General features: G+C 48.6%; 19 protein-coding genes across 19 annotated transcripts; 9 read left to right on the forward strand and 10 right to left on the reverse strand.

Moving 5' to 3' along the window:
• Nucleotides 1-4,089: 4,089 nt before the first annotated feature.
• On the reverse strand, nucleotides 4,090-5,955 carry FPOAC1_013422 (uncharacterized protein; the record flags this gene model as incomplete). The annotated part of the gene is made up of 5 exons (XM_044857763.1): nucleotides 4,090-4,342; nucleotides 4,393-5,048; nucleotides 5,099-5,481; nucleotides 5,529-5,727; nucleotides 5,791-5,955. 5 exons carry the CDS (start codon nucleotides 5,953-5,955, stop codon nucleotides 4,090-4,092), a joined length of 1,656 nt encoding a protein of 551 aa, XP_044701145.1.
• An 854-nt stretch (nucleotides 5,956-6,809) lies between these two features.
• Nucleotides 6,810-7,043, forward strand: FPOAC1_013423 (uncharacterized protein; the record flags this gene model as incomplete). The annotated part of the gene is made up of 2 exons (XM_044857764.1): nucleotides 6,810-6,906; nucleotides 6,958-7,043. 2 exons carry the CDS (start codon nucleotides 6,810-6,812, stop codon nucleotides 7,041-7,043), a joined length of 183 nt encoding a protein of 60 aa, XP_044701146.1.
• Nucleotides 7,044-7,270: 227 nt separating this feature from the next.
• Nucleotides 7,271-7,831, reverse strand: FPOAC1_013424 (uncharacterized protein; the record flags this gene model as incomplete). Its single annotated transcript, XM_044857765.1, has 1 exon — nucleotides 7,271-7,831. One exon carries the CDS (start codon nucleotides 7,829-7,831, stop codon nucleotides 7,271-7,273), a length of 561 nt encoding a protein of 186 aa, XP_044701147.1.
• A 1,615-nt stretch (nucleotides 7,832-9,446) lies between these two features.
• FPOAC1_013425 (uncharacterized protein) lies at nucleotides 9,447-12,633 on the reverse strand (the record flags this gene model as incomplete). Its single annotated transcript, XM_044857766.1, has 4 exons — nucleotides 9,447-9,537; nucleotides 9,596-12,222; nucleotides 12,287-12,444; nucleotides 12,516-12,633. 4 exons carry the CDS (start codon nucleotides 12,631-12,633, stop codon nucleotides 9,447-9,449), a joined length of 2,994 nt encoding a protein of 997 aa, XP_044701148.1.
• Nucleotides 12,634-22,603: 9,970 nt separating this feature from the next.
• Nucleotides 22,604-22,908, reverse strand: FPOAC1_013426 (uncharacterized protein; the record flags this gene model as incomplete). The annotated part of the gene is made up of 2 exons (XM_044857767.1): nucleotides 22,604-22,756; nucleotides 22,816-22,908. 2 exons carry the CDS (start codon nucleotides 22,906-22,908, stop codon nucleotides 22,604-22,606), a joined length of 246 nt encoding a protein of 81 aa, XP_044701149.1.
• A 1,813-nt stretch (nucleotides 22,909-24,721) lies between these two features.
• Nucleotides 24,722-25,921, forward strand: FUS4_2 (Secreted aspartic protease fus4; the record flags this gene model as incomplete). Its single annotated transcript, XM_044857768.1, has 1 exon — nucleotides 24,722-25,921. The coding sequence occupies one exon, from the start codon at nucleotides 24,722-24,724 to the stop codon at nucleotides 25,919-25,921; it is 1,200 nt and encodes a 399-aa protein (XP_044701150.1).
• A 4,515-nt stretch (nucleotides 25,922-30,436) lies between these two features.
• FPOAC1_013428 (uncharacterized protein) lies at nucleotides 30,437-32,533 on the reverse strand (the record flags this gene model as incomplete). The annotated part of the gene is made up of 4 exons (XM_044857769.1): nucleotides 30,437-31,617; nucleotides 31,669-32,285; nucleotides 32,333-32,410; nucleotides 32,460-32,533. 4 exons carry the CDS (start codon nucleotides 32,531-32,533, stop codon nucleotides 30,437-30,439), a joined length of 1,950 nt encoding a protein of 649 aa, XP_044701151.1.
• A 5,638-nt stretch (nucleotides 32,534-38,171) lies between these two features.
• FPOAC1_013429 (uncharacterized protein) lies at nucleotides 38,172-40,040 on the forward strand (the record flags this gene model as incomplete). Its single annotated transcript, XM_044857770.1, has 5 exons — nucleotides 38,172-38,298; nucleotides 38,347-38,406; nucleotides 38,679-39,202; nucleotides 39,266-39,440; nucleotides 39,517-40,040. The coding sequence occupies 5 exons, from the start codon at nucleotides 38,172-38,174 to the stop codon at nucleotides 40,038-40,040; spliced, it is 1,410 nt and encodes a 469-aa protein (XP_044701152.1).
• An 8,307-nt stretch (nucleotides 40,041-48,347) lies between these two features.
• On the forward strand, nucleotides 48,348-48,659 carry FPOAC1_013430 (uncharacterized protein; the record flags this gene model as incomplete). The annotated part of the gene is made up of 1 exon (XM_044857771.1): nucleotides 48,348-48,659. The coding sequence occupies one exon, from the start codon at nucleotides 48,348-48,350 to the stop codon at nucleotides 48,657-48,659; it is 312 nt and encodes a 103-aa protein (XP_044701153.1).
• A 1,216-nt stretch (nucleotides 48,660-49,875) lies between these two features.
• On the forward strand, nucleotides 49,876-51,483 carry FPOAC1_013431 (uncharacterized protein; the record flags this gene model as incomplete). The annotated part of the gene is made up of 4 exons (XM_044857772.1): nucleotides 49,876-50,490; nucleotides 50,542-50,819; nucleotides 50,880-51,270; nucleotides 51,328-51,483. The coding sequence occupies 4 exons, from the start codon at nucleotides 49,876-49,878 to the stop codon at nucleotides 51,481-51,483; spliced, it is 1,440 nt and encodes a 479-aa protein (XP_044701154.1).
• A 6,801-nt stretch (nucleotides 51,484-58,284) lies between these two features.
• On the forward strand, nucleotides 58,285-60,583 carry FPOAC1_013432 (uncharacterized protein; the record flags this gene model as incomplete). Its single annotated transcript, XM_044857773.1, has 6 exons — nucleotides 58,285-58,564; nucleotides 58,616-58,903; nucleotides 58,967-59,097; nucleotides 59,150-59,702; nucleotides 60,266-60,304; nucleotides 60,417-60,583. The coding sequence occupies 6 exons, from the start codon at nucleotides 58,285-58,287 to the stop codon at nucleotides 60,581-60,583; spliced, it is 1,458 nt and encodes a 485-aa protein (XP_044701155.1).
• Nucleotides 60,584-65,688: 5,105 nt separating this feature from the next.
• On the forward strand, nucleotides 65,689-66,431 carry FPOAC1_013433 (uncharacterized protein; the record flags this gene model as incomplete). The annotated part of the gene is made up of 4 exons (XM_044857774.1): nucleotides 65,689-65,824; nucleotides 65,878-66,048; nucleotides 66,216-66,230; nucleotides 66,286-66,431. The coding sequence occupies 4 exons, from the start codon at nucleotides 65,689-65,691 to the stop codon at nucleotides 66,429-66,431; spliced, it is 468 nt and encodes a 155-aa protein (XP_044701156.1).
• Nucleotides 66,432-68,814: 2,383 nt separating this feature from the next.
• FPOAC1_013434 (uncharacterized protein) lies at nucleotides 68,815-72,133 on the forward strand (the record flags this gene model as incomplete). The annotated part of the gene is made up of 2 exons (XM_044857775.1): nucleotides 68,815-69,379; nucleotides 69,846-72,133. 2 exons carry the CDS (start codon nucleotides 68,815-68,817, stop codon nucleotides 72,131-72,133), a joined length of 2,853 nt encoding a protein of 950 aa, XP_044701157.1.
• Nucleotides 72,134-77,087: 4,954 nt separating this feature from the next.
• On the reverse strand, nucleotides 77,088-79,351 carry FPOAC1_013435 (uncharacterized protein; the record flags this gene model as incomplete). The annotated part of the gene is made up of 2 exons (XM_044857776.1): nucleotides 77,088-77,675; nucleotides 77,738-79,351. 2 exons carry the CDS (start codon nucleotides 79,349-79,351, stop codon nucleotides 77,088-77,090), a joined length of 2,202 nt encoding a protein of 733 aa, XP_044701158.1.
• A 385-nt stretch (nucleotides 79,352-79,736) lies between these two features.
• On the reverse strand, nucleotides 79,737-80,093 carry FPOAC1_013436 (uncharacterized protein; the record flags this gene model as incomplete). The annotated part of the gene is made up of 1 exon (XM_044857777.1): nucleotides 79,737-80,093. The coding sequence occupies one exon, from the start codon at nucleotides 80,091-80,093 to the stop codon at nucleotides 79,737-79,739; it is 357 nt and encodes a 118-aa protein (XP_044701159.1).
• A 4,710-nt stretch (nucleotides 80,094-84,803) lies between these two features.
• FPOAC1_013437 (uncharacterized protein) lies at nucleotides 84,804-85,601 on the reverse strand (the record flags this gene model as incomplete). The annotated part of the gene is made up of 3 exons (XM_044857778.1): nucleotides 84,804-85,074; nucleotides 85,128-85,339; nucleotides 85,389-85,601. 3 exons carry the CDS (start codon nucleotides 85,599-85,601, stop codon nucleotides 84,804-84,806), a joined length of 696 nt encoding a protein of 231 aa, XP_044701160.1.
• A 4,285-nt stretch (nucleotides 85,602-89,886) lies between these two features.
• Nucleotides 89,887-90,435, reverse strand: FPOAC1_013438 (uncharacterized protein; the record flags this gene model as incomplete). The annotated part of the gene is made up of 1 exon (XM_044857779.1): nucleotides 89,887-90,435. One exon carries the CDS (start codon nucleotides 90,433-90,435, stop codon nucleotides 89,887-89,889), a length of 549 nt encoding a protein of 182 aa, XP_044701161.1.
• Nucleotides 90,436-91,309: 874 nt separating this feature from the next.
• Nucleotides 91,310-94,399, forward strand: FPOAC1_013439 (uncharacterized protein; the record flags this gene model as incomplete). Its single annotated transcript, XM_044857780.1, has 3 exons — nucleotides 91,310-91,406; nucleotides 91,464-92,228; nucleotides 92,295-94,399. 3 exons carry the CDS (start codon nucleotides 91,310-91,312, stop codon nucleotides 94,397-94,399), a joined length of 2,967 nt encoding a protein of 988 aa, XP_044701162.1.
• Nucleotides 94,400-100,427: 6,028 nt separating this feature from the next.
• Nucleotides 100,428-101,453, reverse strand: FPOAC1_013440 (uncharacterized protein; the record flags this gene model as incomplete). Its single annotated transcript, XM_044857781.1, has 3 exons — nucleotides 100,428-100,693; nucleotides 100,747-101,165; nucleotides 101,236-101,453. 3 exons carry the CDS (start codon nucleotides 101,451-101,453, stop codon nucleotides 100,428-100,430), a joined length of 903 nt encoding a protein of 300 aa, XP_044701163.1.
• Nucleotides 101,454-103,251: the final 1,798 nt, after the last annotated feature.

The raw sequence follows: 103,251 nt of genomic DNA on the forward strand, positions 1-103,251 counted from the left end.
CGCCACTTGCTTGAAGTGGTTTACCCTTTGGGGTTACAAAATCCCAATATACCGAAGCTGCAGCGTAGATGATCACAGACTCTACGCCAGCCCGGGTGGTGCCATCGAATACAAGCCATGCAGAGGGGGCAGAGGGGGCAAACTAGACGATGACCGGGTTTCGGAACAAGAGCTCAACACCATAGAAAGAACGTTCAACGAGACGGCGAAGATGGTCCTGTGTAAAAACGCTTGCACGGACAGAGGGAACGGCTGTGAGGTCCTGGAAGTTGTGCCTCTCGACGACGATGAGCAGAATTGTTCCTGCCGAATTCAGCTGAAGAACGGCTCCAAGCCAAGAGTCTTGAGGTTTAAATGTAACGAGGACCGAGGGGTTGTCCCCCCTCCCAATTTCCAATTGAGCGCCCAGAGCAACTCAAATGATATGGCTAGTATGCTTATATTCGAGGATTATGTCACCTTAGACCCAGACAAGGACCAATAGCGAGATGACTTAATAGTAAATTCATACTTTTTAAAACAGAATTTATAACTATCTATAACGTAGTTGATAAGCGAGTTAGCCAGACAAGCGAGTTAGCCACTACCCTTTACACAGGGTTGAAAGCCACCCACCCAATCCACGTAATGGATCCACTCGTGGATTCCACTGTCCACTCCACTGGCAAAATCCCAGTGGATTGGCTAATCCACCGAATCCACTCGGCGATGTCGCGGATGGATTGGGTGGATTTGGGTGGATTAGACGTGGGGTAGTTAAGGGCGCCCATGTATTTGGCAGAATGCCTCTAACAGAGGCTGATGTGCCCCATAATTTTTGCAATATTGCTACCCTATGTCAAAAACACCATAAAACTTCTGAACAGCGCAATTTTAGAATACATATAATATAGGAAACACTATTCGAATGTCCCATGCTTTCTCATTGGGATGACGTAAGTCTTGATGGATATACTTAAGATTTGCTCCGTGAGTGCATATCATCATGAGGGCCATTAATAGGCGTATATTTTCCTCAACAACATATCTAGCAAATATCAAGCTCGACTGTCCATACTTTGGATTTATAATACAACAATTATACCATTAAATAATTGCCGGCAAGTTGATTGAAAAAACGCGTCCAGATCCCTCAATATCTCAATACTGCGCGAAAAATTGCAAGCGATACTAATCGCGTTAAGCTCGTGATGTGAAGGATGTTAGAGACTTATCTAATACCCGACCCCAATATGGCACTCGCTACGTGCTCGTCCACCTCAAATTAGCTCGAAAGGTAAGTATCTGAAACATCCGCAGGATAAGGGCATATTGTGCCAACTGGTCGCGTTGGACGCGTCATTCGCGCTGACCTGACGACCTGTTGTTGACCCATCACCTGCACCATGTTTTGCGATTTCGACATGACAAAGAGATTATTTTACCATGACCTCGCCTGGAATGACCCAAGGAACTGCTGAAAAGAAGGCGAATTCTAAGGGCAGAAAGCCCCCGGGGCAGCGGACTCTCGCTGAATCCATGAAGCTCGATCTACACGACCCCCGAGAACAAGCGATTGCAAATGACTTCATCAAACGCTTCGACAAGGAACACTTCCGGAGGCTTCTGATCGATTGGATCGTGGCCAAGAATCACTCCTTTTCAATTGCCGAGGAGGCAGAACTCCATGCTATCTTCGATTACTTGAACCCGTCAGTTTCGGCACGTAAAGCCAATATTACCCACACAACTGTTCGAGAAAAGATCGTCGCCGCATTCGAACAACACAAGCAGAAGGTGATAGAGGTCTTGGGCAAGGCACCTGGACTTATCCACATCTCCTTCGACGGCTGGCGGTCTGGCGGTCTGGAAACCGATACTCCCTATATGGTATCTATTGCTTTTTTAGGGACGAAAACAATAAGCCTTGCAAGATTACGCTTGGGCTCCCCGAAGTTAGCGCCAGGCACACTGGGCCTAATATCGCCGCAGAAATCCTCGACGTAATTAAATCGTATCAGATCCAAGACAAGATTGGCTATTTCACGCTCGACAACGCGAAAAACAATGATACCGCCATGGAGATTATTGGTGGAGAGCTCGGCTTCGTTGGGGCCCGCAGGCGAGGACGCTGTTTTGGGCATACCTTGAACCTCTCCGCCAAAGCCATTCTATTTGGGCACGATGCTGACGCTTTTGAGCGGCGGATATCAGGGGCAGAGCCTCTTACCGAAGCAGAACATTTGATTTGGCGCAAGAAGGGGCCAGCAGGCAAACTGCACAACCTTGTGGTAGCTATCCACAGATCTGACTTGTTGACTGGCATGCTTCGCAACATTCAACAAGAAGCCTTCAACAAGTCATCTGACCCAAAACTCAACGCCAGGAAGCCGTTGGATGTTATTTTGGACAACGATACGAGATGGCTGTCACAGTTATACATGATACGACGAGCTCTACTGCTTCGCGACTATATCGAACGACTCATTGCCCACCATCGAATTGACTCCGAACAGCAGAACAAGGCCAAGAGGGGCGGTCCTAAGAAGTCACTCGCATTGCCCTTTATTTGCCAGCCAGAGAACCAGCTATCCAACAAGGACTGAGAGGTGGTCAAAATATTTGCGCAAATACTTAGTTACTACGAAGCCACGATCAAAATGCTAGAAGGCGACGGCCAGATCCGCAAGCGGAAGCGTGGGTGGACTGGGTCATATGGCAATATTTGGGACGTTATTCAAGGCTTTGAATTTCTTCTCGAGTAACTTGAACGTTTTAAGGACATCGCGAAGGACTTCCCTGATACTGAACACTTCAGGATCAACATCAATTTGGGCTGGCAGAAGTTGAATGAGTACTATGAGATATTGAGCGAGACGCCCATCTACTACACTGGCCTGGCGCTCCATCCAGCATACCGATGGAAATGGTTTGAACGCAACTGGGCTGATCGCCCTGAGTGGATTGACGAGGCGAAAAACATGGTTCACGATGTCTGGCGTTTTGAGTATCGGGAGGCCACGTTGCCTAGACAGGAGCCGTCAGCCGTTGAGCCAGTTCCCAAGCAGCGGAAGACTTCGGACAATCCGTTTCAGGAATACCTTAAACGAAACCGCTACACAGCGCCAGAAGCAGGTCATGATGGCCTCACGCCAGGCGAAGACGAATACCTGCATTGGATTACGCACTGCGAAAGTGGTGATGGCTCCATCAACGATCCTCTCGCTTACTGGCACGAGAAGCGATTCAAGTATCCAAACTTATCGCGAATGGCGCTTGATTTTCTCACGATACAACCAATGTCTGCTGAGTGTGAGCGTCTTTTCTCAGCAGCAGGTCGGATGGTGAACCCTCTCCGCCACCAACTTGAAGCCCAGATTATCGGGATGTGCCAGGTATTGCGTTCATGGCTGAGGGCGGGTATTATTCATGAATTAGATCCCTTCTTTATCTCGGTAGACGAAGAAAAAGTCAACCTCGAATTAGCTCAGATGTCGGATCAACAGCTTGAAGGATGGGCAACAAAGTGGCTCACTCAGGTGGTGGGGCGTTCAAGACGAGATGGGGGCCCGTTAGGGATAAGGTCCCACTCGGAAGTTGGAATAAGGGACTACGTGGGCAATGACTTCGGGAATAGCGTCACCATCATGGCATCAAGAATAGAGGCAGTTGCCAATCCACCAAATCCACCAAATCCACGATAGCTTCCAGTGGATCCACGATACTGAGATATTTAGTGGATTATGATCTACCCACTCCACTCGAGCTGCTAGTGGATTGAGTGGAGTGGCTTTCAACCCTGGTTATAACATCTATATAAGGACCAAGTCAGACAATAACACTAACAGATATATACCCGACCTATTACATCGAGCTCATCAGCCAAGCCGATCCCTTCGGCCTCACTACGATTTCTACAAAGGTAATTTCAGGCAATGACCAAAACGTTGTGAAATTCCCCTGCTAGTGAACTATTATACTGACAAAAATCATAGATAGCCCCATTAGTCAAACTATCCACGGGCGTACCATTCCAGGATCGCCACAATCGAAAGACAGCCTCAGTTGTATCACTCAATGGTTATCGGACTGTTCAACTCACCATCCACATTATGTCACCAACACGATGAAGCCCACTCGACTGTTGAGGTACGAACACAAGGAAGGAAAAGTAACATTGTGCACATCTGTCATCTCAGATATCAAGTATGTATCAAATGCTGTCGTCGCAACTGTCCAGCTAAGCTTTGAAATATCATTCTTTAGCCATGTCGGTAGGTACTTGAAGAATAGTGTTGATGAAGAGAAGAGGGTGAATCCGGTGTCTCTTGGTGAAGATGTGGCGCCATGGAATAGTTGAAACCTGATCATCCAGTTAGCCACTTTATCAATGTTGACGAAAGTGATACTTACTGTGGTGGAGTTGAAACTGTCGTCTCGGTTCCGTCATCGTTGGTCTGCTTCACGACCTTGAACAAGCCATCATAGTGGAATGGCATAGGCTCAGCTGAGAGAACATTGTTCAAACCTCGAGCGTCCGCACCACGATCCTTGACTTCTAGCAAAAGACCAAACTTCCAGGGCAACGGAGTTCCAAAGCGGTGACTGAGGTCAAGGAAACGATCACGGTTGGGCTTCTTGACAAATCCCTTCAGAACTACTGGGGAGTTGAGCTCTGACAGGGAGCGAACTTTCTTCGTGTCGATATCATCGATGGTCAAAGATCCTGGTCCATTGGCAGGACGAATAATCAGACCAGCAGGATACATATGTTCAACAACGATACCACCATTGTCCTCAGCCCAAGAAGTTAAAGGTGACTTTTCACGATAGTATGAAGGTCTCCCATCATCGTAAACCAGTTCAAGAGTGCTGTCGCTGTCGAATTCTGATCGCATACCTGTTCGAATTGTACCGTCTAGTCTGTATGCTACACTGCAATGCCAAGGAGTAGTGTATGTCGAATCTGTTGGCAACAGACTGACAGAAAGCTTGTGAGCACCAGTTGATGGATGGATTGACAGTCGAACGTGGTCAGGGTACTTTTGTCGAACAGCATTGGCAAAGGCCTGAAATATTAGCGAATTACTCATTCGGTGTGGCCACGTCTCTAACTCACATCTCCGCGAGCCATCATCTGCTTCGCAATATACTCGATCCCCCTCTTATACTTGGACTTGGTACGGTCTTCGCCAACAGGGTAAACTGTTTCCAGATCTGTCTGGAGAAACTTGATGTAGCCGCGGTAAGTCATGCACTGGTCGTCTGACTGTCGAACCTGATCCCAACTCCATCCAGGCTTGCTGAAGGTGTTGAGAAGTGCACGACGAAAGTTTGATGCATTTGCAACGTAAGTCATCTCATCAAGGTCCTTTGGCAAGTCGATCTCGACAAGATCTCTTAGGCGTGAAAAGGAAATGTTGTGAAATTCTTTTTCGGTTGCGAGTGATCGAAGAGTCTCGCCGTATGCCCAGACATCTCTATCGGGAACGCCCAGCAGGTCTGTTATCGTTAGTCTATCTCTCTGCTGTATTGGCATTCTGACATACCATTATATACTAGACCATCTGAAATGATAGTGAGCTTGGCTCCTGGCGCATAGATATCGCCAATGGCATTGCACAGGCCATTTAGATGAGCAAGGGCAATCTCTTCGCCCTTGTCAGGAAGCCTTCCCAAAGTTTTTGAGGATGAGTTTGGTGACTTGAATGGGAAAGCTGGGAGGCATAGAGGAACTGGGTTGCCAGCCTTGACATGTGTATAGATGAGAGAAATGAATCTTAGAGCTGATTGATCAGACTATGAACAGACACGTTCATCTTGTTTCATGCGATATCTTCCAATGATGTCGAGAATCTTTGTAGAGGTCTCGAGAGCCTCACGATCAAGGGCGAGCGTCAATGGCTCAATATTGGCATGTGGAACCGTCGTTCCAAAGGGGAAAGAGGCCACAGGGCGATGACTGGATACAGCCATTGTGAATTAAGAAGAGAGAAGGATATTCAAACAAGTGATTGGAGGTATGTAGAAGAGAAGACTGATCTTTGTGAATGATGATCGAATTGTCCTGACAATGGATATTGACGGATGATGATGAATCTTATAAGCTATACGATGCAGTATGTAGAACAGTACATGTAAACCAGATACAACTATCCATCCTACGTTCCATTTTCGTCTTACTGACTAAGTTAATTCGCGAAAAGGACCGGATCGTCTCATCAGTGGGCCATCGTACAATCACAGTTACTTGGAAAAATTCTTAGCCTCGTCACATCGCGTTGTCCGAAGGAATCGCTTCATCAGGAAGCTGGAAAAATTGTGACAAACCCCCCGTCAGCACACGGAAGAATCCCAGAGTAGAAGGTATCAACTCCACCTTTATGGAAGCCAAGCCACATTAGTCGTCATGATATATCCGTAACATGAAATGTTTTTCCATCAAGCTGGGTCTATGTCGTAAAAACTTGGATTTCCGCTAGGGGACGGTCCGTCGAATGATCGACATCCCACTCGGCTATCCCGCTCGGCTTTCATTTTACAAAGGTCGTACAAGTTTATGTTGAGGTGATAGAAAAATCGGGTCGTTGTTTAATGTACGGATAGCTAGGACATGGATTTGAACATGAGACATTTCCATTTTGTATCCTTGAAACGCCGGGATGGCTTGGTCAGTCCAAATTGGGCAAGTCGTCTGAAAGTTGCAGTTCTTTGATGACTTATCTTGTCTTGAGTCCCATGAACTATTCAACGACTAAACTGAAGTCATTCACGTTTTGTGCATCTTTTTGAGCTACTGCAAGACTGTAAAACTCACAGCATCATCAAATATGCAGCAAGTTGATGTGACTATTGTTGGTGGTGGTCCTACTGGCCTCTTTGTTGCCCTTCTTCTTCAACCACTGGGCATCTCAGTTCGTGTCCTCGGTAAGCTACATTAATACTCAACGAAATGCAAGCCTAATAACATTTTGACAGATGAGAAACCTTGCTCTTTGGAGCTTGGTCGAGCTGATGCGCTAAATGCCCGAACTCAGCAGCAGTGTTGGATAGCCACGCTATGAAACTGAAACTGGGGGGAGTTTCAGTTTCATGACACCGGACGTCAGTATAGTTTCAGTTTCATATGAACTGGTTTCAGTTTCATACGAAGCAATATCCAGTTGCAGTCCAATTTTTTGACAAGCTCGGCATCGATATGCACCTTATCTCCAAGTACCCCAAAGATGTTTGGCATTGTCTGCCTACCTACACTACCAATTCCCTAGGCTCGCCATCACTTTCTGCCCCCTTACTCATCTCTATATCTTCTTGGAGTATCGAGTATCCTTACAGCCGCGTCGATATCCTCCGCTTCTCTAAACACCCCTGCAAGGAGCGGCCTGCTCTTTCCCTTTGGAACACTTATCCAACTTTTAATGCACTCACATGCCTCTACCATTTTGGCAGACATCCTACTTCTATCCCATCTAACCTGTCGTTTTGCGCCTGAGAAGATTCGCTCTGCTTCCGTAGACATGGAGGGGATGCAGAATATGTCAATAGCCATACGGTAGAGGGGGGAAATTCTCTCGCTGCGTCGGTTAAAGCCACCACTGTAAGGCCGTTTGTTGTCCAATCCCAACCTGTGAGCCCTGCGAAGTATCGTCAGAACCAGGCCATTAGAGGACTTCAAATTACTTATATAAATAAAGCAGTCGAATTCATCCTTCACCCCACTCGCTGTGCTGTACACCTTCTGCCTCCAGCGATCTAATATGCGCTTCGCGGGAACGGGAGAACCAGGCGAAGCAGGCCCCAAGAGCTCATCAGAAGGCTCCGATGACAAGGGAGCGGGCGAGGCTGATGACATGTTGTCGGACAATTAATTCCACAGGGGTCAGTGATGGCACCAGTCAACTGATAAGAATTATCTAAAGAACAGATGAAATTGAACAGCCGTGTTCAGGCATAGATATTTAAGCTCATGTCGTTAGGATTGGAGTCCTTGATGCGACAAGCCGGATGTGAAACCAGAGACACGACTCTAAAGTACGGGCCGCGTTTTATATCCAGGCGCACGAACCTAGTGGTGTTATGCGACACATATTTACTATTGGCACGTTTCTAACTGCGTTGAAGGCATTTGTTTGCGAAATTTTCTTGGTAAGGTACTACGATATTTGGGACTCATCGGCTGTATATGAAACATATGAAACCGACTGAAACATATGAAACTGGGGGAGTTACTGTTTCATACGAAACCGGGTCCATGAACTGTTTCAGTTTCATATGAAACAGTATGAAACAACACGCGTGGCTATCCATCACTGGATGAAGACTCCGATGTTAATTTTGATTGATTTGCGGATGTCTGACAGCATAGGTGGTAAAGTACGATAGTGATACCAATTGTTCTAAAGTGCTATAGTGATATCAATCGTGCTAAAGTGCTAGGGTGATATTCTAGCACACTTTTTGCGAATATGTGAATATGAATATGAATATCACTTTAGTACTTTATATCACAATACGCAAGTCTGTCGAAAAGTAATAGACATGGGACTGTCACAATGAATAAAGGTGGCCACCCTGAAACTCTTGGTGTTCATGAACACTTTGCAGCGGCCCCAATTCCTCCAGGAGCGGGTAAATTCACTCAACTTCGCGTTCGGTGCAAATATTGTTTTAAAACGATGAACCCTGTTCCTTCAGAGCGTTCTCTCAATGCCACGAACTGACCAAGTCACTTTCATCTATATGAATAGTCGGGTGCTAAAGAGCTTAAGGCGGTCAAAGATAATCCGGCAGAACCGACGGTTGTCAAGAACTGGGAGACCAGTTGATGTCTCTATTGTTGTCGATGGCTGGGGTTGGGAAGAGACCGATTTAGAAAATAATGGAGAAGACATGGACATCGACCAATGAGAGGGGTTTGTCATGTCAAATACCTTGGTCAGATAGGTAAATTACCGTTCGGTAAATTACCTCGACGGAACCCTAACACACTGGAGTTCACTGGGAGCCTTTCGGGTTTTCCAGTCAAGTCCGTACTGACGACTATAGTATTCACAGATTCCGATTCATTAGCACATCTCAATTATGATGATACTGTGGATGAGGCTGATGGTTCTAGAGATGGGTGACGAGCAATCTGATGGATGAGTAAGTTTGGGGTGATTAGCTAGCTTGATTTGAGAATGAATAAACTAATGTGGGGCATGTACTTGTTGGATTTAGCATGGTATCAACAAATTCATCTGCAATCTTTGCTTCACGACAAATCTGTCGCGTCTCACTCTGGCTCCTCTGGTTGAACGTCTGATGGCATAAAACCGAAACTTAGGATTCTGTTGTATCGGAAGCCAATGTGGCCGCCTAGTTCCAATCACAGCTCTCTGAGCTGATCGCCGTATGGTACATATAGATTCTAGTCAATACTAGCTTTAACCGCATCGCCACCCTTAACTCTCTATGCTCGCTTTTCTCTATCCCTCTTTCTTTGTCTTCAGGGAAACGTCGGTTGTTGTTTGCATGAAAAACTGTCGCTCGATAGCCTTGAGTATCTCGTCGAGAAGTCTGCGCAGAGTTAGCAGAATGCACTTTATAAATATATAATAGACGAATGGAGACTTACACAATTGGGGCACTAGTAAGAACAACTGCCTTCCACTCCAGAGTGTTGAGGGGAAGAATGGAAAACAGACCCTGAAGGAATGGAATGTAGAGGAGGGCGAAGTGAAGAGCCATGGACAGAGCAATAGCGTAGACGAGCATCATGTTCTTCCACAGAGGCAGAGTGAGGAGGGATTCACTGGATGACAGTGCATTCATGGCGTTGAACATCTCAATGACGACCAGGATAGACAACGAGACAGTCGAAGCCGACTTGGCCATGTCGTTGGAGAACATAGCGCAGCCAATTTCAGAATATTCAGTTGAGCAGTGGTGGAAGCGAGTAAGCTGGCGGAAAGTGATCTGAGGGCCCTCGGGGTTGTACATGAACCACCAGGCGTATCCAGCAACAGTAGCAAGACCAACGTATGTACCAATGACGAGATAACGGAAGAAGAGCCAGCCGCCAATAAGCGCCTCATCTCGCTTGCGAGGACGACGCTTCATGATGTCATGGTCAGGAGGGTTGAAGGACAGAGCGGTGGCAGGAAGACCATCGGTGACAAGGTTTACCCAGAGAAGCTGAACAGGAACCAGAGCCTCGGGCATGCCAAGAGCGGCCGTGAGGAAGATGGAAACAACTTCGCCAATGTTGGAAGAGATGAGATAACGGATGAACTGTTGAGTGTTGTTGTAGATGGAGCGTCCCTCCTCAATGGCGACCTCGATAGTGGCAAAGTTGCTGTCAGCAAGGACCATGTCGGCAGCCAGCTTGGAGACATCGGTTCCAGAACCCATTGCAACACCAATATCAGCCTTCTTCAGAGCAGGAGCGTCGTTGACACCATCACCAGTCATGGCAACAACTTCGCCAAGAGACTGAAGGAGATCAACCAGTCGAGACTTGTGGCTGGGCTCAACACGGGAGAACAGAGATGCACGCTTGGCTGCCTCAAGCTGCTCTTTGGGGGACAGTTGATCAAACTCGCGGCCAGTATAGCTCTTTCCAGTAAGATCCTCGTGCTGACCAAAGACACCAATCTGTCGGCAGATGCTCTCAGCAGTGTTGCGGTTGTCGCCAGTGATAACAATAACACGGATACCAGCGTCCTTGCACCGCTTAACAGCGTGAGGGACCTCCTCACGAGGAGGGTCAAGCATGCAAACAAGTCCGAGGAAAGTCATGTTTTGTTCAAGCTGGGCGTATTGCTCGGTGGAATCAGCGGTCTGGAGAAGGGGGTTCTCGGGCACATTGTCAATGCTGGCGAGGGCGATAACTCGGAGACCGTTGTTGCCGTATCGTACAATCTCAGTCATCAAACGGTCTAAAATCTTCTTGGTGAGAGGGACCTTCTTTCCATTGGAGCCAACGAGGGTCTCTGTGCAACGATCGATGACAGACTCGGGAGCACCCTTGACCAGAAGCTTCTTGTTGTTACCACTGCCAACCAAGACGGACATGCTCTTGCGATCACGGGAGAATTCGTATGTGGCAAGACGGGGGAATTCCTTCTGGTAGGTAGCGCTGGCATAGTGAACGCAATCTTCGGGGCGGGTATCGGTGGGAGCACAAGGTCCAATCTTCTCGACCAGAACTCGAAGAGCACCCTCAGTGGGTTCACCGATGCTGGAAAAGGTAGCAGATTGAGAATCGTAGGCAAGCTGAGCGTCGTTGCAGATGGCGGCGACCTGGGTCATTTGACGGATTGTGTTGGACGTGACGTGAAGGTCCCGAACGATGACACCACTCGCCTTGATGGATCCTCGGGGAGCGAAAGTAGTGCCCTCAACATCAAGCTCGCTAAGATCGCTACCGTCTTCGTTTAGGTGCACAACCTTGCTCACGCTCATTTGATTGGTGGTCAAGGTACCAGTCTTGTCAGAGCAGATGACACTGCAGCTTCCAAGAGTCTCGACAGAGGGAAGGCTTCGGACTACGGCGTTCTTCGCAGCCATCTTTCTCGTTCCAAGGGCCAAGCAGGTTGTGATAACAACAGCCAAACCCTCAGGGATAGCGGCGACACCAAGAGATACGGCGATCTTCAGGTAGTAGATGGCACCCTTGGTCCAGTTACTGTGACTAGGGTCATTGAAGTTGGGGATGTTAATGAGCCAGACCAGGATGCAGATGACAGTAATGACCTTGGCCAGTTTGTCACCAAAGTCGTTGAGCTTCTGCTTCAAGGGGGTAGGTTCCGAGATCTGAGCAGTGATACTCTCGTGAATATCTCCAATGGCGGTGTTGGAACCAGTGAGGACGACGACAGCTCGAGCGCGGCCAGTAACCACTGTTGTTCCGGAGAACAACATGTTGGTCTGGTCCTGTAGAACGGCCATGTCATCTTTGACAACTGTAGAAGCGCGTTTTCCAACACTCTCACTCTCTCCAGTAAGAACTGCTTGGTCGACAGAGAAACTGTTGCTTTCAATAGAGACAAGTCGGCAATCGGCAGGGATGCGATCACCAATATGAACAGTAACGATATCGCCGGGGACCAGCTCTTCGGCCTTTGCTCGTGATACCTGACCACCGTTTCGCACTACATTGGCTTCGTTGGCCGAATATTCTTGCAAGGCGGCGATGGTCTTCTTGGCGCTGCTTTCCTGGGAGACTCCGACAACACCGTTGAGAATAAGGACAGTGAGGATCTGGTAGGTCAGCGGCTTGCTCAGACAGGTTGGAACATGTTGTTTCCAGAAGCAATGTACATACAACAATAGGGTCGGCAAAAGCGCTCCATCCTTCTTCCTCGTCGAACAAGGCTAGAACGAAAGACACAGCGGCGGAACCGAGAAGGATAATGACAAGTTGGTCCTTGAATTGCTCGAGAATAAGTTCCCAGAGGGGAGTAGGAGGCTCCTCGGGAATGGCTATCAAAAATCAGAACAGTCCGGGTTGATGGCGGGGCTTGCTGGCAGCTAGCAGAGGTTGGTTCACATACAGTTGCGCCCATGTTTGCTGCGCAATTCAGTGACCTGCACGTCACTGAGGCCAGTATTCTCATCCACATTGAAGCTGGCGAGGACATCGCCAGCCGGTTTCGCGAAGGCGGTCTCCATCACGAAGACAATGCGTGAGGGGGCGCTCGAGATAAGGCTTAACCGGGTTCGTGTGCTGAAGAGTGGAATATGTCTTGCGCCTAAGTAGACACCGATGGGATATGAAGAAGTACCTTGAAGTAGGCAAGGTAAAAAATAAAAAAGATTATGCAGAAGTTTAAAGGACCGATGAAAAGAAAGAAAGTGGGTGTGAGAAAGAAAAGACATGGAGGCAACAATCACCGGCTTCCTGTCGTGGTAGTAGTACGTCGAATGGAACAATACAATACAAGTCTATTACGCCCGGTAGGCCAACGCCCAATGGGCTCTGAAGCTAAAGGTACATACACTTCGCTAGTTATTGCCTTGTTCCTTCCAGTCTAGTCACCGCATCGGATGGAACAGTAGATTTGCCAAAACAGGAAAGGCAAGGCGATCAGAATGGAAGGGCCCGCACGTGGCGCCAGTACAGAACGACGCGTCAAAGGGCCAAGGCTTGGCGCGGAGTAAACATGATTGATTGTGGATCACAAGGGCAACCCTCAAACTCCCTTCTTCGAAACGCAACAATTAGAAGTCAAACCAGTTTGTGTACTTTTTTCAGAGATCAAATCCTGCACTCTTGAGGGGTGAGAGCAAGTCCGAGAGATACCCTGGTTATTTTGATTTATTCCCTCGGATACGTCTAAATCCGTCCGAAATTGGTCATGGGCCGGCCGAGGGCCTGGTTTTTACAAAGTAAGGCCGCGTACCTAAATGACCCCCTATCCTTCGTGTCAATCCTCGTTTTACAGAAAGCCCATGATATATCCCAAATCTCACTGTGTCCCAGACCACATTGTCCTTTTCCTCGGCGAAGTCTCGTGGGGTTAGTAAGTGGTGGCAAAAGCGCTTGGAGCAGTTTCCTATCTTCGGCCGCTGAAGCGAGACCTGCTGTCGCGCCACAAGGGTGCGTGGGGTGGTTAGTCGGGGGTTAGTATTGTTGCAAGCCTGTCGGAGGGGTTATCTCGGTATTGTCCTACTTGCTCTGAGCTGGGTAGAGCTTCGGGCAATTCGTGACGGCGCCCCTCCTTGGCGCACCGAGCACACCTCTGTCGGCTGGGGCATCTGAAGGCCTTGTGTCCAATTTCTTGACAACTGTAGCATTGTTCCGGTCGTGGTCGTCGCTCAAATGCACTGGCGTAGCCTGACTCTCCACCGGCGTGGAAGAAGCCCTCCGTGAAAATCCTTCTTGCGTCGGCGCCCTTGGCGAGGTAGACTACCATGGACCCCCAGAACATCTAAGGGCATCACAGCATTTCTTCGTCGGGGGAGAAGCTCCGTATGCCTTTGCCACGTCCTTCCTACTCAGCCACGCTATCTTCGCCACCGTGGTCTCGTTTTCCTGTCCGAAAGCTTCGGCTGCGCCCAGTCGGATCTCCCCGTTTTCCTCCAAGACCGCAATGCGCTTGACGTTGTCCACCTTGACAGGATACAGCTCATCGCGCAGCACGCGGACCCCAGCTGCAAGCTTTGCCTTCTCCACCGCTTGCTTGATTCTCTATCTAGTGTCATTTACACAACATGCCATCTAGCCTCCATGCTGTCAAACCGTCGACCGCGCTTTCACAGCTTACCCGGAACCTGGCTGGTGAGCAACCCCAGCCAATCAAAGTCATCCATCAAGCCCTCCATTAGTGAGCTGCCCCAATACCACTGTCAGGCTGGTGGGGGAGAAAGTAGCTCCTTAACTTTTACATCCCGTCCTAGCGACATCAAGTCGCGTCAGTGCTAGTTTGCTTACCTTTCAACGCGTACCATTCCTCCCACGCCTAACCCGATGGAATCCGACGACATCATGCTCCCTTCGCCTCCACCCTCTGCCTTTTCTTTTCTCCGACCACCAAGGAATTTGGCGAGTCAATTCGAGCTGACGACGCAGTCGGCATTGCCAGACCACCCTACAGTTGCAGATCTTCCGCGAGCAGTGTGGAGGAACAAACTATATGTTTTGGAAGAGTCCTTGTCCCGGAAGGGCTCAAAGGGTCGGAAGAGCTGGATCAAGCGCCATGGACTTTTTCTTGTTGAGATTGACACTAACGACAGTCCGCTGAGTCCTTACTGGGCCTGTCGCCTGTGCGACGCGAAGGGTTAGCCTGAGCAGCGCTCATCATATGTCAACTCAATCAATCAATCACCCCAATCAAATCAATCAAACCGTCGAATTCTTCCTTTCAACCAAATCAAATCACACATTTCTAAAGTTGAAATAATTGACATATTACATATGCATCATGTGATCGTATAATCTCGAGGGAAAATCCAGATCTTCCCGAGCCACTACCCTACACTAGATAGTCGCAGATGGAAGTCTACTCTCAAATAGCGGGGGAATTAGCGGCAAAGCTAAGTATCTGCTATCGTGATCTAACGCATGACCCCACCGCGCGTATGCAATGTGGAACGCGAACATCGAATTTCTACCCACTCAGACTAGACACTAAATATAATATAAAACTTATCACTATTATATAAATACTTATGCTATAGCCTTTAGACTCAAATTATTTATATTCTTATAAGACTCTCTGGCTTGTTGTTGATATATTCGTCTTGGAAGTTGCTGACCTCGTCGTCGGCCTCAAGCTTTGCAGCCAATCAGAATTTCGTGGTCAGGATGTGGCCGTTTTTGGATATGTGGGGCTGTCAGTCAGCCAATCATGAATTTTGTGGTCAAGATCTGTCCATTTTCAGAAGCGTATCACCGCTAACTCAAATAGGGCATAGCGCACCATTCCGAGACCTGTTAAGTGTCCTTCGGTGTCTGTGTAAGTTTTCTTGTTGGCCGTGTTATTGCATGAGTTAGAACATCAGAATACGAATCCGCCCAGGCCAATACATTACCTCCTGCGTTATAAGAGATTAGGTGTTTATATTATAAGTATGCTAACTGTAGCTAATCTAGCCCGCTGTATAAGAGGTATTTTTGTTACGACCCAACACATGATTACATGCTACCCACTTTTTCGCTCCAATCACACAGCCCACTAGATTAGTCATACCGTGAGCCATTCGACGTAACGGCTCACCCCCCCGGCTCGAGCCAACGGGTATTTTACGTTAATTCGTTTTTTACAATTCTCGCCGATCACGACCTTAATTAGGTCTAAAAGAGGGGAAATGATCAGGCCAGAATAGCCATAAACCGTTACTTTGCATGTGCCCAATAAACGGTGGGCCTCCCAGTATAGTCGTATGATTTTACAACATTCCCCTTCTAGTAAATGCTTACTTCAACATATGACTGGCTAAAAGAAAGGTAATTACTACACAGGGGTGACAAAATGGCTACACCAGCGTGACTCTTACACAGGCGTCATTTCTACGGCTTCTGATTGGTCCATCCCTTTTTGTTAGTGCATTTAGCTTCTGCCAACACCGCGGGAGCAGCTTCATCGGAAGAAACAACTCCGAAGCAAAATGCATCAGTCAAGATCAGGCTGGTCATTCTCTGGAATATGTCTTCTGAAAAGGCATAAATACCCGTTTGACCCCCGACTCTGAATCTCGTTTCTTCTTCTTCTTATCATTCTCAACTGCACTACACTGCAGTGATCTTGTTGGACTGGACTAGCATTGGAGTGGATTTGGATGGAGTGGATTTGGCTGGACTGGATTCACAGTTTCAGAAATTTGGACTGGACTGGATCGAGAGGTCTGGAGCCTCCTGGAGCGCCAATGGACCATTCCTAATTAGGAAAGAGGCGAGCCCGAACCCCACTCTTTGTTTCAGGCACATTGTTTCCGTGTGGTGTTGATTGGTCTCCACGATGCTAAATCCGTCAAGTCCCATCGGCAAACCAAGTCAGTAATGCAGCGCGAAGGTGAGACGTCCGTTTGCCTACATAATATGCAGCAGCACAAACCCGATAACATGCCCTTTACCATTTGGCCAACAATGTAATTGACGTCCCAGAATGGCCGCACCAACAATCACCCACTTCTTCTCTCGTTCTTCTAATAGGTCTTCAGAATCAGATAATGTTGTTCTCGCTCCAGAATCGATCAACAATACCGGTAGTCGCGATCCGGACGCCCTGATCCAGCCAGATGAGTTCAAGCTTCAGGGCGAGCAATATACTCGCTGTTCTGTGATCGCAAGAGGCCCTAGATCAACAAAGAAACGCACGTCGGTGATCTGGCTATACGGTGAGGATCTACAGTCAAAGAGAGATCGGAAACGGGTATGGTACTGCTACCTCTGCGAGAAACAGCGCCGTCAACAAGAACTTCCAGCAGTCTCAAATGGCAATTCTACGGCACTTGATCATCTCCACCTGAAACATCATATCGACAAGACTACTGGAGAACTCAAGTCCTTTCGAGGAGACTCGGTGGACTCGAGCCAGCCCTCGATATCCGATTACCAGGACATGAAATCGATCGTCTTCTCCCGCCGCTTAGATCGGTTCAAGGAACTCCTAGTCCGCTGGCTAGTCTGTTGCCATATCGCCTTCTTCCAGATCGAGAATGACTACTTTCGCGACCTCCTCTTCTATCTATTCCCACCCCTAGCTGATCTCCTTCCAAAGGCAGCGTCGACCATTCGCCAGTGGGTGATGAATATGTTCGAGGTGAGGAAAGAGAGACTGCGGCAGGATATGCTCGACAGTCGGAGTTCCATTTCGCTGTCCTTTGATCTGTGGACGTCGCCGAACTACCTCGCAGTGCTTGGAGTAGCAGCACATTTCATCGACAAATCTGGGCTGCGTCGAACTGCTGTCTTGGCACTACGCGAAGTGGAAGGGGAACACTCAGGGGAGAACATCGCCGATGTCCTGTTGCAGGTCATCAAAGATTATAAGATTACGGACCGAGTTGGCTATTTCATGTCCGATAACGCATCGGCCAACGATGTTTGCGTTGACTTTGTACTGCGCGCTGTCTACCCAAGGATGTCAGATAAGCAGCGAAAACGCAGACGCATCCGGTGCTTCGGGCACATTGTGAATCTCTGCGCGCAGGCTTTCCTTATCGGAAAGGACGCCGAAAAAGTCTGCCAAGATCTAGACGCTGCGTACAGGGAAGGTGATATGAAGCGAATCCAGGAGCTCTGGCGGAAGCGCGGCGCCATCGGAAGGCTTCACAATATCATCAAATACATACGAGCCAGTCCTCAGCGCCGTCAGTTTTTCAGATCAATTGTTTGTGGGGGAGAACTGTCTGAGTTTGATGGCTTAGAGGTGAGTTTACGCCCTCCATAAACCCATAGTCAGAACTAATAGTTAGCCAAGCTTATCCAAAGCCAGCAGACACGCTGGAATTCATACTTCACCTCGATCGGTAGAGCTCTTAACGTCAAGGAGCGAATTCAAGTCTTCTGTGACCAGTATGAGGCTGGCCAGAGCCAGAAAAGCCTCACCGAAGACCGCCTGTCTGAGCAGCAGTGGGACGAGCTTGCACACCTTCATGATCAGCTGGAGACGTTCTATGACGGAACCCTCTCTACGGAAGGCAGGCTTTCAACACTAGCGGATCACTTTCAGACACTTGACTGGCTACTAAATGAGATCCAGCAGGCCAAGATTAAATTCGAAGAACTCCATAAGGAGGCTGTTCGAAGGAACACCAATCGAGTAACTGTTGATGCTGAAGCTGATGACTTCGCATTTCTTGCCGCTTCAGCGGAAGCTTCCTGGCGTAAGGCGGAGGAGTACTTCAAGAAAGCGGATGAGACACCGGCATATTATGCTGCTATTGCGCTGAATCCGACTCTCAAAAACCAGTGGTACATCGAGACTTGGACAGATGAAGAAAAGAAGTCATGGATCCCGAGCGTTACGAAGCTTGTCAGGGGGCTCTGGCTAGAAGAGTATCGGGGAAGACATTCTACAAAGCATACGTCAGTTTCCGCTTCGTTCTGCCCAACTTTGCCTGCTCCGGTTAGAAAGGAGAAGGCCTTTGTGGCGGTCAAGAGCCATAAACGACTGAAGCTTCGTCACGAGGCCCTAGCAACCGACCCTCCAGCCGTCGACTTGCTCGATCAGTTCCTTGAAACAGATGTTATCCGGCTTGGTGAGGATGAAACCTTTGACCCCATCCGTTACTGGAACGATCGCTACTATACGCAGCCGGATCTAGCCCGTATGGCTCTGGATGTCCTGGCCGTTCCATCAATGTCAGATGAATGCGAGCGGCTATTCAGCAGCGCCAAGATACTGCTTTCCGACCGACGGTCGAGGCTTAAGATAGATATCATTGAAGCCAGCGAGTGCCTCCGATCCTGGTTCGGCCCACCTGCACAGAATACTTTTGAGTATATTAACATCGGGAGACTAGAAGGGGAGTCTGATCTGCAGGGGACTCGGCACGGCGGGGAGGGATCTGAAATTAGAATGGGTAATGAGGACCTTCAGACCGTCGAGCAAGAGGGTTTTCTGGATGAGGACAATACCACTCAGGATGGCTTGCGGTAACCAGCGTAATTGATGCCAAATACATAGGTACCGCAGCATTGAACAAGGATCAATCCCCCAGTAAATCTCGCGGTGACTCTTTTCGCAAAATGCGGAATACTCCTAATCCATTTGGAGAATTGGATTTGCATTGGCGCTCCTGGAGCCCCCAGCCCTTTGCATTGGACTGGACTGGATCCGACCTCAAAATCCAGTCCAGTCCAATCCAACAAGATCACTGGACGCATACCAAGACGAAAAGCGAGAGGAAGCTCGCAAAGCTCTTCAGCAGGATTATTGGCAATGGTAGGTTTCGGACGTATCATCTGGGTGATACTTGTCTGACGAGTAACAGCGAGCTAAAGAACTACTTGTCCTATGTGAAATCTTTGGTCCCCAGGTGGCCTCAGCTTGAGCTCCTCGCCGACTTCATGGAAGTCGGTACCATTCCTACACGATGGTGCATCTTTCCAGGAGAGAGGCAAGAGAACCAACAACGATATACGTATCCAGTCGACATAGATGGTAAGTATTCATAACATAGTAAAAGGTACCTTTATTGCTAACGCTGTACAGCGAGACGTGCCGAACAGAGCCGTCGAGCGTCAAGAGTCAATGTAGCACTACTACTATACAAGGAAAAAAACCCCCACCGTTAAACTCTTCAACTCTCAAGATAAAAACAACGACTCCACCGCATCGCTGGAGCTAAAGCAAGCTGCAAATGATATCAAAAAAGCTGCATCGCGAGGCGAATTCAACCTGTTTGTTGTGGAAGACTTATCTCGCGACGTGATCGAAGTTCTAGGTGATGCATTTGGCATTGATCCCCGATTCTTTCGTGCTCACATCACTGATTATGTATGGAACAATATCCGCGATCGTTGGCGTGAGCCTTCCGTCCTCGAAGTTGATGCGAAGCGGCGAGACTGGTTCCAAATGCGATTAGTCAGGTCTCGGTATTTCTCGACCCAGCAAGCGCTGCGAGAAGCGCATAAGGAGATAGACGACTTTAACATTATGCGGCGCGTTACTGCTGATAATAATGATATTTTTTGGGACAAAGATTCTGGAACAACCCGGAGCTGGTGGCACAAGAGTGATAGACAAAATGACTCAGAGCTTGTTGATGCCAAGATTGGACATATACGTAGCCGCGCGACGTTCTGGTTTTCGCAAGAATTTTCGGTTGGTATGTCAGCATGACACCTAAAGTTGTACACATTACTGATTTCACCGGGGATGTAGGGGTTCTTCTACTTGAGCCGACCCCCAGAACGGGTTTCCCCCTTTGGCGGGGGTACGGTAACTGGGATGACATCCCACGATTCGAGAGTCCACTGTATGATCATGAACAAAACCAAAGTGCAAAAAGCTGGTTTGAAGAGTATCTTTATTGGGCCCAACAGCAAATTGATCCCGTCAATCTACCACACACGCTTTCTTGTACCTTGCGCGACAGGCCAATTCAGTCTCTATTGCACATGGTATGCGGCGAGTGGCTCGTCTTCGCTGACTACCTGAACACGCGTCTCAACCAAATCGACTGGGGCATCGCAAGCCCTTCCTTCTTCCCGGACACCAAAACCGACAGTAGAAAGCAAAGTCTTGATAAACTACACTTTTGGCGCAGGTGGATTCCCCAAGCCCGTGACATGCTGCAAAGCTGTATACGCGAGACTTCCCAGTTCACCCGGTCACCTGAAATGCACCAGATCTGGGAGCCATACGAGCCTGATTACAAAGCCATCAGAGATCGCCTCGACGAGTATGAGCGTCGCATCGATTGCCTGAGCAGCGCCGTTAACTCTGCTATCAGCCTTGACGATGCCAAAAGCACATCTCACTTGACGATTTTGGCATCCATCTTTATACCACCAAGTCTGGTCGCCGCTTTGTTGTCCATGGCCACTGATCCGCTGGGCGATCTCTTACCCGCTCTGAAGTGGTGGGCTATTGCTTCGACTGCAGTGGTAGCCATTATCTCTGGAGTACTGTTGGCGCTAAACTCGGGGGACAAGTGGTTCAAGAAGGTCAAGTTGTTTATACCTACACGTGCAAGTTATAGTGCTGGAGAAAACGAAAACGGGAAGTGGAAAAAGAACGGTATTGTAAACTTTAACTTGATAGCTTGGGTCAGGTCACAGTATTATGGCAAGGAAAGACCTCACGGTTCGAAACCTGACTCGGATGTTGAAATGAGCATGTTGAAATGAGCATGTTGTAATGAGCATGCTGTATTGATTGAAGAATAAAATACTAGTGCTGAAATGTGACGGTTCGATTTTCCAAGGGATAAAACTAGTCCGTTCTGAGTTTATGTTGGCAGAGTCGTAGGGCGTGTGATACTGAGCAGAGCGAAGTGTCACGTCTCTTAATAGTGAATAATGCGGGTTAGGCGCATTCAGGTAAAAAAGTTTTACTGATAGCTGATGAGCTAAGTTCTATCTAGTGCTAAAGGAATGTATATATACTTGATGATATGTGAGTCGAACGAAGTCGGTTCGACTCTAGTCGTCATGTAAGTCGAATGGCGTTCGACTACTACATGGTAGGTGACTAGCTATTGGATAGAAAATGTGGGAATGCACGTGACGTAACCGCTTGAATCGTAACACGATCTCTCCTCTCCCAGGGTCTTGTCCTCAAAAAAAATTCACAACAGAAAGCAAGCAATTTGGGTCATAGATAACGAACGAGGATCAAAACGGGAAACTTGGGGACGGCTGGCCTTATTTCAACCATAAGGCGAAGTGGGGCGTTTGCCAGACGGACGCGTCGGCTGTCTGCCGAGTCCTGTTAACCAGACATAGCTGCAGATAAAAAGCGACCACAACCGTGTAGGATACAATCAATCAATCAATCAAAGGAAGGCAGACGCTTATGTGTTTGCCTATCGCTCCAGGTTAACAACCTCCACTTCAGTGCATAGTAGTATAATGATTTTGTAATTAACTAATTCAAGTCCTTGTGTCAGATATTAAGGTGAATCGTATGTATTGCTTGATCCTCTCGCCAGGCTTCGAAATTGATTGATTGATTGTATCCTACACGGTTGTGGCCGCTTTTTATCTGCAGCTATGTCTGGTTAACAGGACTCGGCAGACAGCCGACGCGTCCGTCTGGCAAACGCCCCACTTCGCCTTATGGTTGAAATAAGGCCAGCCGTCCCCAAGTTTCCCGTTTTGATCCTCGTTCGCTATCTATGACCCAAATTGCTTGCTTTCTGTTGGAAAATTTCGGATTTTCCGCCTCTTGTTCATCCGTCCTTGAATTCTTGCTTGTTGCTGTCCTCAGGAACCTTTCCTTCGTGGCTTCGTGCTGCAACTCTGTCGGTGCCAATGCACCGTGCTGTGCGACCATGATACCTACAGTCTCCCCCCAGCTATCGGCTTTGTCTGTAAGATAACCTCCCTCGTTAAACCCCGGGGCTCTTTCTGTACGCCATGTTCCATGTCTTTCTGCTTTTGTTGCCTCCTGCTGGGTTCCTATGTGGCCATGTATTCGTTATCTGTGTATGTATCGCTACCGGCGATGGTGACAATAGTAGGCATCGACTATCCCATGTAGTGCGATGCTCCGCTCGGTTCGAGATGTCGGATTACTGAGTATGAGAGCTCCCGCGCGGCTTCCTCAGACGTTATCAGGTAACGAAAGGGGACCAATCCCTCGATACGGTATTTTGTGGGGGCGACAGTGGGCAAGTCTGTCTGTAATCTGTAGTGTTGTGTGGCATCATTCGTAGCATGCCGGGTATCTGGTGCTCTACCACGCGGGAGGTGATACCGTTCTGTCCGTCATCTCGTCGTAGTGGGACGTCGCAAACCTTGGCTAGGAGATGGGCCGACCAACAAAAACCCATATGTGACTGTATGTTTTATTTCGAAGCTGCTGGTGGAAATGTTTGGGCTTCATCGTCGCACTGCATGGAATACGTCGTAGCTCAGCTAAGATCGTCACCGTTCGCGGACACGTGGTTTTCGTGGTATGCTCTGATTGTTTCGCGCTCTTTTCTCGCCCGCGACCGTACCCCGACCTCTGCGGCCATCAAGACACCTCGGGGAAGATGAAATGACCGGTCAAAGCCATTACGGCCACGGGCGGGAGTGTTGTGCTCAATATGTAGCTGTTGTTTCAAAAATTCGTTCTCGCTGTTGTGAAAAGTTTTTTAAGCGTCCAGGCTTCGAAATTGATCGTATAGATCGATCAAATAGATCAGACAGAGCTTCACGTGACGAGGCAATGAAGCTGCGGAATCCAAAAAAGGAAGGTGGTGGGGCGCCTTCCTCCTTAGAAAGCTCTCAACAGCAGCGTCTCTCCACCAATTGCGCCTGCCAGAAATGCTTTGTGGGACATGCGACGTATTGCGATCCACATAGAGGCAGAATCCAGGGTAGCCTACCCTGCACCTCACCGATTTATATATGGTCCACCTGATCGACGATCAAATCGATTGGTCGATCGATTTCGAAGCTTGCCTCTCGCAATCGAAGGACTTTTGAGACCTTATATCTTCGACTGGTTCCTTCTAGGACTCAAGTCCTAGAAAGTCCTAGATGAAAGTCCTACGATCTAAGTTTAGGACTTCAAACTTTAATCCTAAACCTTAACCCTAAATGTGACGGGTGAAGGTTCCCAAGGGATAAACTAGTCCGTACTGGTTTATGTTGGCAGAGTCGTAGGGCGTTGTCACTGAGCGTTGCGAAGTGTCACGTCTCTTAATAGTGAATAGAGCGGGTCAGGCGTATTCAGGTAAAGAAGTTTTGTTGATAGCTGGTAGGCCATCGTACTATCTAGTGCTAAGCGAATGTATATATACATGAGGGCTCACTGAGGTGGGAGTGAGCCTTAGGGGAAGGCTCACGATGCAGGGAGTGAGCTTTGGCAAAAGGCTCACTACATGTTAGGTGAGCTACAGGGTAGTTGGTGTGGAGGGCTCACGATGTGTCGGGTGAGCCTATGGATGATTGGTGAAAAAGGTGGGGTACACGTGACGCTGGGACAGGGATCGTGACACCATGCTACTGTCTAATACAAGCTTCACTACAAACAAGGCAGCCGAAACAATATCGTTCCGTTAAGAATTTCCTGATTTAGATAGATCATGGGCCACGGAGTACACCGCGGCAGCTGCCTGAAACGCAACTGGCCAAGAATCGTGATGGCAAATCATTCGAAGGATCAAGGATGGTTCGAAAACTATGCTTGGCTTGTTTGTCAGGGCGCCTGATTTCGCTTTTTCGAGTTTAGACGAAGCGCAAGAATGGGCGAAGCAGAAACATCCACCATGTTCGATATGATACGTAAGGCTGAGCCCCTCCCCTGCAAGCGTCGTCCCACTTTCTAAGATAAGATCAAAAGTAAATAATCTTGGGGGGTGTAAGCAGGCTCAAGATCCCGAAGGATCGCCTTGCATCGAAGGATGATATCGTTCGATACGAATTTCCCACTCATTGGCCAGTGGACTAGTCCTATCTTGAAGTAGAAAGAAACTTGTTTAGAGAGTCCCTTTATATCGGATAACTCCATTGACTTGTCGTCAGAAAACGAAATAAAGTGTGCATGACCGCCCTGCTCATGCAATCGCAACAGATCATCAAGTCTGACACTTGCCCCTCAATCTACCACTTTTGGATCTTTCATCGTTTATCATTTACCCAAACGAGTCTGCAACTATGCTTGCTGATGCAACCATCTTGGCCGTGTTGCTCGGGGCTCTTGTTCCGGCACATGCAGCCGCTTTGACGTTGGAACACCGCTCCCCTAGCTCTGGTAACTCGGTTGCAGTACCTGCCTATTGGGACGTGTATGGCTATCTGTTCAATGTCACTGTTGGTTCGCCTCCCCAGGAACTTACGATGCTTAGCGACATGACATGGATGGCTCCCTTTGTACGATCTGGACGATGTCTCGGCGAATTCAATCCTGATCTCTGTGCGGGACAAGAACAACCATTCTTTAACGAGCGTGACTCGGAATCATTCAGCAATGCCTCTTTTGCCCAGACCACGTGGCCCATCACAGCCTTTGCGCCCAACTTCACCGTAGACTACGGGCGAGATGAGGTGTGCATTGGACATGTCTGCAACAGCGATATGCTTATGCAGGTCTCCAACTTCCCGTATCCTGCAAGTGTCGTGCCTGCAGTCCCGTTCGGTGGCATCTTTGGCTTGGCCCCTCCGCCATCCAAGCGGGCCGAAACATCAGAACCTGCCAACTACCAAGCATGGCAGGAAGGCAACATGGGACCCTTGGTAGGCTGGCACACGTGCGCCACGCTGGACTCAACGTCGAGCTGTCAGGGGGGTGATGCTCAGCTCGTCTTTGGGAGTACAGATACTTCCATGTATGACACCAAGCAGTTACAGTCCTATGGGATCCAGAACCCAGAATGGCTCAGCGACGCGTTCTACCCGGCTACGCCCCCGCGCAGCAACTACTGGAGTACTCCGCTTACGGGCATGTGGGTCAAAGACGATGGAAACAAGTCAAAGAACTATGCTGTCCCTTTCGAGGCTGCCAAGGGTGGTAAAACGACACCCCCCCTGGCTGTTGTAGACGAAGGATCTGAAGGACTGGGTGCTCCACTCTCCCTCAACGGCTACAAGTACCTTGTCAGTAAGACGGATGCCAAGCCGGCCTCCACCGCTGTCATCGAAAAGATCATGAGCCAGGGATCAACAGGATACAACACCGATATGCAGGACTGGTACACTCTATCGTGCGACGATCTGGACAGATATCCTGATCTCGTCTATGAGTTTGATGGAGGGAAGGAGTACACGATTCCTCGGCGTCGTCTAGGCGCACAGGACCTGTGTGCTCGGGGCACAGACCCCCCTGTCAGCAGGCTAGGGGCACAGCCCCCTGACTAAGCATTTCCCGTTGAATTAGAAATTGACTGAATGTACTAACGCATTCAACGGAGCCGACAGCTACCCTTTGACTGTGATTATTGAAATAGGGACGGGAAGGGCTAACCAAATTATACACAGCTATGACAGCCGGAGAATGTTCAATAGCTTTGCTACCGAGTGACCGTCTAACACCCATGACTTCCAACAATGATACAATCTTCTGTGCGCCCACTAGCTAAGTGCAAAGCTTCTTGTTCCCTACTGTCTGCTTCTATTCTCTCCCAAATTTCTTTGACGCCTCTTCTTCTATTGGCTAAAGGATTGTCTCCCATCTCCTCGGCGACCTGGGCTTCAATCCGCTCATCCTCCGCCTTACTCCAATCCAAATACGCCATCATCTCCTCTTTCGTCCATTCTCTTGATCCTGTTGACGTGATACAGCGCTTGGACATCTGTTTGTAGTCCAGGCACCACTCGTAGCTATGTTTGTCATACCTGAGTGGGAGCCCCATCGCCCTGCGATATTGTTGGTTCGTCTTGATGCTGCCAGCTGGCTGCACTGCGTACCACGCGCTTCTTGCGGCAACATATCTTTCATATATTTCCTGTGGAGAATCGTACCTCGGTGGTGATGGCGATGGCCGGCCAAGCGAAGGGGGTTGCTCATGAACAGGAGATTCCGGCCGCTGAGAGGCGCCACCGGGCGAGTCTTGCAAGGTCCCAGTCATAGTCTCCGGCTGAGAGGCGAGGACTGCCGGTGCCGCTGTCATTGCCGATGCTTCTGTTTCTGCCAGTGCCTTTGCCTCTGCTGCTACCTTTTCCAAGAGCTCTTGATGCCGCAAGGGACATGCCTTCGAATTCATTTGGTGACCGACTTCATGGCATTTGCTGCATTTTGGCGGGGCCTTTGCCCTTACCTTTCCTGTAGTCGCAGCGGCTTCAAAGGAGCTTGGTAGTCTTTTTGTACTTGACTGTGGCAGATTTGATATAGTAGCCCTTGCATCTATGCGAGTGCGAGGCTCCAGAAGTAACTGTTGCTGCCCTGGGCGCTTCAGATGCCAATGCTTGTGGAAATGCTCAAGAAGAAGAACTTGGCCTTGTTCTTGTAAGGTCTGAAGTAGGTGAGCGCAAGGCAATCCCAGTGTACGCATAAAAATACCAGTACAGCGAGGCAGAGGGGGTTTTTTATCCAAAAGCCGCTTTCGTTGCTCTTCAACCTTCCTCAACGCCTCAAAAGATACCCAACCTTGAACAGCACTATACAGAGCTATACGAAGCTCAATTGGTTGTCGAAGTTGCTGTTGGGCTTGATTTGACTGTAGCTGATGGACCTGATTGGTAACAGCTCGTGTAATAGCACCCCAAGCCTCAAATAGATCTAGTGTCGATGTATTTAGATAGCTTTTAAGTAGACTATGAATACCTTCCACACGAGAAGTAACGACAGTACCAAAGTGAAGATGCTGATCAACCCAAGCTTTTACAAGCTTCTCCTTGTGAGGGTTTAGCCACGTTGCATGCAAATATCCAATCTCATTGGCGTAGGCGGGTAGATATCGCTGCTCAAGCTGCTGAACCCGCTGATCAAAGGTTACCTGATCAGCTGATTGAATGATTAAATGCCACTGGTTATAGAACTCTTGCCAGCTAAGAAGCTCTGCCTCGATTGTCTTTGGATCTGTTCGGTGTTGAATAAAGGCCGGCCGACAATAAGCAAGGACTGCCTTATTAGCATGCCAAAGGCATAATAGAAGGACTGCAGATGGAAAGCAGATAGCAACTGCATTTATACAAGCTAAAGCACAGTCCGTAATAATGACAGACGGAAAGCTTGTATTGCAGACCTCATATAAAGACTTCAGTCGTTCGAGAGCCCATTGGTAGTCTAGTTCCTCTTCGCCGCTGAGGAATGCAAAAGCAATGCAGAATGATCGTTGACAGGCATCAACGCCGATAATGTCGAGAAGCGGCATGCCATACCGATTCGTCTTATATGTGCAGTCTAGAAGAAGAAGGTCAGGATATGCTTGCAGATAGGTAAGTGATTCAGGATGAGCAAATAAAACTGCTGTAACCCGTCCTACGCTATCTACCTGCATACGATTCCAAAAGCCTTCTTGATCTAGCTGGTTAATAAGAGCATGCATTGTGTTCTGGCCAAAACGAGATGATCGTCGAGCTTCTGCAATGCTGTTGGAGATATCCTTCTGAGTTGCAATGGAATTTGAATGTTGTCGAATATAGGTTCTAATCTCTTTTGAGCTGATTCCAGCCTTTGTAAGATTGCTGATTGTTGATTTATCGTCCTTCGAGAGCCTTCGAAGAACAGGATGAGCAGTGGGATGGGTGCTTGGCGTGTGGTTATGTGTAGCATATTGACTATCCGATCGATGTCGTACAACCCAGCCAGATGCATCGGGTAACTCCTTTGCGGTGATAGAGAAGGGGCAGAGGGTGCTTCGAGTGCAGGTTGCTCGAATACGGCTTCTTGAGTCGCTTGGAGGCCGACGGGCACGATCGCAAGTGAAGTAAACTGTAAGTCTCCCAGACTTGCCTTTGTTGGACCTTCCGGTAACAAAAGCATAGCCTCGTGGTGCTGCCCAGCGATTGATCGCTTGGAATAGATCATCTCGAGATGCATATGTATGCTCAGGAGGTAAGCAGTCATCCGGAAATTGATCCATTTAAGTTAATTAATAAAATGATACAGAGATCAAGATAAAGATGCTTAGCCCCTGAAAATCGCTCCCCCAACATCCCATAAATGATGAATGCTTAGTCAGGGGTCTGTGCCCCGAGCACACAGGTCCTGTGCGCCTAGACGACGCCTCAATAAAGGACCGACACTTGCAGGACCGACGGCGCTCCAGGACCGCGTCGCTCCCACCACAACACCAGTAGTATATATACATTCGCTTAGCGCTAGATAGTACGATGGCCTACCAGCTATCAATAAAACTTCCTTACCTGAATACGCCTTACCCGCTCTATTCACTATTAGGAGACGTGACACTTCGCAACTGCTCAGTGACAACGCCCTACGACTCTGCCAACATAAACCAGTACGGACTAGTTTATCCCTTGGGAATCTTCACCCGTCACACAAAGGGAAAGAGCAGGCCGCTCCTTGCAGGGGTGTTTAGAGAAGCGGAGGATATCGACGCGGCTGTAAGGATACTCCAAGAAGATATAGAGATGAGTAAGGGGGCAGAAAGTGATGGCGAGCCTAGGGAATTGGTAGTGTAGGTAGGCAGACAATGCCAAACATCTTTGGGGTACGGTACTTGGAGATAAGGTGCATATCGATGCCGAGCTTGTCAAAAAATTGGACTGCAACTGGATATTGCTTCGTATGAAACTGAAACCAGTTCATATGAAACTGAAACTATACTGACGTCCGGTGTCATGAAACTGAAACTCCCCCCAGTTTCAGTTTCATAGCGTGGCTATCCAACACTGTCTGCAGCCGACTTCTTTTTCGTACGTACAACAAGGCATTCCACTCGTTCTCGCAGTATCCCTACTCTAATACCGGCCTGATCAGCATTCCAACACTCAGAAGGACCGATATTATAGTTAGCAATGACTTCGCGAAGTCTTTGAAACCACTCTTTGGTCTCTTCTATGCCTGCGGCTTCATATTCGGCACGAGAAACTTCCCTTGCCTTCAGTATCGATTTCTGAAGCTCAGGATGATTATCTTGGAAGCGGCTGTACCACATCTTGCTCAGAGGCTCTGCTTCAGGATCTCTGCGGCGGCGCAAGGTATTTGCTGCATCTTCAATCTCATACTTTGCGGCAGGCAATCCTGACCTATCCATCCATATAACGAAGCTCACGATAGCTTCTTCTTCTTCATCCGTCAAAAGTCGTGGCCGCCCTACGATTCCATCTACCAATTCCGAAGCATCAAGAGTATTTGCAGCTTCTAGCCGCTTAATCACACGTGAGATGCTCCCGCGATTAGAGCCGCGATATCTCTTTGCAGCTTCACGAACCGAGAGAGGCTGCTGCAGAGCTCCTGTAGCGCTACTAATCAGGCCCCTTCGGTGGCGAACGCGTGACCGAACAACGGCCTGACCGGCGAGGAGATTTACTTGTGAGGTCATATTGAAGGTTGGACAAATTTTCGTTATTTTCACTGATTTATGTCTAGCTTTTCATGTGTTTTTGTTTTTGGTGCAAGAAGCCGCCAAAGTCAGACAGCCGGCCGTGCGGAGGTGTCACGCGATTGTGTTGGTGTCACGCGATTTTGTGGCCAACTAAGCTTACTTAGTTGGCCCCCCCCCCCCCCCGGCTCGAGCCAACGGGTAAAGCTATTCAAGATGCCAAAACCTCTTCAGGAATCACGAGTCCTATTACCAGCTACCCTAAATCCACCACCTTCAATCCATTCAATCAATGATAACCCAAAATGGATTGATGTTTATGTAATCCGTATTCGATGTTGATTGACGTTGAGTTGACGTTGATCGTCAATCCATTCAACATATTGAAATACGTTGAGTTGAGCACACCCTTGATTCTGACTGTTTAAGCGTTTTTCCTTTTGAAAAAAGGAGATATTCCAAAACTCCAAATCCAGAGCCATTCTTGGGAACTCGCCATGTCATGTCCCTTCTCCTCCGAGTCCTGCTCAATAGGACCAACCCTCGCCTGTAACAACACATCCTCCCAAATCGGCGGTTTACATCTCTTTCCAACGCCTACGGCCTCGGCTTCAACACCAAATTCCAAAAGCGCCTTTTCGCTACACCACTCCCCCGTCGCCATCAACCCAACTGGTATTTTTCCAACCGTCTCTTTATCCGCTTCTTCACCCGCCCTCTCCTGTCCCTCAGGTATCACAAACCCAGCGGGAACGGATAGAGAAGGCATGCCGCATAAATTGGCCAGCCAGACATACGTCATACTCTCTATCGTGAGGTTTCCGTCATTCAGACCGCGCTTTAGTTCACTGGCTCCGCCGCGGATCGGAGCGCCAGGGCAGGCTGTTGTGGGGGTTATTATTATCATTCCTGGGTAGGTTTGCCATAGGTGGGAGAGATGTTGCATCAAGAGGTTGCGGAGCTTTTGGGCGAGGACATAATCGCCTGCTGGGATTGTACGGCCGATAGCGAGGAGAAGTTTATTTGCGGGAGTTATGTTGGCGGGTTTGGGGAGGAGGGAGGCTGCGTCGGCTAAAACGGTCATAGCGTGGGCGATTTGTCCTTCTTCCGTGAAAGGAATGCTAATAGGGACGATTGTGTAGCCATATTCCGTGCAGAGCTTTCTGATCATGGCTTTTGTTACACTCTTTACGCCGGGAGCTGCAAGGTCGAACCAAGGTTCGTAAATACCAAGCAGCTTTGTCCGTGGTCTTGAGGGCTCCTTGTATAGGTGTGGAAAAGTTGAGGTTGGGTGGGGATCCGAAATGACATTATAGACTGCTGTTAGAGAATACATGTCTGCTGCTATAGGTCCCTGCACACAGCAGGTTGGAGCTGGATTCGGTGTTGGGAATGATGAGAGACGCCCGTGAGTTGGTTTCAGACCGAATACGGAGCAGTAAGATGCCGGGATGCGAATACTTCCGCCTGCATCTCCACCAAGAGCAATGGGAATAAGACCTGCTCCAACTGCGTATCCTGAGCCAGATGAGCTACCTCCGGTGTAGTAGGTTGGATTGAACGGATTAAGTGGTGTGCCGTGATTGGGGTTGTTTCCGGTTGTATCTTTTACATCACGTTAGCGTACGCATCCAGATAACCAGATCTCCAACTTACCCATTCCAAATTCGTGCAAATTGAGTTTCCCCAGAACGATAACACCTGCCTCCTGCAGCTTTCTTACATTCCAATTTGTAATTGACCCAGTGCTGACTGTTTTGCCGGCATAGTTGGTCTTCGAACCCATTGTCATATCATACCCGTCCATATCAAAATCATCCTTGATAGCTGCGGGTACACCATCCAGAGGACTGAGAGGTCTACCCTCACGGTACCGAATGGTTGATTCCTTGGCAGCTTGCAAAACGAGATCGACTCTTGTGCTGATCCAGGCGGCTGAATGCTTTCCTGGAGGGCTGATGTCTCGACGAATGAGACGCAGCAATGTATTCGCGACATCTGTTGGAGTTGTTAAGCTCGACAGATACACATCTCTGTAATCAGCCACTGAATAATATGGCGTGTCAACTAGTAGTGATTCTATGACAGGAGTTGGTGGTGTTTCTGTTGGCCCCTGGCTCTCTTCATCCAGCTGAGTTGGAGTGTTTGATATGGGCACCACTGTTGGATCATATCGCGCCTCGTACAACTCCAACGATTCACGAATATTCCGTAGAGAACCAAAACCTGCATTGTGCCAGACGATTTCCCGAATGAACCGGATAAAATTAATGCTTGATCGGGTCAGTTAAGTCCAGGGATGTATGTAAGTTAAACTCACCTCAAAGCAACAAAGGCCAATAGACGGCCCCTCACAACTGGGTTGTCAAGCTTTCTAGGCTGTAACGGGGTATCCGGTCTTCTAAATGTTAGATCTCACTCAATAGAGTTACTAGTTTGTGACTGACCCTTGTGTCGGTTTTGGATAGTTTATAAAATGCTGGCGTTGGTCCACTAAGACGGGACTTGTTGTTGCTACCATAATCGTTCAAGATTCTTGATGGTGCGCGGAAGGTTCCAAGACGGGGTTGTGAGATATTGGCGAATTGAAGAAGCAAAACTCAAGAAGGGGCCATTAATTATCATGAAGAGATAAAGGGCTTTCAGTGAAGATATCAAATTTGGCCATCTGGTCGAGATGACGGAGCAATGGTATTTAACAAGAGCACTAACACGCTAGATAGGGCAGGGCGTCACAGACGTCACATGTGACGGCCTACCATGCCATGTGCCTTGAAGTGTGTCACGTTATGGCACTGGGCTCAATTAGGAAGTCAAATCGGCCACCAAAATGGGGTTGTGGGGAGCTGAAATTTGGTCCAAATCGCTTTGGTCGAAGCCGAGTCATTCATTGGCTGAAAGTAACCCCAATCCCACACTTGGGGTTAGCTAACATCATTGATTAGCCCCCTCAGACTGGACACTAAATGTAGTATAAAACTTATCACTATATAAATACATACATTATAGCCTTTAGACTCAACTTATTTATATTCTTATGAGACTTTCTAGCTTGTTGTTGGTATATCCGTCTTGGAAGTTGCTGACCTCGTCGTCGGTCTCAAGCTTTGCAGCCAATCAGAATTTTGTGGTCAAGATGTGGCCGTTTTTGGATATGTGGGGTCGTTACTCAGCCAATCATGAGTTTTGTGGTCAAGATCCATCCATTTTCAGAAGCGTATCACCGCTAACTCACGTAGGGTCTAGCGCAGCATTCCAAAAAGCTAGGCCAAATGCGAGGGAGATCCGTTAATTGTCCTTCAATGTCTGTATGAGTTTTCTTGTCGGTCATGTTATTGCAGGAGTTAGAACATTAGAATACGAATCAGCCCAGGCTAATACTCTACTTCCTGCGTTATAAGAGAGTAGATGTCTATATTGTAGGTATACTTACTGTAGCTAATCTAGCCCGCCGTAAGAGGTATTCTCGTGTAGTGATGCAATTTCTTGTACACGTACGTACGTACGTACTGTATTTTAGCCGCTGTACGTACAAATATGTACCATACAAATTTCCCCCTTCCTTTTTAGGTAATACTGGTAACTTAGTAGGCTTTTCACGGTCCTCGTCTTGTGCCATTCTGGCCTCAAACCTCTGATTCTGTTGAACAGTAGGATGGCCGCACGGGGTATCGTGTGACCTATCGGTCAGCTGTCGGCGACCCTAGACCCATTCAGGAAAGCATAATAAGCAGACCTCTCTCCAAGGAAGGCGGGGGAAAAAACGTACGACAATACACATACAATTAAGGACATCAAGGCGCACGCGATCCGTTCAACAGATTCAAGTGCTCAATACTGTAGCAAGTAAAACTAACTGGAATTCAATTTCCCTCAATTTAACGTTTTACTAGTAGTTAATCAATAACGTTATTTCATTATTAATATGACGTCCGTCATATATTTGTATAGCCTTGACTCAATCTCACCATGTCATACAGGCTGGTCCTCTACAACAGGCTTTCTATCCATACTCCATACTCCATACAGTGCCTTATGGAATATGGAATGCAACCCATATGGAAACAAAGAAATGACGTCATTTATATTATTAGCTAAACCGAATCTGGGTTGGAGCTCTGCCAGTCAGCCGAATCATCTAACCCCTCTACGTTGTTGTCCATAATACCTTCCGCTTTAAGTAAATCTTTATCAATCATCTGGAGGATATCGACAAGATCCTTCCCAGAAGCCCGTATACTCTTAGCAGCTGGGTCAAAGAGAAGTGGCTTGGCGATAGCGGAAGACGCGTTTGGCTAAGGGAAAAGCTCCATTCCGCCAAAGGCAAGGTCCATATCTCGATGGATGCATGGACATCTGAAGAAGGGACAAACTATCTTGCCGTTGTCGCTCACTTCCTAGATGAGCGCCACAAGCTGCAGACAGCTCTTCTAGGCATCCGCTGGATCTCTGTGTATTTCATGATTGAACGAGCCCTGAAGCTCCGCCACGCCATTGATCTATTCTTTCTCAATTATCGCCACATCGGCGCCGAAGGATACGATATCTCACAAGATATCCTGACTGCGCAGGATTGGGTCGATCTCGACCACTTCCTCAATATCCTCAAACCTTTCAAGGATCTAACAAAACGCATGGAAGGTCGGGCGAACAGGGCTGGCTCGGAAGGATCACATGGCTCACTGCACGAGATTATCGAGTCACTAGATGTGCTTTTCAAGAAGTTCTAAGATGCTGGGAAGTTTGCAGATGATCACCCTGACGTAGCGTCAACATACTATTCCCATGCCATTGATGCTGCTCGTATCAAGCTTGAGGAATATTTTGGCCTTACTGATGCCACCCCTGTATACCGGTGTGTAGTTGCCCTGCATCCGGCCAACAAGTTTACTTATTTCGAGCTTGAATGGAGTTACAATAGGCAATGGGTCAGTGGTGCAAGGAGAGTGGTACAGGAGGTATTCGCACAATACGAGGCAGCAGCTGCGGAAGCGGATCTAATGGACAGAGCACGACAGGAGGAGGAGCCGGAGGAGCCGGAGGAGGAGGCTGTTGTTGGACAACAGTATGACTCTTGATCCACTTCAGCAAGCTCGTAAACGTCGTCAGAGGCTGGCTGTCACCGCGACGTCAGCTACGTAAAATTGACGTCTGAGCTAGATGAGTTCATGGCAAGGACTAATAAGGCTGATCTGGATGTTGAGGATCCTCTGGAGTGGTGGGTTCGCCATGCATCTGACTATCCTATCCTGGCGAAGATGGCGTTTGAGTTGTTCAGTTGCCCAGCAATGAGCGCTGAGTGTGAGCGCGTCTTCTCACAGACAAACAAGGTCACCGCGGATGAACAGAACCAGCTCAGTTCGGACACAGTGGCAGCGATTGAATGCCAGAAGCACTTGCTTCGAAGCGGAATGTTGGCTTAGACTCCCTACCGCCGTAGCCATACAGGGAATGGAAAATAGTCGAGTAATGTCATCTGGTGGACAAAAGATTAACCAGTGAACCGTGCGAGCGTGCATGTCCCATAAAAACACACCGTGCCACCCCTACTTCAACTCAATCAACACCCCAGATTGAGTTGATCGCCACCTAATCGATTGACACGATTTTCTGCACCCTACACTCATCTGATCTGCCACAAGCCTAAATACCGATATATGACATATCATTGTCATCCTACAAGGGTTGTTTCTCAGCTTACGCCATGCATGCTTCAACGCTGATGTTGACTCAGAAAAGCACGAGACGTCCCTTTTAGTTAGGAAAAATGCCCTCAAAGTAGAAAAGATCAGCACTATAGTGGCGGTTACAATCGCCACACCAGCCCATCATCTCTTTAGGACCCAAAGTTGTTCCTTTTAGCGTGTTTGATGACCGGACCTGCCTACCCTAGAGCTACAAGTGGATTAGATCACGTGGCGATACGTTATCGCTGAGACTTTAGTTCGCCGACTAGATAGATCCTGAACGGTAGCTCCTTGAGCTACGTCTTGTCAATAGAGCCTGACCTGCCTGCAGTGCCTATCCGTAGCAATAGAACCGATCCCACCAGAAGCGTTCCCCGTTCACCTGTACTACCGAGACCCGCCCGTGACACATATTGTATCATTTGTAGGGACATGACAGGGTTCTCTCGATTTTATAATGCATCGTATTGGCTATCCATGGACCTGGCAAGGTTCTCTTCGTTTTATACTTCCTCTCATTCGTTCATTTCGCAAGCCACTTATCAAGGATCGAGACTACTCTACGATAGGTCAGCCTATCTAGGTACTATTCACAGGCGATTCATCATAAATCGGCCACCAAAATGGAGATTTTCGCTTAAACTTTTAGGCTGGATCGTCTGAGGTTCGATCGAGTAGCTAATTGGTTAAAAATAACCCCAACCCCACACTTGGGGTTAGCTAGCGTCAGCTTGGGGTTACGTGATGTCACAGGCTGGTCTCGGGAATACAGGTGAACGGGGAACGCTTTAGGCGGAACGGGATCTATTGCTATGGATAGGCACTGCAGGCAGGTCAGGCTCTATTGACAAGACGTAGCTCGAGGAGCTACGTGAAGGTTCTGTCAGGCGGGGTCCCGTAAAAATGACTAAGCACAGTGCGTCTACCCCCTTCCTGCACGCCACAACAAGTGGAATTAGACAATTAAAGCCGAATGCATGTTACAATTGTACTACAATACATCCCTCACTCTGCCCTTCGGCAGAATGACGAGCCTGCTGAGTCTCGCTGTCTTCCTCTATCCTTTTCCAGATCTCTTTGACGCCCCTCCTTCCATTTCTCATGGGGTCGCTCCCTACTTCTTTAAGTACCTGAGCCTCAATAAGATCGTTCCCATTGTTTGAGGATCACCGCTGAATGTCGTTCTTCGGTGAGCGCACTGTGGCCCAGCCTTCGCGTCCTGACGCGACGGCGTTAAAAAGCAAGACAGTGTGTTTTCATCGACTCGTAGGTTGAAATCAGGACTAGGCGCACTGTGCTTAGTCATTTTTACGGGACCCGTGAAATGAATAGAATCACGGGTTACCCGTGAACCTATTGGCTCCCGTCAACATCGTATACATAACGTAAGCTGAAAAATAGCCTTTGTAGGATGACAATGATATGCCGTGTCATATATAGCAGGCACTATTAAGAGGGGTATAGGTAAGTTAACTTATCAGTTAAACCAATAGGTGACCAGATTTAGCTTGTTAATACTGATCACTGATCGATAGCCAGGTAACATACTTTTAGCATGAGGGTGTATGTACTACGGTCCACTTACACTCAATGGGATAGAAGACATTCCAGTCCTTAAAATGCTCCAACAGATATTCCATTCCTATCAGCACCCCAGCTACTGGGTATCTTGTCAAAGAACTCCGCTGCGCCTCTCATATCACATCGATTGCAGCACCAGACGTGACCTGTCCATGTGCGTGATGAACACAACGCTAAGGCTTGGATTCCACGGGCCCACCCCTAGCGTCTATTTCCATTGGTGAATTGTGCTGCTTTAGTCATTTAGAGATCACCGTATCGGTCCATCACAGCCTAACCTCGATGGAAGAGCCAGCTGATGACCCTCGAGAATAAAGCCATCAGGAGATTATCAATTCTCACAATGAGACATTCGGCTGCATGTGGCCATTGTCTTAGGTATGAAGGGATGAACCAGCCTCACCGGAAGCGGCTATATTTTCAACCCTTGCAGATAACAATTGAGTCGTAGAGAAAAGTGGGCTCTTTGCAATTCAGATAAACAGTCGATATGTGATCACCGAATCTACTTATGTTTACACCAAAAATACACTAAAATCAAAGTATCCCTCAGTAATTTACCAACCAAAGCACACTTTGCTTCTCAGCAACCCCCCCTACCTGAGGTACGAGGGTTAGGGGGGGTGAGATTGAACCCCCCTTAGTAAGGTTTAGGATTCAAGTTTTGTTGAATGTTGGAGGGTTCGCCCTCAACAATATGATTAAAGTTTAAAGTCCTAGGAGGAGCCAGTCGAGTATATAAGATCTCAATAGTCCTTCGATTGTGAAAGCATAAAGCAATACACACGATACACCTTCATATCTGACAGCTTTCTTTGTTGTCGGGAAGCCCTTCGTTATCTGTACTAGAACCGAATACCACTCGATCACACAGGAGATCAGGCTTTCGTCATGTCTCAGTCTGAAGATATTCTGAATCAAGACATCTGGAATAGCCGGAACGACATCGTGCCGCCTGCCTCTAACCATGATATCGCCATACACTACAAAAGGGCACAGTCAATTTGTGTCCAAAGTGGTATGCCAACCACACGTATTGGGAGAGATCCAAAAGCTGACGTTCAAGGCCTGTCACAAGATGATATCATGAACCTGACCCCGAAATATTGGGATTTCCATTTCGATTGTGAGTTCGATCACTTTTCGTAAACGTTTGTATAGTTGCTAAAACTGGCAACGAAGTGATTGCTGCTCGCGATATGACTGCGTACATCATCGCGATGATACACATCAATCTTTGCATCGGAACGTTATGCTCGTTCATTCCACATCGCCCCGATCTACAGCCCCTATTGGACAGACTCTTGAGATTTGAGGTCTGTGGGGGGTTTATGCTAACTGAGGTCGCCCATGGCCTGGATGCTCGGAACCTTGAAACAACAGCAACACTACTTCCAGATGGCTCGTACGATCTGCATACTCCCCATGCCGGGGCTGCAAAGGCAATGCCCCCAAATACGCCTTACTGCGAGATGCCCCGTGTGGCTGTAGTATTTGCTCGCCTTATGGTAGATGAGGAGGACCGCGGTGTGAAGCCATTTCTAGTGTTGTTGAGCGACGCAATGGGTATGCGACCTGGCGTCACATCCCTTATGCTTCCTACAAGGCCGGGCACAAAGCCATTGGATCATTCTTTGACCTCTTTCAATCACGTTTCCCTACCTTCGACCGCACTGCTCGGCTCTAGCTCTAAGCCAGAGAATGGCCGCATCGAGTTCCTGCGTCATATCCGGCGCGTGCCTGTGGGAACAGTGTCCTTTTCTATTCTGGGTATCTCGGCTATCAAAGTCGGGACACGCATCGCAGCTGTCTACAGCGAGAGGAGGACTATAGCATCGGTCGACGGCGGTAAGGGGCGGAAACGGATCATGGACTTCAGCACTCAGCAAGTTCCAATTGTTGAGGGATGGGTGCATGAAAAAGTCTTGAATGCGTTCGCTCGCTGGACTATAGACATGTGCCCAGATCTGACTGACCCTACACAGCATGCACTGGCTACCATTTTCAAGGCGACGGTGGTCAAGGCCTCTCAAGTCTTAAGGCCACTCGCCGAGAGGTGTGGATGGCAAGGCTTCTTTGCGTTCAACCAGATAAGCGAGCTGGACCTTACATTCCAAGGGAACACCGTCTCCGAAGGCGATACGTTGGTTCTATGCATCCGTACGTTCATTCGCATCTTAACATTGTTGATCAATTTGAAACTCTATAATGTGATAACTAACAGCTTGCTATGTAGGCTTCATGCCAGAAGTATTGGCGGGGAGTTTGGTCCTTCCACAGGCAATGAATAGATCATCTCGCTTAGCACAACGCGAAGAAGATCTAATTAGAGACATGAAATCGCGACTTGAAAGAGTCGGAGGCTACGACAATCATCGCGGTCCTGCCTTCGATCGCTACATTCTGCCTCGGTGCAGATTACTAGCAGAGGCCATTGGGAATCGTATGGCTTACGAGGCGGCTGAGAAGTCGGGCATCTCTTCGGGGGTGCTCACGCTGTATGAGAGGATCTGTCTGTGTGAAGACTTAGATCCCCTACCCGCACTTGAGCCCTTGGTCCAGGCACGGGCGCCATCTCGGTCTTGCAGCTCATATAGCGCTGTCCTCGCCCAGATCAGATCAGAGTCTGTTACTCCATCTGAGGTAGACGATTACATAACAGCCCCTATCACCTCCGATAAGTCTTGGGAATCATTCATGAAGGGTCTTCAGATGCTTAAGAGCCCGCTAGACGTGCTGACCTCTCTTTCGAAACTATAGACAACTCCCGGTATATATCGGTATATATATATATATAAGCAGTCCCATCCGGGTCATCGTCAGGATGAAATTGGCTATGCAGACAGGCAGGCAGCACAGAAGCAGATCAAGGACAAAGAAATGCAGCAAAATTATAAATAAGATCAGATTTCAATACACTCTTCTATCAACATCTAATCAGGTAGTTAACTACTAGATTCCCAATAGTATAGCAATTTTAAGCTTAAGGAAAACATAGGAAATCAATACAAAGAAGGCAAGAGCAAGATTCAGGTCCAGTATAAGCGGCGGTCAATAGGCGGACGGGTACCCGTCCTTCTAAAATTGGACGGGTCCCGTCCCAATTGCCATATCTGGTATAGCTCACTCCGCTATCGGTCTCTTTCGCGCCGTTTCGAATGTCGCGTTTTATTGCACTCGTTGCTAATCGTGTCGAGACTATGGGCTTACGACGACTGCTTGGCTATGACCATCAACCAATCTCAAAGTCCAACACCGTTTCCTGACGATTGTCTCCCTCCCGAAGGCGAGTATGAGTCACGGGAGGCGTTATTCGAGGCAATCAACGCCTGGGCGGCGACCAGGGGCTACGCGTTCATAACTGGAAGGTCAACTAAGGAGAAAACCGGCAGGAGGACAATCACGTACATGTGTGATCGTCGCCGTAACCATCCGATCGTTTCGAGAGAACGTCAACGCAAGACAACAACTCGAATAACAGGCTGCGAGTTCTCTATACTGGCGAAAGAGAATAAAGATAGAAGTACCTGGACTCTGCGGCACCGTTCTGACAGCCGATTCTCACTACATAACCATGAACCAAGCCAAGATACCACTGCCCACCCAGTACTTCGAACAATGTCCAAGGAGCACCTGTCTCAACTGACTGGCCTTGCCAACGCTGGGATAGCCCCTAAAGAAATTAGAACGTACATGCGGCAGAACACCGACACGATAGCAACACAACATGACATCTACAATCGTATTGCAGATGCTAGACGAGAAGTGTGCCAAGGACAAAGCAGCATTAACGCACTTGCTGATCAGCTGTTTAGAGAAGGATTTTGGAGTCAATTTCAAACCGGTCCAGACGGTCGAGTCAAAGCTGTTCTATTTGCGCATCCCGAGTCAGTGGCATACCTACAGGCATATCCGGATGTCTTAATCTTAGACTGTACATATAAAACCAACAAATACGGCATGCCACTTTTGGACTTGATCGGTGTCGACTCTTGTCAACGTTCGTTCTGTGTCGTGTTCGCTTTCCTGAGTGGGGAATGTGAAGAAGACTATTTTTGGGCGTTAGATCGATTCCGATCGTTGTGCGAAAACCACAGGATTAGGCATCCCTCAGTCATCTTGACTGATCGCTGCCTAGCATGTATGAATGCTGTCGATACTTGCTTCCCATCGTCAAGGCCGCTGCTATGTCTCTGGCATGCTAACAAGGCAGTTCTCCGCTACTGTCAGCCAAGATTTACGCGCCAGACTCAAGGGGACAACCCGAGAATAGAGGCTTGGAATGAGTTTTACGGCCATTGGCATTCGATCATCAAGTCACCGAATGAACAAACTTTCCACGAACGAGTGTCCGAGTTTGAGAAGAAATATCTCCCGGACTATATCAAAGAAGTCAGATATATCAAGACAAACTGGCTTGACCAATACAAAGAGAAGCTGATGAAGGCGTGGGTCAATCAACACCCCCACTTTGACAACGTCGTTACTTCAAGAGTTGAAGGCATACACTGGCTGCTTAAGAGCCACCTCAAAGTATCTACATTGGACTTGTTCGAAGCTTGGCGATCGATCAAACATGCACTACTGAATCAACTGGCGGAGCTGAAGTCGAACCAAGCCAAGCAGAAGATCAGGACCCCTATTGAACTCTCCAGTGCCCTCTATGGTGCAGTACGTGGTTGGGTGTCTCATGAAGCTTTGCGAAAAGTTGAGCAGCAACGAAAGCTTTTATTGCATGAAGGCTCTGCTCCTTTGTCGGCCTGTACTGGTTCTTTCTCACGATCACAAGGGCTACCCTGCGCTCACAAGCTGAAGGGTTTATTAGTTCGAGACCAGGCACTACAACTCGAAGATTTCCATCCGCACTGGCACTTGACTCGGAAAGATAATCGGCGACCCCTCTTAGAACCCTGCCAGCGAGTCGATCCAGTGGCTGCGAGTTCGTCTCTGCCGTTATCTAGTGTGAGAAGAGAACTTAGTGGCTTCGAAGTCATCGAAAACGCAAGGCCGATACGAAACCCTCCTTTGTGCAGCAAATGTCATATACTAGGTCACGCAAGGAACTCTAAGGAGTGTCCACTACGATACTCAGAACTAAGAGCATTGCCAGTCGTATCTTCAGACCAGCCGCAGACGTGTTCAGAAAGCTTTCAGTGGATACCCTTTGCGGTCCCGGAGGAGCCAAGGCCACCAGCGATGGAAACACTCGACGAAATACAGTGGCAACCAATCACGACTTTGGAAAATTTCGAGTTTGAGCCTGAATTAACTTGTCAAGATCTGCCATGCCAGTTGACCATCGAAACAGAGCAGGTGGACCGACACATAACGACTCCAGAACCTCGGCATCTATTGTTACGATCTGAGCGGCTACGTCACGTGTACCCCACACTCACTTTCCACTACCCCACAATTTCCCCATCACCATATCCAATCAATAAAGGACCGACACTTGCAGGACCGACGACGACCTCAAACATCGTCGCTCCCACCACAACACCAGTAGTATATATACATTCGCTTAGCGCTAGATAGTACGATGGCCTACCAGCTATCAATAAAACTTCCTTACCTGAATACGCCTTACCCGCTCTATTCACTATTAGGAGACGTGACACTTCGCAACTGCTCAGTGACAACGCCCTACGACTCTGCCAACATAAACCAGTACGGACTAGTTTATCCCTTGGGAACCTTCACCCGTCACATCTATCACCTGCACCATCTATGTACACACCGCCGGTATCTTCACAGTTAACCTCGGGAGACCCAGCTTCAGACCCAAGTGCACATCTGAGGTATGACGATCCACGAGCCATCCACCAGAGATACGTCAAGTCAAGAGAGGACTGGTATAAGGCTCAACCCCCGGGAACCTGGCTTGGTAATCGCCAGTATCGAAAAGCAATGGGCTTGGCCCAGGCTTTCTATCCATACGCGTTAATCCATATTCCATACGGGGATGTCGTATTCCATAAGTATGGCAATACGGCGGAAAAAAAATTGATCCCTGTAGTAATCCCGTTCAGGGGCGATTTTCCAACTCTCCACTCTTTCTTTAATTCCAACACCACTGTGTAAGGACGCTGCGTATGTCCTCGCTGATGACATCCACTTCCACTGACCCTGCGGGGATTCCAGTGTCCACAAGCGAATTGTGCTCTTCCTCAATCTTCAGCACGAACCCTCGATTCTCAAGCGGCGATGTCCAAGAGCGCATGGCTCGAAAGCGTAAAACGACCGCAAATACTTGGGCTCACGCCCGTGAGCCCCTCAATTCGGAGCCATCTCGTTGCGGTCGCAAAAATGAGAAGATTTACTACTGCATGCATTGTGTAAGTCCGACTTACTCCACGACCGTTTCAACGACCTTTCGGAATCATCTGCTCAAGATACACGGCATTGAGCTGGAAGCCCATGAACATCCGATTAAAAAACGGCGTGACCGTCTGATTCAGGATGCTTTCGCCAAGGCCGGCGATATGCATGCTGCAAAGCAACTGGCAAAACGAGAAGAAACTCTGAGACATGCCATCAATCACAAAGCAGCGTTGGAGGCACTTATTCAGCTCGTGACTGTCCGTAATCTCTCTTACAACTGCAGTTCTTGGCCAGAGCTTCATGCGCTCATTTCTGCAGTCAATCCTGCGGCAGATGACCTCATCAGCCTTTCTCACGGCTCCATACAGAAGCTTGTCTCCAATTCCTTTCGTGTACACAAAGACATGTTGCGAAGAAAATTGCAGTCTACACCATGGAAACTTCATCTCTCTGCTGACGTGCGGTCTGCTCCAAATCACAAAGCTTTCCTTGGGATATGCGTCAAATTTGTAGATCCGGATGCAAAGGAAGCGCTGCAGGCACTATTAGCTTTGTCGGAGTTGCCAGGTCTTGACGGGCCGGGTAGTCACGGTGGTGCCGAACAATGGAAGCTTCTTCAGCACGTGCTCGAGGATTATAATATCTGGAATAAGGTGGGATTCTACACTGGTGATAACCATGGATCAAACGACAAATTATGCCACTTACTCGCCAATTATCTCCAGGAGAAGGGCGTCTACTGGGAAGCCAAGACCCGTAGAATCCGATGCCACGGCCATATAGTGAACCTGGCAGTTCAGGCTTTCCTTTTCATAGACTCAGAAGAGGCTGCTCGAGCGGCTTTGGAGCATATCGAAGACACCGATGAATCGGCTTTTGGCACTGATTTTTCTGAAAGGATCAAACCACAAAGGGCGCAAGGATGGCGGCGGCTTGGGCCTCTTGGAAAAGTGCACAACATATCGATTCACATGCGCGAAAACGACTATCGATGGAATGAATTCAAGAAGCGCGCTGGAAGATCGCTGGGGCTCGACAACGATACACGGTGGAACTCATGGTTTCTCCTGCTGGACACCACTCTCAATCTTCAGAGCTATGTTGAGTGGTACCAGAAGAAGTATTACCAGGATTTGCGAGACGACTACCTCACGCCTGATGAGTGGAGTGCTCTAGGGGAGACGCGTGCATTCCTTCAACCATTCTGGAAGATCACTCAGCTTACAGAGGGTCGATACGCCACTCTAGACCGTTCACTTTTTACAATGGATGTTCTTCACAAACATTATACACAAGCATTCCAGAAACACTCTGGCAACGCCACACTACGGAGCTGCATTGCAGCTTCTTGGGCTGTATTCGATAAGTATTATCAGCTTACAGATGAGAGCCCTGCGTACGGTGCGGCAATAATACTTCATCCGTCACGACGTGTAGCCCATATAAAGAAGAACTGGCCAAAGTCCTGGCATAAACCAGTTCTTGACGGCGTGCGAAAGCGTTGGAAAGACTACTACCCAGGCAGGGACATCTTACGAATCTATCGAATCGAATGTGTCCTCCGTAGATTCGATATCTATCGAATGCCAAGATTCGATCGAATTCGATTCGAACCCGATCGAACGTAGACCTAATCCTGGCGGAGACCGAAACACCAATAGGACCTAGGGCCAAATGGATCGTTGTCATCATCATCAGGCATTCATGACTTCATACCCCGACGTACGAAGGGTAAGAGATGCAGAGGGGTTTTAGAGAACATCACAGCTGTAGATGAGGCGTCGCAGAACATTTTCAATTGTGCAAGACAGGTAATAGGCAGATTAAATGTCACTCGTCCCCTTCAGCGACGCAAGTGCGTCAACCCATTGATCATCACTGAGGCTAACCAGCGGCAGTGAAGGCGTGTAGATTCCAGCTTTACTCCACGATCGAATGCACTGAGCCATCGCTACTATCTCCCTCCTCAGCCGGCTTCTCAATGGTGCCGTCATACGCCCTGCACTGCTAAACGTCCTCTCGCTCTCCGCAGACGACGATGGGATGGTGAGCATATCAATCGCCATCAGAGACAGCCGCGGGTACCGATTCCTGTTGATTTTCCACCAGTCAATCGGTCTACTCCTGTAGTGGTGACTGTTGACAACATCCTCAGCACAGTACCGAGCATATTCGTCATCGGCAGTCGCTCCCGCTGTCGTGTGTTTCGTCTTCCGGGTGCTCTTGCGGCCACTGGACGCTGCCAAGGACGAACCCTGGGCGCATGGCGGCCCAGCTACACTCCTAGCAAGTCTCCGCTCAATGTAATCCATTGAGGCCTCGTCAGACGTAGCGAAGACTTCGCAGTCAACATCGCGTTCCCTGTAACTCTCCCAGATCTCTCTGAGCTTGGCTTCGTACTCTAATCGCCAACTCTTAGCCTTACGAAAAGGCACTCGAGACCACAGTTGATCGAGAAGGCGCCACTTCTTCGCCGGGTTGAAGACAACAGCGCCGACATAAGCAGCGCTAGTCAGACGGTTATAATACTTGTGCAGCTTCTTCCATCCGAGCTTGATAAAGACCTTGAGCAATCTACGGGTTCTGCTATCGAGCCCGTCGTAGATGGAGACTTCGACGTCCTTCTTCTCCTTGCTCACTGGATCCTCAACTTCTTCAAAGATTGTACCTTCGATAGCACCTTCGAGGTGGTCAAGTAGGATCTCGAAGACAGGGAAGTATTCATCGAAACTACCACACGTCAACCTCGCGCCGGGAATACCGTCGCCCTGAAGTTGCTTGGTGGCGATTTCAAAAGGCTTCAGAAGCTTGACAAGTACCTCGATAACCTTCCAGTCGTACGCGCTTAAGCGGTATTGCAGAACTGCCGGTTTCGGTTTGTCACCAAGGCCCTCAGTTTCCCAACGGTTCTGAACGTCATTGAAGAAGGTATTGAGAGCCGAGCGGAGACGAAGTGCCCTCTCCATCATCCGCATGTCCGAGTTCCATCTGGTGGCATTGTTGAAGACCCAGTGTAGTGTTGATTCATGGCCAGATTCCTTGCGCTGAGACTGAAGAAACTGCTCGTACAGCTGTTGACTCGCTCGCAGCTGAATCCCGGTGTTGTGAAGCATTCCTGGGGCGCCGTTCTGGCTGTACTCCCTGAAAGTGGCTCCATTGATCTCCTCCGGAGCTGGGTGGGATGATAGGAGGTCCTCTTCTGGGATACCAACGGCAGTGTTCGCTTCAAAGTCTTCGTCCGTGCCGTCTTCCATCTCTACATCCAGGGCCTCGTCGATAGCTTGATCAACAAGCTCCTCATCGTCATCTTGATCGTCACCATCCGCAGCGATGATTGCCGCGAAGTTCTCCCGCTTCGAACCGTATAGCATTGCCTGCACGCAGAGGTTGAAGATATGCGCAGCGCAGCGAATCCGTCGCTCTTCAGGTGAGAAGCCGTGTTCAAAGGCAAGACCGTCCATGCAGGTGTCATTGTTGGCAGCATTGTCCAGCGTGAAGTAGCCAATCTTGTCCGGGTCGTTGATTTGCCAGAATGCGAGCGTATCAGCGACCTCATCAGCAAGTGAAGCACCATTGTGTCTGCCCGAGAGAGGTCGAAGGCCAAGGAGGATTCGGTGTTGGACAAAGTGGTTATCAATGAATTGAGCGTTGATCCCAAGAAACGAAGTGTACGACTTGGATGTCCAACCGTCGAAGGAGAAATGGATCTGGGATCGAGCGCTGCGCAATACTTCGGTTACCGGCCCAACGGCACCCCTATACTCGGATTCGAGCATGCGAAGCAGCGTCTTCGCAGAGGGAATGTGGGTCACATCAATGAGGGGATTACCGTAGAGAAGGATCCGCTGGAACCGCTCGGTATTGACAATGTTGAACGGCAGATTATGGTAGGTAATCCAGTCGAGGAGGAGTATTCGGAGGCCTTTGCTGCTGAATCTTCCACGCAGCTTGCTGACAAGAAACTGGTCGTGAGGATTATTCAAGTCGGCATCGATGAAGTGGGTGATAGTCTGGCCGCCCAGAGATGAGGCTCGCACGCCCCGGGCAACGTCGTTTGGGGCCTGCCAAATGAACACGCATGTTGCTGAGCTATCCACGAAAGGCACGTACTTACCAAAAATCCCGTGGGCGTTGCGAAGGTGGTTCTTGATAGCGGCTCCGGTCGAGCAGACGAAGCAGAAGTCAGACTTCTTTTTGAAGCCTCGGGCGAAGCAGTCGGCACAGATCCACTTGAGCTTATTGCCCTGCCGCGAGGTGGAACGGTCCTCAACACGATACCCATATTGCTGCCACCACGCCCTCGTGTCCTGACCGCCAGTATAGCGTTCGAATCCGGGCCATTTGGCCCACTCTTGGCGGCCCCAAAGTGTCCAATCAACCTGAATAAAGTCGGCAGCCGTTCCGCGAGAACGGAGTGATGGTGTCGCTGGTAACGAGATTCCTGACCCAATCAATGGGGGACGGCTTGAAGAGAATGGTTCGGGCATCGTGACGTTAGGTCGGTCGCGCGAATCGAGCCAGCTTGTAGAGGAGGGTTGGAGTCATCGAGGCTTCGCCGGTGCCCAACTTATTTATACCGCTTCCATGACAGCAAAACTCAGTGAGGCCAGCATAACGCGTATGTACGCGCGTTGTCGACGCGAAAACGAAAAAAAAATCCCAGGTCGCCATCTCCGTTACATTGGCTAAGTCTTGTACGAATGAAAGGGGCATCCGCCAGCAATGAGAATAATGACCTCGCGCACCATGTCCGACTACCCACGCGAAGACGCCTCTTGGCTCAATCACTGGTGCTCGACGGTTCTCCAGGTGCTATATACACCTGCGCTAGCAACCAATGAAATCGAAGGTCTTGTCACTCAAGTTCAGTCTGGTATGGTCCCTGGTCATCTGGTTTCAAAGTGCCCCTATTGGCTCATGTCGTCGTGCACAGACCACCGAGGCACACAACTGGAACTTTCCTTCCGCGCTGGCCCGTCTCGTTCCATCCTGGCGTCGCCTCTGAATGGGCTCTTGAGCTCGTTTGAGCTGGCCGGAGCTCGTCGTGTTGCCACGTGAGGTGTAGCGGTGAGGGCGTAGTTTTAATGCTGTAAGTGGTCGCAGCTGCGGGAGGATTATGAAGTCGCTAGTACATCCACCTAGGGGCTGGCTGGGTTTGGCCGCAAGTTCCTGTGACCAAAGCGGGGAATAACTATGTTGGGTCTGGACAGTTAGTCGACCAATACAGGTTGAAGATGCAACAGACATGTGAGACTTCAAGGTCGAAATGGTCTTCTGAGCGTGAGAACACTGACGCCGATAGAAAGCTCTTGAGGGAGATGTCTAAATGGAGCAGTTTTTGTTTGCATTACTTCCAATCTACAGAAAACCAGCATGTGTTTAGATGGATGTTCATGGGGGAGTAATTGCAAGACGGGCCTACCCTATACCAATGTGCTAGAAAGATACCAGGGTACTCACGTATTCTTCCACAGCTACGCAAGTAACCCCTAAACAGCATTTCATGGCCACGAGGATTCGCTTTTCAACCTCGCCCACGCTTGACATAGTCCTCGTGGAAATTGGGAAATGGTCCCATTCAATAAATTACTTTTGATATTTTAGAAAGTAGTCGTTTGTGGGTTGCGGCCAAGCATGATTACTGCAGTTGCACGATACCTATTCTGACCTGTAAATCTCGGGGGTTTAAATATACCGGTATACACTAACACATCTTAGCACCTACACGGACCCTGGGCCTTCAAGACGACAAATCACGCTCGGTCGCGTCAGGTACCGCCAGGGGCCGGTTGACGGGTTCAAGAAGTGACGCTAAAACGAGCCGCGTCACTCGTTCGACCGAATCGATCGATTTTCGATCGAACGCCAAGAAATTCGATTCGATATTCGTAAGACTTGGCATCGAATGAATCTATCGGTTCGATTCCCGTTCGTAAGATGTCCATCCCTGGATAGATCCCTAATGCCCTAGCTCAGCACGTCCTGTGACCCGGTAGGGGACTTTTGGAGCCTAAGGCCCCCCGGATGAAAAATATACTACCACTGCTACTATTTCTGAAAACGGAAACGCATCACGTTGGCTTATTTAAACTTAAAACAATGACAAGCTGACTTTCGCGACGAGCTGAAAACGAACTACTTTTTTCCGAGGTTTAATCGAATTTGTCTAGGTCCGCGTCAGCGATCCGGAGTAACTTTGAGCCGACTCCAGCTGTGGGTTTCCCAGCCAACTCGGCTTTCAGTCACAGCACTGCTCATCTATCACAACAACTCTATGAAAGGCATCAACAAGCTGACAGCTGCCCAAAAACCCACCACCAGCGCAGTCCTAACAGGTCTAGGAATGAATACTGTCGACTCCGTTCGAAAGTGGCTCGATCGACTTCCGAAACCTCCAAGTCCACCAACCAACGCTGAAAGGCCAGCAAAACGGCAGAAGCTGGATGGTGCTAGGTTCCAGCTGCCCTCACCGGCGCAATCGGTCACCAGCTCCCAACAGTACCGTCACAGTGAAGAATCAAATCTCAGAATGAATCCGACGACGCCGCAACAGAAACGCAAAACGACACATGACGCGATCGATGTCGATAGTTTGGGTGATCCTGATTTGACGCCAAGGCCCGGGAAGGCCACTTCGGCTGGTCCATGTTCCACCGCTTCCTCACTTATGAGAGATGCTCCTTCGTTACCGCCCCAAAGCGACACTAGTCAAAAGTCCGGTCGGTCATCACCTGTCAAGACTTTCCCTATAACGGGCATGGATGGGCATATCATTCACTACAAGCCATTGGATCCAAATGACAATGACTTCCCCCCCGAACTAGAGGATCTTCTCCATGATTTGAACACTATAAACGGACAAACTGGCATAATTCCCATGTCTCTCAAGGTTAGGCATTCAAGAGTACGACGTTTGACGTAACCACACTGACAATTCCAGCCCGTGATCGAAAGACCAGGACAACCTGATAGGACACTCAAGTGGCTTTACCAGCACGCATATGCGCCAGATGATAAGTTCGGGCTAGTACCAGATAGCCCAACAACAGCAACACAGTACTTGACACGGGTCGAAAACCTTGTCAGGTTCGCTAAAAGAGCCCATCAGCTTGGGTTCGATGAGATCTCATGGAACAACGAGGTTCATACGCCAACTCTTCAATTTGCTTTTTGTGGCGATCAGTGGCCAGATGATGCTCTCGTTGATTCTCTTTCTTGGTACGCCTCTTTGAACTTTTAGCCCAACGCTTGCCCTGGGTATAACGTAACACTCGCTAGTATGAATGCATCTCCCAGAGTGGCCTACCACAAGTTCCCAATCCCTTTATCAAGAGTAGATTACACGCTATTCATCAACCCCACAGTTGACAAAGATAATCGTGTACCAGAAGCTATACAGAAGCTGAGCATCTCCCCGAATGGCTCCATAAACCATACAATATATAGCCCACTGTCCGACTTTCCTCTCGCTCTCAGCATCGAAACTAAGAGATATGGTGGAGATCAGAGGAAGGCTGATGTCCAAACGGCTGCATGGCACGCATCACATTGGACGTTCTTACAAAGCCTGGCTGGGGATAGGGTTTCTGAACTCCCATTTCTTCCAGGTATTATAGTGCACGCTCATGAATGGAAGTTCGTTGCAACAACACGAAGGGGCAAAGAAACGGTGAGTCAAGATCTCTGCTGACGTTGTGGAGCTGTAAACTAATCCGAAGCGCGGAAGGTTCTCTGGTCTAGTTATCTATTTGGTAACGCTATCACAACTGTCGGCGTGTTTCAGATTATTGCTGGTTTGCATCGACTGAAAAGATGGGTTGCCGAAATGTATTGGCCGTGGTATAAAAAGCATGTACTCAAATTAGGCGGCGCAACGGTCTAGCTTGGTTTCCAGGTACTCTGCGCAAGAATTATACATACTGTTCTCGATTAGTGTTTCTCGAGGCCGTGCTGCCGCGTTTCTCGCACGATTATGGGGGATTTGCGCATCCGCCGCGTCACGGGCTGCTGCGAAGGCTCAATGCAGCCCGCCGGCAATATATGTGTGATGAGACTTTATCGCCCGTGGGCGAATTCTTAAGTCTTCTATTATATGGTAACGCTCTTCGCCGGTCTCAAGGGTCATCCTTCCGGTTCCATTGGAGCGATCAGACTTGCGTATTGTGATATAAAGTGCTAAAGTGATATTCATATTCATATTCACATATTCGCAAAAAGTGTGCTAGAATATCACCCTAGCACTTTAGCACGATTGATATCACTATAGCACTTTACCACCTATGCTGTCAGACATCCGCAAATCAATCAAAATTAACATCGGAGTCTTCATCGCCGCCACTATTAAAACCCGTATCAGTAATTACACCCATACCACCATGAACAGCCTTCTAGATATGGCCTTCACGCAGCCAGTTACCTATACATTCAACCTTCTCAAGATTCTCGCAACTCATTCGTTCTCTATCCCAGGAGAGAGTACGTCGACCACCAGAGAAAGCAGATTCCGAATCAGCTGATTCAGGCGCGATTGAGAGGACATCAATAGCCATTCGACTTAGCTGAGGATAAGTCTTCCGCTGATCCTTATGACACCACCATTGAAGTGGTGATCCACTTATTTTGATGGGTGTTGCCTTGATAAAGTCTTCAAGATCGTCCATACAATCACCCAGATCCTCGGTGACTTCCAACTCTTCAAGTAAAGCGTCCCACTCGTTCGGCTGCCGCTTTTGCGAAGCACATACCTCATCAACCGACTCTGCAGGTCCAGTCTCAGGCTGAGTTTTGTACTCTTCTTCCCAAATTGTACGGACACCAGCAATGGCGTTTTCGTGCCATGACTCTGGCCAGTGGCGCTCAATGTACCTGATTCGCTTTGAAGGATCAAGAAGGAGGGCGGCAGCGTAAACAGGCGCATCTTCGGTCATCGTATAATACTTGTCGAGAATGAACCAGCCCATCTCAATTGAATGAAGGATACGGCGATCAAGCGTCTCTAGCTTCGAGTAATGTTCCTAGATTGGATAATTAGCCAAGTTAGGGTTTAGAGTCTATCAAGAGACAGCAAACCTTGTTCTTTTCATAGTGGCGTAATAAACCATCCATAATTGTCAATGTTTGCGACAATGTAGAATTCTTACCCTCAGCCCATAAAGTTGCCGACGCGAATGGGTGGAGAAATCTATGTGTTTTTTCAAGGTAATCCCAATCTGATGAGTTGAGGATATTATCGTTGATCTCCTTATCGTAATCAAGCAAGAATTGCTTGATCTGTGATCGCCTTCTGATAAGATTATCGATCAGCTTATACCAAGAGTTCCATCGGGTGTCGTTATCGATCCCAAGCCGCAAGCCTACTCGATCTTCCCATAGATCACTGTGGATAGATGAATTTCGAAGCCAGACCGCAATGTTATGTAGTTTACGCATCGCCGGGATGGTTTGCCAGCCTCTGAAGTTGTCATCCTTGAAATCGGGGGGCTTCCGAGCGGCCCTTTTAGCCTTTCCCTTCCATATCTTACTAAAAGACTGTTCTTGCTGTCCCGAACCTTCGGACCGCGATGCTGGCTCGTTGGCGGATATATAATATAGTGTGAAGTAGAATTTTTCGTACATCTCGGCGCCGGTCACGTCGCTAGAAGCGGCAAGTGCTGCGCGTAAAGCTTCTTTCGAGGACACAAGGAGAAAGGCATGAAGGGAGAGATTTATGATATGAGCGATGCATCGGATTCGACGCTGGCTGGGATGGAAAGATACCTAGACTCAGTTAACCAACTACCTATTAATCAGCGTTCTAAATAGCATACACCGTATTTATCCTGTAGCATTTGTGAGAGATGTTTTAAACAGGTATCGTTTGAAGTAGCATTATCGCCGGTATCATAGCCGATTTGCTTCGCAATACCGTATTCTTCGATTGCTTCCGCCATTAGAGTTGCTTGGCGCCCGCCATTGTGGCTGTATCGACATTCAGGCATAGCTAGCAGGGCCTTTTGAAGTCGATAGCCATTATCAACCCATCTAGCGCATACTGATAAAATGCCATGCCGATGAGGCGATGTCCAGAGATCGGTCGAGAGATGGATCTTCGATACGGACGCCTGAAGCTTTGCTTTCAATTGGGATCGGTATAAGTCGAAAGTAGTGGTAATATGACGCATCGCCGCGTCGCGGGACGTGAGGAGAAGATCCTCAATAGCCGGGTTGCATGCCAATATGATATCCTGCATCTCATCCCATTTCACCGCGGAGAATGGTAAACGACGGCGTGTGAGCAAACCGACAATCGATTCTATATATTGCTGTCGGTTAAAGACGCGGCGTAAAGTGGCATCTGATGGCCGACTCTGAAAAAAATTGTCCATCCGAGGCTGCTTTGACGGCCGGGTAATAATATCTGTGTCGTGCTCGTCTACGGTACTGGCCTCCGTCTGAAGAATAGAGGCATGCTTCCTTTTCGCGTGGTAAATAGCATTGCCACGCTTTCCATTTGACCATGGACTATCTGGGGGACAATGAAGGCATCCATACATAACACGACCAGACGTCTTTCGTTTGCCAGATGGCCCTAGTTTGGCCTTCTCTGGATGAGTGGTGCGGAAAATGACGTCGAAGCTAGATGATTCGAAGGGCAGATCATCGGGTGATGCTCTAGTCTGTGATCGAGTAAGGGTATCAGTGATAACTTTTGAAGATGAACTCATAATTCAATATTGAAAGTCGAGGCAGCAGACTGCCGGACAGCGCGCTCTTACTAGGTACCGGTAACTCATAATCTAATGATGATCGGAATGATTGTCTTCTGTCTCTTTATCATCATGGTTGTTCTTGCTCTCCTCCTTCTTATAGGTAAAGAGGCGAGGTATGATACTAGACCTGCTGACCCTGCAACAGACCTGTAACACTGTTCTGATGATTCACGCGTAATCGTGTGACACCGTTTCCTGTGGCTGCCTATGCAACACTTATCATCCATGCTACTTCTCCAATACCAGGGATGGATATCTTACGAACGGGAATTGAATTGATAGACTAATTCGATGCCAAGTCTTTATCGAATCGAACTTTATTCGCTATCGAATCGAACGGGCCCAAATGTTCGATCGAAATCGGTCGATTCGGTCGAACGAGTGGCGCGGTTCGCTGAAACTCTCATTTCTTGAACGCGTCAACCGACCCCTGACGCTACCTGACGCGATCGAGCTTGATTTGCTGTCTTGAATGCCCAGGCTATGTGGATGTGCTAAGATGTGTTAGTGTATACATCTAAACCGCCGAGACTTACACGTCAGGATAGGTATCGTGCAACTGCAGCAATCATATTTCCCCGCAGCCCATAAACGACTGCTTTCTAAATTTCAACGGTAATTTATTGAATGAGACCATTTCCCAATTCCCATAAGGACTATGTCCAGCGTGGGGGAGGTTGAAAAGCGAATCTTTGTGACCATGAAATGCGACTAATATTGTTTAGAGGTACTTGCGCAAGTGTGGGGGAATACGTGAGCACTCTGGTATCTTTCAAGCACTGAGATATAGGGTAGGCCCGACTTGTAAAAACTTCCACGATGAACTTCAAAACATGCTGATTTTCCGTAGATTGGAAGTAATGCAAACAAAACTGGCCCGTTTAGATATCTCCCGTCAGGAGCTTTCTATCCGTGCCAATATTCTCACGGTCAGAAGACCATTTCGACCTTGGAGTCTCACATGTCTCGTGTATCCTCAACCAGGAAATGTCGCGTTGTGCGCCTCAATGGTCTGTGCACGATGACACAAGCCAATAGGGGTGTTGCAAAAGCTAATTAGAGTAACTAGATCCAACAAAAGTAGATAAGATTATCTAATCTTATCGGATAAGCATGCTACACGGCCGATAGCATTTTAGCTATCGTGATATCACATTTTGTTACGACCCAACTAATCTCCACCCACGTGAGATAACATACCCCACGTTTTCCACCACTTAGAATAGACCTACCCTATACAAGTCGAACGGACCCCATTCGACTTGCATGACGAACAGAGTCGAACCGACCTCGTTCGACCTGCATAACCTCATGTATATATACATTCGCTTAGCACTAGATAGTACGATGGCCTACCAGCTATCAACAAAACTTCTTTACCTGAATACGCCTAACCCGCTCTATTTACTATTAAGAGACGTGACACTTCGCAACGCTCAGTGACAACGCCCTACGACTCTGCCAACATAAACCAGTACGGACTAGTTTATCCCTTGGGAACCTTCACCCGTCACACATTTAGCTGAAAAAAAGTGTGATAACTATATATTCACGGTGATATATATCACTTTAGCATATCACAATACGCAAGTCTGAGTTGACGAGTTTCGAAAAAGGAATAAAAGGGAAATTGGAAAGAAAAAGGCCAGGTCTAAGGTAACAGAGAAAAGGCGTTTCTGAGCCACGTAATACATCATCCAATATATATGTAGTTAACTAGTTAACTAGTTAACTACTCTATTTTTCTTTTCTTTTCTTTTTATTCGCCTCTAACTACCTAAGATATCGGTAGGCAAGGGTCCAGAACCAATCAGCTCAGCTGACCCCTGTAACACCGTAAGGAAGAGCCACTCTCTCCGGAGCCGGAACATATAGATGATCCGGTGGTTCTAGGGTGTGACGGGTGAAGGTTCCCAAGGGATAAACTAGTCCGTACTGGTTTATGTTGGCAGAGTCGTAGGGCGTTGTCACTGAGCGTTGCGAAGTGTCACGTCTCTTAATAGTGAATAGAGCGGGTTAGGCGCATTCAGGTAAAGAAGTTTTGTTGATAGCTGGTAGGTCATCGTACTATCTAGCGCTAAGCGAATGTATATATACTACTGGTGTTGTGGTGGGAGCGACGATGTTTGAGGTCGTCGTCGGTCCTGGAGCGACGCGGTCCTTGTTGAACCCGTATGTGGAAATTGATCTATATTGTGACTGTGTTCCGTCAAAAAATCGCGCTGTTGTCTTCTAATTTCCCCTCTTTTGGGTATATGCACTACGCTAAGCTAAAAGGGGCTTCTTCTTAGTCATAGGAATCTGCCTTTGCTGAAACGAGGTGCGTTTAGCATAACCGGGCTGCTTATTTTCCTTATACAGGGTAGCTCCGGTTTAACAGTCCTGGAGCGCCGTCGGTCCTGCAAGTGTCGGTCCTTTATTGATTGGATATGGTGATGGGGAAATTGTGGGGTAGTGGGAAGTGAGTGTGGGGTACACGTGACGTAGCCGCTCAGATCGTAACACTGTGGGTTAATGGGTGATTAAAGTCTTGAACATATTATTTTGCGGTGAACACGATTCTATAGGTCCACGGAGCGTTGCAGAGTCGACAGCATGAAAACTGATCCAAAGGCCGCCCTGTTAGGAGTAAGAGCACAGCACACATGTCAATTCAGCGCGCAAAACGACTTGATTATTAGATAGGAAGTGACTATATTCTTTGGTCCATATACGTTTAATTCCAATGCAATATCATCTCCAGGTATCAATGACGGTGTTGTAGTTGAGTCGATGAAGCAAATGTCTTAACACAATCTCAGGTGTTAGTGCTGTTGTACCTGCCGTACGAGTCATGAAGGCCGGCTGAGGCTTTAGTGCTTTGTCAAAGTGTGGGGAATTTTGAGCCAATAATATTGCGTGCCCTAGGGGGGATGCCCAAGGTTATTTGGGCACCTAGGTGCCCATGTATTGGCCGCCAAAGACATAAAACTAGCTCACCAGAGTCGATTCTAGAAGCATTGAGGTCTTCTTCCAAGGGAACAAAGATAGTTATGCATAAGGTTGCCTTATTAGAGGCCAGGGTCCAAGATCTTGAACAGGCAAATGAGATACTAAGCCGGCGGCGGAGGGCAAAAAGAACCCGGCTACAGAAAGGAGGGGTGATGACAGTAGAGGAAGGAAGGCAAGTAATTGATCAAACGGATGTTGATGCGCAGGCGGTGGCTGGCCCATCGAGAAGTGGTGGTCAAGGAGGGCCTACGCGAATGAAGGAAAGGCGATGTGGAGCGTGCGGCAAGACAGGACATAATGCAAGGACCTGTCAGATAGTTGTCGCTATGTCTCTAGAAGAATATAGCGATTAATTTTACTTAATTAATAGTCTGTTGTGTTGCACTCGCTTGTCTGTTGCACTCGCTTATCAACTACGTTATGTTGTTTATATTGCGCAGTAGTACTGGGTGAACAGTATATTTTCATCAAACTTGGTTTTTCATTGTTGAGATGAGAGTTCTTCTCGGGTTTATATCTCTAGTTGATTTCATCTGGGACTTTAAACTTTATATCTAGGGCTTTCAGACTAACAGTCTGAATCCTGAAGATAAGGGGGATTCCCAGTTTTCCAACACCTCATCAAGCCAGTTGGCTGCAAGCAAACTCCACTCCAGGGCCGTTCTCGGCCAATCGTAAAATCCCAATTTGATGACGTAAGGATAAGTGCGAAATGACAATACAGGCCGCCCGCGGCTCATTTCTCAAAGACAACTTGGGGCTATGCTCAACTGATGCGAAATCGCAGATTCATTACACTGATCATCACGACAATCTCTTCATTCTTCCCTCGTATGCCATAGTTCTTCTTTGTCCTTTCATTGCACGACTCATTGCTTGTATCCGCAAATCCCTCCATCTCTCACTCTCGACGCGTGTATACCTGACCGCGTCAAAACGCCACAATGGGCAATCGCAAGAGATTGCAATCTGTCGTGGAGGAGAACCGCGCTTATTGCCCTTTTACGATTTCTTACGCGACAGGTCCTTCGCGCGCCGATCAGGAACGCCATAAGAACAAGAAGCAGAAGTGCGAGCACCAAGATGACGATAAGCGAGTTCAACTTCAAATCTCTCCCTTCTCCCCAACCGGCAGGTTCAAGACCCACGACACCATGGATCTACATTACATGGTCGAACCCAGGAAACAATGGCAAGATATGACGCGCTACAACAGCTTTGTCCGTGAGTATCCGATGAAATCTCGCCTTCTTCAGTATGGCTGATTCTTGACAGTCAACAGCGTCAAGTACTACAGCGAAGGGTTCGTTCAGGTTGCCAACGAGTTTACCATTGAGCAACAAAAGTATCAACGTGATGGCAAAGGTAGCTTTGAGAAGAACAATGATGACTGGGTCGCGCGCGTCCTCGAGATTCGTGCTTCCGATGAGCATCACGTTTACGCCCGCGTCTACTGGATGTACTGGCCCTATGAGCTGCCTCGCGGAACCCATGACGGCAAAAAGACTGTGCAAGGTCGCCAGCCGTACCACGGCGCTAAGGAACTGATCGCCTCCAACCACAGTATGTTCTAGCATACTGACCGATATTATGCTGTGCTGCAGCGCGTCTAACCGACTTTTCTAGTGGATATTATTAATGTTGTCAGTGTTACAGGACCCGTCACCGTCAATCAATGGATTGAGTTTGATGACGAGGAGATTACAGACGAGCTTTACTGGCGTCAAGCATACGACTGCCGTACCTCGGAGCTTTCCGTATGTTGCGTGGTACCTCATCTTGACTCCGCAAGCGCTAATATGCATATAGTCGGTTGAACTTATATGCAAATGCCAAACTCCCGCCAACCCCGATAAGACCCTTATAGGATGCACGAGCTCGGAGTGCGGGAAATGGATGCATCAGGAATGTATGGCCCACGACATTCTCATGCAAGTATACGAACGACTGGGAACCGATAAACCTCATCGAACCGAGGGATCGATGGTGGAGAAAAAGAAGCTCGAGGAGGCAACGGATCCTCTACCGCCCGTCGATGCCGAGGAGCAGAAGACCCAGTCTACGGTCTATGTCCGGGATGGGACAACTCAAGTCAATATCCACGTCAAGAAGGCTGTTCGCGAAACGCCTCGTGAGACAGAAACCCCAGCAGCTGGGCCAACGCCCTCTAGGTCTATCACCACCGCATCGGTTAAGGGATTAGCCAAGACAGGCCGCAAGAAGAAGATCGCAGACTCCAAGCCATACCAAGGACTCTTTGAGGCCAACCTCAAAATGCGAGACAGGCCCACAGCGTGGGAGATCCGCGACCTGCGTGAAAACGTAACAGGTGGTGATAAGACTTGGACTGAGAAGGCCTCGTGTTTGGAATGCGGCGCTAATATCGACTAACTACTTAAGAAACGGACTATATGACTACAACGGGTTTGCTTATGTGAGTAGAGTTATCGAGGTTTTGGTGGTGGCGAAGTTCGAGATTGCTTAGGCTAGTCATTTGACACCATACGTGGCTCGTGGGAAATCCACGCTTGTAACATTATCATCTCGACGTCGTTGCCTACCCAATAAGGGTTGCACAGCGATAGGCAGAGACCAATCGCCCTAAGTAGCCAAAAATAAATTAAGTTAAACTGAACTATATTGCCCGTTGGCTCATGTGGGCCCGAAGGGCCCAGGCGAGCCAACCTAGCAAGTCTTATCACTCTATCTGCGCGTAATAGCTGCAAAGCGAAGGGATTTGCCTCTATAGATGGATGGCGTGGAAAGCTCAGGGTTGATAGATCGTCAGATGGGGGAGTATGAGCAGCCATGGTTGAAGGGTAAAGGATAAAAGGTTATTATTCATTGGTTAAATGTATTGTGCCCTGTAAGGGCCGGTGAACGATTGACATTGACATTATGCTGTACCAATCCTCTTGCTTATAGTTATGGGACTGCAATTCAAATCTGCAGTCAAACTACACAGTACGTACATACCGTCGGTGGTTGGTCTAAGAATCCTGTCTCTTGGAAAAACTGATTAAATTGGAACACACCACCTTTTCCGCTGTCACGGCTGCTGACCACAATGTCGCAGAGACGTATGTCATGTTTTGGATTTGGCACACCACCGCCGATATCGACGAGGAGTCCGATGCCGATATTCGGGAAGCTGCCAAGCATGTCTCCTGCTACTGCCGCGGCAACAGCCGTATCGTACTCATTATCAAGCCAGTCGGCAACCCCTACTTACCTAAGACTTAGAAGCACGGGAAATCAGGAGGCAGCTTTCGGAGATAGCCGATATCAACTCACGACTGTCCAGCTATAGCTGCCATGTGCCAAAATGACGCACTAATACAGTCCGTTCAACGGTCAGCTGTTTCTACAGCTGAAATGAACAGATCAAGTAATTCATCTCTCAAAGTTTGGATGTTTTGCAGTATGCAAAGGTTGCTTTCAATGACCTGACCAAGGTTCCGATCAACTACACCAACTACAATTTTCGACCCAGAGTAGTGTAAGTGTAAATTATGTAAGCAACTGTCCGGTGTAGTGGGTGTAGTGTGCTACACCAGCGCCTTTGGTGGATGTAGTTGACGGTTGGTTTGTCGTACACTTCGCTCACGTGACTTGCGCTCTTGATCATGGATGGTACTTGCCCAGCCTACTACCCCTCACTCTCTCCCTCGTCGCCCTGAGCCCTCAGCCATGCCGTTGCTTGTTCTGCTAATTCGCCATCACTCATCCCAAGACCCTCATAAATCTGCTCTTCCTCGCGCCACGAGATCAACATCGGATCCAGTTCCTTGACGATCCCAGCCCTATACCATGACCGCGATACCTGACAGATGGAGATAATTTGGGCATCCAGAAGGCTTCGCGACGGCACCGCCATTCTTCCTGCAGCTGAAAAGAGCCTCTCGCACTCTGCAGACATTGGCTGAATGGTCAAAAAGTCCAACGCCATCCGCGAAAGTCGAGGGTATTTCAACCTCCTTTCATGCCAGTACGTAATAGGATCGCGAACTCTCCTGTCACTCGCTTCGCGACTACCTTGTCATGTCTCGTATTCATCACCTTTGACTGCTTTATCGTCTGAAGAGTCGTATCTTGCCGGCATATGACGACTGTTGGCCTCGAATGGGCTGAAGAACTTGCGTCTTTTTGCTGGACGTTGGTCGTCTGACTCGTCTGCTTGAGAGAGGGTATCGGAATTCGCGTACTCGGTCCTCCAAACTCGGTAACCCATCTCCTTAGCCTTGTCGACCCATTCTGGATGGGTGTCCCAAGTGTGCTCGAAATACGCCCACTTGTATGCAGGATGGAGAGCAAGACCGGCATAGTAGATGGGTGTTTCATCTAGAGCTGAATAATACTTTTCAAGCTTGTCCCAGGCGAGATTAATCCCGATCCTGAACTGTTCGGCGTCGGGACAGCCTGCTGCAAGCAATTTGTACTGCTCTAGTTTCGAGAGGAGCTCTTCGAAACCTAGAATCACATCCCATATGTTACCATATGAGCCCAGAAACCCTCGCCTTCTCTTTCTAACTTGTCAGTCACCCTCCAAAGCCCTCGCTACATTCTCATAATGCGTCAATATCTCCTCCAGGCACTGGAGGGCTTCCCAGTCGCTGTCCGTTAGCTTGTTCTCCTCCTCGCAGATACGTGGCAGTTTTGCGGACTTCCTGACCTGACCCGTCCTCTTCGACCTATTCTCATCTTCCCACTCCTGTTTGTACTTTACCACCAGTAAGATAAGATATGGCCGAATTTTGAGTGCCCTACGGATCATGTACAGTTGGGAAAGCCAGCGGGTATTATTGTCTCGCACCACGGTAAGTGGCTTCCTCGATCGTTCCCTTAACGAACTGGCTTTGCTGATTGCATCTTGTTGAAGATCTCGCAGCAAGTACATCAATCTGCTGGACCGAAAGATGTCATAGACAAGGTTATGAAGCTTCCCAACAGGGCCCTTGCTCCTCCATGATTCCCAGTCTGCTTCCGGCAGGGCCGACGCGCCGGAGAGTTGCTCTTCGAAAGCGCTTGCGTTCTTGCCAAAGAGCAACGCCTTTGCTGACAAGTTGACCGTGTGACCGAAACAGCGGCCTCGGCGAGACGCACCAGTGAAGCCTAGTTCACGACCAATGGCCCCCATCGCTGTATCATTATTCTCTGCGTTGTCAAGCGTGAAATATCCTACTTTCTCGGTAATCTGGTAGGCTGTCAAGATATCAAGGACTTGAGCTGCAATATTCGATCCACTGTGGCGTACGGAAACCTCGGGCACACCCAGCACAATCTTACGGGGCTTGTTGTGCTCATCTCTGAAGAAGCAAGCGATTCCGTACAAGGTATGCCGGTTTCCCGACGTCCAGCCATCGAAAGAGATGTGAATCAGGCCGGGAGATTGTCGAAGGACGTCGATAACGGTGTGGCGGTGTCGTTGATACTCAGTGATAATCCTGGTCCTGAGGGTATCTGCAGATAAGTGGCCACCACGTATTGACACTGATGGACTAAGATAATCGAATATGGCTCGGAGATCCTCGTCTTCGACCGTGAGAAAGGAAAGATTACTCTTAACGATCCATGGCATCACCATCCGTTGAAAATGGTCCCTGTCAAAGTTCTTGACGAAGGAGTTCGCCATGGCCTGCTCCCGCGGCTTTTCCGGATCGAGCGTCAAGGTATCAGCTATTGAGCGGTGCTGCTTCTCGACGCTTTCCGCTTTCAACTGCGTCGAAGACTTCGTCTTGCCCTCTGGCGCCCGAATATTATGTTCTTTGAACAGATGTTTGCTGGCATTTTGAAGACCAGTATGTGTGAAGTTCTTCGGCTGGGGGACTCGTTGGTGAATGCAGAGTTTGCATACCCATCTTCGCTCATGAGCCCGCTGGATATCATACCCGTAGTCCCAAGTCCAGGAGGAGGTGTCCTTTGCGCGCTCGGAGAAGAGCCAGCCGCGGAAATGACGAAACAGACGTTCTTCCTGTAGCTGTTGGGCATCAGCTAGTAACGTTGATGGTGAAAGAATTGGTGGAGAGGTCTCAACGACTTTGTCTTCTAAAGGATCGGCCATTACGGGAGGTGTGAATGCGTCAAACAGATCGATGAAAATTTGGACCTGTACGGGAAATTACCCCAGGATATCCTCTATAACTACTGGGGGCCCGAAAATAAGTTAGGAAATACTAAAGTCTGTGTGGCCCTGCTAACCCTCACAAAAGACAGTACCTCCTAACAGGGTGGATCCAGATGTCCAAAACTGGATACCTTGTCCCACTTAGTGATGTCGTACAGGATGTACAACCGTGTTGTTGTACGTACGTACGTACAAAAAGAGAATGTACGTACGTGTACTGCGTACGTACGGCACGACCCATAATGTTCCCAACGAGGTAATTTATGGGCCATATCTTACAAGTACGGAGCTGTACAAAATCTCTGCCATTCTTTCCTCAATGAGGGTAGCGTCAAAAAGATGCCGCCTATCAAAGCTGACGCGGCCTTCGTTTGGCGACAGTTTATCGACCCTGGCCGGTCTAACTGCAAGAAAAGCAAGCGATACAGGTGCCGTCACTGCCAGAAGGAGTTTGCAGCGACCTCTGTTGGGAAGCCGAAAGAGCACCTCGCTACGTGTGACAAATGGCAAGCTAAGCAGCGACAAGAGCGTCAAGCTCGAGATAACGCCGGCTATCTTCCCTCATATTCTGAAGCTGTACAAAAGAAGATAACGGAGGTCGGAGTTCAGCATATCTCTCAGGACGAGAGCCGCAGTTTCGCCTATGATGCCGCCGCCGCTGTAATCGCCGGTGGTCGCCCCTTCAGCCTCTTCGAGAGCCGTCGTTGGCGTTATTTCTTCACTCGCATTAAGCCTGGCTGGAAGCCTCCTAGCCGTGCCGTTATCACGAGAATTCTCCCCGAGTTCTATCAGGAAATCTATGACGAGGTTTTCAAACGTATTGCGAGCTCGCAATGGTTCAACATCATATTTGACGCTTCCGATAATGTATCGGGCCACAGGATCGTCAACATCTCGGTACAGGTACCAGACGGCCCGGCATTCTACTGGAAAACCCTTGACACGGGAGATGAACAGCACACGGCGGAGAACTGGGCGAGGTTGATATGGGGAGAAACGCAGCAACTGTGCGGCGGCGATCTTTCCAGAATCAATTCTATCTGTACAGATACCGAAAACACGATGCGCTCTGTACACGACCTACTAGGGAGATCCCCGGAGCTCTCACATGTCAACTTCTCTCTGTGCGATTCTCACGGCCTTCAGCTTCTGATTAAAGATATTCTTCTTCTTCTCTTCTTCGAGGATCTCTTTAATAACGTTAGCACCCTGCTTGTGTTCTTCTCCCTCCTCCGTTCTCGGGACCCTGTCAGAGACTGGTCTGTGCGAAAAGATGTACGGGATAAGTTGCGATCTCGAGATTGCCCCGTTCTCCTGCCCGAAGCGGTTCGAATCATCAAAGACAGCAGCTTCTGGCTGGAATTGGAGGCCGCGATCGCTGTGCTGAAACCGTTGAACGACTTTCAACACGCTTCTGAGGTTGACGGAGCGGGAATCGCACACGTCGTAAATCGCTGGCTGCAAATCAAAAGCAGATGGGCTAAGATGAGAGAGGCTGATCAGTTTCCTGGTATTCCATGGGACGATATTGACGCTATATTCAAAGCCAGGCTTGATAAGCAAACGTACGATATACATTGGATCGCCGATGCCCTTCGGCCCGATACAACAGGTCCAAATTCAAAACTTCCGCCTCGCGTCTTTGCACGCGTACAAGAGTATTTACAGAAACAGCCAGAAAACGACGACGAGTACCACCGTGCCCTTTCCGAATTCACACACTTTCGAATGCGTACAGGCGGCCCGGACGGTTTATTCAATAAGCACAGCGCTGTATACGATGATGGCTTCAAGCCAGCAATGGCGTGGCAGTGCCTCCTCAACCAGGGCTCAATCCTGGCTGGAGCAGTGTGAGAAATAGGCGGTTCAGTCCAGTCCAGACACCCTGGACTGGACCGCCTATGTAACAGGAAGCACTGGACTGGACCGCCCAGCAGTCCAAAGGGCTTGGACTGAACCGCCTGCCTTAACTGGACTGGTGCCAAGGTCGGACCAAAATTTGGTATGGCGATCAAGTTTCGGTGTTGTTGTGCCTAGTTATGCTTCAGCAGCCAGCCTGCCGTACGGCCAACTTTTTACTCTGCAATATCTGCTTTATAGATTTCGAAGGTATGTAGGCCGGTCAAATAATCATAATTTCCACCAAGCTCAACCAATCAGATTGCACTATTTACTCACCTAACAATATGGGCCTTAAATGGGCGGTCCAGTCCAACAGCCCACTATGGACCGCCTATTTCCCACACTGGGCTGGAGTAGCTGTGAAGGTAATGAACACGCTTGCAAACTCGGTACCTTCAGAACGAAGTTTCTCTGCTATCAGTTTCATACACACGAAAGCTCGAAATCGCCTTACGCCTGTACGTACATGCGGACATGCAGGTCTTCATTTTTATGAATGACCGCGTATTAGACCGCCTTAAGGATCAGAAGTACGCGCATAAAAAGCGCTGGGCGGATCTTGAGGAGAAGGACTGGCTGGAACTTGAAGATTCGTACCTCGAGTTGTTTGTGAATGCGCAGGGCAAAGAGGTCTGGATGGATGGTGTGATGGCCTCTACTAATGGGGATTTCGAGTGGGAGGGTGTGTTACAGTCGACAGGTGATATATTGAGGGTTGGTACTGAAGTGCAATCAGTGGTTGAAGACTAGCGTGACAGGAGATCAGGACCATACGAATTTTCGTACTCAACTATTGCCTTGCCTAAAAAGGAAGGATGAAATTTGTATGGTACAATTTTGTACGTACAGAAAAGTTGTACGTACGTACGTGTACAGAAAAATGCATCACTAAACACGATTGCATACCCTGACTTAACAGACCTCAAAGTCAGCCGTCATTGGGCATTGCGGTTCCTACGACGACACAAAAATATCAAGATAAAGAATTCCGAACCTCTCGAATACGCTCGTTCTAAAGAAACTACTCCTGAGTCAATCCGACGGTTCTACGATGATCTTGCGTAGACCGCATTAGACCTCTCGGTCGGCTCGAACCGATTATACAATATGGATGAACATGGCCTTCAGGAGCTCGATTCGAGATCCGGCAAAGTGCTTGGGGTTACCTCTACGAGTAAATCTATCGTCACTACGAGTGATAATAGGAATTGGGTGACGGTAATAGAGTCAGGAAATGTACAAGGAGTAGCTCTTCCACCTACTGTAGTATTTTCCGGAAATAACCTACAAGAACAGTGGTTTCCTGACGTTTTTCCTGACTGGGGATACGACGCAACGAAGAACGGCTGGGCTTCTCATGCTATATGTTTGAAGTGGTTGAGAGAGACTTTTCTACCAAAAACGAAGCCGGAAAACACAACGGATTGGCGAATTCTAATTGTTGATGGCTTTGCGGGTCATATATCAGTTCAATTCCGATTTCTTGCTTTATTTCATAGAGTACAAGTCATGTATTTGCATTCATCACATATCACGCAACCTTATGATGTAGGCGTATTTTCGCCGTTGAAGGCGGCTTTTCGTCGCCTTGCAAGGAGGTTTGCCGGCATCAGAAGTAACAACGCATTAAGCAAGAAACGCTTCCTAAAAATCTATGAAAAAGCAAGAAATAAAGATCTTACACCAGAGAATATTATCAGTGGTTTTCGCGGCGCAGGAATATAGCCAATTAATGTAGAAAACCCGCTTTCTAAGATCATCATATCAACCGAGCCACCAGGTACAAATCCCCTTCCTGCAACGCCTCAACACCAAAGAGTAATATCCCGGGATATACTGTATACGCCGGAGAACAAGATACAGCTATTGTAACAACTCAACACCATCAAAAATCGACAATCCGGGTATGAGAGAGATCTCCGTCGTCTGGGGATGAAGACGGCCAACAAGCTGGAAGAATTGGCCGCCAGAAACACCATAGAACAGAAGAAAACCGCATTTTTGGAGGCCGAGATAGAGTCACTGAAGCCACAGAAGCAACATAAGGTCGTTTGGGAGCCGCAGGCCCGTTACCCGACTGCCGAGGAGATACACGAGTCAAAGGAAGCTAAGTTGGAGAGATTGAGGAAGAAGCGCAAAAGGGACTAGGAAAAGTCAAAATCCCGGAAAAAGAACAACACCATCGTAATCCCTGACTAAAGCAGATTATAATGTTATTTTGCATCATATATTTTGTATGTAAATTGATAATAATATTATACTTTGAAGTTATCGTGATGATTTCGGTTGGTGCGCGAAAAGGGGTGGCGCGCGTAAAGTGGATACACCCCTACGGGTTATCTCACCACCTCTTTAGAGGTGGGGGCGTATTGATTACTCAACCCACCGGATATGTTGATTGATTGTTTTCTCAAGTTGTCTCTTGTGCGGGGTATTCCATTCCGCAGAGTTAAAGTATGCAGCTAGATTACTAAGGCAGTTGTTTCCTGAGGCCGTGAAGATCATGCCTACCCTGCGACAGAGGGGTTGATTCGATTCCCCTCCTTTTCTGGATACAAGAATCTAACATCAACTAGACCCGCTCGAAGCGACGCTAGGGACGGGCCGCGATTTAATGTTTCCTGATCATTCTCTAAATCTTGTAGCCGTAACGATAACTAGCGTGTTGTTGTTATGTTTGGCCAAAGTTTAAACTCCCTATAGTGCGTCTAAAACTTTAGACACGCTATATGCTCGATATATCCCTCATGCAATGCATGTCAGTCATCAAATTGATCGATAATTGACGATATGCCAAGTTGTCTCGATGTTCCTGCGCTTGCTTCGGCTCGCACTAAAAACTGATTGGTGGAGTCCTCCTACGAATAATTGGTTGCAAGTCCCATGCCTACAAAAACTGCACCTTGAAGGCAAAGCTGAACTTACCCCGCCCGACTACTTCCTTCCGGATCCCTCCCATAATCTACACTCCGGAGCGAACAGATATCTGTTACATCAGCAAAGATCCCGCCCGAGAGCTATTCATATCAGTTCCTCATTCCTCTGAGTACTTTGATAACCTACACTAAAATATGAGGAAACTCTGTCACTGGCGAAGAAGCCGATCAGCAACTCCTATCCAGCAACGAGAAACAGAGAGTGAACCCGCAAATCTCAACCTTGCACCGTCGGTTGGGCAATCCAGCTCTCTCGAACAGACTTCGGCGCTTCTATTTCCAGACGGTGTCGAGGTCTTAATCAACCCCCGGATGCCGACGTCGACATCTGTTTCGTTCATGGTTTGACAGGCAACCGCACCAGCACCTGGACGGCACGTGGGCAACCTGCACCTTGGCCGAAGACGCTCCTTCCATCCGAACTACCCAAAGCCTGCATACTCACGTATGGGTACAATGCATATGTAGTGTCAAAGTCGGTAGCATCTTCCCATAGACTCATCAATCATGCCATGAATCTTCTTACCGATCTCACAAACGACCGTCGACGTCGCAACGCCTCGGGCCGTCCCCTCATCTTCGTCGCCCATGGCCTAGGCGGCCTTATCTGCAAAGAAGCCATTCTGCTCTCTCACAATAACCCGAACCGCTCCCGTCAAGACTTCTTCACGCAAATCAAGGGCGTCGTCTTCATGGGCACACCCCACAAGGGCTCGTGGATTGCGAATTGGTCCAGAATACCTGCCACGGCTCTTGGGCTGGTCAAGTATACCAACAAATCACTTCTCGAGGTGCTGGAAACCAACAGCCAATATCTAGAGTCAATCCATGGCAGATTCATAACCATGATGCGGGAGCAACGTGAGGCGGGAAGGCAACTCGAGGTCGCTTGCTTCTTCGAGGAGCTACCTCTGTCTACAGTTGGCAAAGTTGTGTCAAAGGAATCAGCCACATTCGAGGGCTACGATCCAATCACTATCCATGCAAATCATAGAGATATGGTTAAGTTTGGGTCTGTGGAAGAGAATGGTTTCAAAAGAGTCGTCGGAGAACTCACAGCATGGAAACCGGAAACCGGTAAGAGCAGCGGGTGAGCTTATTCACACAAGACTGTCGCTGAAGCAGCACTTCCAGGTCTAGCAACACTCCAACCGGAGAGCAGCGCTCGGATGGGTAACTGCTCTGTGAGGCGAAAGCATTCAACGACTGGTCAGTACACCGAGGCCGTCCACCACTCCCCCACCTTCTAATTCAAGCTTGAAAAGAGCCTAGGTCGCATTATCTGCCATTCTCGAGAAACAAGAACTTCGTAGGACGCGAAGGCGTCATCGCTGAGCTTCAGCGACTTCTTTTTACCGATCTCGATAGCCGACGAGCCGCACTTATTGGGTTGGGCGGTGTAGGCAAGACCAGGTCGCCCTTCAACTTGCACATCTTGTGAAGAATGACAGCCAAAGTCACCAGCACTGCTCCGTCATCTGGATGCCAGCACTGAGCATGGCAAGTTTTGAGCAAGCCTGTACTAGAATGGCCAATGTATTAGGCATTGAGCGTGGTGGCGGGGAGGATCCAAAAGAAACATTCCGGGATTACCTAAGCTCAGAAGAGGCGGGAAAGTGGTTTCTTATCATCGACAATGCCGACAACATAGAGACTCTACATGGGAAGGCTCAGGGGTCAGGAGGAATCGTCGAGTTCGTTCCAGGTTGTGAGCACGGATATGTTTTATTCACGACGCGATCCCGTGAAGTCGCCGATAGCGTTGCGCAGACGAATGTCCTTCGGCTATCTGGGATGGACGAGCGGGATGCTAGAGCCCTCCTTCGAAGTTCTTTAATTGAGAAAGATCAAATGCAGAATACCGTTCTGGTCGACAAGCTGCTGCGTACGCTCGCGTACCTACCGCTCGCAATCACGCAAGCATCGGCATACATGAGAATCAACCAACTCGCAATCGAGGAGTATCTCCAGCTACTTCAAAACACATCCCAGGATATGGCGGAATTGCTAAGCGTTGGATTCCGCGATGGCACACACTACGGAAGCGCCCAAGGTGCAGTTGTGACAACCTGGATTGTGTCCTTCAACCAAATCCGCGCTCTACATGGAGAGGCCGAGAAGCTGCTTTCATTCTCAGCTTGTATAGAGCCGAAAGCGATACCTCAGACCTTACTGCCCCGTTTTGGCTCTGAACAAAGCATGGCACGCGCTATCGGCACACTGTGCGGGTATAGCTTCTTGAGTAAACGAGGAGATGGTGACACGTTCGATATGCATAGTCTCGTACATCTGGCAACGCAACTATGGAACAAAGACGAGGGATATGAAGACGAAATACGTCAAACCACATTGGCACGTGTTGCTGAGGCATTTCCAGACGATGATTGGGAAAATCGTGAAGTGTGGAGGCAGTATCTGCCGCATGCGCTCAGGCTCCTTGACAATGCGGATTGTGTCGAGAGCGACGACGGATGTAAGCTGGGATACTGGGTTAGCAGATGTTTACACGTAGATGGCCGTGTAGGACAGGCAGTAGAGCTGCTAGAGCGTGTGGTTGCAGTTCAGGAGACGACACTGGCAGAGGATCACCCAGATCTACTGGCATCACAGCACGAGCTCGCAAGAACATATCAAGTCAACGACCAGATCAAAAAGGCAGTAGAACTTCTAGAGCATGTGGTTGCAGTTCAGGAGACGTCATTGGCAGAGGATCACCCAGATCGACTGACATCACAGCACGAGCTCGCAAGAACATATAGAGCCAATGGCCAGATCAAAAAGGCAGTAGAGCTGCTAGAACATGTGGTTGCAGTTTGGGAGACGTCATTGACAGAGGATCACCCAGATCGACTGACATCACAGCACGAGCTCGCAAGAACATATAGAGCCAATGGCCAAATCAAAAAAGCAGTAGAGCTGCTAGAGCATGTGGTTGCAGTTAAAGAGACGACATTGACAGAGGATCACCCATCACGACTAGCATCACAGCACGAGCTCGCAAGAACATATCAAGCCAACGACCAGATCAAAAAAGCAGTAGAACTTCTAGAGCATGTGGTTGCAGTTCAGGAGACGACATTGACAGAGGATCACCCATCACGACTAGCATCACAGCACGTACTTGCAGGAGCATATCAAGCCAATGGCCAGATCAAAAAGGCAGTAGAACTTCTAGAGCATGTGGTTGCAGTTCAGGAGACGTCATTGACAGAGGATCACCCAGATCGACTGGCATCACAGCACGAGCTCGCAACAACATACAGAGCCAACGGCCAAATCAAAAAAGCAGTAGAACTGCTAGAGCGTGTGGTTGCAGTTAAAGAGACGACATTGACAGAGGATCACCCAGATCGACTGAAATCACAGCACGAGCTCGCAAGAACATATAGAGCCAACGACCAGATCAAAAAGGCAGTAGAACTTCTAGAGCATGTGGTTGCAGTTAAAGAGACGACATTGACAGAGGATCACCCATCACGACTAGCATCACAGCACGAGCTCGCAAGGACATACAGAGCCAATGGCCAGATCAAAAAGGCAGTAGGACTGCTAGAGCATGTGGTTGCAGTTCAGGAGACGACATTGACAGAGGATCACCCATCACGACTAGCATCACAGCACGTACTTGCAGGAGCATATCAAGCCAATGGCCAGATCAAAAAGGCAGTAGAACTTCTAGAGCGTGTGGTTGCAATTGAGGCAGAGATATTAGCCGAGGACAATCATAGTCGGCAGCTATCGCAAGACCTGTTGCAGCACTGCTATGGCAGGTTAGAGGGGGCGAGCTTAACAGTAAAGTCTGAGGAATCCGTTCTTGATGAGGAAATGTAATTAACGTGTTTGATAAGCGAGTGGGCCACTAATCCCAACCTTCATATTTCAATAGCTAACAAAAACACCATAACCTACCTGATCAGTTAAAACTATTCACTATACTCTTCTCCAGAGGCCTGAGTACCCTCCTGACAAGTTCTTGCATTATGGCCGGTCTTGCCGCATAAACCACATCGCCGAACACCCGGTCCAACCGACCTTCCTCGACCACTACTTCTCGATGATTCCGCCACTACCTGCGTATCAACATCCATCTGATCAATTACTTGCGATGCTTCCTGTATAGTCATCACCAGGCTGGCGAATCTATCTACATCTATCTACCGGCACCTCATGTAGATAGATGTAGATGCTTAGTCATAATTTGCAATGTAGATAGATAGATGTAGGCTACATGTAGATGTAGATAGATTCGGTAGATAGACGGTCGGCTAATCCTCGGCCGTGTCGTCGCCCACCTCCTTCAGTAAACCTTCATACCCGTCTAATTGGCTAAAATTAACCCCAACCCCACACTTGGAGTTACCATCCACAACCCCTCTTTCGCCACCACCCCTCTTTCGCCAGGCAAAATAAAAAAAGTTCCACCAAAACTCATCAACTTCACTTACACGAAAGTCAGCCTAAATATATAGCTACTCAAGAGAAATTACCTCTATTGATCATAAAAATGATTGGATGTGATGATTCTGACCTTATAAGGCTGTGCAGGGTACGTGATCTATGCGTGCTGTGCTATGGAAATGTCGTTAGTTTGATCGCCAAATTCCTCACCGCTCTTTGCCTTGTTTTTTGGTCTTTGTCTTTGACAACGACATGAAAATGCTTAGGTCAAGACTTCGATGGAAATACACAGAGGACGACGTGGCAGAGGCCATATTGGACGTTACTGACAATGGCTTTTCACCCCCTCAAGCCGCTCATAGACGGGGAGTGCCCCGAAGGACTCTAATCGACAGACTTCACGGCCGCGGGGCCGTGAAAGAGCAGATCCACCCTCATCGACGGTTGTCCAAGAGACAAGAGGATAGGCTGGCTTTCTGGATTCTCCGCCAGGAGTCCTTGGGCTATGCTCCGTCCCATAGTCAAATCCGCGCTTGTGTCATGGGCTTGTTGAGACAGCAGGGCGAACATCCCAACTTGGGACGCAACTGGGTGATCAAGTTTATCAATCGCCGCGCAGATCTAAAGACCAAGATGGGTAGACGTCAAGAAGCTAAAAGGTTCGACTCTTTTACCCCTAAAGCGGTTCATTGGTACTTTGATATCCGGGATGGCCAGTATGGCTGGATCAAGCCTGAAAACACCGTCAACGTTGATGAAGGGGGTATTATGACTGGTTTCGGCAAGTATTCACCTCTACTACTTGTCTGTGCTTGCATTTTTACTGACTAATTCTCTTCATTCAGGCCTAGATAGCTTAGTTGTTGGAAGCGCGGACCCGAAGCGCAAGGCGTTTCTCAAAGGACCACAAACTCGAAATTGGACTTCATTCATCGAAGCTGTCACTGCTGACGGCCGCGCTTTAGTTCCTGGCATAATCTTCAAGGGAAAAGAACTGCAGAAACAATGGTTTCTTGAGGAGTTCAAGCAGATAGCAGACTGGTATTACATAACATCGCCCAACGGGTGGACTGATGACCACATAGGCATTGAATGGCTTGAAAGAGTTTATCTACCCCAGACTACACCTGCTGACGAGTCAGACGCTAGACTGATCATTTTAGATGGTCATGGAAGCCATGCAACAGTATGTTCTCCATTTTCCCCACCTCAAGATTAGTGCTGAGTGATGGAAGGATGAATGGATGGCTACGTGCTTTTTGAACAACGTTTATTGCTGCTATCTACCAGCACACTGCTCTCATGGACTCCAGCCACTGGACAATGGAGTATTCAACGCATTGAAGGCTGCATATCGACGAGAGTTGGAAAGGTTCGCTTCGTTGACTGATTCCGCTCCGATGGACAAGGTCAATTTCATCAGGGCCTACGCCAAAGCTCGCCGAGTTGGAATGACTAAGAAGAACATACTGTCAGGCTGGAGGGTCACTGGAAACTGGCCAATTTCACGTGCGAAAGCGTTACGGCACCCTGAAATCCAACAAGATAGGCCAAACGGCAGCCCAAGAGTGACTCCTGAACCCAGGCCGTATCTTGGCTCGGACGATACGCCACAGACGAGCCGTCAAATTCGTGATCTTGGGTTGAACAAGACACCAAAGACGCGGAGACGATACAACGTGATAGCCAAGGGCTTTGAAGCTCACCAGCAGACAGTAGCGGCGCATACGCAGAGGATTGCCAGCCTAGAGGAAGAATTGGCTCGGCTGAAAAGAGGAAAGAAGAGGAAGGCGGTGCCGAATCCTAACAAACGTTTCATGACTCTTGGAGAGACTCTAGCTGGTAAAGAGTCCATACCAGAAGGGGCGACTCGTTATACGCCTATCGGGGTGGAATTTATCTCTTCAAGCGAGCAAGAGTCAGCATCGGAGGCTGGCTCGGTCATAGAAGTCAGGGAGGAAAACATACCCCACCAACCAACCAGGCGGTCGCAGCGGATAGTGAAAAAAACCAGAGTACAATAGATTGATCTACTTATGACTCATTAAATGAATGATTTTACGCATTTCTGTCAATTTGGTCAAATTCTGTGTAAGTGAAGTTGGTGAGTTTTGGTGGAGCTTTTTTTATTTTGCCTGGCGAAAGAGGGGTGGTGGCGAAAGAGGGGTTGTGGATGGTAGCGCGAAGCAGAGGTCCAGATCTGCCTTGCGGGGTCCGTCGGAATGAGGACATTGATAAAATTGCCAACAGACTCCTAGACTTTTTCGGAAATGCAGGTGTTTGATGTACTTCGAAGATATTGGGGACAGATAGAGCAGTGGTAAGCCGGGGAGGTCTACCTATATAGTGTGAGATTCCTTTGGGTCTAATCTCGACGGACTGCCAAAATATTGGTAGACAAACGCTCCGGATTCTTTTCGAGACTTCAGTTGCTGATTTAAGATCTCTGATCGAGGTGACCTGAGCTCTGTATCAGTGAGGCCTTACTAGATAACCTTCTGTCCCACTTGTTCCGGTGACAATGCACTAACAAAAGGAGATAAATTGGGGGAGTACCCAACATTTTCCATAATGATTCGTAGAATCTCGTTTGGCAGCTGCGAGATTATGTCTGACATCTTCTCTTTGGTTCAGATAAGGCTCCTCGCGTCTTTTGGCAGCTTAAGAAACGAACAGGAATCAGGCTCTGTGTTGGGCCAGTTTTCAAAGCCAGAATGCGCTGTGTCGATCTAGGGTGGCCGGCGGCGTCGGCATTTATCCATGGCGAGCAATTATGATAGATCTCTGATATTTAGGAAGCGAGTGCCTAATACATAATGAAGATATGTGGGAGGTTGGAGCATAAAAGAAGATGTATAATGAGATTTGAAGATCCGCTATGTAAGTAGGGACAGGGCTAGAATGGCCGTAATAAACGTCTCTGTCAAATGTCGATGCTGGCCAAAAAATGACAATCAAAATGCGTCCAAAATCGACGACAGTAGAAGATGCGGATAAATAAGGCGTAAGGGTAGGCCAAAGCGTGAGGAATCTGCTGATATGCATCAATGCCATTTTAATGCTCGTTTGCGTATTGCATCCTACTTTCTTTAGCATATTTCACAGTCAAAATTCCATCCCAGGCTATCCGTTGCGTATGTAGGGATCAATGATGGGTTTAGGTTGTCGGTTTTTGGTTGTGTTTGGAAAGACTCAGCCAACAGGATTGTTAAGGGGGAACTAGTAGGATTTGGTAAGGTCAGGCAGGGGCAGAATTATAGACGTTTTAATGATTCTCTGCTTACTACCACTCAAGTACTGCCTCTCACGACTTGTTCCATACTTCCAAGCCCAAAGGGTAGGTGTCTGTCTGTGCGCCCTTCCATCTTGTTAACGTGTAGCAGTTTATGGCTAGGTTCTCGTCGATCCCTATATACAGCCGGTTCCGTTACCTATGTTGTGGTTATCACACCTACTCTCAGGTTTAGATGTCCATGCGCTGCCTACTCCTCCTCTAGTGTATGTACACCTGCTAAGCTTCTAACATCTATCTGGGGTAGTACCCGAGGGGTACTAACTGGCTACCCTGTTTGCTTTCCTTCCTGCTTCTCCGCGAATCCTTTCTTTATATCAAGTTTTGCCACTTAATGTACATGCAGCCTATTATGAAGCGCTATCCATATCAAACTCGCGACATTCCATCAGAAACGCCTTTGAAAAGACGTCGGCATATTCACCATAAAACATCCACAAGCGCCTCGAATCCAGTCTTCAAGCTTCGAAATTGATCGACCAGTCGATTCGATTTTAATTTCGATCCATCAACTTGACGAGCTGTCAGATATTAAGGTGAAAGTCCTACGATCTAAGCTGAAGACTTCAGACTTTAATCCCGAAGTTGAGGGTGAACCCTCCAATATTCAACAGGTTGGCTTTGATGATGATGAGAACTGATTGGGTTTGGTGGATGAAGGAATAGTCATAATTGAGATATGAACGTTAGTTCAAGTTACTCAAAACTTATTAATGACGTCGAGACTCTAGTGACAGTCTGTTGACCGGAGATGGTGATCTTTATTATTTTGCTTGCAGCCTGAAGTTAGAACTGGTGGCTTGTATCTTCTTTCATAACTAGGTATTGGCTGGAGTCAGTTCGTCGAGAACCATCTCTTAAATACATGACGACCCTAACATAATCTCAGCGTAATAGCACTCAATCCCTTATCCGTTTCATGCAGTTCTTTCAGCCTCTGGGCAATGACACCAAGCCATGTCATCTCGGCAGGTTTCTTTCAATACGATGCTTGTCCGAATAAGCTAAAGATATCTCCTCCACACCAACGTCACGCTTAGTAAAGCTGATATCCCTATATTACAACTCCAACCACCACTCACAACAATGAAACCCCTATGAAAATGCAAACTGCATAACTTCTTCTCCCAAAGCCTCCTCAACCATAGCCAGTCTAGCTTGCCAGCCGGGTTCCATAAAACGAGACATAAGCATCAATCGTTTCGCCGCCGTATCAATCCCCATCTTCTCTTTCATGACCTCGGCCTTCTCGGCTTCAAGCTGCCCAATCCTCTTGGTAGCCAACGCAATCTTGCTATCGGTTTTGAAAAGCCCAGAAGTACTCTTGTCAAGTTGGCTTTTGACTACTGTATATACCTCTTCATGTTCGAGAACCGTTCGTCTTCGTTTATCCAGGAACGTGCAAAGTTCGTTATCCCCAGCATATTTGTTGTAGAGATCTTCCAGGTCCCTGAGCAACTTGTTCTCGGTGGTCATTGATTTCTCTACATCCTTGAGCGCGTCTTGGGCTTTTTCCTGCTCCTTTGCTTGCTCGTCCTTTGTAAGTCTGAGGCTGCGCTCAACTGCGATGAGTCGGCAGTGTTCGTCATTGATGGATGTTAAAAGTTCTTCGAAGCTCTTGATATGAGGAAATAAGGCAGCCGAAGCGGCCTTCAAGCTTGCTCTGAATCCGTCTCCGGTGGGCTGAAAGGAAGTTAGTTCAGGATGACCGCATCAGATTCACTGTATTTGTAAATGTTACTTACAAGAAGAGCGTTCCAATCCAATGACCCAGTCACCTGTGAACTTGGACGTTGAATGCCAGCAGTCTTTTGTCTTTTGGTTGAAGGGGCTGTGTGTGATTCTGAACTGCTCGCCGCTGTCCGGTTGATGAAGTTGTTGGTGAATGTAAATGTGTTTACTGGCGATGACGGAGCAGGGCGCTTGTTAGCCCCAGCAGGGGCGATGGGCCGAGGTGTCGATGGTTGACTGCCTCCTAGGTGGGAGTATAGAGATGCTTGAGGAATCGTATTGGTAGGCGCCGATGGTCGGTGATTCCGTTGCTGCTGAGAGCTCTGGGAGGCCTGAGAAGTAGTGCCGGTACAACGAGACAGTGCTGGCTGCGAGCTTGCTTGTGCGCGAGGAGTCGAGGAGCTTTGAGAACTCGTTGTGGACATTGATGGCTGGCTACTTGATCGTTGGTCAGGCTGTCGCGCGCTCTGGGGGGTGGGTAGAGATGCCGATGATTGTGCGCGAAGCTGTACAGAGTTCTGAGCCGCGGTTGCTGATCCCTGGCTGCCTGGTTGTTGCGGAGGGCGCGTAGTGCCCTGTGGAGTTGTTGCAGGAAAAGACACGGGAGTCTGAGGATTGCCCAGAACAGATGACGCTGTTTGCTTGACCGGTTGCACACCAGATCGTTGAGCACCCTGGGTGTTCTGAGAAGCAGAGGTGAGAGGCGCCGTCGTTTGGGAGCTTGGTGGTTCGCATGGCTGCGTCGAGCTTTGAAAAGCCCGTGGAGTTGTAGCGGCAGAAGACGCCGAAGCTTGTTCATCTGGTCCCTCTGGGCAGCGAATAGAGCTCTGGGGGGTATCATGAACCAAGTGAGATGGTGGTTGAAAGCCGCGCCGAGGGCAAGCGCTTGACTCGGCTGCGTTGGAGCTGGAGCTGGAGGCGACAGGACTGCCCCTGGATTGCCCATTGGTTATAGCGGGCCCAGACCTAGGATTGGCCGCCATGGTGTCTTCGATAGGCTCATCATCCTGAATATCACCGATGTCTCTGCTTCGCGACCAAAGGTTTCGTTTATGAGGGGCGCTCTCTTCCTCTTCGACAGTCAAGTCGGGATCTTCTTCAGTCTCTTCTTCATTTTTGTCTTCGTATTCGCTGAGATCTTCTCGAGAGACTAACACGATAATCTCATCAACCGGTTCAGCGTTTGCCCTGGTTCCGTCACTATCCACAGTCCGATCCTCATCAACTTGATCATCCGCACGTCCATTCCATCGCCGTGTTTGTTCAGTATCAATCCCCATCCCACGTAACCACTTTCGCACCTTTGCTATATCTGGCTTACGAAGTCGCGGGCGATCTGAGCGCGGATGGCTAGTAGCGAAAACCTTCAATCTATGGCGCACCTCGTCGAGCTCCACGTTCTCAGCAGCCACTACCAGAGACACCAACGTAGAAAGGCTCTCGATAAGTCGAACACCCCAAGTCTCAGGTACAAAACCTTTGCAGAACTCAGTTGGCCACATGCCACATGCTTGATAAATGCGCTGCGCTGCGTGTAACGCTCGCTGGGTTGGATAATCTGGTGATGATGGGACGCGGTTCAGTGGCGGCCTACCGCGTTTGCGCGCAGATGGAAGCTTAGGAGTCATGATTAAGTAATAAAAAATGAAAGTTTACATTTCCTCGCTGTGCATCCTCTGCCGGACCCCTCTAACCCGACCCGACATTCAACGTTGTGGGCCCTATGAGGCGTATCCTCCCGGGCGGAATAAATTCATTCCATTCTAACCCGACCGATGCTATTTTAACAATTTAGCATAACCACAGGCGGGTAGGGAGTAGGGAATCAATCCACGACTTCCACGGTATTGATCAATATGTTGACTTCAATCCACGTCAACGTTAGTCTACGAGATATGTTGTTAGGTAACCAATCCACCCACGGTTGGGGGCTCGTGGATTGATATGTGGATTGACGTGGACGCTAGTCATGGGGATGAGTACCCTGATATATTTCGTTAACGTCGCGACGCGTTATAACGCCTGAACCCAAATGTCATACGGTCTGTGAACCTTCAACTTCGAGATGGCAGACTTACCTCTTGACCCTGAACTGCCGACCAATAACGAGGGGCATACCGAGGTCCCTCGGCGTTCTCTGAATCCAGACCCCAAAGTCCGCCAGCCTTCTACTTCGGCACCGACAAGGTGATGAGGAGCGGAGAATCTTCCGCGTCTGGAAGGGATGGCCTGGAGGAGCGCTAGGAGTAAGGCAATAGAAAGTGTCGGCGACGGGTTCCCGAATTGTCCAATTAGGAAATCCGAGTTGATGTGACAGGGGTCTTCCACGGGTTCAATATTTGCAAGAAAACGCTCCATCAGTGCCATCATTACAATTACGTAACAGCTAAAAGCCCGTCGTATCAGCCGTAAGTATTATGGTACTCCATCAACATATTTGCGATGCTCGGAAGAGTTGGCGAAGCTGCTTGTGTTGCGTAGCCATGTGGTCTGCCAACGCCTCTACGACGATTAACTGCCGCATTAAGGGCCAGAAAAGAGACTACTAGAGTAGTTGCGATCTACATTTGAGGACAATCACAATCATGGTGGGGTCTGCGCTAACTGTATCCTTACTGACTCCCCCCGGCTCTAGCGTCGCGCAAAACAAGGTCAAGAAATAACCTCGCAAGCTAAGCTAAGTTTAGGCCGCCTAGCTTCTTCTAGCTTTCACTTCTTCCCTATCTCCCTTTCCTTTCCTTTTTATTTTTTTTGTTACCGCCACTTCTGAATTGTGCCTTCCCTCTCTCTGCCTTCTTTTTTCTCGTCTGCGTACCCACCTTCACGCATTGGTGCATCCAGTACACATGGTGTGCTTCGCTGTAATGTCATGTGAGCTAACGACAAAGCTAAAAGTGGACACAAAGCGGTCAAGACCACGCCAAGTTAGACCGAAGCTAGGCACGTTCTGCCAGTGTCCAGGACTGCTTATCCGAAATATTTCGGCGGTGCACCTGTCGGCCGGTATTGTTTGATTGATTTTTTGTGTTCTGTTGTCTTGTTTCCCCTCTTTTCAGGAGACTACATTTACACTAAGCTTCTTCGAGTCTCAAATAGTCATGTGACCCAGCCTTCTCTAGATTCGAGGCTCGTTTTGTTAAAACGCCTTGCTACCCTATATCCTTAAAAAAAGATTTTCACAACAGCGAGAACGAATTTTTGAAACAACATCCCAGATGTCAGCACCGTACACGACGCGCTCCGGATGGCGAGAACGGAAGCAAAGATCGCAGCGGAAAGCACGATGCAGGCTCTAGACGAAATCAAGATGGAACTTAAACAAGCGGCAAACACAAGCCAGCGGACGCTGGAAAAAATACGTGAGAGTCATGAAAAACAAGACGAAACGAAGGCGGCGGCCAAAGAATCGGCCGACATCGGCAGAACAGTCATGAGACTGGTGAGGGAGGCCAAAGACACAGAACAGCACAATCGATCGGGCACACTGCGAACCTACGCATCTGTAGCGGCTGGAAATGGGCTAGCTACAAGCATGCACAATCCACTGAACCAACTCAAGGCACCGCCATCGCAAGTACTTCGTGAGATCATAGTAAACGTTCGGAACCCACTTACCGTAGCCAGCCTACGGGCGATGAACCCCCGCAGCCTGAAGGCACACGTAGACCGTGCTATAGAACAAAGCGGCAATGAGCACATCGAGAAGATCAAGACAGCATCAACTAACCAACAGAAAAGCGGTGACCTCAGCATCAAAACGGCTACGACTTCTGACATGGAGATACTCCGACAGTTCGCCGAGGACTGGGAGCACCGACTCGGCATTGGAGCCTCTGTTCGTATCCCAACATATGGCGTACTCGTGCACGGCATCCGCACTAGCTCGATGGATGTAGGACGATTTGAAGACACAAGGGACAACATACTGCAGGAAAACAGGCCGTTCATCCCAAACGCCGGGATAAAGTATATCGGATGGCTCACGAGGACAGCTGCGACGAAGAGCGCATCCTCGGTTATCATTGAGTTCATAAAGCCACAAGATGCTAACAAGATCATTGATGAAGGCTTGATCTGGCAAGGGGAGGTCTTTCAGTGCGAACTGTATGACAGGTCGTGTCGATTGAGGCAATGCTTCAGCTGTCAGAGATACGGCCACCTAGGAACCCAGTGCAAGGCAACAACGAGATGCGGCTACTGCGCTCAAGAACATGCGTCCCGCGAATGCTGCGTCAAGTGGATCGCCAGCCTTCTTCAAGACCGATACACTAGAATCTCGATCGATGGATTCAAGACAGAACGACACAAAGTCTTAACAGGCACAGTACAAGGCTCGCCCCTCTCACCCATTCTCTACATCTTCTACAACGCAGACCTTGTCGAGAAATGTGACTTGGAAGAGGAAACTACTGCGACTGGATTCATTGACGACGTAGCTATCTTAACATGGGGAGGCTCAACGATAGAAACATGCAACAAGCTCCAACGGGCACTCCAAAGAGCAGAGCAATAGACGAAAACCCACGCGTCCGTCTTTTCGCCTAGTAAATTCCAGCTGATACACTTCACTAGAGCACAGACAAGAATAGACACACAGCATCCGCTACACACAACATGGGGTGAGATCCCCGCAAAGCAGACTTGCAAGTATCTGGGGCTCATTCTGGACTCGGCACTGCGATGGAAACCCCATTTAGGTGAGGTACAGCGGAAGGCGACAAGGACGATCTCAGCTCTCCATAGCCTGGGAAGCTCAACCTGGGGCCTTACGTTCCAAGACATGAGAAACATCTATCGGGGTGCTGTGCTGCCACAGATCATGTATGCGTGCTCCGCATGGTCGAACGCCAACTGGAAAACACGGAACACGCCGTACGCCCACAAGACATTGGAGCAATTACAACGTCTACAGGCGCGAGCGGCCAGGGTAATTTCTGGTGCCTTCAAAGCCACATCAATTCCAGCCCTGGATATTGAGACCTATCTCCTTCCCGTTGAGCACCAGATCTGGAGGCACAACGTCGAGTGTCTAGGAAGAATCACCCTCGGGACAGAAACCTTTGGGGAACAGGAACAACAACGCCGCGCAAACCGCATACGAGAGCGGAACATCAGAATGAGCCCACGCAGAGCGATACAGAAGGCCATACAAGAAGAACAAGGATTCAGTCTCAAGGAACTGGAGGTAATTACCCCGTACGTCGTCGCCCCATGGTGGATAGGCCCGAAGACGTTCGTCGAGGAAAATGCCGAGAAAGCACGGTCAAGACACCAGCACAGCATCGAAAAGGAACCTGACGCCATACATATATACACGGATGGAAGTCGTATCAACAATCACGTGGGGTCAGCAGCAGTATGTACCACCATCAGTCAAGCCAAGAGCGCCTATATGGGTGAAGATACTGTATCGACAGTATACGCCGGCGAGCTTCAGGGGATCTCCTTAGCTCTTCAGATCGCTCAACAAGATCGAGACCAAGGTAACGTCAGAACGAAAGTCATGATCTACACAGACAATCAAGCAGCCATCAGGTCGGTGGCGAGGCCAAAGGGTAAATCAGGATCTTACCTTCTCCAAGACATCACACAGAGGATACAGACACTGCATGCGCAAGGCTTAACAGTCGAGGTTCGATGGGTTCCAGCTCACAATGGGATATACGGTAACGAAGCTGCCGATCGAGCAGCCAAGGAAGCCACAGGACGGAGACAGAGAGGACCACCAGGTCCAAGGGCACAGCAGCCTCCAACATTACGCTCATTGAAAGCCACGCTGAAGATGTGGCCGCGCAGAGTTGTCAACAGGAGATGGCAAGCCCAATGGCATCAGGAAACGAGGGGTAGGGCAACCTTCCGGCACACACCAGAACCAACACCGAGAGTACTACAGCCACACAAGCACTTCGCCAAGAGGCAGAGCGCCATATACACTCAACTTCGCACCGAGAAGATCGGGATGAATGACTTCCTCTTCAGACAAAGAGTACCAGGGTTCACGGACCCGGGATGCGACTGCAGAGAAGGGCGACAGACAGTGGCTCACATTTTGCTCCAGTGCAGGAAGTACTCTGCACTTCGAAATCTGGAACTAGGACAATTTCCAGGACGTCAAAATCTTCGGGCACTGCTGAGCGAGCGCAAAGTAGCAGCAAAGGTCGTCAAATTTACGGAGCAAACCCAGATCCTTGGGCAATTCAGGATCAGTTCCTGACCAGACGAAGTTAGGACTTTCATCTAGGACTTTCTAGGACTCAAGTCCTAGAAGGAACCAGCCGAAGATATAAGGTCTCAATAGTCCTTCGATTGCGAGAGGATGAAGAAATACACACAATACACCTTAATATCTGACACCTGGGAACAAAGGTCATATAGAGATTGCTTTACACCTCAAGTAGCATGTTACGATCGGCCCCTATAGGCAGCTGTAAGCACCACTGTAATCGCTAGCATAGTGATTATAGCCCGATCTTTTGCCCTGTGGCTTCTCCCTTTTCGGCGCCGTGCTGACACATGGGGAATCCTTAAATCCCTCCATTATGTCTAAGTTACAGCGGATCCTCGGACAGCGGAGAATTCAGCGGAAACTCCAGCGGCGACTGGGGAGGGTGAGTGTAACGGTTGCACCTAACCGTTAGGCCACAGGGCAAAAGATCGGGCTATAATCACTATGCTAGCGATTACAGTGGTGCTTACAGCTGCCTATAGAGCCTAATCGTAACAATAGTCAGTAGTCAATTGATATCACGAGAGGCCTCAATTTATCTCTTCTGTGCAATTTCTGACCTTTCCGACGAGATTTAACCACCGTAATATGAGAATTGTTGAAAATCACACCAAAATCACACCCCCGCAGATGTCACACGATTGTGTTGGTGTCACGCGATTTTGTGGCCAACTAAGCTTGCTTAGTTGGCCCCCCCCGGCTCGAGCCAACAGGTATACTTTAACTCTGCGGAATGGAATACCCCGCACAAGAGACAACTTAAGACAACAATCAATCAACACATTTTCTGCTGCTCATTACATTCACTTTAACCCTTTAAGCATGCTCAGTGCGACACCCTGTCACAAACACTTCTACTTCTGAATCTGCCCAACCAGAAATTCTGGACCTGGAACCGCTGCATCAGCGCCATATAGAAAATGGGCAGGAAGTATAAACAACGTCCCGTCGCAAACTAGATCAGTAGGCAGGCAGAAAATCTTGGTTTTGTCCGTAGGATAGTTCGGGATACGGCCCCCGAGCTGCTTGTTCTTGGTATATCCAAACAAGGCGGCCCCAACAACTTGATTCTGGACCGCGCCTTCGAGCTCGCTGAGTGCATATCCTACGACAACCGTTCCTTGACTATTTAATTCACAGGATTAGTAAAGCGAAAGTAAATGGATGGGAGCCAGTACCTATAGCCAGCCGTCACGACGGACGTATCTGGGCACTTGTCGTAGGCTATTTGGAAAAGTCTTTTAGCTTCATCGATGGAGGCATCGGTGGTCCCCTCGGGAAGGAAGTTCGGTGCAAGATCAGCCGTGTATGGTCCACCAACACCTTGTATCCAAATATCAGAGATAGCAAGCTGCATGGCCTCTACAAGTATTGGCCCCACCGTGATTCCCTAACTGGATTAGATTTGAAAATATGGTGTATATGGCGTGGTGACGAACAAGATTACCAGGCTCTGTACTACCACGTGCATAGATCAAAATGGCTGTGGGACAATTGGAGGAATCACCATTCTCAAGATCATTACGGTTGAGAAGGTTTCGGGCTTTCAGTAGATTGACATCTTGGGCAGCGACGGCTCTCTGTTCGACTGATGCTGTTGGCAAGGCGGTAGCGCTAGCCAGGAGAAAGGAAAGGATGAATGCAGCACGCATGTTGAGGAGAGAGATTGCAAAACTAACACAAGATGATATGTCTCGGAAGCAATTGCTTTACTTAAAGAACAGGAAGATTGAGTGCGATTATGCAGGTTCATGTCTAGGTAGCTATTTCCTTTATAGACGGCTGCCCTCCTTCAGGTGTTATTACAAGTTTTATGGTGCTGTGTTGTAGAGGATTCTCCTTCCGCTTCTTGTCTAGTTCGCTTTGTTTGGATTCCTACGCTTGATCGGTTATACGGAATTCACATGGCTGTTTAGATTCGCCTATCGGAAGTGCACTACAGAGCTGTTCTTTTCTTACTATCACGTGGTAAGAACCAGACTGGTACTGTACATTTGCCAGAAAGAGTTGAGGTACAGCTAAAAGCCAGGCTGGCGGTCCATTCCATTTCCATCCACGCAGCCTCTTGTAGAATGGATGGGCGTCCATGTAGGCCCACCGTAGATGGAATGGATGGAAATGGACGCTAAGAGTGGGCCTGTGGAATGGATGGACGTGGAAATGGAAATGCGTGGACGCTATAAAGGGACAGTACACGTGATCCTCCCACCTGTTGCCTCCCGGGCCTCCGCAAAGCTCATTTCAGCTAACACATCAGTCCCTGGCACCTTTATATCCTCAAGGAGCTTCTCAGTGCTCTTAATATAGCCTCCGCAATGCCATGACCTCACCGTCTGTGTCATCCCGATCGTACTAGCGTCCAGCCTGGCACGATCGTCACGAACCATTCGACCACACGTTGAGAAGAGCCTCTCAACATCGGCAGACATAGGAAGGACAGAGAGCACATCGAGAGCCATCTGTGACAGACGTGGATACTCTTCCCGTCTCTCATACCAATAGCTAATAGGATCTAGGATATTCTGGTCGGACTTGTGGACGTCACGGAACCAATCGCTGTATTCGTCGCCAACAGCATGTGTAGAACTGCTAGCCGCGTCCTCGGCTTGTAACAAGGTAGTCATCGATGAAGGTGGTTGTAATAGAGTCGGCGCCTGACGAGATTCTTCACGATACTCGTCAAAGGGATTCCGATATATGCGCCGTTTCTTCGTGACCGGCTCGCCGCGTTCTCGATCTCGAGAGATAATTCGCGGCTCGTAGTGAGACCGGTATAGTTCTTCTACAAGGGACTTTGCAGTTTGGATCCAGTCTAGACGGTCTGCCCACACGTCCTCGAAATATCCCCAACGATACGCTGGATGAAGTGCAATGGCGGCATAATAAACTGGCGTCTCGTCAAGCCGCGAGTAGTACTTGTCAAGCTTTTTCCAACAGAGGTTAATGTTAACCTTGAAGTGCTCGGGATCGGGATATCGATGGGCAGCAGCCTTATATACCTCCATTTTGCCAAGAAGATATTCATAGCCAAGCAGGGTATCCCACGGGCACCCATATGCCCCAATGTATCCTTCCTTCCGCTTGCGCTGCTGACCGTCGCCTTCGAGAGTAATCAAGACGTGCTCGAAGTGTTGAAGGACCTCGTTAAATAAGGAGATAATAGCCCAGTCCTTCTCCTCGAGTTTGTTCTCGTCCCTGAGGCAGAGCGGCATCTCGTTGCTTGACTTCTTTCCCCTCAATACCAACCCCTCCCACTCGCTCTTCTGCTCATACCAAAGGTCCTCGAGGAAGTCCTTTAGGAGAAGGGCACGCCGAATCATATAAAGAGTGGAAAGCCAACGGGTAACCACATCAATGATAACATCAAGAGGTTTTTTCGCTCGAACCACCGGATCGTCAGACTTGCTGTACACGGTAAGCTGAAGAGACCGGAGTAGATTGGTAAGCGAGTCCGAGCGGTGGATCCAGAAGATGAGGTTATGAAGTTTCCCAACTGGTCCTTTCCGTCTCCATAGCTCGTGGGACTTCGCGTCAAGGGCCTCGTTCCCTTGGATATCGTCCTCGAAGGCCTCGGAATTATGGCCAAAAAGAAGTGCTTTAACGGCGAGATTGAGGATATGGCCAAAGCAGCGCAATCGCCGAGTTTTACCCTCGAAACCGAGCGCCTTCCCAATTTCTTCCATCGCAGTGTCGTTATTGCTGGCGTTATCGAGTGTGAAATATCCTACCTTGTGGGTTATGCCGTAGCTTCGAAGGACCTCGACCACGTGGGTGGCGATATTGTCACCAGAATGGCGATCGACAAGTTCAGGAAGGCCAAGCACAAGCTTTCCTGGCTGGCCAAGGGTATTGAGAAAGTAGCAACAGGTTCTATACAAAGCGTGGCGATTATTCGACCTCCAACCATCGAACGCAATATGAAGTAAGCCTGGAGCTGTCGCTAATACTCGCTTGATCTCAGCCTTGTTTTCCTCGTACACCTGAAGAATACGCCTGCGGACGGTATTGTGGGTAATATGCGCTTCGGTTGTCTTCACGAGTGGATTAAGATATTCGAAAGCGGCGCGGAGGTATGGATCTTCACTTTGTCGGAAAGAAGAGTTGCTGTTGATGATCCACGAGACTACCAAACGCTGGAAGTCTAGCCGATCAAAACGGCCAATGATCTGGTTTGCGATCTGCTGCTCTCGCGCGTCACGGGTATTCAACTTCATCATCTCGGCGATATTCCTCGATGGTGTCTTCTCCTTTGCTTTGCTAGGCGGCTTCCGTCTTCCGGAAGGGTCACAGACCTTGTGGTCATTCCAGAGATGAATCTCCGCGTTCTGCGTACCGCTCGAGGCCGCCGAATGAGGGTTTGGCCTGCGACTGTCAACACAGACCTTGCAAACCCATCGCCGCTTTGTATCGTCATCGCTCTTCTCGATATCGTAGCCGAATTGCCATATCCACGACGATGTAGACGCACAGCGTTGGGATTGCGTGTAGCCAGGGAAGTCTTTCCAAGGGAAGAGGTCCCACGAGTTCTTCTTATCCTCTTGGTCTGGCGGCTCGAGCACCATAGAGCTGATAATTGGGCTCTCAGCCATTCTACGCGGTACAGAATGCAGTTGCATGGAGATGCTCGAACGCGGCACCATGACGCGAAATGTCCACGACCCAATAGCTGTTATGTTCTGTTTAAAAATACCTTAATTTGTATGTGAAAATGCCTGGTATATAGGTACTTGAGATCTCTACCGACCATGGCCAAGTTGGTCTACCCTGAATTACAGGGTATTTTAGGGACTAGGCTAGGGAACCCCCTACCAGTCCATCCCCCTGCTTCCATTTCCACCTATCCATTCCACGGAACCCTGGCGTGGATGGATGGATTATGTAACGGCCAGCTCCATTGAATGGATGGAAATGGATGCACGGACCATCCATTTCCACGCCGTGGATACGTGGACGGTGGACGTGGAATGGATCGCCAGCGTGTCTCGGGCAGAGGTGGAGATCCGACTGCAGGTCTGAAACAGGCATCTGGGTAGGAGACCAGCGAATTCCTTGCTTGGCGATGGAAAGGTTGCTGGGAAACCCTGTGACGCTTTCCACGTCAAAGCTAACCCCAGCAACATGCGTGATTCGTTCGTCCTCATTCAAGCAGATATGAGGCGCCTGACCTCCAGAGCCGAGGCCACAATAAACCCGTCGCCGGTCTGAGCTACTCATCTTTCCAGAAAGGTCATCTTCTAGAAATGCAATACGAGTAGAGCTCAGAACCTCAGGACAAACGTCTGCAGTGCTTTCCAGATAAGCAGCAAGGCCGATATGCCCTTTGGGTCTAATCGTGCTAGATCTTTGCTGAACGGTGACAGTCTGTACAACATCCTTGAAACTTAACTAACTGCTGTACCAGCTGACGTCCAAGACGTTTCATTCGATATTCATGGTCTGCATCAGCGGGTGGTGAGGTTTCCATAGTGTCGACCGCAGCCATTAGAGGTAGGTTTTCTGTATCACCTTCCGAATGTCCCGAAACCAGTAACGGTACTCCTGGAACTTCATCACTCCCCAAAGGGGACCCTCCTGGTAAATATAGCTCTAGGGGAGGGGTAGGCGGAGGAAGGAGATGCGAGATATCTGGACCATCAAGTTCCGGAGCGTGGCGTCCAATCTCTGATAGCATAGCGGTATGCAGTGCGCTAGCTCGTGGAAGGACTAGTTTTGACCACGAAAATTGAATTGGGTTTAGTTTTGACCACGAAATTCTGATTGGCTATGGGCTGGCGAAGCGACGACGAGGTTCACAACTAATACGAGCGATAACGTCACAACGAGAGAAGGAATGAAGATAAAAAGAGTTTTTATAGTATCTAAATGACCTTGAGACTGGGTATAGTGTATGGAAAGTAGTTTTGGTCAGCTCCCTACGCCCATGCCTAGTCACCTTTTTCACGATGTCTCCAGTCCACAGTTGAGACAGAACCGGAATGGTCTGACCGGAGGTAGTTGACAAAAGTCTCCTGTCACAACCAGTTGGACACCTCCAAAAGCGGGAGCGCCATTGGCTGGGGCTTGAAGGTCAGGATCCCAGCATCGAACTTCCTTCATACAGGCATTTATGCGTTCCAAATGATGGTTCTCAACCATGCTAATCTCATCGATAACGAGAGCTCTGGCAGCTTTCAGACGGCTCGCGACAACGGTGCGAAATGCCATGCGTTTCAACTTTCGCAAAGAATACTTGTGACAATCCGGTGTCCACCCCATATAAGTCCAAGTTGACATGCCTTTGACCTGAATCGCAGCTCGACCAGTTGGAGCTATGATGTCAACCTTTTTGCCTCGGGCTCTTAGCTCTTCAACAGCCGCTTTCAAAACCGTAGACTTGCCACAGCCTGCTGAGCCCGTAAAGAAGATATTTTCCTCACCTATAATTCGGTCGAAAAGATCTTGTTGTTCGCGACATAACTTTGGAGTGGTATTGGATGCGGACAGCATGACTCCGGATGATGTGGCCGAAGTAGCGATCAAACCACGGACTCAATTGTCGCTGTGGTGCTATTTTCTGGCTTACACGATTTTGGGGATAAGTTGCCAGCAACAGAAGATAAAAAAGCATTTCAGTGGAAGTCATCCTTCAGCCACGCCCATTCTTCCAGAGTTCAATTGTTATATGTAATGACCCCGCTTCCATTTGCGTCACGTCTGCAGTGAGCTGAAAAAGAGCATGGAGTATGTAATCAACGCTCGACCACTTGCGTTGTGTCAGATGTGTGAGTAAGGGTTGTTTGAAGGATAGTGGCGCAAAAAGTCATATGATTATGCTGCAGGAGGCCCACCACTCACTAAACACGCAACATAATAATTTCTGGAGCGAGAGGGGTACAACAGTCCCTGTGGAGTGAAAAGAAAATCTTCCTCGCTATCGCGTTTGATCTTTGGATACTATAGTGCGATTTTATCGTAATAATATCGACACAAAAGGAGCGATCTGTTTCCATTCTGAAAATTCATCCAGAAGGACGTACTACGCCAGGAACAGATACAAGTAACGGCCGATATGGATGAAGTTGCTATTCGCGAGAGGATGTCTTCTTCAAACTCATACAGGGAGCAACCCAAGCTTGATAACATACCCTGTTACGAGGACTATGGGTCAATGCTTCGCTTTATACCATCCACTCCCCACGTTGGCAGTCGATATTATAGATCCTCTAACGAGTCAGCCCTTCGCAGTAGCTTCGATGAAAGCATCTCTCCATCACCTTCAATTATAGATGCAATGGATGAGCTTTTTATAGAGCACAATCAGTCGGAAATACAGAGCGCTATAGCGGATCAGAGACACGACCAGTTCATTGAGTCTTCATCTATGCCAAGCCGCAACATAAGAGCTCATCACCCTGCAGACCAAGGGTTCAAGACGTCAAATGGCAATGGATTAATAGAACCATTTGACTTTGTATGGCGTACGTCTTTCTTTTATTATTCAGCTGTGTTATATACGTATACTAATCATGAGCAAGCGAAATGCCCTGCAGGAATTAAGAACGCACCTATGATAGCCAAGTGGGAAGTACACCGCATCGCATGCCACTGCTCTGTGGACCTGGAGGATGTCTTGATAGAGTATCGTCCGGCATGGAAAGATCAAGACATCTTCTGGGAGGACGTGGAACGGCACAAGAATTTCCATGGAAAAACTTTCCCAGCAAAGTGTGGTAGAGAAGTATGGGTCCAGGGCCACGAAGACGATTTCAGCACTGGAAGAGCTGTGGGGTACAAAGCTAGGCTACGTTTTGACAACATAAACAAAAAGCCAAAGTTCGAGCTTGAAATACCCGTGTCTCAAAAAAGCTCCAGACTTCATCGGAAATTTGGTTTCAATCGATTTATGGAACTTAAGCTGCTATTCGGCGATGGATGTAAGTCAACCCTTCAGGACAAGGATAAGAAAAGGGCACTCGCGAGATGGTTAGTCCATAAGCACCACCTCTTTTTGCATTATAAATGGGCGGCATTTTTCATTGAGGACATGAAACCAAAAAAAGAAAAGGCTGGTTTGACCACACCTAAGATGACTGGCAAGCGCGTTGTTTTATTCGCAGAGCAAGGGGCAGGTCTCAACTTTAGTTGTATGGCCCCTAAAACAACCAGCCATTCCAACAATTTATCAGCAGTCATGTCAGTTAATCCCGTATGCGACAGGTTTTCTCTACTAGACTGGCTGTTGCAGCTCGATTCCAATCTGCACCGACCTTATATCAAACTATTCCATCGAATTTCATTAGGTATCATCACAAAGCCCTTCGTTTGTTCCAGATTGGATGTCTTGCTGACTTATTATATACTCGTAGGTCTCAGCAAGACAACCCCGACTATTCTTCTTATGGAAGACTCGATATGGCATCGACCCACAGACATTGAATCTCCGAATCACAAGCCTATGAACGATGGTATTGGCAGAATTTCTCACTCGCTCTTGAGGGAGGTGCGAGACATTATGGGCCTAGACTTTCTACCCGTAGCCATTCAAGCTAGAATTGGTGGTGCCAAAGGGTTATGGATGTTGGATTCAACTCCCTTCTCTTCAGACAAGCGGTGGATCGAGATATATCCCTCCCAAATAAAATGGGATTGCAATTGGTCTGATCCCGCCCACCGAACCTTGGAAATAGTTTCCGTTTCTTCTTACGGCGGGCCAGCCACTTTGAATCTTCAATTCATCCCAATCTTGGAAGAGCGAGCGATTGATCGAGAACTCATGCGCAGAACCATTGACGAGCGCATAGATCAGCACCTGCGGAAGGATCTGGACCATGCCAAAGCAGCCATGGAGACGCCTGAACTCTTTCGAAAATGGATCCGTGACACTTCCTACACCACGTTTGGGGATAGCCACGATGGTATGTCTTGGTTCATTGGGGGTTTGCCGAGAGACTGGTCCGGGATAATGAGCTTCCTTGCTGATGGCGGTTTCGAGCCAAGGAGACTTGAGTTTCTAAATGAAATAATGTTCAGACATCAAATGAGCCGTTGGCGACAGATGGAAGCCAAGCTTCATATCGAAATTGCCCAGTCAACCTCCGCCTTGATGACTATCGACTTCTTGGGGGTCCTTGCACCAGGTGAAGTCCAGCTGTGTTTTTCACCGGCGTTTGATGATGGAAAACAGAGTCTTGATGATCTTGGCGGACTTGATGTGCTCGTTGCTCGCTCCCCAGCACATCTTCCTAGTGATATTCAGAAGGTAAAGGCTGTTTTCAAGCCAGAACTACGACAGTTCAAAAACGTCATTATATTTTCCTCTCTAGGTGATGAATCACTAGCTTCTAAGCTATCGGGAGGAGACTATGACGGAGACAAGGCCTGGGTTTGCTGGGATCCGGACATAGTAAACAATTTTGAGAGTGTCGACATGGCCTCCAAGGTCTCCTTCGAAGAGTACTTCCGGCCCAACATTCAGAATGCAGGAATCCTGGCGTCTCGATACGGCAAGCCTCATTACTTAGACGCACTTTTGGAAGAAGCCTTCAGCTTTCGCCTCAGCCCCTCATTCATGGGCATTTGCACTAGCTATAAGGAAAGCCTAGCATACGACGAGAGAAGTATCAGAAATGAGACCACCGTCAGACTAAGCATGCTTTTGAGTGAGCTTGTGGATCAAGAGAAGAGCGGGTTCGAATTTGACGACAATGTTTGGTATCGTATCAGGAAGGATATGTGTGGTGGCAAGATGTTCCTGAAAGCCCCAGCCTATAAAAGCGGTGACCTTGTAGCTTTAGCTACCTCCAACCAGATTATCGACATTCTCAAGCATTCCATGCACGAGCGGATACAGAACGGACTAAAGAAGTTTTCCACTTACCGCCTTAGTTCTGGCATTGGTCCTGATAAACCTGTGCTTACCACGTTTGATATGGACCTCGTCAGCTATTGGAATGACTTTGAGAAAGAGGCAGAGCAGATCACATCACAATTCGAACCATCTTCCCTATGGTTGAAAGATTTCCGGTCAAGTCTCATCACAAACATAGATGAATGTTTGTCGTATTGGGGGGACATGATGTCTGGCAAAGAAGATTATCTCACCAAGGCCATACCCGTTTACGAGCGGTGGAGAAACATTTCACTCAATGTTCGATGTAACTCGCCTGTCGCCGCTATCATGACATCCTTATTCAACAATGGAATACGGCGTTCGAAAGGCTTGGGGCAGTGGGACCTTCTCAAAGCCAGTCTCACTTTTAAGAGGCACCATCAACGCACTTGGTTCGTTTGGCAGATGGCAGGTCGCCAACTGCAATTTATCAAAGCGTGCGCCGTCAGAGGTGCTGGAGAGAACGATCTTTTAATACCCATTCCTGTGGTTTCGAGGATGTACAGAGTCCTGCGTCCAGATGCAAGACGAATTGAGAGGGTCATTGCCGATCAAGACCGGGACTTCGAAAATGATCCATAATGGGGACAACATTTAAATTTGGTATCATGTTAAGATAAGGCTGTAGAAGATTTGTAAGAAGATAACTATGTTTGTTCATGGAACATAAAAGGAGGGGCACCATGTGACCGTACAATCAGGACTTGGAAGAAGTGTGAAATAGGAGTGTACAAAGTAAATCGGCTGTGAGGGTAGAGCTGGCCTCGGATGGACAGAGGTGTTTATCATATAACAAAATTGGAGTAATGTCACGTGCTTGGAGTTGGCTCCAGGAACAATGCTAAGTCGCTGTGCCAGGTAGATATACAATAAACTCACTTCTGGTCTGAGGATGGAAATGGATATCCTTCCAGAGACGACCCCGCCTGGGCAGAGAGGGGCAGCGCTCATCATATGTCAACTCAATCAATCAATCACCCCAATCAAATCAATCAAACCGTCGAATTCTTCCTTTCAATCAAATCAAATCACACATTTCTAAAGTTGAAATAATTGACATATTACATATGCATTATGTGATCGTCTAATCTCGAGGGAAAATCCACATCTTCCCGAGCCACTACCCTACACTAGATAGTCGCAGATGGAAGTCTACTCTCAAATAGCGGGGGAATTAGCGGCAAAGCTAAGTATCTGCTATCGTGATCTAACGCATGACCCCACCGCGCGTATGCAATGTGGAACGCGTTTTCCAACCATGTCGCGCCATCGAAATAATCCCTTCTACACGTGGTTTTTATTCCATTTCACCAGTAGGATGTCGAACCCGCCACTCTCCCCGTCGCCAGCTGGCTTTCCGCCAACAAGATTGACACCTTGCCCTACACCTCCTTCTTCCGTCTTCTCACGACTGTCTTAGCCTAAAACGGTTGCCAAGCAGTTGGAAGAAGCAGCCGTTGGAGCTTTACCTCCCAACCCAACCATTGAGAATCTGCCCAAGATTACCTGGAAGAACTGTCGCTTCGTCCAGGAGGATTTGTTAGCTCGAAAAGGTGCAAAGGGCAGGAAGAGCTGGATTAGGTCGCACGGGACCTTCCTAAGGAATGGAATATCTGTTGGAGCATTTTGAGGACTGGAAGGTCTTCTATAGTGAGGTTACGGAGGAGACGATGGGAGAAACTCAAGTGGATGCTGCGGAGCGGATTGCAACGGCGTCAGCAAATTTCCGAGAGTCCAACGGTCGGCCAAGCCGCGTTCGCCGTCTCCCTGCCCGCTTTGAGGAGGATGAGGTTTACGCGCTACCACAGCGGAGTCAACCTCCGAGATTCGTAGAATCTGCCTTACCGTTGCATTCTCGGGCTGATTATTCTACGGCGGAGAAACGATCAGCGTCCGAGACGTCGCAAAAGAGCACATTACCAGCGGACCATCGAGCCTACATTCGGGCATCAATCAACAACGGGTGGAAGAAGCTGAATGAGTATTATGACAAGCTCGGAGAATCTCCCTTGTTTGCGGCAGCAATCATTCTTCACCCGAGGTTCGGGATCAGCTGGTTAGAGGCGACTTGGGTGTCTGAGAAGCAACTCGCTTGGGTTCGTGATGCCAAGGCTGGAATCAAGGATTACTTCACCCGTTGGTACGACGCGAACCAGGGACTGTGCGAGGAAACAACGAAGTACGACGCAGCGCCAAGGACGATGGGTCAAGAGGATGATCAGTACACTCAGTGGATTAATAGCAAGACAAAGAAAGCGTTTGCGACGGGTGGCAGTGTCGGCGAGCTCGAAAGGTACCTCCGTCTCGAGCCACAGGATACGCAGGATGCTATCCAATGGTGGAGAGACCACAGGGCTTCGTTTCCTTCACTGAGCAGCTTTGCCCTGGATGTCTTTGCTATTCCAGCGATGGCGAGCGATTGTGAGAGACAATTCAGCCTAGCGAAGCTGACGTTGACTTCTCAGAGGCTCTCGATGGGCGCAGATACATTAGGTAGTTGGGTGGGTACTGGGTAGCTGAGTGTTGGTGTACACGAGGGGGATGACTTCGGGTTGGGCAGGCTTTCTATCCATACGCACAGTGTGAGAAATAGGCGGTTCAGTCCAGTCCAGACACCATGGACTGGACCGCCTATGTAACAGGAAGCACTGGACTGGACCGCCCAGCAGTCCAAAGGGCTTGGACTGAACCGCCTGCCTTAACTGGACTGGTGCCAAGGTCGGGCCAAAATTTGGTATGGCGATCAAGTTTCGGTGTTGTTGTGCCTAGTTATGCTTCAGCAGCCGCCTGCGCAGCCAGCCTGCCGTACGGCCAACTTTTTACTCTGCAATATCTGCTTTATAGATTTCGAAGGTATGTAGGCCGGTCAAATAATCATAGTTTCCACCAAGCTCAACCAATCAGATTGCACTATTTACTCACCTAACAATATGGGCCTTAAATGGGCGGTCCAGGCGGTCCAATGACCCTGGACTGGACCACCTGGTCCAGCAATTTTTCCGGACTGGACTGGACTGAATAGGCGGTCCAGTCCAACAGCCCACTATGGACCGCCTATTTCCCACACTGCATACGCGTATGGATTAATTAATCCATATGGAATAATCCATACGCGTTAATCCATATTCCATACGGGGATGTCGTATTCCATAAGTATGGCAATACGGCGGAAAAATTTGATCCCTGTAGTAATCCCGTTCATCGAAAGCGTAAAACGACCGCAAATACTTGGGCTTACGCCCGTGAGCCCCTCAATTCGGAGCCATCTCGTTGCGGTCGCAAAAATGAGAAGATTTACTACTGCATGCATTGTGTAAGTCTGACTTACTCCACGACCGTTTCAACGACCTTTCGGAATCATCTGCTCAAGATACACGGCATTGAGCTGGAAGCCCATGAACATCCGATTAAAAAACGGCGTGACCGTCTGATTCAGGATGCTTTCGCCAAGGCCGGCGATATGCATGCTGCAAAGCAACTGGCAAAACGAGAAGAAACTCTGAGACATGCCATCAATCACAAAGCAGCGTTGGAGGCACTTATTCAGCTCGTGACTGTCCGTAATCTCTCTTACAACTGCAGTTCTTGGCCAGAGCTTCATGCGCTCATTTCTGCAGTCAATCCTGCGGCAGATGACCTCATCAGCCTTTCTTACGGCTCCATACAGAAGCTTGTCTCCAATTCCTTTCGTGTACACAAAGACATGTTGCGAAGAAAATTGCAGTCTACACCATGGAAACTTCATCTCTCTGCTGACGTGCGGTCTGCTCCAAATCACAAAGCTTTCCTTGGGATATGCGTCAAATTTGTAGATCAGGATGCAAAGGAAGCGCTGCAGGCACTATTAGCTTTGTCGGAGTTGCCAGGTCTTGACGGGCCGGGTAGTCACGGCGGTGCCGAACAATGGAAGCTTCTTCAGCACGTGCTCGAGGATTATAATATCTGGAATAAGGTGGGATTCTACACTGGTGATAACCACGGATCAAACGACAAATTATGCCACTTACTCGCCAATTATCTCCAGGAGAAGGGCGTCGACTGGGAAGCCAAGACCCGTAGAATCCGATGCCACGGCCATATAGTGAACCTGGCAGTTCAGGCTTTCCTTTTCATAGACTCAAAAGAGGCTGCTCGAGCGGCTTTGGAGCATATCGAAGACACTGATGAATCGGCTTTTGGCACTGATTTTTCTGAAAGGATCAAACCACAAAGGGCGCAAGGATGGCGGCGGCTTGGGCCTCTTGGAAAGGTGCACAACATATCGATTCACATGCGCGAAAACGACTATCGATGGAATGAATTCAAGAAGCGCGCTCGAAGATCGCTGGGGCTCGACAACGATACACGGTGGAACTCATGGTTTCTCCTGCTGGACACCACTCTCAATCTTCAGAGCTATGTTGAGTGGTACCAGAAGAAGTATTACGGGGATTTGCGAGACGACTACCTCACGCCTGATGAGTGGAGTGCTCTAGGGAAGACGCGTGCATTCCTTCAACCGTTCTGGAAGATCACTCAGCTTATAGAGGGTCGATACGCCACTCTAGACCGTTCACTTTTTACAATGGATGTTCTTCGCAAACATTATACACAAGCATTCCAGAAACACTCTGGCAACGCCACACTACGGAGCTGCATTGCAGCTTCTTGGGCTGTATTCGATAAGTATTATCAGCTTACAGATGAGAGCCCTGCGTACGGTGCGGCAGTAATACTTCATCCGTCACGACGTGTAGCCCATATAAAGAAGAACTGGCCAAAGTCCTGGCATAAACCAGTTCTTGACGGCGTGCGAAAGCATTGGAAAGACTACTACCACGAGCTCCCGCTCCCCACCACGACACCACAGCTGAGAGACGAAATACAGCGCCTTGATGAGTATGACCTACTCGCTCGGGAGCTTGACGTTGTTAGCCCATCTATGAGTGAGCTGGACGAGTACGATGCTTTCACGACGCAACCGCCCATTGTCATTGACTGCTCTCCACTTTCTTGGTGGCTCAGAGAAGAACAACAACAGACATACCCTCGTCTCTCTCGAATGGCTGTTGATATCCTCTCGATACCAGCCATATCTGCCGAGCCGGAGCGCGTCTTCTCCGGGGCGAGACGCACAATTTCATGGGACCGGTGCCAATTGGGTAGTCGTACAATTGAAAGGGGTGAATGCATGAAGAGTTGGATCAAAAGCGGGATAACACAAGGTTACCCGGCAGATTTACTTGAAGCGGAAGGTATTGAGGATAACAACGTAGAGGGGCTAGATGATTCGGCTGGCTGGCAGAGCTCAAACCCAGATTCGGTTTAGTTGATAATGTAAATGACGTCATTTCTTAGTTTCCATATGTATGGATTAAGTTCCATATGGGTTGCATTCCATATTCCATATTCCATAAGGCGCCGTATGGAGTATGGAGTATGGATAGAAAGCCTGACAGCCGCTGAAGATGGGACGCTGAACACTTGGAGAATTTGGCCTTCAAGCAGGCCTGTCGCAGGGACAAGCGAGGCTGGGAAATGTGGCGAGGAGTAGGGATTGTGACGTTTGAGGGTTATAGGGCTAGAAGTCGGAAAAGAATGTAACTAACGAGACTTAATGTTGTGGGCCCTATGAGGCGTATCCTCCCGGGCGGAATAAATTCATTCATTCATTAGATGACCCACATGGCCCCCTGGTAGATAGATAGACGTAGATCTGCATCTATCTACATCCACATTTCGTCTACATTGGTAGATAGATTCCCCACCCTGCCTGTACAAGGTCTCGAAAGCCCTCCATGTTTCATACGACTGGACATGAGTGAAGTCAGTCTTGCATAGTTACCATTCCAAGCCCTTCCAGTGACAATGCTATTACTTGAAGGCGTTGGATCATACGAAGACCCATCTCATAGACTGCAGGGTCCTTGAACTCCTATGCCGTTACAGGACGGACTTGATCACTCTTTCGAAGCATCGATGTAAGATGGTGCTTGATCACGTGGATTGAACCAGCTGGACTAACTGGATGCCCATAAGCCTACGCATGGTCTGAGCCATAGGGTAAGCCGTGAAAACAGAAGTTATCTCGTGGCAATCATGTTCTATATGTTATCAACTTCGAATACGTAAGGACTCTATCATTATATATCCTACTTAGATATCTAGATGAGATCAGAAGTGAACTGAAACCAACTCTTCGTGGAGCAACGTCATCTTGAATGACAGCTGAGTTTTGTGCTACTGTTAAAGACCTACAGATAAAGTGATTTGCGCGCGAGGATACTGATATATTGTTTGGAAGTTCCTGCTAACAATGTTAACCACAACCTCAAATCTTTAGACTTCCATCAGCAGAAATCTGCTTCACAAATTCGTCTACATCCTCTAATAATTCCTCTGGTCTCTCTAGAGCAGCAAAATGGCCACCACGCTCATGCCTTTTGTGATATACTAGGTTTCCTAGCGTCGCGGCCCAGGCGACCGGCTTGGGAGCAACTTCTTGTGGAAGCCAACTGTAGCCAAACGGCTTCGTAATCTTTGGTTCCGGTCTGGCAGGGGCGTTACCAAATCTAGACATTTGGCGGTACGCATAGATTGATGTTGGAAACGTGTCAGTGAGCCAATATAGTTAGACAGAGGTTAGAATCTCGTCCATAGGAGGCTCTTCGTCTGTCCAGTCGCGAAATTTCTCGCCGATCCAGGTCAAAAGTGCCAAGGGCGAGGATGAAAGGACGAGACCGATTGTGCTTGGCTTGGTGGCATGGGTTATGGCGTATGCTGAGCCTCGCGTCATGAATTCTTCGCCACGTATAAGGCCTTCCTTTTCGGCTTCTGTGACCTCGCCGGTGACATCATCGACTGGTTCAGAAATCATGCAAAGGTTAATATGAATGGCTGAGTATACACAGTTAGCTTGACTTACAACTATGACGTATGTTGTTACATACCTTTGCACTCTTCATAGTCTGTTGCGAGCTGGCGAGATACTACGCTCCCGAGATCACCACCCTGGGCGACATAACCACTTCCAAAGCCCAGCTGGACCATGAGCGTATTGATCAGGCGTGTAGAGTCTTCAATGCCAAAGTCTCTGTCCATCGGTGGTTTACTGGAAAAGGCGAACCCCGCCAAGGATGGAATAATAACATGGTACGGCAGCGTTTCGGGAGTGTAGCGATTCTTTAGAATCGACAAGATCTGTAGAAACTCTAGGAAACTACCTGGCCAGCCGTGAACCATCACCAAAGGGACAGCGTCGAACTTCTTTGAGAAGAGACCAGTGAAATGAACATCAAAGACGCCTTTTGTATGTTGGACAGGCACTATCCAGTGGTTGTATGAATTGATATGCTTTTCGGCAGCTCGCCTGTATGAAAATAGTCAGCTACAAGGTTGAGTTCCAAGTAAGGCACACCATCTATTTCTCATCAACATACCAGTCAAATTTCATCCAAGCAGCTTTAGCATCTGTAAGCCATTGGTGAGTGATGCCAAAATTCTTCTCCTTCTGCGTAGACTCATAGGTAGGCGGTGCGATTTTGCTAAGCTTGATAAGCAGCTTGAGCTCATCAACCTTTTCATCATCGATTGAGACTTTGAAAAGCTTTGGCTGGATGAGAGCGCCAGAAGGGATTTGTGCGAAGCTGTCTGCCATTTTGATGATGATGATGCCTTCGCTGTTACGTGGCTGTGGAATTGCGCGGCGATGTGGCGAAAAATGAGGCAGTGGTTGATACAATATGAATTCTGCAAAGACAAATATGGAGCAAGTTATTCTGTATTTAATAAGGATAATAGTGAGCTTTCCGAAGTCTTTATGGAAGATGAATGAGAGAACCAGTCACGCAATCAGATTAAGTTTTCCAGCATGGCCAGTGTTTTTGGGCCACGTCATGAGTCTATGTTACAGTATTGCCCATAGTCAGTCCAATCATGATGGCTCAGATCGGCATACTACCCGTTGGCTCGAGCCAACGGGTAGTTTTAGGAATACAGGCAGATCGACTCTGGCATTGAATCTGTTCAAGAAACGCGGATTGTCCGCGGAGGAAACATGGATGTTGTTTACAGGGATAGTTGGCCTTACAGTTAAAATCCCACAGATCTACATACCGCGGACAGGTTTTCCCGCTTCGGGGACCTATACATGACTATCCGAGTCTGTGGTAGTATTAGCAACATTGTTATTGACGAAAACATCCGCGAAAAGGCAAAAGAAGCGGTCTGATATGGGTGAAACTAAGTATTCATACCATCATACCCGGAGTCGTAAGTAAAGAGTATAGAAATTATACAGCGTTGGTCCCATCCTACTACAGCTTCACTTTCTGGTAGTCGATCTTGAAGCTGAACTCATCCTCCCAGTGCATCGCCCAGTACCGATCCCATATGGCCTTTGTGACAGGCCCGACCTTTCCGTCCTTGACTGGTTTTCCATCCATAGTGGTGATAGGCATGATTCCTTTAGCAGTAGTACACATGAAGATCTCATCGGCATCATAGGCCATCTCGACAGGAACATGCTCAACGCGAACTTCGTGACCACACCACTTAGCAGCATCAATGACACTCTTCCTAGTGATTCCCAGTGTGGCTAACAAATCGACCGACCTAGACCGGCCCCTTCGGTCTGTCGGTTTGGGTTGGTCAAGGCTCCCGGTCGGTCGGTCTTGGTCTGTCTGGGTGCGCTGCCACTCGGTCTAGGTCGGTCTGACAGTCCCATACCGAGGTTCAACCGGTGCAATTGAAATGACTCCCTGAATGCTTACTGGATACAATGAAACCCTTTCTGCTATTCTACGGAGGCACTACTAACGAACTTAGACTACCAGCCCTCTCATTAGCCACTGTTTTTGAAGCTGATCGGCCTCGACTACCTCAGGTGCTAGCCGGTTGCGCTCATCCGTGATCATTTTCTTGGTCTGGCTAAACAACCTTTCGGCAGGCTTGCAAACAAATAAATCAAATCAAATCGGGGGCCTAATTTGATTTGATTTGGATATTAAAATTGGCGATTTGATTTGATTTGATTTGATTTGATTTGATTTGGATCGATTTGGATCTTATTTGGATATCTGGATAACCCCACTTTTCTCCCAAGACGATATACATTGAGCAGCTCCTATGAGATCCGCTTTGAGACGCCCTCTCTGAGCCGTGACCATTTTCCCGGCGAGGCTGAATATCCGCTCTGGCTCGGATGTCATGGCCGGGACTGAAAAGAGATCAATTGCCATCCGCGACAGACGTGGATACTGGCGCCTTCGGAGAAGCCAGTATTGAATCGGGTCATCCACTAAACAATCGCCTGGATCGGTTGTGGCCACCCACTCTGCATACTCATCGCGCATGGCAGACGTCGAAGGCGCAGGCTGAGTACTGAGCTTCCTGATCGAGGCCATAAAGTCATCCAGGTCCGTTGTCTTCCTTGCAATAGTCGGCTGTTCCGGTAG

This window comes from Fusarium poae (assembly GCF_019609905.1).
Source record: "Fusarium poae strain DAOMC 252244 chromosome Unknown contig_2, whole genome shotgun sequence".
Taxonomy (NCBI): Eukaryota; Fungi; Ascomycota; class Sordariomycetes; order Hypocreales; family Nectriaceae; genus Fusarium; species Fusarium poae.